The 144,179-nt window shown below is 38.4% G+C and overlaps 5 protein-coding genes and 1 non-coding gene across 10 annotated transcripts; 3 read left to right on the top strand and 3 right to left on the bottom strand.

The window, feature by feature from the left end:
• Nucleotides 1–10,862: 10,862 nt before the first annotated feature.
• LOC129780432 (ER lumen protein-retaining receptor-like) lies at nt 10,863–11,930 on the bottom strand. Its single transcript, XM_055788703.1, has 2 exons — nt 11,781–11,930; nt 10,863–11,719 (listed from the first exon to the last, which is right to left on the bottom strand). The coding sequence occupies exon 2, from the start codon at nt 11,717–11,719 to the stop codon at nt 11,066–11,068; it is 654 nt and encodes a 217-aa protein (XP_055644678.1). The 5' UTR covers nt 11,781–11,930; the 3' UTR covers nt 10,863–11,065.
• Nucleotides 11,931–46,946: 35,016 nt separating this feature from the next.
• LOC129780433 (mitochondrial import receptor subunit TOM7 homolog) lies at nt 46,947–47,355 on the top strand. The gene is made up of 2 exons (XM_055788704.1): nt 46,947–47,154; nt 47,243–47,355. Exons 1-2 carry the CDS (start codon nt 47,055–47,057, stop codon nt 47,305–47,307), a joined length of 165 nt encoding a protein of 54 aa, XP_055644679.1. The 5' UTR covers nt 46,947–47,054; the 3' UTR covers nt 47,308–47,355.
• A 221-nt stretch (nt 47,356–47,576) lies between these two features.
• LOC129780431 (uncharacterized) lies at nt 47,577–52,320 on the bottom strand. Of its 3 annotated transcripts, XM_055788700.1 has the most exons (3): nt 52,174–52,320; nt 47,910–48,710; nt 47,577–47,835 (listed from the first exon to the last, which is right to left on the bottom strand). In XM_055788700.1, exons 2-3 carry the CDS (start codon nt 48,697–48,699, stop codon nt 47,777–47,779), a joined length of 849 nt encoding a protein of 282 aa, XP_055644675.1. In that variant the 5' UTR covers nt 48,700–48,710; nt 52,174–52,320; the 3' UTR covers nt 47,577–47,776. The 3 variants fall into 3 exon arrangements, with proteins under 3 accessions (XP_055644675.1, XP_055644676.1, XP_055644677.1); XM_055788701.1 differs by lacking the exons at nt 47,577–47,835; nt 47,910–48,710 and adding an exon at nt 48,821–49,754; XM_055788702.1 differs by lacking the exons at nt 47,577–47,835; nt 47,910–48,710; nt 52,174–52,320 and adding exons at nt 48,821–49,754; nt 51,270–52,141.
• Nucleotides 52,321–70,117: 17,797 nt separating this feature from the next.
• On the top strand, nt 70,118–71,340 carry LOC129780430 (endonuclease G, mitochondrial). The gene is made up of 2 exons (XM_055788698.1): nt 70,118–70,807; nt 70,878–71,340. Exons 1-2 carry the CDS (start codon nt 70,235–70,237, stop codon nt 71,265–71,267), a joined length of 963 nt encoding a protein of 320 aa, XP_055644673.1. The 5' UTR covers nt 70,118–70,234; the 3' UTR covers nt 71,268–71,340.
• Nucleotides 71,341–79,296: 7,956 nt separating this feature from the next.
• LOC129780428 (uncharacterized) lies at nt 79,297–142,261 on the bottom strand. Of its 3 annotated transcripts, XM_055788696.1 has the most exons (13): nt 141,839–142,258; nt 129,170–130,166; nt 120,500–120,632; nt 120,265–120,434; nt 119,714–120,208; nt 119,300–119,638; nt 88,249–88,387; nt 86,833–88,133; nt 86,451–86,771; nt 86,239–86,386; nt 85,970–86,181; nt 85,264–85,447; nt 79,297–80,047 (listed from the first exon to the last, which is right to left on the bottom strand). In XM_055788696.1, the coding sequence occupies exons 2-13, from the start codon at nt 129,306–129,308 to the stop codon at nt 79,732–79,734; spliced, it is 3,897 nt and encodes a 1,298-aa protein (XP_055644671.1). In that variant the 5' UTR covers nt 129,309–130,166; nt 141,839–142,258; the 3' UTR covers nt 79,297–79,731. The 3 variants fall into 3 exon arrangements, with proteins under 3 accessions (XP_055644671.1, XP_055644670.1, XP_055644672.1); XM_055788695.1 differs by having other exon boundaries at nt 119,300–120,208; XM_055788697.1 differs by lacking the exon at nt 85,264–85,447 and having other exon boundaries at nt 79,747–80,047; nt 119,300–120,208; nt 141,839–142,261.
• On the top strand, nt 110,847–110,984 carry LOC129780710 (U4 spliceosomal RNA). Its single transcript, XR_008744007.1, has one exon. It is a non-coding gene; the product is annotated as a U4 spliceosomal RNA (small nuclear RNA).
• Nucleotides 142,262–144,179: the final 1,918 nt, after the last annotated feature.

Raw genomic sequence — 144,179 nt, 5'->3', positions numbered from 1 at the left:
TAAAAGTGCCTTATTGATCCGCTGGGACCAACTTGAGTTAGACGAAAAGTTCATTTTCGGTCCCCTAGCTCGATCGGGACTTAATGGGTTAAATAAACCGGTAGAACCAGTATATGCTGGACAGGAAGAAGCAGGTTTGTTTGATGAAGTATCGTAAATGAAGTGCCGGGCGGCCTTACGGAAGCTGGTCGAAACCTCTAGCATGACCGATGAAAAGATGAATGTTCTTTAACCTTTTCGTTGCTTTGGTGGACAGCTATCTCTCCGTTTTGGCCATTCGCTCAAAAAATTTCTGTCGGTCGCAGCTGGGGAATGTTGGGAAGGTTGGCGGTCTTCGCGACAATGTTTATCTCCAGCTGATCCATCCTCCAGTGATCTTTTGGCTTAATGGGCTGATCCCAGGTTCGGCATAAAGACCACATCACCTTCGCAACTTCCGGCAAGCACTTCGTCAGAGAAGAACCTTCTTCGAGAACTTGATGTGGATAATATATTCGCCGTCATCGCTTACCTGGGGAACGGTAAGTACCCGATCCCCTGTCATTCGTTGAATTCTAGCATCAAGTACGTCTCGTCTTTCACTATGAGCACGAGAAGAAGTTTTTCACTTCTTTCGTCGAGAAGAAGTTTTTCACCAGTACCTCAAGCTACTCCTTCTTGGTGATTGGTCGCTGCTCAGATACGGCCGGTCTCGTTTGACGCTTCCGCATAAAAATATCCATTTGCCAGATTATCCCTCACCGTTTGGCCGGTTGCTTCGATCTCCCGGCTTAATGAGCGACAGAGAGATGATGTTGTAAATATCAGATCGGCTATATCTGGCGAACACAAAGTGCCTCAGAATGTACAACTCCATCGCTGTGGGGTGGAGCTTGCAGTATGGAAAAATCATTAAGTTGCTTGACAGTGCTGCTGCTGCGAATCAAAAGCCTTGAATAATTTTTGTAGTAGGCTTAATAAACGCAAGGCGCCTAGAAGTATATCCTAACGTGGGCCAACTCGCCAAAAGCACTCTTCAGCCATCTTGTAACAAAACACAATACGCTAGTGCCAAAGCTCGCTCCTGATCAGTCTGTCTCTTTCACCTTCCGTTCTGTTTTCATATACCGCTCCCCTAACCAACTTAGTGACGAAACGGCCTCACCTTAGGATATACTTCTAGGCGCCTTGAATAAACGTAAGATTTAAGGTGAAGCTGGAAGCTAGCCACAAAGGCGCTCATTTATTTCATCTCCCTAACCCCTCGCCCGAATATCAATAATTTTGCGAAACAGTGTGAAGAAAATGATCGTTTTCTCACACTTCTCATCAAGCAATATCAACCAAACTCTAATCGATTACTCACAAGATATTAAATTCTCATCTGCTGTCGCATAGTGAAAAACATCAGAAAACTCGAGCTAGTGCTCTGAAAGTTAAATTTTCATTTTTCAATTTTCGGCAATGGTTTTGTTTGTATTGGTGAAAGCATCGTTATTTTTTCGACACTGATGCCAGACAACATCATCGAAACAGCTATAAAAACCACTCAATAAAATGTTATTCCTGAGTCATAGCGTTTCATGTCATGAAAATCAATAGAATAAAATTGTGTTGATATCAATACAATTTTTATTTTTACGTTTAATGCGTTTATAATGTAAGTTTTAGCAACTTGAACATTGGTTAGGAAAATTGTATTGCAGAGCTTGGAACACTGCCTCGGCTACCTATGCTTGCAAAAATGGTAAATGGAAAAGTATTACATTCAATCAAAATTCCTCGGCCAACGAAGAGAAGGGTTAAGGCTCTCCAACGTGAATATGTGAAAATAATACGATCAACGAAAGAAAATATTAAGGAATTGTCAACATCGAGTTACTAAGCGGAAGAACTTGTTAATGCCAAAAGAGCCCCAATTCGCATATGTTATAAATTTCCTCACGCTCGCGTATAATCAGTATAATCTGTTGGAATTATATAAGCTGTGCTTCATCTAATTATCCATATCTGTGCTACAATGTAATTGAACCCAACTCTGTTATAGTTTGGAATTAATGTGTAACATTTGACGTTTCTCTGCTGTACTGTACTTTATCATTTTTCTTTTTTTTTCTCTCAATAAACCTGTAACGACACGGACGTACATTATCTTTACTGCGCGTTTTCATTATATTAACAGGTTATGTGCCCTGACGCGGAAATTTTTTCGTCGTGTGAAAAGTGATTATTCGGTACGCGGGTGATAAAATGATTGGAGGCGAATGCGAAAACGATGCTGGAACCTCGGTTCGAGGAAATATAGCACCAGTTGGAGGAGCTGGCACGGTAGTTCACAACATTTCGAGTCTTCCGGGAATCGAGCGACTCACTGGTCGAAGTAACTGGCCCACATGGAAGTTTGCGGTGCAAACATATTTGGAGCTGGAGGATCTATGGAGCGCTGTCAAGCCGGAGAAAAATGAGGACGGAACCGACAAAATAGTTAACGCCACATCCGATCGCCGAGCGAGAGCAAAAATCATTTTGCTGCTCGACCCCGTAAATTACGTGCACGTCAAAGAAGCAAAATCTGCCAAGGAAGTTTGGGCGAAACTGGAAAGTGCTTTCGACGACACAGGATTGACAAGAAGAGTTGGATTGCTGCACAAGTTGATAAAAACTGAGCTGTCCGCTTGTTCGTCGATGGACGACTACGTCAACCGGATTGTTACGACCGCACACCAGCTGAATGGAATAAATTTCCCGATTTCCGACGAATGGATAGGAACATTGCTACTGGCCGGTCTCCCCGATGAATATCGTCCGATGATTATGGCTCTTGAGAATTCGGGTACGCCGATTACAGGTGACGCAATAAAGACAAAGCTGCTGCAAGAGGTAAAATTTCCAGCGGAGGACGCTGCATTGCTGGCAAACCAACGGACGGGAACAGTGAGAAGCAGCGGAGTTGGAAACTTTAAACCGAAGAACGAAGCGAAGAATAATCCCCCGAAAGGACCAAAGTGCCGGAAGTGTCACAAATTTGGACACATTGCTCGAGAATGCAGAAGCGTAAAAAAAGATGCTTTCTGTGCGGTATTATCAACTTTTTCGTCAAAGAAGGTATCTGATTGGTTCATTGATTCTGGTGCAAGCGTGCACATGACGAACAACCCGGAATTTCTGGAAAATTTGCAGCCATCGAGCGGATCTGTTATTGCTGCTAACGGAAGCGGGATGAAGGTAACGGCAACTGGTTCGGCCAGCTTAAAGCCGACATGTCAGGAGAATTGCATTCCTGTTCATGATGTTCAACTAATCCCGGAGCTTTCTGTAAATCTACTTTCCGTAAATCAAATAGTTAAAAAAGGATATACTGTTGTGTTCACTGATGCTGGATGTAAGATTTCGAACAGCGACGGTAGAATTATTGCCACAGGTAGTCACGAGAATGAGTTGTTTTCACTCAAACAGCGGCCGGCGGATGTGAAGAATGCTTTGGCTTGCTCGATAGCAACCAGCGCGAAGGTTTGGCATCAGCGGCTGGGACATTTGAACTTCAAAAGTGTCAAGAAGTTAGCCAACGGATTGGTGGATGGAATCGCAATCAACAACACAAATACGATAAACTGCAAGGTGTGTGCAATGGGAAAACATTGTCGGCATCCCTTTAGCAAAGAAGGTTCACGTGCAATGGAAATACTCGATGTGGTGCACACAGACGTTTGCGGCCCCATGGAAGTGAAATCACTTGGCGGAAGCAGGTATTATATTGTATTCGTAGATGACAAATCTCGGAAGATGTGGACGTATTTCCTCAAAACGAAATCGGAAGCCGAAGTATTGAGAACCTTCCAAGAGTTCCATGTGATGGTCGAACGACAATCCGGACGGAAAATAAAGGTGGTTCGTAGCGATAACGGGAAGGAGTACGTAAATAAAGGATTCGAAAAATATTTAAAAATACACGGTATTCAACACCAGAAAACTACCGTATACACCCCGGAGGAAAACGGCATGGCAGAGCGTGCAAACCGTTCCATTGTTGAACGTGCTCGTTGCTTACTGTTCGAAGCAGGGCTGGCAAAGACGTTTTGGGCTGAAGCCGTACACACATCCGTTTATTTGCTTAACCGGTCCCCTACGCAAGGTCACGACTTTACTCCCGAACAAGTCTGGTCCGGAAAGAAACCGAATGTGTCCCACCTTAGGATCTTCGGCACCAAGGCGATGGTGCAAGTGCCCAAACAAAGGCGACAGAAGTGGGATCCCAAGTCCCGCGAATGCATTTTCGTGGGATACGACGGCAACACGAAAGGATATCGGCTCTATGATCCGCAGTCGTGTAAAATTTCCATCAGTCGCGAAGTGTGTTTCATCGACGAAGGTATATCAAGTTCACCAGTTGAGAAGCAGCATCCAGTTTTGATCCCGCTAGACGTCGAGTTCATCGCTTCACCGATAACTTTGGTCGAGAAGAGCGAAGACAACGACGACGAGGAAGAGTCCTTCACGGATTGCAACAGTGAAGACGAGGGAGATTTCAACGGTTACGACGTGACTCCTGTGCTCTCACCGCGCAAAACTTCAAATCCACCTCAGTCACAGGTGTTGAGGCGTAGCGGTCGGGAGCACAAAATTCCAGGCAAGTATAATGACTATCAAATAACGAATAAAGGTCTGCCGCATTCTAAAATTTTACAGAAAGCTGGTACGAACGAGAGCGAATTGGTTGCACCAGCCCAGCTCACATCCCAGGAGCAGTTCAGTGGGATCGCAACCGCGATCGATATGGATCCAATGACTAGTGGTGATCCGGTTACACATCAAGAGGCGCTATTGCGGGATGACGCGACACTCTGGAAACGAGCAATGCTTGAGGAGTATGATGCGCTGATGGCAAACGACACGTGGATACTAACTGAGCTGCCTGAAGGAAGAAGACCGATCAAATGTAAATGGGTCTTTAAGACCAAGCACGACGCAAACGGCAACGTGAACAGACACAAGGCCCGCCTAGTCGTAAAAGGCTTCTCGCAGCGAGAGGGGGTGGACTATAACGAGACCTACTCACCCGTGGTCCGTCATAGCTCCCTGCGATACCTTTTCGCCTTGTCAGCCAGGCATGGATTCTCCATTGACCAAATGGATGCAACAACGGCTTTCCTCCAAGGAGAGTTGCCAGAAGAAATTTACATGGACCAGCCGCCGTGTTTTCAAAGGTCCGACCAGCCAAGACTGGTTTGCCGTTTGAATAAAGCTCTCTATGGCCTTAAACAATCGAGCCGCGTTTGGAACGCTAAACTCGATGCGGCGCTGCGTAGGTTCAGACTGACATCTTCGAATTTCGACCCATGTTTATATTATCGTATCGAATGCAATAGGATGATATTTGTTGCGATATACGTAGACGACGTGATCATCTTTTCCAATGATGATATGTGGACCAGCGACATCAAGAAGAAGCTGCACAACACGTTCCAGATGAAAGACTTAGGACCAGCTAGCTCGTGCCTAGGAATGCGAATTACTCGGAAGAAGGATGCTGTAGCTCTAGATCAAGAAGCTTACATAGAATCGGTGCTTTCCCGATTCAACATGGGACAAGCGAAGGCAGTGTCGACCCCGATGAACTCCAGCATGAAGCTGACTAAGGAGACGGCTCCACAGACCGCGGATGAGATTGCAAAAATGAAAGCTATCCCATACCAGGAAGCTGTAGGCAGTTTGATGTATCTGGCGCAGTGCACCAGACCCGATATTCTTTTTGCAGTCAACCAATTAAGTCGCTTTAACGCGAATCCAGGAACCAAGCATTGGGAAGCGGTAAAACACCTGTTTCGATATATACGCGGTACGTCGAAACTTCAGCTGCGATACACCAAGGGAGGTAATACCGATTTGATCGGTTACTCTGACGCTAACTGGGCTTCGGATCTGGACGATCGTAAGTCAACCAGCGGATATATTTTTATGCTGCAAGGTGCTGCAGTGTCTTGGTGTTGTAAGCGGCAACCCACCGTAGCTCTATCTACATGCGAGGCCGAGTACATGGCTCTATCCGCCACCGTACAGGAAGCTATGTGGTGGCGTGGTTTGATGAAACAACTAGGTCTGGATCAAACCATCGAACTGTGCTGTGACAATCAGAGTACCATCTGTATTGCCAAAAACAGAGGCTATACGCCAAGGACGAAGCATATAGACATACGTCATCACTTTGTATGCGATGCCCTCGATCAGAACATCGTAAGGCTGAGTTATGTAAGCACCGATAAACAGATTGCGGATGGTCTGACCAAGACCCTTGAACGGATCAAGTTAGAACGAAACCGAGCTGCAATGGGAGTGGACGCATCAGCTTAAGCGGGGGTGTTGGAATTATATAAGCTGTGCTTCATCTAATTATCCATATCTGTGCTACAATGTAATTGAACCCAACTCTGTTATAGTTTGGAATTAATGTGTAACATTTGACGTTTCTCTGCTGTACTGTACTTTATCATTTTTCTTTTTTTTTTCTCTCAATAAACCTGTAACGACACGGACGTACATTATCTTTACTGCGCGTTTTCATTATATTAACATAATCAAATGTATTCAAAGACTCGTGTCAATGAAGCGTCTGATAAGTGAATTGATCTATTTACGTGTGCTTGGCTCTTCTCTCACAAACACTATTACCCCATTTTTACACGTGGTTTTACCTATACCTACCTTTACCTTTTACCTATACTTAAGGAAAATTTATTCCATTAAATTATCTTTCATCGCCATCCGAAATTAGTCCAGTTTTTTGAATGCATACGTTAACACTAAAAACGATGAAAAATGAATTGGAATTTTCGGCATTCCATTCGGTAATTTGAAGAAAATTGTAGAATTTGAATAGTGCTTGCCAGGCGGAAATGGCCTGATTGAGCGAGTGATTTTCAGGCGTAAACAAACTCTAGCATTAGCATTAGCATTGAGCAAGTTGCACAATATCGTAGGTGGTACGAATTCAGAACTGTTAAGTCAAAAACTAGCCCTCATCCGTTGCTGATGATTGGTAATATCTCTTAGATGAAGGCATGCTTTTTCCAACAGTTAAGAATTGTCCTGGCCACGTCCTTGCAACTGCTAAGGAAAGGGAAGGAATGTTAGTTCGACATTTACTTAAGAGAGATGCAGAGAACTCTACGACCTCTCATAAATGTCTCGGGAATTTAGGAATGTATTAGTAGGGGAGGTGAGCCATAGGATACACTCAGCCGGTGTTATTGGCGCATGTTATTATTACTATTGCTATTATTATTACTATTACTATTACTATTAATATTACTATTAGTATTACTATTACTATTATTATTACTATTACTATTACTATTACTATTACTATTACTATTACTATTACTATTACTATTACTATTACTATTACTATTACTATTACTATTACTATTACTATTACTATTACTATTACTATTACTATTACTATTACTATTACTATTACTATTACTATTACTATTACTATTACTATTACTATTACTATTACTACAGTCAACTCTCTCTCGATATCCGAGGGACCGTCGAGTTAGGGAGGTATCGAGTTATGGAGTGGAGAATGCTTGTAAAATCAATCGAAGGTGCCATGAAATCCATCGAGCTACGGAAAATATCGAGCTACAGATTATCGAGTTTGGGAGAGTTGACTGTATTACTATTACTATTACTAGAAAATATGATACTAATTGTTATAAATGAACTTCAGCCTTCCAATTGCCGTCACGTTGATAGCTGAGGAAAAAGAATATGTTTATTAAAGTTTTAGATCTCTACATTTTTAGATTTTTAGATTTTTAAATTTTTAGATATTTTGACTTTTTTAGACTTTTAGAGTTTTTGATTTTTTGTTTTTTTCAATTTTGATTTCTAGATATTCGGATATTTGGATCAGATTATTAGATTTTTAGATTTTTAGATTTTTAGATCTTCGGATTTTTGGATTTTCAGATTTTTAAATTTTTAGATATTTGTATTTTCAGATTACTATATTTTAGATTTTTAAATTTTTAGATTTCTAGATTTTTACATTCTTAGATTTTTAGATTTCTATTTTTTCTAAATTCACAGATTTCTAGATTTCTATATTTTAAATTTTTAGATTTTTTTTAGATTTCTAGATTTTTAGATCTTTTGATTTTTAGATTTTTGGATGTTTAGATTTTTAGAATTTCAGATTTCTAATTTTTGGGTTTTTAGATTGTTATATTTATATTTTTTGCTTAGAACTTTGATCTCCGGGATCCACTCAACAATCGTTTCCGGAATAGCACCGACACCGAGATTGCTATATCGGTGAGTTGAAAAAACACGCTAGCTATCGCACCATCAGCGAGCAGGGAGAAGTCAACGTAATCTTCTGTAGCATCCGATCTAAATAAATCAACATTCCAACTCTTTAGAAATGGATACAATTTAGTATGAAAAAAACTGTATGTGTGTATGGTGAAAGAAAACTTAGCTGGCACTGCTGCATGTTCAGCCCATCCGTGTCGGTGATTCCTTCAATTGTGATAAACTCACTACGACGTAATAACTCCGCACTCGATGTATTAGACGAGGGCAAACAAACCGTTCGTCATGATGAAGTATGCCCGTGCCTGAGAGAGAGCGCACTATAATACAGAACCGAACATGCGACGAATTGAAAATGCAACAAAACGATCTCTTCACTACCACAAATGCGGTATAAAAATGGCTTCCTAGAAAACTTCACCAAACCATCTCAAAAACATCTTCGAAGAATTGAAAAATGTAACGGTTTCGAAATCACATGCACTATTTTTTGCCCATTCAAAATAAAATAATCAACACAGCACTAACGCGCACACATTTTTCAGTATGCTGCCTCCTGCTCAACACAGTGAAAACACAAGAACTCGCAAACGAAATACGCGGAGCACAAGAAACACACGTCCACATCCGACGGCCACTCAATTCAACATCTTCAGGCGTAAACAAACTCTAAACCACCGAAAAATCATAACTGAGTGCCGATACTTAAAATAATATAGATCAGTTTAGACTCGCTAAACTATTGTTTATGGGCCCTATTATAGAAATCGAATCGAGGATTCGATACAATCACTATCACTATCACACCGAGTAATATCTGGAATTATAGAAATCGAGGAAAACAGCTCGATTCGTTTCTCTGGTCGAATTTCAGTGGCAGTAATGAAATATTTTGAAATGTTTCACAAAGCACTATAGAAAGGATGCCAAATCTTTTTTTGAGACATCAGCTATGAAAATTATAAATATCTATATTTCCAAAAGTGTTAATATGGTTATGTTTTGGAGAAAATTGATATTCCCTCTACGAATGAAGCTTAATGGGTGTAATGCATGCATGGATGTGTAATAAAAACGACTTCATGGAACAATTTGCTGTACAAAAAGGATAATTATTAGAAAATCAACTTTTTCATGTATTTTCACAACTGCAATCGATGGAATTCCGTAAGGAGTCACGCATGAATTCCACTTTTTTCAGCAAAACATTTTTTTTGCATGTAATTTTCTTTTAGCGTCGATTTTTCGTTGTAGCGGCGTCAATAGCTTTATTGTATTGGGCCACCACCTGTGGTCCTAAATTCTCGCTTGTTGTGTGCTAGTGTTTTCTTTACCTTTCACCTCATGTCAATCCAAACCTGTAATTTAAAAAAAAATCATTATTGTTTTGCAAGACATTTCAGCTTTAGCATATGGTATAGAAAGTTTGGTATAGTATAGCAATAAAAAAGAAAATTACTGACAAAAGTAACACGTACTAATGTACGCTAGCGGGAATAAGCAATTTTTAGGTAGGAAATACGGTTGATAGTAATTCAAAGAATATGATAAAATTTACTTATGAAGTTTGTTGTGGACAACCCTATTTTGCCGCGCTCGGATACGTTATTCATCCGACGCAGCTCAGACCGCAGGGCTCGCGTGCGACAGCATGACTGTCACTGAGCGATGCTGGAGATGCGCATATATGTGTTTTTAATGTGGTTGTCACTTGTTGTTGTTTACATTGTTATTGTTGTGGACAGAGTCATTGTTTATCGTCCATAGTGAAATGTATCGTTTAGTCATGTCGTGAATAAAGTTTGTTTTTATTTATTGTACCGTGCGTGTTTCATTAACCCTGTCGTGATATTGTCCCAGTGCAAGTCCAGGGTCCCGCGGTACAAAAAAGTTATATGTATCGTAGAAGAAATACTTACTTTCTTCCATTCTGAACCAAGACGCATTGATGGTCTCAGTGCATCAATCTCCTCACTGAATTCCTCCCACTTTTCCTTAACAGGGATTCTATTTGAACTGCCTTCAAAAATTGCATATATTTAAGCGTTTCTGAAATGTTTCCCAAAGGAAAGTATCAGGAACGCAAACCAAAACAAAATAATTCTCTGAAGATATGCAAAAAGCGAACCAAACAACTCGAAAATTTCTGACACTTGCATCGATAGCTATCACTCGCTCGGTGCTATCGAATTGCTCGATTTCTATAATAGTAAGATAGAGCTAACGAGCAAAATTCTTATCGCCTCGATTTCTATAATAGGGCCCTATGTTCACATAACGTTTTGTTTTTTGTGTCCCGCATTAGACCTCTGACCATCTGGTCACTTTACTCAAATAACAATATCGGACAATAATCATCTTGAGGCCAGCTTCTGTTTGTCGGAAAGTAATGTTCAGACCTTCTCAGATTGGTCAATGAAGACCACTTCACTTTTGTTTTTCATGTGCCATTCTAGATTTCTTCAATCCAAGAAGTGTCTCGAGGGATTATCTCTGCAATTGTACAGTGGGAGATTAGAGTTCATAATTTATTCTTATTATGAACACTTATTTAAACAACAACATTTCACTGGGTGAGAGTATCGTATATTTTTTTCCATTCATACTATAAAACATGACAACAAAAGATGTAATTTTGTGTATCTTTTGCTATTTATCACTTCGCTAATATTAACAGACGTACACAAACTGATATATTTTTTACAGATGCATTTTTTCTCGAAAATGTTTTTACGTTTAATTTCCTGATCGCAAGCTACAACTCGGCTCAGGTAACAACACTGATCATAACACTGTCCTCGCGTCGTTTCAGCATATAGATACGCACGAAAACAAGGCTGAACAAAGCCGTCTGCAGAAAGCCTGATCCGACTGCAATCAAATCGTAATCTCCTTCATAGTAGTAGCGGTAGGCCCAATTGAGAATGTAAAGCGCACGGTAAAGTCCAAGCGACAGCAGGTAACACACCGTGTAGGAATCGACGAATTTAACGTGGCACAGCAAATCAAGCTGAGGTAAAATCGCGACCGCTTCCAAAAAAATTGAGAACGTCCACATAATTTCCAGCGGAGACATGTAGTTGGCAGAGAAAAGTGACAGTACGAAACACGGGACTATCAGAAACTCGTTGTAGAAGTCATCGTTTTCCCGATCGTAAGTTTTTTTGTACGGGCCGTAGATCAGGTAAACAGTGAGGCAGCTAACTGCGATGAAGGCAATCTTCATTGAGGAAACGTAGTAGCTGTGGTAGTGATTTGGTGACAGTAGATCTGCATAACGTGTAGTATAGATGATCGCACTGAGAATTTGGGTTTTTCCTGATAGTCCAGCGCAAGATTTGGTACGCCATAGTTTAGCAATCAGCAGGATTAACGCTAGCGCATGGAGGGAATCCCCAAGAATGCGAAAAATGTTCATCATCTTAAAGCGAAAAAACAAGCTGATTAGTAAGAGGTATAAACGCAGAAAAAACAGATCTCACCTTGATAGATTGCAGTTTGCAGTGCAATCACTTCGGAGCGTATACAAGAACTAACAATCTACGTGGTGGAGTTGCAAGTATTTCTCGATTGCTGGGGTTTTTCTTCGAATGCACCAACACTGAGGCGTGATTCCAAAAGTTAATGATCATTTCAACCAGTGCTGCCGGTGTGGAGATATCGAAGTTTCTTCCAATTGGAATGGGAGGATAACTTTTTTTCAGATGTTCTAATAATTTTTCAAGGATTATAACGTGCTTTAGGAGTGTTCGGCTGAACCAAATTGATTTTTTTCCAGAATATATACATTTGGGAGTTCAATATTTTTGACGTAGGACTACGTCTAACCGGAAGATATAGGGGGTGAAATGGAAATCTATGCACTGAACAAGTAGGAAAAAATGCAAGATTTGGAACGCTTATAACTCGAGCATTTCTCAATAGATCGCAAAGGTTTTTGCATCAACTGATAGGAAATATACCTACGCATCTATCATAACGAATAACATTTCATTTTTCTTGAGATAAATAATTGAATAATTGTGAAATATCAAGCATTGTCAAAATGCACTATGTGCCCATTTTTGATTGGTCCATTTTGTGCTCCTCAAATCGTACCGACCAAAACGGGCAACCAGAGCAGCAGCGAAATAGAATGAAGCACGATTGGAAAGGAAAAAGAAAAAAATGAACGAAACATTGGTCGCAGTCTCACACATGCGTAATTCTCGAGCCAGCCAGTCAGCTTAAAAATCCCCGCTCCGCTGCCGTAACGATCATTCTTTGTGTGGACACAGACTGGACAACATCGTTGCTGGACGGGCTGGACGGCGAGGGATCGAGTGCCTTTCTCAAGGCAAGAGGGCGGAGGTGGTAGCGCTGGAGTAGAATAGAGTAGAGTTTTCAAAGGGCCTTTCTCAAGGCTAGAGACGAATGAACTGCAAAAGTTTAAAGTCTCTATAATACAATACCTTCCTTCCTTCCGTAACGATTATTCTCATCCAAACCGTACACCACATCGGTTCGCATCACAACACATCAACAAACCAACCCAAGCAGCCATGTCTGGACATGGTAAAGGAGGAAAAAGGAAAGGCAAAATCCCGCTCGAACCGTGTTGATCTGGAGTTCCCCGCAAGGGTAGCTAGGCCGAGCGCGTTAGTACCAGTGCGCCAGTCAACCTAGCCGGCGTTATATAGTTTCGGCCGCCGAAGTGATCGAGTTAGCTGGCAAAGCTGCTCGCGACGATAAGAAAACCCGCATTTGGAACAGAACACTTTCGGTTCGGTGGACATCAAGACAACAGGCAGTTGCAGCGAGTGGCGAGTGGCAAACGCAATCGCAAAACGGCATCAGGTAGCAGAAGAAAAAAGTTTGTTCTTTATACAACCTGCGTTGGTGGCAAATCCAAAACAAGGCGGCATCGAGGGCGTTCGAAATGTTTTTTTTTCAAAATCACGAGTACTAAGTTTTCTAAATTGGAACCATTCCATAAAACAAGGCGCTTTTCAGGGCCATTAAACCTTCCAAAAAAGAGTTTAGGAAATACAGTTCAATGCTTTCTAAAACATTATCCAAAATAATAATAAAACACAAATTGATTTTTTCATAATTTGTTTGCCAGGATCTGATGAGTATGTGAATTTGGCAGTTGTTCTGAGCTTATTGATAGTTGGGGCCTTAACTAATTATTCAATTTTCACCAATTCTTAAATTGTTTCCAGATTTAAAGTACAGTAATTTACAATTAGTTCGACATTAAGCTAATTGGACGGACATGTAATGCGACTTATTTAGTTGGATATTTTTGTAAACATAGAGATCCAAATTATGACCCCAAATTGAAAGTCGACACTGTACCACTGTCATCGCAAATGTTCAATTACAGGTTAAAATCGCCTCCAATGCGACACTGAGTGGCACTTCGGCACGCCGCATTGAATGTAATTTACTGTACAACATGTCACAAAGCTGGATGGGGTGAAATTTTTCAACTGTGAAAGCTGTGGCAAATGCAATCGCTAAACAGAAAGGTTTAGCCGAACAAGATGGGGATATCGAGTGATAACAAAACAATAAACTCTTTAGATTGAAGACAATTTTGTGATCCTGAAAAGGACCTTTTTTAGCCTGCATGTGAATCCAACGAGCGAACAAATCGTAATGAATGTATTTTTTTTGCCATCGCTCCCTTTTAACGCTCATTCCTTCGTCTCTTTGGACTCGCCCCTCTGGCTGAGTCTGCCGATTTGTCTGTGTGTACCGCTAGAGTATAAAACACGCGGACCCCAAAAAAAATATCTTATTTTCTTTCAAACCCTAAACCCGTGTGGTTGTACGGCATCGGCATCGTGGACGTAACAAAGGAGGACAAGTTAAGGGAAAGGTAAAGTCTCACTCGAACCGTGCAGGTCTCCAGTTCCCTGTTGGTCGCATTCACTGATTGCTCCGCAAGGGTAACTAGGCCGAACGGATTGGTGCCGGAGCACCAGTATACCTAACAGCGATTATAGAGTTTCGGCCGTCGGAGTGCTCGAGTTGGCTTGCAAAGCTGCTCATGACAATCAGAAAACCCGCATCAAGAACAGAGCAGCTTCGGTTCGGCGCTCATCAAGGCAACAATTCGTTTCAGTGAGTGGCAAAGTGTTTCTCCGGCACGTGTAATTTACTGAACAACATGTCACAAGCTGGATGGGAAGAAATTTTCCAACTGTGAAAGCTGTGGCGAGTGGCAAACGCAATAGCTAAACAGGAAGGTTTGACCGAACAAGATGGGAATATCGAGTGATAACAAAAACACAACACCAAAGGTTCTTTTCAGAACCATCAACATATTCATAAAGAGTAAACAGTAAACTAATCCATGTTTCAGGTAGATAGGTAGGTATTCACGTAGGAGAAGAAAATAAAACAATATATTTAAAATATATATTTAACAAAAGCTGTCCCCTTTGTATAGTCCTACGTCACTCCGGTTATGTCCCCGACATTACCCACCCGTCTTTTATATTTTTGCTTAATAATTATGTTAGTAATTTACAGGGAGTTTTCGTAGACACGTTGGTTGTGCGTTCGCTTAATAAGAGATCGATCGTGAGTTCAAAACTTTGTGCCGTCAATTAGTCAGTGTTAAGTCAGAGGGGACCATTGATTGCATTAGGTTGAAAATTTCATGAGCTACCTATCACATTTATCAAATTTGGAAAAACACGCGTACAGCAGGAAAAACGTATCGAAATTGTGTTGAATGCTCAACGAAAACCCCTCAGCATCAAACTTCAAGTTCATTAAAATGTGACATAGTTCGGTCTGACTTAACACCGACCAATTGACAATGTTTGTGTTGTTACAGAGTTACTACGCCCACGAAACAATTATCAGTGATTGAGAGTACCATAGGTACTCAACAGGGTTCAAGTCCGGTGATAGCGAAGGTGTTTTGATTTGATTGAGGATATTATAGAGCAACCACTCCCGCACGGCGAAAGCAGTGTGCTCCGGGTTATTATTATTTTTTTTTTTCCAAAATATATTTTTTATTAAGGCACATGTGGCGTTAGCCTGACGGGGCCGGGAGTCCAATATTTTGACAATTTTTGTCTTACAACTATGTTAGTAATATGTAACCGATTACTCGCGGTTGGCTCGAGGTTAGTATTACAAGTGTTCTCATAATTGGTATGTTGCAGTCTTCGATGCTCTATACGTGTGCCCGACACGGGATACTTCCTATTGGGATGCAGCTGACCATTAATCAGCAACGCCCCCCTAGTCTGTACCCCATATCTAGCGTGGTGCGTCTTTCTCGACTCGAGGAATCCAGGATAGAATGGTCACTAGCCGGCGCAATCATCAGTTCGTGTAGAGTTGTCATGAGCGGTACAACCTTTGGCTCTTGTTGAATGATCAGTGGACTGCACAACCTTTGGCCCGTGCATCTGTAAAGAGTGTGTGTATGTATTGCCGCGACTAAGTAAAAGTTTATCGATCGGATAGGAGGGATATGAAACGGGGACACAACGAAGGAAACATCATTAAACGTTGACATCGGCGTTTCTGAGGAACAGGTATAGATGAAGCAGAAGATCAGGCTATCCCGGCTACCTAAGATATCCCGGACGGGGATATCCGATTGTCTGCCTTTTGCTCTCAGTGCTCTAGAGAGCTGAGAGCGAGCAGCATGGAACCGGATACACGACCAGACAACATGCTCGATGTCGTGGTAGCCATCGCCACAATCACAAAGATTGTTTGCTGCGAGCCCAATGCGATAGAGATGCGCGTTTAGGTTGTAGTGATTGGACATAAGCCGAGATATCACGCGAATGAAATCACGACCGACATTCAATCCCTTAAACCAAGCTTCCGTCGAAACCTTAGGGATAATCGTGTGTAACCAGCGACCGAACTCATCTTCACTCCACATGCGCTGCCAACTAACGAGTGTGTCCTGACGAGGAATGTGAAAAAATTCATTATAGGCAATTTGCCTTTCAAAAAGTGTGCCTTCTGAAGCGCCCACCTTAGCTAGCGAGTCCGCTTTCTCATTCCCCGGAATCGAGCAATGAGAGGGAACCCATGCTAAGGTAATCTTGAATAATTTTTCGACCAAAACACTCAATAGATGTCTTATTCTTGTTAGGAAATAAGATGAGCGTTTATCAACTTTCATTGAGCGGATTGCCTCTATTGAGCTGAGACTGTCTGAAAAAATAAATAATATCGACGGAATAACATTGGAGCGTAGGTGATCTGGTATTCCATGGATTTTTTGTCGCATGGACAGATCAAAAATGACAGAGGAAGGGTGCACGTCGTGGGTAAGGTACTCATGGTATAAAGACATAAAACTTGACTGAGGAGTCAGTTGGAGTAGATTTTCGAAGTTATCAATCACCAATGGATTCATGATCTTGCAACGGATGAGAAATCTGTAGGATAATTCTGTGAACCGAAGAGTAAGCGGGGTTACTCCTGCCAAAACTTCGAGACTCATCGTATGTGTCGAATGCAAACACCCCACGGCTTGCATTCGACACATACGATGAGTCTCGATGTCGATGAGTCGATGAGTCTTATTTTGTTGAAAGTAGTAATCACCGTTTCAGGATGTTCAAGTAAGCCATCTTGTGCATTGTTGAATCGATAAACTCCATGGTTCGAGTTCCAGAAGCCGCCATTGTTCCACAAGTCAGTTGACCGCCGACGCCGTGTTTTACCGTGGTAACCAAATGCTTAACCTAGAGCATCGATCTTGGTTTCCTCCACATCATCTGTTTTCCATCCGACCTGAAGAAAGTTTTTCGTCTCATCCGTATAAAAGACCTTGTTCCAGGACCCCTTAGCTCTGTCCAATCGTTTTTTCGTTTTCACCTTTGAAATAAAAGGCTTTTTACGAGCAACGTGATCTCTCAGGTTGTTCCTGTGTGCTTAGGCTGACCAACCATACAGTTTTGAAATTAAATACAAATATCTACATTACTCAGGAGTTAATCAAGCAGATGAAACCAAATCAGGTATATTGAGGTTTAAGGGTACAATCAATGTCTGTATGGTGGTTATACACCATACAGACTCTCCACCCCCTCTCTAAGGGTGGGGAGGGGGGTGCGTTGTGGTGGTGTTTGTCTGCCATACAAATAAAAAATTAATTTCTGCATTACTCGAAAATTAATCAAGCAAATGAAACCAAATTATGCATATTGAGGTTTTAGAGTGCAATAAATGTTTCTATGGTGGTTAGACACTCCACCCCCCTCTCTAAAGGGGGTTGCCATACAAATGAAACACAAATTTCTGCATAACTCGAAAAATTATCAAGCAAATGGAGCCAAATTTGGCATGTGAAGATTTTAGTAGGCAAGAAACGTTTCTATGGCGAATAAACACCCCTCCCCCCTCTCTAAGGGGAAAAGAGGGAAGGGTTTTGTCTTTATTCTATCATATTTTCTGTATCAAACATTTATTCCATGTAACGGAGAAACATGTTATTTGTAAATGGTTGAAAAATTTTAAACGAGAATTGTGTCTGAAAATGATCTGATATTATAATGATGAGTTTTGGTAGAAGTACTAGGAATTTTTTAGTAAACGGTGAAATCAACGGAGTCGATTAGAAGATCAATCAATGAACAGTTCTGCGGTTGGACTCATGAACTTGCGCTTAGTAAGAAAACGTGAATGTTTGAAGGTGTTGATAACAAAAAACAAATTTTGGGCGGGACAAAATTTGCAGGGTCAGCTAGTCTTCAATAAAATTTTTGTTGTTGTCGCCATCGATTGTAACGATGCTATCAATAGATACTATCTGTGACTTTCAGCTTCTCTCGCTAGCGTATATTCCGGCTCAGAGGTATTGAATCTACGCTCAGTTAACCATGTTCCGTGTTTCAGTCGGTTATACAAGCCCGCTATGGTCGCACCTGTTTTTCCGATGATGCCCACGTAGTGAGCGAAGTAAAATATTTTGGCTGGGCTTGCTGCAAATCGTGTACCGCAAATTGAAATTTGTTCTTCGCATAACATCTTTCAGCGTCACGTTGAATCGCAAACAGGAGAGACAAATACACTGCTAGTTTTCATCAATTCCAGAAGGTCGCTCGAAGTGCGAACAATGCAACGAATAACATTCATTGCTGCCCCAATAAGTCTGATCGACTTTTGGGGAAACCCATACTCGTCGTCGATCGACATTATAATATGCAATTTCGAAGCCGTCGAAGATGCAGTGCGTAGAAACTTTATGTTCGCAAATCTGTAGAGGGCTCTGTAGCAGGATAAAAATCTGGTTAAAAATGCCAAAAATAATGCGGACGATTATTACACTCCCTCCTCATAGGCGTTATTTTTCTGCTTCTATAAATACGGAGAAAATATTATCTTCCGATCACAATTTTTTGTTTGCTGCTGACAAATTTGATTGTTTTTTGATCTGTATGAGCACGCTTTTTAGCATTTGTTTATTTCCTGGATTCTGACGCAACAAATGTGAGTTATTGCTCTATCAATAAACACTCGTGTTTCGTGTTGTGACTCATCGTCGCAAATAGACTGTTCGGATACAATGGGAAAAATGCAATTCAAATTTAACCTTTTACAATCATTTATTCCACCTATCATTCTACTGTGAATTAACATCTTGCATTGAATTGTGTCAAGTTTTTCCGAATCATATAACATTCCGGTCGAATATTTTTGCGTCTTCCTTATACCGCGCTCATGTGCTTCAATCAATTTTAATGGAGTGTATGACAAAAACCTCATCCATGTTGCTTTAAACAGGAATAGGCTGAGATAAGCACACATCGATATAATGGTCCAGAGTGGCAACGGCGTATTCAATCTTGCATAGAATAATAAATTAAATCTTCTGAGCATTTCGCTGTATAACATATTCAAATCAAAGTTAAGCAACCATTATTGATATTATTTTTTTCTCAGCTAGAAACGTCCGAAGGGTTCGTAAAAATATTACGAGCACAATCTACAAGTGGAGAATCGATAACCCACAATTCGCGTTCATCATTGATGGTCTGCTAATATTACGAAATAAGGTAATTTGAAAGCCCTAATTATATCTAAACAAAATGAAGCTAGGCATCAGTATGGCGCATACCGACTAGCAAATCTCCATGGGGACTTGCGACCACGGTTTTCCCTGTTTGCAATGCTACACGCGATACACACGGAGTACTTCCACGCTCATTCACAACAACATTCACACCCACACACACGGCATCCGGTAGTCTCACAGTCTCACTCAGTCGTGGCGACAATATTGGAGAAGGCCATTTCGACACGCACATCTAGTACTTTCTCTTAGTCTGTTTGCTCAGCATTTGCTTCATGCTGAAGGAGGAGAGACCGATTCCTAGCGCCGCCAACAGTGCCGCTGATCTGGCCGTGGTACGATCGGACGATTTTGTTGTACTGGCGGCAACTTCATTCATCTGAAAAACGAAGAAAAATAAAAAGATTATTGATGTGTTGTTTGCAAAGATTGGATTGGTTCGATGATTCGATTTCAGCGGCATGTTTTTACTTTGAAAATCTTGTTGAAATTGGATTGGAAAATGAATTAATGGACATCAATTAACGATGGCAATGTATCGATTTTATTTTTGATTATTGTCCACATTGCCATGAATGTGCGTATCCACACTAACCGGATATATATGCTCGGAAAAAATTGTTCAGTTAAATACAGCTAATAATATCCAACACTTATAACCCCGAGTCATACCCTATTATATGCTCCTCACGTATATATGTATTGGGTGTGTAACTTAACTTGTTCCGTTTCCACAAAATGGGCCAGATACTATAAATCCTATAGATAGTCAACGACAACAGTTGAATCGTGAAGTTTCGACATCTGTCGATAAAATATTCCCTACAAGTCTTTGAGTTATGTACAACAAGTTCAATTATTAAAAATGTCGAATTTTGTTGTAAATAAGCACCATTTGTGGAAAATTTGGATTTTCTATTTCCGTTGGAAGAGTGCAGCTGAAGCGCATCGAACGCTTGTGAAAGTTTATGATAACTCTGCACAGTCGGATAGATTTTGTAGCGATTGATTTGGACGATTGAAGAGTGGCGATTTTAATGTTTAAGACCGGGTGAACCAAAAAAGTTTGAGGACAAAGAATTTAAGATATCACTCGATCAAGACTCGCGTCAAACGCAAACAGAGGTGTCAAACGACGATTTTACATGTCTGAAATCATGCTCGAACGGGATAAAAGGAAGTTTTGACGTAGGACTACGTCTAACCGGAAGATATAGGGGGTGAAATGGAAATCTAGGCACTGAACAAGTAGGAAAAAATGCAAGATTTGGAACGCTTATAACTCGAGCATTTCTCAATAGATCGCAAAGGTTTTTGCATCAATTGATAGGAAATATATATACGCATCTATCATAACGAATAACATTTCATTTTTCTTGAGATAAATAATTGAATAATTGTGAAATATCAAGCATTGTCAAAATGCACTATGTGCCCATTTTTGATTGGTCCATTTTGTGCTCCTCAAATCGTACCGACCAAAACGGGCAACCAGAGCAGCAGCGAAATAGAATGAAGCACGATTGGAAAGGAAAAAGAAAAAAATGAACGAAACGTTGGTCGCAGTCTCACACATGCGTAATTCTCGAGCCAGCCAATCAGCTTAAAAATCTCCGCTCCGCTGCCGTAACGATCATTCTCATTCAAACCGTACACCACATCGGTTCGCATCACAACACATCAACAAACCAACCCAAGCCATGTCTGGACATGGTAAAGGAGGAAAAGTGAAGGGAAAGGCAAAATCCCGCTCGAACCGTGTTGATCTGGAGTTCCCCGCAAGGGTAGCTAGGCCGAGCGCGTTAGTACCTAGCCGGCGTTATATAGTTTCGGCCGCCGAAGTGATCGAGTTAGCTGGCAAAGCTGCTCGCGACGATAAGAAAGCCCGCATTCGGAACAGAACACATTCGGTTCGGTGGACATCAAGACAACAGGCAGTTGCAGCGAGTGGCGAGTGGCAAACGCAATCGCAAAACGGCAGCAGGTAGCGGAAGAAAAAAGTTTGTTCTTTCTACAAACTGCTTTGGTGGCAAATCCAGAACAAGGCGGCATCGAGGGCGTTCGAAATGGTTTTTTTCAAAACCACGAGTACTAAGTTTTCTAAATTGGAACCATTCCATAAAACAAGGCGCTTTTCAGGGCCATTAAACCTTCCAAAAAAGAGTTTAGGAAATACAGTTTAATGCTTTCTAAAACATTATCCAAAATAATAATAAAACACAAATTGATTTTTTCATAATTTGTTTGCCAGGATCTGATGAGTATGTGAATTTGGCAGTTGTTCTGAGCTTATTGATAGTTGCGGACTTTCCTGATTATTAAATTTTCACCAATTCCTCAATTGTTTCCAGATTGAAAGTACAGTAATTTAAAATTAGTTCGACATTTAGCTAATTGGACGGACATGTAATGCGACATATTTAGTTGGACATTTTTGTAAACATAGAGTTCGAGACCCAAATTAAGACCCCACATTGAATGTCGACACTGTACCACTGTCATCGCAAATGTTCAATTACAGGTTAAAACCGCCTCCAATGCGACACTGAGTGGCGCTTCGGCACGTCGCATTGAATGTAATTTACTGTACAACATGTCACAAAGCTGGATGGGAAGAAATTTTCCAACTGTGAAAGCTGTGGCGAGTGGCAACAAATCGCTAAACAGGAAGGTTTAGCCGAACAAGATGGGGATATCGAGTGATAACAAAACAATAAACTCTTTAGATTGGAGATAATTTTGTGATCCTGAAAAGGACCCTTTTTAGCCTGCATGTGAATCCAACGAGCGAACAAATCGTAATGAATGTATTTTCTTCTTCTTCTTCTTTTTGGCTTTAAGAGGGTTTAAACTTTTCAGTTCATTCGCCTCTAGCTCTGAGAAGAGCCATTGAGCACCAGTCTTGAGGAGGCTGGTGAAAAAGAAGAAAAAACCATATTCAGCGGACCTGTCTGCTCAGATGTAAAACCGGGCGAAGGCAGGAAAGGATCCTATGCCATATAAGATGTTTAATATGAGCTGTAACGTAATTGTATTGTTATTAATTAGTACCAAAGCGGCGACGAAGCATCGTAGAACCAAGCTCTAGAACAAAGGGAAAGGGAGGGAGTGGGGGGGGGGGTGAAAAGGAAAGGAAAGGTAAGGAGAAGGGGTGGGATGGAGTGGGAAGGAATGATGTGATGTTGGGTGATTTATAAATGTAGTTATTTTAATGGTGTTAGTAAAATGCTGGATAAGTATGAATTAGTGTGGTTAGAATTGAGTAAATAAAATAATAATATGTTTAAAAGGTATGCTGTTTGATTATATAGTACTGCTGCATATGCTGGAAAAAGTTAATTTGTGAGTTATATATGGAAGATGTTTATGTTTATATATTTTTATTTGTTTTAATATTTTTGTATGTTATATGTTTATAGATGCATACACATACATACGCCATTTTTGTTAGATTTGTAATTTTGTACATAAACCTGTGCATGCATGCGCATGTACATGCATACATATATATACATTTTATTTACTTATATCTACATGTATATGCATACGCGGCGGTGAAGTGACTAACTGAAATAAGAGTGTATTTTAGATTTTACCAAAGGAGCCGGTTTCTTTCAGAAACGCAATCAAATTGGTTTCCTGTGTCTCGTCTCTACTGAGAATGTCTCGGAGACTCTGACCTATATTGTGTCGGACACGAGCATCTTTGGTGTGTTGGCATTCTAGTAGAAGATGCCTGACTGAAACTTGGGCTGAGTTACATGCGCAAAGTGGTCTTTCGGTTTTCTTCATTAGGTGTGAGTGTGTGAAAAAAGTGTGTCCAATTCGAAGACGGGTTAGCACCCGTCTTTCTTTGCTGTTGTTTTGATCAAACCAAGGAAGTGTGGTATTTTTGATTTGATGGAGATGGGTGGGAGGGCTATTTAACCAGCCTATGTTCCAGCTTTCGCGAATTTGCTGTTTGACCCAGCGAACTATATCAGTTCGAGGACAGGGTATAACTGGTGGTTCCATTTTGCTACCCTTACCGGCCAGTTTGTCTGCGGCTGTGTTTCCGAGGATTCCGGAATGACCAGGAACCCAACAGTAGGAGATGTTTTTTTCTGAAGCAGCCTCTTCTGTCTGTATTATCCATGGGTGTTTACTGTTTCCACTGAGCAGGTCTTGAAGACAGCTAGCTGAATCGGAGAAAATTACCGTAGGAAGGTGATCATGGGTACACTCTTGTGTAGCTATTAATAGAGCAAAAGCTTCCGCACTGAAGATGGAGCATTGCGGTGGAAGAGAAAAGCTACCGGTGTATCTGTTCTCGAAAATTCCACACCCAACTCCATCGGAGTTAACAGAACCGTCTGTGTAGACCTGGTGTTTGTTTTGAAAGTGAGTAGCCGTGAGATGGTTGAAGCAGGCTTTAATTTTTGGTGGAGGGTCGCCTGCACGGACAGTCTTGAGAAGATCAAGATTCACGTTCGGCGGTATGACGTTCCATTTTCTTCCCGTGGCAGTTGAAAGTGCACATATATCGGGAAGGTCTTGGTTCGTGAGGTCTTTGAACCAATTTATAGCTCGAATTACTGATGGTGCATTGGGGTCATTGTCAGGAAGTGAAAGTTGTCGGATGGCTTTGCCTGTGATGATTCTTGTTACAAGGTGTTTGAAAGGCAGATGACCACTTTCCGCCATAACAGCAAGAGTGGGGCTTGTGGTGAAGGCTCCTGTTACTAGCTTTATTGCTTTGTTGTAGATGGGTTCAATGGCGTTGAGTACTCTGTTCCCACCACGGCTGAAGATGCCTACTCCGTAAAGGATTTGGGGGATCAACCAGATATTGATGATTTTGAGCAGTGTTTCTCTGTGTCCAGAGGATAAACTTCCTGTAATGGATTTGAGGATATTCATTTTCCTGCTGGCGGCTTTTTTGACCAATTGAGCATGATGTAAAAAGTTAAGCCTGGTATCGAAGGTAACACCCAGTATTCTGAGTGTTCTCTTCTGAGGGATTTCGGATTGATTAAGCTTTAGGACGGATTTCTTTTTGAGTGTTTTGCCAATGTGAATGAATCGGGATTTTTCTGGCGAAAATTGGAATCCTATGTGTTGGGCCCAGTTTTGTATGGAATCAATTGTACTTTGAAGTCTCTTTCTCTGTGCTAGCCCAAAGCCACTGACAGAGACAAGAGTGATATCATCAGCATAAACAAAAATGTTTATACTGTCGGGAATTAATTCAAAAATAGGTTGCATGGCAACATTGAAGAGTGTTGGAGAAAGGACTGAACCTTGGGGAAACCCGTTTTCAAGAATTTTCAATGAAGACTTGTGATTGTTGATGATTGTTTTAAAGGTTCTGTTTTCCAGAAACCCTTTGATGAAGAAGCCTAATCTACCACGAACCCCCCAGTTGAAAAGATTTTTCAGAACTGGGTACCTCCATGCTCGATCGAAGGCCTTGCTAAGATCGAGTGATACAACATCTGCGTGCAGATTACTTTCAGCGGCGTCGTCTAGGACTTTTTCGAGAGCTACGAGGCAGTCTTCTGTACTTTTACCCGCGCGGAAGGCAAATTGTCTAGGGTCGAGCAGCTTGTTTGACTCTAAAAAGGTCGTTAAGCGCCGGTTGATAATTTTTTCCATGATTTTACCGACGCAACTCAGAAGAGTAATGGGACGGAAGTTGTCCAGCAGGTGATTATTCTTGTCTGGTTTAGGCAGAGAGACCATTAGGCCCTCTTTCCAGCAATTTGGGAAAATTCCACTGTTCCATACATTGTTGTAAAGTTTTAAAAGAACTTTTTTCCCAAGATAGGGTAGGTTTTTCAGCATTGGGTAGCTGATGTCATCTGGTCCAGTGGAGCCGCGTGTTGTTTTGTTTAAGGCCCATTCTAGTTCTTTGAGGGAAATAGTTTTGTTGAAGTCAAAATTTGCGTCGGTGTTAAAATCAATGGGGATTTTTTCGCATTCTGCCTTGCGGGTTTGGAAGGTGGTATCGAAGCTTTGGTTGGATGAGGTGGAGGCAAAGAAATCTCCGAAAGCCTCTGCTATAGTTTTCCGATCATTTGTATAATGACCGGCAATTAGAAGGTTGTATTCATTGTTCCTTTTTTTGCCATGAAGCCTGCCAATTTTGCTCCATAATTCCTTTGACGACGTGTTAGGATTAATATCATTGACGAATTTAATCCAGCTGTTATGCTTGGCTGTTTTAATAATAGCTCTAGCATTGTTGCGAGCCCTTTGGAATTTCTCTAGCAGAGTGTGCTTAGATGGGTTATCCGGGTGGGCCTTTCTTAGCTTGCGTAAGGCTTTTCTTCTGTCTTTGATGGCTGTATTTACTTCAGGTGTCCACCATGGGACGCATTTTCTACCAGGATTTCCGCTGGTTCTAGGAATGTGTCGTATTGCAACCTCAAGGACGGCTTGGGAAAAGTCCTCGGGTGTCCAATCTTGTTTGGCTGAGAGGCAGCTTTCAATGTCACATTGATAGCCAGCCCAGTTTGCATATTCAAATTTCCATCTAGGCCTTGTTGAAACTTCTGGAGAAGGTTGGCCAAGGGAAATACATATTGGGAGATGATCGCTGTTGCAGCAATCATCGTGAGTGTTCCATGAAAGCTTTGAACAAAGTTGAGGGGATATGATGGTGAGATCTATGGCCGAAGAAGAGCCAGAAGCAGAATTGATTCTGGTGTGTTGGCCGTTGTTCAGAAAAGTGAGAGTATTATCGGAGAGAAAATCCTCTAAAATGGACCCTCTTCGATTGAGGTATGAGCATCCCCAGGCATACGAGTGAGCATTGAAATCACCCATAAGGAGAACTGGGGAGGGAAGTTGGTTGAGAAGATGTTCCAGTTGACCCCGTAGAGGAGCCACATCGGACGTAGGAGAAATGTATATGCTGGCTACTGTGATTGGAAACGGAAGGTTTATGCGTATTGCCACTGCTTGTAGAGCGGTGTTAACGGGGAGAAAATTGTGGGGGGTGCCGATTTTTATTGAAGTTGCAACCCCGTTGAATGAAGGGTTGGGTCCTTCTTTGAAATAAGTGGTGTAACCTTTGATAGAATCTTTGTGAAAATTTTTCTGCGTCATAGTCTCTTGAAGAGCTATGATTGTGGGATTATATTTATAAATTAATGTTTGTAATTCCGGAAAATTTCTTTGGAGACTTCGAATGTTCCATTGAATGGCTAGTTTGTTCGTTGGAGTGAATGTATTGGCGGGTTTGGTGGATCTTATTTACCCTTGGAAGGGGTGCTGTTCTTTCCGGATCTCTTGTCATTTTTGTTTTGTTTGTTGTTGTTTTGTTTGTTATTTTGTGTGTTGTTGTTCTGTGTGTTGTTGTTTTGTGTGTTGTTGTTTTGTGTGTTGTTGTTTTGTGTGTTGTTGTTTTGTGTGTTGTTATGTGTGTTGCTGTTTTGTGTGTTGTGGTGTGGTGCGTTGTTTTGTGTGTTGTTTTTTTGTGGTGTGGTTTCCTTTGATTCCTGATTGTTTCGTGTCTTCTTCCTTTGTTTCTCTTTATTTTGTCGAAGTTCATCTTCTGAGGTTTAGAGCTCTTCTGAAGATGTGTTTTTGGAAGATATCTTCCTCTTGGTTTTCCTTGGGGCCTCAGATATTGTCATTGAAACATCGGAATCATATTCTGATTCGGTGGTCGAGGTATCAGATTCGGACATAGTAGTGTCAACTGTGGATGGAGTACTTTCGCGACTTGTTGCCGGACTGTTTTCAGCTGAAACGCAACTACATTTGCACTTGTTGCAGCTAGCAGTCGGTTTTTGAATAATATTTAGCCTGTCTTGTAGGACACTTGAATATGAAGGTCCATTATTTTTAATGTTGTAAAGATCCTTGGCTTGTTTATATGAAATGCCTTGATCTATTCTAATCTTGGTTATTCCGTTTTCTTTTAGCCATGTTGGGCACTTCCTGCTTGAAGAGGAGTGGTCCCCTTGGCAATTAATGCAGTGGGCGACATCGTTACATATTTTAATTTCTGTGCCATGTTCTTTGCCGCAATTTCGACAGAGTGGATTCTCGCGTTGGCATCGTTTCGACGTATGTCCAAAGCGGAAGCACTTGAAACATTGCATCGGGTTCGGGTAAAAATTCCGAGTTCCGATGCGAAGGAATCCAAATAAAATTACTTCTGGGATCACTGTCCCACGAATGGTAAGAATAAGGGTAGCTGTGGGGATAACTATATTGTTTTCCTTCCTAGTGATCCGCTTAACTTCGATCACTTGTTGGTCGGCAAGTTCAGTGAGAATTACTGATTCAGGTATTTCAATCACTTCACGGCATGTGACAACGCATTTGCGTTGATTTAATGTTGGGTGATATATTACCTCAACAGGTGTTTTATCGATGAGTTCATTTATTAAGAGGAGCTTACCGATGGTGTCCTCGTCTCTGGCCGTTAAGATGTACTGCGTTCTCTTCTTATCGTCCTTTGATGGTCGGGCGTTGTTTTTATCAAAATCTTTCACGAAATTGGCGATGGTTTTGCTCACAACAAATGGGTTGGGTGGTAACACATGATCTCCTGTAGCACGCAAGAGTAAAATTTGAAGATTACCGTTCAGAGGGTCAACCCACTCTGGAGCGGTACGTTGAGTCGGCTTTCCTTGGTAAAAATTTGTAGCCCGGCCTCCCGGAGGCCCGGAGCTACTGGACGCCATGATATTGCCTAGCTACACCCTGGGTATAGCCGGCAGAATGGTTTCGGTTTACACAAACCTCACAAAACACTATTCGGATATGTGCGAGAAAGCGTTTAACACACTCAATGGAGAAAAACGAAATAGCCCAAAACTGATTAACTGTAACGCGAAAATTTGGAAAAAACGTACTAAAATTTTTCAGTCGTATACACTTTCAGTTCAATCACTTCACCGTTGTAATTCGTTTGCGTATATTCACGCTATGTATTATTTGGTTCTAAACACTAAAAGAGGCACTATGAGGGTAGCGTCAGTGACGCCACGAAAGCGCGCGCTTTTTCCGGCAAGCCGGTGAGCGCCCGCTTTCCACGGTCGAAACGAGCTGATGCCTTCTCCTATTCGCCTTCTGCTTCCACGCCAAATGAATCCGCTTCAAAATCGCCAACGGGAGACGTCCCAGTCTGCTGTCCAAAACGCCAAAACGCCGAGCTGAAAAAGACGACCTTCTCGGTCGGAGGTAAAAATCAGTATGTGAATGTATTTTTTTGCCATCGCTCCCTTTTAACGCTCATTCGTTCGTCTCGTTGGACTCGCCCCTCTGGCTGAGTCTGCCGATTTGTCTCTATCCTGTGAGTGTGTACCGCTAGAGTATAAAACACGCAGACCCCAAAAAAATATCTTATTTTCTTTCAAACCGTAAACCCGTGTGGTTGTACGGCATCGGCATCGTGGACGTAACAAAGGAGGACAAGTTAAGGGAAAGGCAAAGTCTCACTCGAACCGTGCAGGTCTCCAGTTCCCTGTTGGTCGCATTCACTGATTGCTCCGCAAGGGTAACTAGGCCGAACGGATTGGTGCCGGAGCACCAGTATACCTAACAGCGATTATAGAGTTTTGGCCGTCGGAGTGCTCGAGTTGGCTTGCAAAGCTGCTCACGACAATCAGAAAACCCGCATCAAGAACAGAGCAGTTTCGGTTCGGCGCTCATCAAGGCAACAATTAGTTTCAGTGAGTGGCAAAGTGTTTCTCCGTTACGTCGCATTAAATGTAATTTACTGAACAACATGTCACAAGCTGGATGGGAAGAAATTTTCCAACTGTGAAAGCTGTGGCGAGTGGCAAACGCAATAGCTAAACAGGAAGGTTTAACCGAACAAGATGGGAATATCGAGTGATAACAAAAACACAACACCAAAGGATCTTTTCAGAACCATCAACATATTCATAAAGAGTAAACAGTAAACTAATCCATTTTTCAGGTAGATAGGTAGGTATTCACGTAGGAGAAGAAAATAAAACAATATATTGACGTAGGACTACGTCTAACCGGAAGATATAGGGGGTGAAATGGAAATCTAGGCACTGAACAAGTAGGAAAAAATGCAAGATTTGGAACGCTTATAACTCGAGCATTTCTCAATAGATCGCAAAGGTTTTTGCATCAATTGATAGGAAATATATCTACGCATCTATCATAACGAATAACATTTCATTTTTCTTGAGATAAATAATTGAATAATTGTGAAATATCAAGCATTGTCAAAATGCACTATGTGCCCATTTTTGATTGGTCCATTTTGTGCTCCTCAAATCGTACCGACCAAAACGGGCAACCAGAGCAGCAGCGAAATAGAATGAAGCACGATTGGAAAGGAAAAAGAAAAAAATGAACGAAACGTTGGTCGCAGTCTCACACATGCGTAATTCTCGAGCTAGCCAATCAGCTTAAAAATCTCCGCTCCGCTGCCGTAACGATCATTCTCATTCAAACCGTACACCACATCGGTTCGCATCACAACACATCAACAAACCAACCCAAGCAGCCATGTCTGGACATGGTAAAGGAGGAAAAGTGAAGGGAAAGGCAAAATCCCGCTCGAACCGTGTTGATCTGGAGTTCCCCGCAAGGGTAGCTAGGCCGAGCGCGTTAGTACCTAGCCGGCGTTATATAGTTTCGACCGCCGAAGTGATCGAGTTAGCTGGCAAAGCTGCTCGCGACGATAAGAAAGCCCGCATTCGGAACAGAACACATTCGGTTCGGTGGACATCAAGACAACAGGCAGTTGCAGCGAGTGGCGAGTGGCAAACGCAATCGCAAAACGGCAGCAGGTAGCGGAAGAAAAAAGTTTGTTCTTTCTACAAACTGCTTTGGTGGCAAATCCAGAACAAGGCGGCATCGAGGGCGTTCGAAATGGTTTTTTTCAAAACCACGAGTACTAAGTTTTCTAAATTGGAACCATTCCATAAAACAAGGCGCTTTTCAGGGCCATTAAACCTTCCAAAAAAGAGTTTAGGAAATACAGTTTAATGCTTTCTAAAACATTATCCAAAATAATAATAAAACACAAATTGATTTTTTCATAATTTGTTTGCCAGGATCTGATGAGTATGTGAATTTGGCAGTTGTTCTGAGCTTATTGATAGTTGCGGACTTTCCTGATTATTAAATTTTCACCAATTCCTCAATTGTTTCCAGATTGAAAGTACAGTAATTTAAAATTAGTTCGACATTTAGCTAATTGGACGGACATGTAATGCGACATATTTAGTTGGACATTTTTGTAAACATAGAGTTCGAGGTCCAAATTAAGACCCCACATTGAATGTCGACACTGTACCACTGTCATCGCAAATGTTCAATTACAGGTTAAAACCGCCTCCAATGCGACACTGAGTGGCGCTTCGGCACGTCGCATTGAATGTAATTTACTGTACAACATGTCACAAAGCTGGATGGGAAGAAATTTTCCAACTGTGAAAGCTGTGGCGAGTGGCAACAAATCGCTAAACAGGAAGGTTTAGCCGAACAAGATGGGGATATCGAGTGATAACAAAACAATAAACTCTTTAGATTGGAGATAATTTTGTGATCCTGAAAAGGACCCTTTTTAGCCTGCATGTGAATCCAACGAGCGAACAAATCGTAATGAATGTATTTTTTTGCCATCGCTCCCTTTTAACGCTCATTCGTTCGTCTCGTTGGACTCGCCCCTCTGGCTGAGTCTGCCGATTTGTCTCTATCCTGTGAGTGTGTACCGCTAGAGTATAAAACACGCAGACCCCAAAAAAATATCTTATTTTCTTTCAAACCGTAAACCCGTGTGGTTGTACGGCATCGGCATCGTGGACGTAACAAAGGAGGACAAGTTAAGGGAAAGGCAAAGTCTCACTCGAACCGTGCAGGTCTCCAGTTCCCTGTTGGTCGCATTCACTGATTGCTCCGCAAGGGTAACTAGGCCGAACGGATTGGTGCCGGAGCACCAGTATACCTAACAGCGATTATAGAGTTTCGGCCGTCGGAGTGCTCGAGTTGGCTTGCAAAGCTGCTCACGACAATCAGAAAACCCGCATCAAGAACAGAGCAGTTTCGGTTCGGCGCTCATCAAGGCAACAATTAGTTTCAGTGAGTGGCAAAGTGTTTCTCCGTTACGTCGCATTAAATGTAATTTACTGAACAACATGTCACAAGCTGGATGGGAAGAAATTTTCCAACTGTGAAAGCTGCGGCGAGTGGCAAACGCAATAGCTAAACAGGAAGGTTTAACCGAACAAGATGGGAATATCGAGTGATAACAAAAACACAACACCAAAGGATCTTTTCAGAACCATCAACATATTCATAAAGAGTAAACAGTAAACTAATCCATTTTTCAGGTAGATAGGTAGGTATTCACGTAGGAGAAGAAAATAAAACAATATATTTAAAATATATATTTAACAAAAGCTGTCCCCTTTGTATAGTCCTACGTCACTCCGGTTATGTCACCGACATTACCCACCCGTCTTTTTTTTTTTTAAATAGGTCACTCTACGAAAAATGTAACGATTCATTAGGAGATTTCAAACGCATATTACTCAAAATCGTGATTGCGACATGTGTTGTGTTATATACCATTAGACAGGAAATTTATCCAGCAATTTGAAACAAGCTTGAAACACGAACAGAAAATATAGTAAAAAAGTTAATCAATTTGACGATTTAAATGGGTATGTATATTCGATTGCACTAACCACTCGTTTTCCTCCCCGACGCAACGAGCTATATTTTTGCCTACAATTCGGCGTTAGCTCACAATGTGAGTTGATGCGCATTACGAATTATTCTCCATTTGCCGATAATAGGCATTTATCAGTTGGCAGAATCAATGGTGGGATTAGCTTGGAAGATGGTTTTCTCTTTTCTGCCCAAAATTCAACCAATTCGGGCTCAATTCACGTGTTTATCGTGTAGGTTTTGCTACTAACAATTCATGTAATTGTGGTCCAGGATGTCATTAGATTGAGCATGTTGTTTGGTTATGTAAAAAATGCAATTAATTTATTTAAATGGATGCTGATTTAGAAGTTAGGATATACTGACACATATCAGATTATGATAGCCTGAGTGGTCGCGATGTTAATATTATGTTCCCCATATATGTTTTCCTTAAAAGCCCGCTTCACTTTTTCGAATGCACTTGCCCATTTTCTTTTCTCTTTCTTATACATAAGCAGAACTTAGCATTCAATGAGATCAGTTCACTACAGCAACTACACGTACTTCCCAAGAACTTCCCGAGCACTCATGGCCATAGGATACGCAATATACATCACCTGGCTATAAAGTTATTATAACCCCTTACAAACAATGTTCCGGACAACGTGGCAACGAAGAAGGAAATGCATAGATTTATTTGACATAGGCTTATATTTATGTAGATCTTAACTATATAGACTTGTGTTTAAAAATGACTCCTTGCCTTCTTCTGCATAATTGAATGAACAGAAGAAAAGGGTAGTAATGGATTTAATGGCATTGTCGTGTACATTTTTGAACAGAATGATTCTGGGTAGAATCTCATCTAACCCGTTTAAATGATACAAGTTCATACAGGAAACGGTTTTTTGACGTAGAACTACGTTTTTCAGGAAGGGTGCCAAATCAGAAAACAGGTCACGTTTTTATGAAATAAAGTAAACGTTAATAGCTATTTTCGCTGTGGCGAATTCTCATGATTTGCATATCAATCGAATCGGAAATTCTCTAAGATTAGTTTGATATGCTATGCATTACAATTCGCTAATCTCTGAACGGTTTAAATTCATGAAAACTGGGAGACTTCCTTTTTTCCCATACATTTGTTCTGCCGATTTGTGTGCTAACCTTGCTCGTATTTCGACTGCTTATAACTCGAACATTTCTTAACAGATCGGACAGATGTTTGCATCAACTGATAGGAAATACTTGTACGCCTCTATCACAATTAATAAAATGTTATTTTTCATGAGATGAATAATTGAATAACTGTAAAATTTCAAGCGTTATCTAAACGCCCTAACTGGCAAGTTTTGATTGGCCCGATTTACGGTTTCCCCAGCACAGACTTCAAAATCGATGTACCTTTGGAAATCCGCTTTGCAAATATACATTCAAGTCGGGGGTATTTTTGTTCCCATAGAGCTGTGTTTCCCTAACACGGACTTCTAAATGCAAGTCGGGGGTATCATTTGGTTTTGAGTATCATTTGTACTCGCTTGTCGTTGTGCAGACCGGAATATGTTTCTCTAAAACGTACTTTTAAACTGAGAAGCCTGGGAAATCGTCATCTCAGATACTGATACTGAATGAATTTTTGCGGTCCGAGAACTACGTAAACATGAGATGTGCAATACTTTCAGAGGGAAATGTAAAATACAATGATCGTTTGACAATTTTTCCGTTCACATATTTTGGTAGTCCTGGGCAACATATCAAACGTAAAAGGATGTTCATCAAATTTATTTGTAACGAAGAACATAATCTATTACAAAAATTTCGATGCATTCTATAATAATACTCGAAGTGGTAAAAAAGTTAATTGCATAATATAATTGCGTAGTTCTACGTCGAAAATATGCGGTCGGGTCCTAGATACAACCCCTTACAATTTTTCAGAATTTCCAAAAATTACAAATTTTGAACAATGCAAAAACTCACTTCAAATGCAATTACTACACACAATCACAGTCCTATGTCAAGATCCCGTCCATGCCCCAAGGCCCAAACCCATCAACTTTTTTGGATTTAATCGTTATCGGGACCGAAAAATGGATTCACTACGACTATTCAAAATAACGAAGCCGGATTTCCACGGAAAAAAATTCCACCAGAAACATCAACACCGAAGCCGGATTTCCACGGTACCGAAGTAATGCTTTGTACAGTAAACATTCACTAACTGGGCGAAAAGGGAAGACCACTTATCGACATTCGCGTTTTAACTGGTCCGGCATGTTAAACGTCAAATAAAATCGAGGGAAACTTCAATGAATTGTTTGATTCGTATTGTTCCTGTAATTGGATAAACAAAAGGATTCCAATGGAAGTTTCGCATTGAGTGCAACAACAGGTATGACATATGATTTGAGAAAATTATTTTTCTGTAGTTTAATCAATATTTTTGTCGTGCGAATTAATGTCAATTTTCATAACATTTAAAATTACATTCGAATGCCCCTCACAGCAAATCTTCCATTTGAATATGGCGTCGATTGTTTACGAAATTCTGCTTTTTAACTGGTCCAAAAACCAGTTAACGTTCGCCCAGTTAAACAGCAGACCAGTTAAACCACGACCAGTTAGCGAACGATTACTGTATTTGATGGGATCAAGAGGATGTGATCTATTGTGAGCTGCTAAAACCTGGTCAAACGATCAATGAATATAGAAGTATTGGTAACAATTGATCCGTTTGAAGCGAGCTATTAATGCACACATAATGAATTGCAGAAAAAAAAGCCTTGGAAACGATTATTATAATGCACTCGTGTATTCCGTGAGCATGCTGATAACACAATCAAGTTCGCCATTATCACGTGCTTCGGAAACAGCGCGAATTAGCTGCTGTATCTGAAACTTTTTGATAACGCTCTAGAGTTCATTGAGGAGTATGGTTATTAATTCGGCTAGATTATTACAAGTCGCTTCAAAGTATTACATATACGAATAGCTCGATTGGATTATATCTAGTCTATAAATGTTGGATCATTAAAAAATATCCCTGGTTTTTGTTCGATTTTCGAATGAAATTCTAAAAGTATGAACGATATACATACGACGAACAACTTTTTCAAGTGATTTACTACAACTTTTATGTTTTTACACCATGAGAATTCTGCAGAGATCGAAATAAAATGGTTGGTCAACGGCGCAAGGTCCGAGCTATACGGTGGATGTATCAAAATTTCCCAACCAAGCTCTTCCGGTTTTTAGTGCATCATCAAAAAAGGAAGTGGTTTCGCGTTGATATTATTGAAAACAAAACTTAATATGTATTTGGAAATAAATTACTACCGACCTGCCGATAATAACCATTGGAATCTACGCCCCTATTCTGGCGACCATCGCCTGTATCTACCTGTCGTGTGGCAGAATCCCGGAATCAAAACAGAAGCTACTTAAGGCGCTAGAAAGTCTGTAGGGCTTCAAAACCATTCTGTGAGACAAACGATCACCATCGCAATTAGGGAATGCAAACACCAGACGTTAGGGGCTATATCATCGCTGATCTCTTAGAGGTACTGGAGCTCCCGGTCCTTAACGGCAGCAAGGATACCTTTCAGTATTCAGTACTAGCAATACACCGAGATGGAACAAGGTCGACGATTTACATGGTAGGGATCAAATAAATCTGGTTTAAGGCGAATAATTGGAGGTTACCAGCTATTCGAGTGGAGAATGATTTCAGAAACAATTTCCGAGCTGGGGGCGAGGAGACTAGCAAGAGACATATCAATGATGGCAGGAACATACCGTTTGCCCGAGATCAGGTACACGGACGGTTCTAAGGGATCATCGGTCACGATCCCGCCAACAAAGCCACTGCTGGTCGTCTCCGATACCTATTGGTACGAGCGTTCAGGAAGTATTTATTGTCTGCAACTGTCCTCATGTGGATTCTTAGACACAAAGGCATTGCAGATAAAGAAGCGGCCGACCGGTTTGCTGGAATTTATCATACGGTATAATTTCGTCGTGCTGCTGGAGGATGAAAAATTGTGGATCACCAACTTCTTTCGCACCTTTTGGGTCAAAAGATGAGTCACAGAGAGAAGTAATTTCTGCGGAAAGTAGTAGGTTCCATCACCAGATTTGAAGATGTCGAGCCAATGAGGAAGTAGCGATTATTGTCCAGAACTGGATACTCCTCGGTTTCATACGGCTTCATCAGGAAACTTTTCCATCAACTCTGCGACCGTTGCAACATCCACAACTCCAGCGAACATTTCTTGTTATACTGTCCGAAATACGAGGAGCTTAGAAATATATAAGAGATCAGCGGGAGTGTACGGGACGTCCTGATTGACGACCCCTCAAAAATTGGACCATTTTTGAGACACTTGAAAGATGCCGAATTATTTTACAAAATTTGACAATACAACAATGGATCAACCACGAAGATACGTGATCCATCTTCTTTATAATCAAGAAGATTGTAAGAACTTCTAGCCATCTGCTCATTAACAAGAAGTCGAGCAACAAACGAAAAAAGTGTTCTTGATTTTGAGAATAAAAAACGAAATATCTCTAATCTCCAATATCTTCAATCTTATTAATGGCTGTTTCTACAGAGAAGAACCAGCCCAGGAGTCTATAAAAAAATAAAAAAATAGAAGAAAACTACACTGATGATCAATTCTGATCGTTTATTCCTTAATCGCTACGTTTAATTTATGCAATTTTGAACAATAGAACCCTGGATAAATCACAATGCCATGTGATAACATGGAGTCATAATAAACGACTCCCTTCCAAGCCTTTTTTGGCGTCAATCTAAACTTTGAATTTTTTTTCGTGTGGTTCGCCGCGCTTACTCCATAATCTTCTGCTGAACGATGTCGCTGTGTTTAACCATTTTTCATTGTCCGTGATGATTTGCTACTGAAATGGGTCGATTTCGATGCGCCTTCATAGGGCTTCGTTGATGGAAATTCGGTTAATCCAGCTCGTTTGCGTTAATTCAAATCTACGACGAGAACTGACTACTGGCATCTTTCTCTTCTTTTTGCATTTTTTTCGACCAAGTGCGATCAACAGGGATGTCGAATCACGCGAAATGTTAAGTTTCCAAATGATATAAGGTTTCTGAAGATTATTTTTCCACACCCGTAACATATGTTTTTCGTATCTTATATTCTGATTCAGCTAGAACTCGGAATTACTGTTCATTTTATAGAAGCAATCGTAGTAGGCGTATCTGAAATCTTTTGACTGCAAATTGTTTCGAAAACCTCTATCTTCTGACGGTAAGAATTCGCGTTGATCCGTTTTGTTTTTAAAAAGTTGTGCAAGATAGAAGGCGAGAGAATAATTTTAATTTCGGACACCTACATTAAAAATCCGGCGTGATCAGTTACTAAAATCGTGAAATCGCTGCTATCAAAGAAGAAGAAGAAGCTCTGGAAATAAAATATAACTTTCGATTTTGTTTCAAAAAAACAACGTAAAATGTCATGTCAACGGCCCTATTTCCGAATTACACAACATTGAAAACAAAATATTCTCTTTTATTTAATGACACTGGGAAAACCACATATGACAATGAATATCCGTTCTATTTATAGCCAGATCCAACTGGTAACGCGTTTCACTAAAAAAACTCCTTTCCATGCATTTTTTTTGTTTACTATACTGATGCTTGTGTATGTAAAGTAAACGAAAAGAATTCACTTTGTGTTATTATTTCCAGGCCATTCAGCGCGATTACTATCTTGAATCTTATTGCGCTTGCCAACTGTACATTCGAATGGTATGACGTCGAAAAATATAACATGATTGTTATCAGTGGACTACGGCTGCGAACAATAACTCCATCCCGAGTACATAGATGTACCTGAGTGTTTCTTCTAGAGTTTTAGTATTTAGCAGAATATTCCGGTTCACAACCAGTTGTAGCTACTAGACATTGCGCATTGCAAAAAAAAAATACCACTGATGAGACGCATAAATGTTGCTGATTGTGGATTGAATGATTTGTTTGACCTTGAGCGGATCACATTGCTTTTTTGTCATTCGCCGGTGAGAGTATTCTATTTTTGCATACGCCATACGTATTATGAATATTCGACTAATGATGGTTGCTTTCGAAGGATCGCAGATCATTAAGCAATCGGAATCACTCGCGTGGCCTCAAGCCCGACAAAAATAACTGTGAATTCGTCGCTATGCCGAAAATAGTCGGATACGACAAGAGAAAAATAAACAATTTAAATTGAGGTGGATGGCGCCGCATAAACAATTCCTTATAAACGTTGGAACTACGAATGATCTATTGTTACATCAAATTGTGTGGAATAATTGCTTTGCTGAATAATAAATTGTTTTTAAGAAAATTATGTTATCATAAATACTAACTACCTTCGAGAAGTTAATTCGTCGACCTTTCCCACTTTCACAGAAATTCAACTTAGATTACAACTGGTAACACAAAAGACGAATACCGGGAAATCACAGACTAACGAGAGATACAAACATCGCGAGCGGGTACAAATTATCACCAGTATTGATCCATCGAATTTGATTTGCCCCGACGGCACGTTTCGAACATGATAATGATACTTAATTAAACAAAAATGCATTTGTTTACCTGTCCATAGTTCAAACGGATGGCATATCGTGCCACTTGGGTAGTCCGCATGGTCTGTTTGGTTGATGTGATTTATCGATTATTTCTCAAAAATGGGAGCTCTTCGGGGTGATTTTTTGTCTGCAGGAAAGAAATAATATCCAATGTAATTCATGACTAAATAACAAATAACGGCTTGTGTATCGAGTGGTCGCATAAACTACAACTTTGAGATCATTTATTCCAGAAAAAGATTGCACTTGTGATTTTGAATTTATCTCATATGCTGAACATATCTCTTTATGTAACACAAAAAGGCTGCAAACCCCAATCACGGAAGTGCACTTTTCGTGAGATGATTTTCTTTCAGCGAAAAATGCTCACATTTGAAAACACAATTCACCCAAACAATATATATATATATATAAGTGAAGAGGATGTAGAAGTTTTGAATTATTTTATAATACTAACATTATCACCGAAAACTTGACCGGGCTGCTTCAAATGAAGATTACAAATGACAGATTGATGCTCTGAAAGGACCTCGACTCAATTTTCGTCGTCTTCTTATCGCTTCCGATACTGGCAAAAAACGTTTTACTGTCAAATTTATTTTGACATGTTGATTACAAGGCGCCTAGAAGTATATACTAAGGTGGGCCAACTTGCTAAAACCACTCTTCAGCCATATTGGAAGTCTACTGTGTTTTGTTTGTAAACAAAACACAATACGCTATTGCCGAAGGTCGCTCGTGATCAGTCTGTCTCCTTCACGCTACAAGCAAATAATTCCCCTTCTACTTTCTTCCGTGCTGTTTTCATATACCGCTCCCCTAACCAACTTAGTGACGAAACGGCCTCACCTAGTACCATAGACCCGTCTTGGTTGATTATAAACCAATTTTGTCAAGGGGACAAATTTTTACAGCAAAGTGACATATAAACAGAGATATGAAGACCAAGGCGCCTAGAAGTATATCCCAAGCGTTGTACTATAGGTGGACCGCAATGTCAAAATTGCTGTTCGGCTATTGTTCGTGAAAAAACAAATTTGTTTACAAAACAAGTCGTATCTTTTGGTGACAAATGCATTCGTTGGCAAAATAGCTGCTCGCGCTTTATTGTCGAATCATAACAGTGCAGAAGGATGTTTTAGTATATCTTTTCGCCTTTCTTTCCAAGCAAAATGTACTTCTGTTTGGCTCCCATCGGCGGGGAAAAGAGTACTATCAGCTTACGGCGATGGTGACAAAAAATAACGCTGATTGTGGCTCCACTGATTTCGCTCAGGGAGGAGGAGAATTCTGTGCATATACTGGGAATGAGATCCGGAAAGGGCCGTTACAAGTAATTGGCTAGAGCAAAAGGAGGTTGTGCACTATATTCCACGAATATATATTTGTTTATTTTTTCCTTCAATTATTTACCTTAGCGAGTTGACATTGAAATCATAACCACACACCCAAACAAAAAGTAAATAATTCTGAAAGTTAAGGCTGATTTAGACGATGCCAGTCAGCGCGCTAGTTGAAGTATCCAGTGAATCGAGAACAGACACTCTGTTCAAGTTAGAGGCCAATTACTTGTTCGATACTGGTACAAGTAACTTGAACAGAGTGTCTGTTCTCTGTTCACTGGATACTTCAACTAGAGCGTTGACTGGCATCGTCTAAATCAGCCTTTACGTTTCGCTACTCGTCTCACGTCATGTCCTGAAAGTGTCAAGAACGAAACACCTACACTGAGAGAAATAATTAGTAAATATAACGAATTTTTTGGTAAATACTACCAATCTATAGTCATTTTCGACCGTACTAATAAACACATATGTCAAGCAGAACCATGATTCGGAAGCCCAATATCAGCTACATTTTCTCGCCGAAAATGCACGTATCAGAATTATATCCTTATTATACCTCCGTATTGCCTTATGGGAACAATGAAAATGGTTAATACGCGCTTTTCTCACCAGTTTTCAGATATGACAATATCCAAGCTTACTAATGTTATCGAGTAAAATATACTAATCTCTGGTAGGGATGCGGGTTTGTTGACAATATGTACAAAAAATTTGTACATTCTACTAATTTTGCATTACCAAATGTATTTAGTAGTTTTCGACCGAGGATTTTTCTATGGGTATAGTTCAGCCAAGGCGCCTAGAAGTATATCCTAAGGTGGGCCAACTTGCTAAAATCACTCTTCAGCCATCTTGGGAGTCTACTGTGTTTTGTTTGTAAACAAAGCACAATACGCCTGTGCCCAAGCTCGCTCATGATCGGTCTGCCTCTTTCACGCTTCAAGCAAATAATTCCCCTTCTGCTTTCTTCCGTACTGTTTTCATATACCGCTCCCCTAACCAACTTAGTGACGAAACGGCCTCACCTAGTACCATAGACCCGTCTTGAGTTCAGCATCTTGGTATATCCTAGGTGAGGTCGTTTCGTCACTAAGTTGGTTAGGGGAGCGGTATATGAAAACAGTACGGAAGAAAGCAGAAAGGGAATTATTTGCTTGGAGCGTGAAAGAGACAGACTGATCACGAGCAAGCTTGGGTACAAGCGTATTGTGTTTTGTTTACGAACAAAACATAGTAGACTTACAATATGGCTGAAGAGTGGTTTTAGCAAGTTGGCCCACCTTAGGATATATTCTAGGCGTCTTGATGAAGACATGTCTTCATTTCGAAGAAATTTGATGTACTGTGCAGGGTTACCATATCTACAGAATAATCTGTATTTATACAGATTTTTAGACTTTTTGAAACCAAGAATCTGTAGATACAGATTAAAGTTTTTTTTGGATCTCATACAGATTTTAAGTGCACCCTTGGCCGAGTGGTTAGCGTCTCACATTATCATGCCAGGTGTTCTTGTTCGATTCCCGTTCTGGCCGGGGGATTTCTTCGTTAGAGAAATTTCCTTCGACATGCACTGTGGTCACGCGTATTCTATAGCTTGCCCCTCGGAATACATTCAAGGCGTGTTATTTGGCTTAAGAAATCTCAAATAAGTATTAATAAATGGAGCTAGTTAATGCAAACGTTGCGACGGCAAAAGTTCCCGGGGAACGTTAACGCCATTCAAGAAGAAGAAGAAGACAGATTTACAGATTTTCCAAAATGACGATCCAATACTAATTATGCCTTAATCTCAATAATATTTTTTCCCAACTCACCAATTTTATTTATATAGCATTCGTATCAGTCTGATTGAGAGTCATTGTGGCATTCATATGTAGGTATAGTACAGCTTTCTCATGTTCAATATAAGGAGAAAAGATGCAAAAGTCTGCGTTATCGGCTAGCTTTATAATGCATAAATAACACTGTTTATGTTTTCCCTACTATAGCACAGTGAGTGCGAATTTTACGTGGATACCATCAACATCGTCAATAACTATGCCAATCAATGATACTAAAGCTAAGATTATGCCCTTTGCGGTCGTATTAAATTTCGACATGTGCGTCGTGCTGGTCGCAAATTTTTTACGTGATGAATAACTTTGTGAGATTATGGAAGACGAACAAGATTCTATTATGTTTTGTAAACTTCTGACAAATGTTCACTAAACAATGTTTTATTGTTTATGTTTAAAAAATATTTGCTATAATTCTTTTTCGTGTGATGTCTTTCACATGTATCACAAAAATATTTAGTTTGGTGCCTTTCGCCTTTTATCTTTCTTACATACAGAACTATGCTATTCACATCTAGCAGTGCTGTATTACGTGAAGTTTTCCATTAATCCTTTCTTCAAGCATGGGTGACCACTTTTGTTCAAACTGAGTTCCATTATCTATTATTCATATTAGTACCGTTTTGGTTCGTAAATAAATTCACAAGACGTTCAGATTCGTTTAAAAAAAGTGTGAACTGATACATTGTTGCATAAATTATAATATAAGTATGCTTGTATGCTGTGGTGGCTGAAGGTAGACAAAAAAAATGGCAAAGCGTTGATACAGATTTCGATACAGATTTTCTGAGAAAAAACACAGATTTTATTATGGCAACCCTGGTACTGTGAAGATATGTAATTCAGTGAAGACATTTCCAAATATGGTATTTTTTGAGCTTTGCACGTTGTTGACTTTTTTCATTAAATATGGGATTTCCCCTTTTTCGCAAATTGTTAAAAAATATTAAACGAAAACTGATGATGATTTGATATTATAATGGTGAGAGTTTATGGAAATAACAGAAAATTTATAGACAAATATTTAAGTAAATGTCAGGACTACATGTGTTGGGTAATCGAAAAATAAAGCTCTAATTTACGCGTTGCAAAAGTTTTTTCAACATTTTCCTACTTCGAATCTGAATCAGCTTTCTTTGTTCAATATATAAAAAGAATTAATGGAAATTAAGCGATCATGATTCGATTCATGATCTGTCCTTTCGCCAAGATTGCCACAAGGCATATATTCCAATGCCGTCAGCTCACTGAAATTCTACGCATACCGTTTGATAATTAGGTAGGATATTGATAATAATTTGCGGTGAAACCAAGAGTATGCATTCGACGTATGTTTGTAAATATGGAAACTGAATACTTGAAAGTAATCAGATTCAACCAAGCAACGGGGAGTCTTCGTAGCCACATTGGTTGCGCGTTCGCTAACTAAGCGATCAATTGTGAGTTCAAAATGCAGATTAGTTAGATTAGTTGTAACTTGCATATCGCTGAAAAAAAGGAACTGTCTAGAAAGTGTAAACAGCAAAACGAAATTATTTCTCATTACTTACAAATCACAATAAAATCTAAGAAAATATCGCATTTAATTTGAAGTGAATTTCGTTTGTTTATCTTTGCGAGATTATTATTTGCTGCGATTTGACAATCAAACTTCCCTAGATAAATTTCAAACTTCGAAACACATCTGGTAACACCAACAGTGTTTACATTCGAAAGTGTTTCGTTCGGCCGGGTTCGTACGAAACCAATGATACCTTCTCCGAACGTGTTCGAATCAGAGCGTTCGAACGAAAACAAATACGGCCGTTCACAAGAATAAGGGTGTATATTAGGGGGTTCATTTTTTTTTTTATTTAAATCGTTTATTTTTACAGGCTCAGTTACATATAGGGGGTTCATGGCTGGAATATTTTGCGGTACAACGCTTCGGCAGTGTGCTGTACTAAGGGCATCCGCACCAACGAGTTACTATTCAAGGCTTCTAGTCTCGAGTTGTAGCCGTTGTCAATTTATTAACTCGTCGATTTGCGCACCCGTCGTTGTTATCGCGGTTGCTATAGTATCACTTCTTTTTCGCACCGCAGAATGCTAAATACGATTGCTATTACTAGAAGAAATGACAAGTGTCAGTTGATTCTCTTTTCGTCGCGTTTATTTTTTGGTAGATAAATGTAATATATACACTTCCGAAATAATACTTCAGAGCAAAATCACAAAAAAGACGGGTGGGTAATGTCGGGGACATAACCGGAGTGACGTAGGACTATACACAGGGGACAGCTTTTGTTAAATATATATTTTAAATATATTGTTTTATTTTCTTCTCCTACGTGAATACCTACCTATCTACCTGAAAAATGGATTAGTTTACTGTTTACTCTTTATGAATATGTTGATGGTTCTGAAAAGAACCTTTGGTGTTGTGTTTTTGTTATCACTCGATATTCCCATCTTGTTCGGTTAAACCTTTCTGTTTAGCTATTGCGTTTGCCACTCGCCACAGCTTTCACAGTTGGAAAATGTCTTCCCATCCAGCTTGTGACATGTTGTTCAGTAAATTACATTTAATGCGACGTGCCGGAGAAACACTTTGCCACTCACTGAAACTAATTGTTGCCTTGATGAGCGCCGAACCGGAGCTGCTCTGTTCTTGATGCGGGTTTTCTGATTGTCGTGAGCAGCTTTGCAAGCCAACTCGAGCACTCCGACGGCCGAAACTCTATAATCGCTGTTAGGTATACTGGTGCTTCGGCACCAATCCGTTCGGCCTAGTTACCCTTGCGGAGCAATCAGTGAATGCAACCAACAGGGAACTGGAGACCTGCACGGTTCGAGTGAGACTTTGCCTTTCCCTTAACTTGTCCTCCTTTGTTACGTCCACGATGCCGATGCCGTACAACCACACGGGTTTACGGTTTGAAAGAAAATAAGATATTTTTTGGGGTCCGCGTGTTTTATACTCTAGCGGTACACACTCACAGGATAGAGACAAATCGGTAGACTAAGCCAGAGGGACGAGTCCAACGAGGCGAACGAATGAGTGTTAAAAGGGAGCGATGGCAAAAAAATACATTCATTACGATTTGTTCGCTCGTTGGATTCACATGCAGGCTAAAAAGGGTCCTTTTCAGGATCACAAAATTATCTTCAATCTAAAGAGTTTATTGTTTTGTTATCACTCGATATCCTCATCTTGTTCGGCTAAATCTTCTTGTTTAGAGATTTTTTGCCACTCGCCACAGCTTTCACAGTTGGAAAATTTCTTCCCATCCAGCTTTGTCACATGTTGTACAGTAAATTACATTCAATGCGACGTGCCGAAGCGCCACTCAGTATCGCATTGGAGGCGATTTTAACCTGTAATTGAACATTTGCGATGACAGTGGTACAGTGTCGACTTTCAATGTGGGGTCATAATTTGGATCTCTATGTTTACAAAAATTTCCAACTAAATAAGTCGCATTACATGTCCGTCCAATTAGCTTAATGTCGAACTAATTGTAAATTACTGTACTTTCAATCTGGAAACAATTTAAGAATTGGTGAAAATTGAATAATCAGGAAAGTCCCCAACTATCAATAAGCTCAGAACAACTGTCAAATTCACATACTCATCAGATCCTGGCAAACAAATTATGAAAAAATCAATTTGTGTTTTATTATTATTTTGGATAATGTTTTAGAAAGCATTGAACTGTATTTCTTAAACTCTTTTTTGGAAGGTTTAATGGCCCTGAAAAGCGCCTTGTTTTATGGAATGGTTCCAATTTAGAAAACTTAGTACTCGTGGTATTGAAGAAAACCATTTCGAACGCCCTTGATGCCGCCTTGTTCTGGATTTGCCACCAAAGCAGATTGTATAAAGAACAAACTTTTTTCTTCTGCTACCAGCTGCCGTTTTGCGATTGCGTTTGGCACTCGCTACTCGCTGCAACTGCCTGTTGTCTTGATGTCCACCGAACCGAATGTGTTCTGTTCCGAATGCGGGTTTTCTTATCGTCGCGAGCAGCTTTGCCAGCTAACTCGATCACTTCGGCGGCCGAAACTATATAACGACGGCTAGGTGGACTGGTGCACTGGTACTAACGCGCTCGGCCTAGCTACCCTTGCGGGGAACTCCAGATCAACACGGTTCGAGCGGGATTTTGCCTTTCCCTTCACTTTTCCTCCTTTACCATGTCCAGACATGGCTGCTTGGGTTGGTTTGTTGATGTGTTGTGATGAGAACCGATGTGGTGTACGGTTTGAATGAGAATGATCGTTACGGCAACGGAGCGGGGATTTTTAAGCTGACTGGCTGGCTCGAGAATTACGCATGTGTGAGACTGTGACCAATATTTCTTTCATTTTTTTCTTTTTCCTTTCCAATCGTGCTTCATTATATTTCGCTGCTGCTCTGGTTGCCCGTTTTGGTCGGTACGATTTGAAGAGCACAAAATGGACCAATCAAAAATGGGCACATAGTGCATTTTGACAATGGTTGATATTTCACAATTATTCAATTATTTATCTTAAGAAAAAATGAAATGTTATTCGTTATGATAGATGCGTAGATATATTTCCTATCAATTAATGCAAAAACCTTTGCGATTTATTGAGAAATGCTCGAGTTATAAGCGTTCCAAATCTTGCAATTTTTCCTACTTGTTCAGTGTCTAGATTTCCATTTCACCCCCTATATCTTCCGGTTAGACGTAGTCCTACGTCAAAACGAACACAAGACGAGTGAAACCCATAACAGATGTTTGACATTTGTTGAAAATAGCAACACTTGACTCGGTTGCTATCGCACTGATGGTTGCGGTTCAGGTGTGGGAAATAGTAATCGGCTTCTCGGTGAATAGTGAGTTAACAAATTTGGCAACGCGTGATATTTGGCATAGAAATGCGAAAATATTTAACGTTTCTTAGAAGCATTAAAAGTTGAATTGATAGTTTCTATGCACATATGAATCAGCAATCACTCTCCAGCCTTTTTTGTAAACAGTTCCCTTGCACATATCATCATCCCAAAATCATATATTACTGTAAATTCGATCTTATTTGGATGTATACTTCTATTCACCTTGGGGCTGCTGAGCGAACAACTGTCGTTGAAAAGTCTTAGGTTGAAAAACGCCAGGCCCTTTGGGAAATTTGAATAAACAACGCAAATGTTAACAAATTGACAGCGCTTCCAATTGATCACTTGTGCATTTGCATATCAAGTTGTGGTGTAAACCCTTAATTCTTCGTAAAAACCAAATATATTTCCTAATTCAAAGGATGAATCTATCTCCTGGTGCGAAGGAACGACTAGGCGTTGTATTCGAAGTGGTTAAGACCACCTTCCATTGGGGCTTCGTTCCAGCTGTGTTGTATCTTGGTGAGAAAACATTGGCTAATAAAAACATTGAAAACCCATGCCTTCGATGTGACGTAAGAACACTGTATTTTGTTTACTTCGCTTTTAGGTTTCCGGAAAGGATCCGAAGCGGGAATGCCTCCGTTGTCCGTCATGAGTTTACTTTGGCAATAGATGTAATAAGGAGTGTATATAATCAATAAAACGAAAAGGCAACATGAAGACCGGGATCCACTTATTGCTAACAAACGAAAATCCGTATCAATATCGATAGTAGAACAAAATCAAATTCGTCGTATTTCAAAGGAACGTTAAACTCGTCTATTGAAATTATACCGTTCAGAGTATAAAATCAAATTAGCATAAATTGAACAAAACCAGTGAAGAGGGCTTGATACATTTGGTGATCGTTATGTAAGACGACTCCAATGAAAAAATGGAACTTTCAAAATACAGATATATTCATTTCTATTTCATAAAAAAAATAACTATTCTTTCGCAGCATTGTGGTTTTTGAAACAATTACTTCACAGGAATCAATAAATCGCTGTTGAACACTTGGTGTCATTATTCAATCACTAACAGATGTCAGGTTCTTCTTAGGAAAACGGATCAATCCCAGAACATTCCATTGACAGATCTTCTAATAGGCCTTTTTCAAGATTAGAGGCCAACGCCAACGAACTCTGTAGTCTAAAACCTCTATAATAGAAAAAATCACTGCAATCAATTGCGAATTTCGCTCGATGGTGCGATTTTGGTAGATCATCATTTACTTTGGTAGTATTTATTACAAAGATGCGAACGTTTCAATTCGTATAACTGCCTCGGAGTGTATAGCTTTTGCTTCTTCATCAACAACGGCTTGAGGGGTTCTTCATCCATGTGATTCTCTGCGGAATTCACCACGAAATTTTCATCATTTGTCGTGGAATAATCTGAAGAATTATTCGTAGAACCGTGGGTAGATGATTTTGGGCAGGTAGATATACTTTTTCTGTCCACGGTTGGATTTTCCTCGCTTTCATCAATTACTTGAAATTCTTCGATTGTTGAAAATTGATCCCGAAGTGGTCGATTTGGATCGTATGGTGCATCCTCGTCACTGAGCGATTTCGTTGTACTCAGATCTTGCTGTATCTTGAACAAATCACCGTTCAGTATAACTGGAACTCTACCGTCCAATCGAATATCTTCAGTATTATCGGGATTTTTTCTCGTATTGCGGCTATCTAACTCGCCGTCGTGCCCACCGATCCCCAATTTTCTCAAAAGCGGCGTTATTTCGTTCTCTGCAGATGATTCCAATAGTTCTGAAGAGGTTGGTAGATGTCCCATTGGGGCTGTGTGTCCCTTCAGTTCGTTGATTTCCGAAGCTAGCCGTATGGTTGACATGTAATCCGTACAAGCAATGCCACGGCCTCGCACAATCGAATTTTTGACCTCTCTCTCCTTTTCGATCTCCTCGGATTGCAGAGATTGTTCATAGTCCGAAAGCGATATTGAATAACCCCAACTGCTGATTTCATCGTTAATATCTTCTTCAATCGATGTGTTGCATGACATCTTCGGGAACTCTGAAACGAGTACAAGAACTAACTTTTAATGCCTAGTGATATCGACTATCTAGGAGATCATTTCAAGTATCCTGTGTAAACGATTCGTAAAAAGGCAAAGGCAAAGAAGATATGTTTTGCAATTTATTTCATATATACATTTTTTGAACACAATCGAATCTAAACGATACACGATATCGGATCTACACAACATAAAACAGACATTAACTTTCAATTTCTCCAAACTTTCAACCCGTCCGATCCGATAACTTGACGTTGAGCATAAACACTGTTGAGTGCATTGGCATGCACGCCAATGTTGTAGACTTCTTCGTATCGATCGCGTGATTCCACAGCTGGCTGCATTTCTTCCGGTGTCATTTTACGCCATTTCTTTTTCTTGCCCTTTGCTTGTTTTCCGACTGCGGATACGTTGCAAGATGTGCTGCTGCTTATTCCGGAATCCGAAGACGAATTAGTGGATTTTTCTTTTTTTGGTTTCGATTTCCGTGGTGGATTGGTTTCATCCAGCAATAGTTCCGGAATAGTACTAAATTGCTCATGCAACGGAAGTTCTGGGTTGAATCTTTCTATCTCTTCATCTATCGCTTGCTTTTTATCTTCTTCGCCCTGAATGTGCCGAGCATCGAATAGATCTCCATTCAAAATAATTGGTAAGGTTCCATCGATATGGATATCTTTGTCCACCGCAGGATTTTTCCTCGTAGTCTTACTACTTATATTGCCTTCCCGGCTATTCAGACCTAACTGACGAAGCATTGGTGTGATCTCGGCTTCTGGTGAGCACGCAAGAAGCTCAGTGCTGGTGGGTAGGTGACCCATTCGAAACGGATGTACATTCAGGTTGTCTATCTCCGAGGCTAGTCTTATGTTAGCCATATGATGAGCACTTGCTATACCGCGTCCGCGACCCACCATTCTATTAGTCGAGGTGTGAGATTCCACATGATTCAGTGATTCTTCATAGTTCGAAATGGGCACTGAGTAACCCCAATTGATAATTTCATCTTCAATGTCTTCGAGCATAGAATAGTGAGCCATTTTCTATAGTTTCACATTACGTTCACGAAAGGGGAAAAAATAACGACAAAATTGTTTGTATTAGTTTCAACGCAACAGTATTTGAGGTTCAAAGCTTGGGATTCTATTAGGTGATTGATAAGGTATCATTTTTCGTGCTCCAATGATGAATTTTATACGAATCAAGTAATAATTTTTTTCTTGAAAAATTGAATCAAAGATAAATTTTGAAGAAACCTCTTTTTCTAACGGTATGATAATCGATTAGCATCATGTCTAAACCTCTTAAAAAAAATTATCAAAATTCTATCTGTCTGTCTTTCTTCTTCTTATGGACTCGGAACTTACTGAACCGATCGACGTGAAAATTTGTATGTAGGGGTTGTTTTAGTGCCGGGGAAGGTTTTTATGATAGCTTGAGACCCCACTCCTCTCTCTAAGGAGGGGGGGGGAGCGGTCTGCCATACAAACGAAGCATAAATTTAATGCATAACTAAAAAACTAAACGAGCAAAAGGAACCAAATTTGGCATGTGTAGGTTTTAGGGGACAAGAAACATTTCTATGGTGAGTAGAGACTCCTCCCCCTATATAAGGGAGGATTGCCATACAATTGAAGCATAAATTTCTCATAGCTTAAGAACTAATCAAGCAAATAGAATCAAACACGACATGTGAAAGTGTTAGAGGGCACGAAACGTTTCTTTGAAAAATAGTCACTCCTCCCCCTCTCTAAAAAACTGGGGAAGCATAAATTTCTACATAACTCAAGAACTAATCAGGCAAACGGAACCAAATTTGGTACATGGATGTTTAGGGACAATCAATGTTTCTATGGTGGTTTGAACTTTTGCCCCTTCTCTAAAGAGGAGGAGAGGGGGGTTTGCATAACTCTACAATTGATCAAGCAAATTGAACCAAATCTGGCATATGGAAATTTCAGAGAGCAATAAATGTTTTTATGGTGGTTCGACACACCTACCCTCTCTCTCTCTCCAAGTGAAAGGGGGCTGCAATACAAATGAAACAAAAACTTCTGCATAGCTCGAGAACTAATCAAGCAAATGGAGACGGAGAAACATGTTATTTGCAAGTGGAATAAAAATCTTGAACGAGAATTGTTTGAGAATAATCTGATATTATAATGACGAATGTTGGTAGAAGTACCAGGAAATTGTAAAGGGTCAATTAGAAGATCAATCAATGAACAGTTCTGCGATTGGACTCATGAACGTGCGCTTAGTAAGAAAACGAGAATGTTATAACGAAAAAAAAATTTTTTGAGCGGGCCGAAGTTGCCGGGTCAGCCAGTTCAAAATAAATTTATGCCATAAACCTGGCAATCTGCAACATTAGTGTAATCTGAAAAAGTAGAATGAAGGCTATGAATTTCCGTATTGTTTGCTATCATCAACTGTTTTTTTCTTATTTGGTCCAGTCTGACTTAACCCCTTGCCGTACGATTTAATTTCCAACAGGGCCCAAACACGAGCACAGTGAGTCGTTTCGATACTCGGCTGAGTGTGTGTATCTTACTTACGATCGTAGCAGTCCCGCATCATCATACACCTGAAGCATGTATCCATTTCACTTCGATAGACGACGAGTGAGGTTCGATGTTGTACGTTCTGGCACAGTCTAATCGCCACGAGTGTGATTCGACGTTATACGTGAAGGGGTTAACACCGATCAAATATACTACCTTATCTAATGTATTTATAATTTAAAATTATTATGAAAACTTTTTTGTTGATCGACATTCTTGTCCGCCTCTTCAATAGAAATGGTCAATTAGTTCGTTATATGTATACATCGAACTTCGGAAAAGAAAAGATAGCTGTGCGTAGATGGAAATTACGGTATTAGAACAGCTACAGATCCACCAGAAAGACTATACAACATAGAGAAAAACTTAGATTCTGAAACACAAACCAAAATTCAAGCAACAGTGAGGGCCACAGCAGTTCATTTAATTTGTAAGCTGGTAGGTTGACAACAACATCGGGTTCTCGTAGCTAGTACTCTCATATCGAATAACATTTCATAATCAATCACATTATTTCATACGTGGATACTTTTCAATTTGAGTTTGAATATTGTTCCCATTGTGAAACCACAATAGAATAAGATCCATTCTTCTGTGGCTCCCCATAAACAGCAGAGAATTCAGACTACTACTATTCGAGGTTCCTTGTTATTGCTTTGCTAATCTATTTTTTTTAACATTACACAGGTTACGTGGCTCTCATTCTCATCCGTTGGTGAGGTACCATCTATGTACCTCGAATTCTTAACATAATTCATTCCTTGGGTTCAAAGTTCTTTGTGCACTTCAAACAATCACTTTTCTTTTTTAAGCATAACAACATTACTACTGAAGCATATTGAAACAAAAGCTAGAATGAAACGGATTTGTTTAGTTTCAAGTCTAAAATTATACTCACAATAATTGATGATATCCTATGAAGCACAAGGTAACAGAAAATACATTTAAAATTAAATGAAAATGAGCGAAATTCAACTCAACAGGTTTATTTAAGTTTCTACGTTGTCAGCAGGGATGCCAGATGTGAAGACACGAAGATATCGAATTTTGTGTACACCCAGAAAAATCCTTGGTGAAGAAGGCTACCAAATCTTTGGTAATGCAAACATTGCTATCTTTTCTGTACATATTAGGGGCTGTCCACATACCACGTGGACAGAAAAAGCATGATTTTAGACTCCCCCTCCCCCTCCGTGGACAAGCGTGGACATTTTCATACCCCTACCCCCTTTTGTCCACGTGGACATTTTTCCTTTTTTAATTATTGTGAATTTACTTGACAGTTGGATTTTGAGGTCATTTCAGCTTCCTATTTGAATCGTCGCTTTTTACGATGGTTGATTGAATTCATGGAAAAACCCCTCTGATCACCCCTTCAACTTTGTTTCAAATGTCAAAACACAAATTGTAAACAAATCACAGATAAATTCAACTGGTGGAACAGTGTTTAGAAAAAATTGTTGATATGGAATTCGAATGATCTGAAATGAACTGAAATTATTTTGCAGTATTTTTCTGTAATAATAAACATTTATTTGAAGCTTTCCAAAAGATGGATAACATTCCAAACGAGTTTCCTGGTGTAATATTGTAGTTTGGAGTTCCTGGGGTCAGGACACGATATTAACGGCTATGAAAATACCGTACATTAATCAATCGGCAACGAAATACGGAAAGTATCGATTTATTTTTGTTGAAAGTTATATATTTGTTCGTTTCGTAAACAATATTTGTCGAACCCGATATACAGAAAACACACATGCTTTGAGAATGAACACCAAGTTGTTATCAAAAAAGCGTGAATGTGAAGTTGATATTCAAATCTTTCAACATTCCGTTGCGATTAGATCGCATATATTATGGGGAATGGCGAGCAAAAATTATTGGGCTACGAACAAAAAACAGCGCTCCAGCCTCTCAATAAATTTTCGACTGCATCGAACAGTTGAGAACAATGCACTACACTGTGCTATACGCTTCGTGGGGTATGTGGCCGAACTACATCCTTGCGCAACCGAGAGACTTTCGTTCAAAGATAATGACGGAAGCTTCGTCGGATGAATATCACCTGCATCGAACTGTGTCACTCTCGAAAGGAAACCAATTTCAATCAACACGTCGTGGTCTACAAGAGGCTTATAATATTAACGTCATCTATCGATGTTTTGTGTGAACGAATTAACTCCATCGTTATGATTGCTTCGTATGTTCGTGCACAGATACAAGATCTCGAATCTGAAGTCAAAAATTCTCGTTCATTATCGGATGCAATAAATTCTTCGCTGCCGCCAGAAGAAAATGAATTCAGCAGAAATTTAGTCCCGAAAGTTACAGTTGTTGACGATAATAATCACTTATTTTAGCACGGATCTAAAGGAAGAATAACATTTTAAAAACATTTATCATTTTTGCATTTTATTAATAAATAGCCGATGGATAGAATTAACCACCAGAAGTATAACCGCATTCTAGAAAATTTTTGTGCTGTCATAAAGATAAATTAGGTAAATGCGGCTAGAACAGCAATCGATTGAGGCGTATTATCACGCTCTTCAAAGTTTCTGTTCAACTGTCCCCTAATCAATCCAAATCAACTTCAATTGAATAGTAAAATGGACAGTGATCTGGTAAGAAGCCGTCCATTACCCACACTGAAAACTTATTATCCTGCTGGATATGATCTACGTTACCATTGGAAACAGCATATTTCGACAGCAATCGAAAAACCATTGAAGCATAATTGAAAACATTAAAGTATGGCTGCTTGCCCAGACTCGAAAATTTTGGTTTCCGTCACCATTTTCCTCTAAACATTAACTTCCGTCCTATAATTTAGTATCCTCGTTTGCGCATGATCTTCTCTGGTTCCATCTCGTTCATAATCCGTGATCCAGGAACTAATGGACTCGTCATAATCCCAGGTAGTAGTAGCCGTACCAACAATAATATTTTGTGTTGAAACTGGTCCGATAATGTTGAATGTTTTCAAGAATTGACTCATATGAGATCAATCTTTTAAATTTCACGAACACACTTTAAAAATATTGAGCAAATACGATAGCAAGATTTGTCATTCTTGACATATTTATCTGTCAACAGCAAACGCGACTATTTTTACGACCGTTTGAAACGCGACTATTACTAACCGTCGTGTCTAGTTAAGAAATAGACGTACAATAAAAAAATTGGGAAAATATCTGAATTGCGTCTAAATTCCATTTTAACACTATTTAAGTTTATTTTATTTCAAATTTTACTGGCTGTACCCTGTTGTACCTGCTTTGCTGTAGCCCATTGTTTTTGCATGGTAGAGAAATGACTAGCAAGTAAAAAGTACAAAGCACATGTTTCATATGAGTTTGATTTTGAAATACTTGTGAGTATACAATATTTTTGTCATCATCAACGAAGATATAAAGGTTATCTGGTTTGCCAACACGGAAACACTCAATGTACAGTTGAGCAGGTGAGGAACAATCCGCATCTAAATATAAACTTCACAACTTCGAAGATTAATCTTGAGTTTACTAATTATGATTGCAAACACCAATCGAATAAAAATAAACGAATTTAAAATCATCTTTAAATACAATTTCAGTACCCGTTTTTTTTAAACATTTGTAAAAAATTTGTTGATATCACATAAAATACAAATTGCATACAATTCATTTCGTTTTCACCGTGAAGTGACGTTCGTGATCAGGCCCTACATATTTGATACAAGAAAGTTAATTTACGTTCACAGCTTTATTTCAGAAGAGTGCTTATTCCATCTGGAAATCCATGAACATCTTCGCCAGTAATAATGCAAATAAACTGATTAATTCGAACATTTTACTACAGAGATATTCTTGATCGAATGAAAAATTATCTTTTCCTTTTGGATTATGAATATTTCATAATATAACGATCGCAGAGCACATCGATGGACAGTTGTGAGAGTATGAATATGTTCTATACAATATCCAGTCATTGCTTTGATAAATGTATTGATTCATTACAGAGTTACAACGTTCCGAAAATCACCCAAAATTTACGATGTCGCATTCCGCTCCTCCATTTTTTTTTGTTGAGTGCAGTTGAGGAATATGATCGATCACTGAAAAGGCGGATTCATATTCACTCTGTATTCCGATTCACCTTTAGTCGGTAGCTCAATATGAAACCTTTTCCGCCATAACTCGGAGAATTTTCTAAGGGTCTTTATCGCGGGGAAAAGTGACATCAGACAACTTACGATTCATTCATTTCCAACTATGAAATTAAGCTCAAATCTCAACTATGAAAAAATTATTGAACATTTCTTGTGACCTATTTAACAAAGAACGATTTAATTGCATTCATTTGAAAGATGACCAAATTTTGCGGGAAAGAGCTTCATTTTGTTGATAGAAACAAACAAGCTTATCAAATATTTTTGGCAGAAAATTACCTCAAAAATTGCAACTTTTCGAAAAAAGAAATACAAAAAATTGATTTTACACGAAAAACTATATAAACATTATTATCCTAAGACCAACTGTTCTCGATGTTCTATAAATAACTCAACAATGGATCAACGACTGTCTCCGCTGTTCAGTCTTAACTGTGGATAATGGAAGAACAGATAGAAAACTCTTTCGCCTAAATAGCTACTGTGTAAATATGTACCATTTGCAATGGTATCGAAGGGAATACTCTAACGCCGAAAAATGGCAACTGTGTAATGTGCTAATTATAGATATGATAAATATGTGACATGTACACGATTAAAATTCGGCTCTGTTACAGCTAAAATGCTAATGAGCCTAAAATAAACAAAAGGGATAAAAAAAAACTGTTCTCGAGATAGAACAAAAACTATATAAAATCATATTTGATGAAAAAAGCCATAGGCGTAATAGCAAGAAAACTCAACCATAATGGAATCGTTTAATTTTTATAATTTTGGGCTATGAACGTTTAAGCATAACCTCCATCTATAAAAGTCATAGGATCATAGGAAATAGCTCGGTCATTCACAGTTTACGTAAGTTATTTTCAGAATATGTATTTCAATGAAGAAGAATGATATTAGTAAAACTATATGATGCACTCTCAGGCAGCTCAATTCGTTTATTGAATACGAAATACTCAGGTTTGGCGGAATGTTTTAAAAGTCTTGAATGTGGAACAGTTTTTATTGAATTTAGAATGTATCGGTGATTATATTTGTAAAAGTATTTATTATTCGTGTCCACGTGGATAAAGTCTATACCCCCTGTCCCCTTTACGTGGACAAGCGTGGACACTTTCATAACACCTACCCCCCTAAAGTTGTCCACGTGGTATGTGGACAGCCCCTTACCAACCGTATGTAAAATGAGTGTCAGATGCAATACACATTTCTATCAAAGATTTGTACATGGTAACGGTAACTTTGCGGAATGCAACAATATGTAAAGGTGAATCATTTTCAATAACTTTTGTACAGGGTAAATATTGGATCAACGATGAACCGACGGCTTATACTGTCGGTTTGACATTTGTTTACTGTTTAATATGTACGTATAATTCATCCGACAAAAAATGACTAACAATTGGTAGTATTTTCCAAAAAAATCGTCATAAATACCATTTCTTTCTAAGAGTAACATCCCAGCAAACATTAAATCGCATAACAAGCGTATATATAACATCATATGCCCTAAATTTTGGTTGGAATATAATGCGCCTAATTGGCATATGCATGCAAAAGTGGAGGCCATATACATACATGGCAAATGCCTACCGAATTAGTTTGGATGAATATGCAACTTTGAACGACTATAATAGCGATTATGTTGGAATTGAATTGCGATCTAATATGAATATATTCATGAGTATGAGTATTTATATTTGTAGAAATAATAATTATTAAATTTACTTGTGTTGGGAGTGAAATGGCACAGATTGATGTTTGGTGAAAACTGATCCGATGTGGGTTCGAACTCCGGTCGTCTGTATTATCGTTTTGCTGCATTTTTCATTAGAAGCATCCCAGCAAACATTAAATCGCACAACAAGCGTATATATATCATCATATGCCCTAAAATTTGGTTGGTATATAATGCGCCTAACTGGCATATGCATGCAAAAGTGGAGGCCATATACATACATGGCAAATGCTTACCGAATTTGTTTGGATGAATATGCAACTTTGACCGGCTATAATAGCGACTTGTGCCATACTCATATACGATTTATTACAGACATAGAAAAAAAACAAATGGCGCAAAATATTTTCGTGAAATGTTTATTATAGCCTCACGAATCGTCATTTTTATATATGAGTATTTATGTTTGTAGAAATAATAATTGTTTGATTGACTTGTGTTGGGAGTGGAATTGAATGTTTAAAATGGCACAGATTGATGTTTGGTGAAAACTGCTCCGATATGGGTTCGAACTCCGGTCGTCTGGATTATCATCCACCAGCTATCTCGCGCGGCTATCTGAAATTTAATTCAACAGCGGTTAAAACTTTCGAGTGCATCAGCATTTCATTGACATTTCAATATGATGTAATATGTCCTTTATTAGGATCTAATATGATTTACTGTTTCATGATTTTCTTCAGCATGCAACACGATTTACTACAGTACTGAATCGATTTAAATTATACGCTTATACGACACACAAACTGCATCAGCGTAATATACGCATATGATGCGGATTAAATATATTTTACGACAATGTACATCATAAAATTGATGTTTATTATACCGATATGCGACTTAATTTGATAATGGTATATAAAATCGAGTTTTTACATTTTATGCGATTTCAAATATACACGATACATACTTTGATTGATATTATATGCGATTATGATTTATTCGGATTTCTTGTAAGACTTGGCACGTGCAAAATTATACGATTTAATGTTTGCTGGGATGTTTTATCAAACATCAGCAATTTCAAGTGCTGATATTCAGCAGTCCATTTTTGTAAATCCATAAAAAATCTATGATTTCCTGTAATAGATTGAAATTAAACACGTTTTATGAAATAATTAAAAATGAAAAATAAATTACCATCATCAATGAAGTCATTGAATTGCTCTATTCCTGCAATCAAATCAAAATCCAAATTGTTCTGTTTTGGTGATTCATTCAACATTCCATTTTGATCTGTTAATTGGTTATGAGTTTCGCTCATATTTGTTTCGATCCGTTTAGCTTCTCTCCAGTGGTTGCGATGTTTTGTGAGTAATCGACTATAAGAGCCACTTTTTTTAAATTTAATTATTTTATTCTTCCGTATGTGTTCAGACATTGCTGTTATGAAATGAAACTTGTCAATGTTAAAGCATTTCATTGACATTTCAATATGATGTAATATGTTCTTTATTACGATCTAATATGATTTACTGTTTCATGTTTTTTTTCAGCATACAATACGATTTACTGCAGTACTGAATCGATTTAAATTATACACTTATACGCCATACAAACTGCATCAGCGTAATATACGCATATGATGTGGATTAAATATTTTTTATGACAATGTACATCATAAAACTGATGTTTATTATACCGAATTGCGACTTAATTTTTAATTAATGTTTGCTGGGATATTTTGTAAAAGTACAAATGCTGAACATTAAACGGAAATTTGGAAAATAAATCTATCGCTACATTTTTACGGTGTCACATGGTTATTTTTCCAGCGTCACGAGTTTTTTTTGCCATTTAGTTTTGTTTATGTATAAGGCCGAGGTCATAGTAAACGCGGTGCGATGTGGAGCGATGAATTGGAGCTCATCGCGTGCTATGACATACTGATCGCGTCAGATTGCACGTTTTTTTATGTTTTATTCCACTCCATTCCACATGTAAACAACCCAGCACAAGGATGCCAGATATGATATCACATCTTCATTCTGTAAACAGTTGAATTGTGAGATATTTAATTTAGTAATATATTGTATTTTTTTTCAAAAAAGCTTCAACCGAAAATCTAAATTTAAAGTACAGCAAATGAAACATTTTTCTCAGTGGTATTTGGTTACTTTTTCTCTCAACAACTCATTTTTTTTGTTTGATGATTTCAGTTGTGAAGATATTTATAATAAATCGTCTGGCCATCACTTGCGTTCACTCGCGGCAAAACACTCCGCACACAGTTTCGCCGCATTGAAATCGCGTTTACTATGTCCTCGGCCTAAGTCGTGGTGCACAAATTAGGCAACGCCAAAAAAATTAGAAATTTGTACTACACCCCACTCCCTTACTTAACGAAATTCCAATTTTTGTAATTTACATAATTTGTGCACATTCCATGTCTAAAGTTTGTGATAGCCAGACGTGATTGTTGCGACTCCGGATATTCGATTGGTCTCGTTAGCTACAAAACCGGACAAGTGTTTTATTTCTCCTTCTTTCGTTTGGGGTTTTTTTTTCTCACGTCGCGCGTGGTTGTCACTAAGGAGCTGGAATTGACAGGTGGTTCGTTTTCGACAGTATGATGATAAGGCATGAAAGATGCGAGAGGGGATAAAAAATGACAGCGACTATTTTTGTTTATAAACAAAGCAGGTCTAATTTTTATGCTACATAGCGGTCCACACCAACATTGCTCAAGCGAACTAGCTGTTGTGTCTCACAACCCGCACGATCAGGTGAGTTTCCAGCTAAAGCAGCGGTCGCCGGGAAACGATATGCATGGATATCCACAGCGTATCGCTATCACTCAATCCTAATGGGTCGCCAACGACTAATTTCACCAAAGCGAATGGAACTTAGAGCAGTACGGCATAAGCCCGCCGGTAGTGACCCTTTCATATACCCACTAGCAAAGCTCCCACAATCGCTGAATTGCCAATCCCAGCACCAACAGCAACAACCCTCACGTTCCTTAAAACAGCAATGCAGACAACAACTTGCAGCAGTCACCGAAACACAACAATGATGCCAACAGCGTAAACAAAACCAACGTTTATGCGCAGCAAACACATAGCGGCATGCACTCATCATTGCATGCCATTTGTTATCCTCTTTCTCGGAAAACTCTAGCCGTTCGTTTGGTCGCTGTCAATTCGAACTCAAGTAATGGCTGAACAGCAGTTCTGACATAACGTTCCACCTCATTATACCGCCTTGGTTGTCACCGCGGAACATTGGACAGTGTACAAACCGGGAAATCATTTCAGCAGAGCTGGAAAAGTGATTGGTTTCTGCTGTATCATCGCCATTGCTGGCAGTATATCGCGCGTGTACACACCAATACCAGTGTGATTGCGCATACCGTGGATAGTGTGGTGAAGTGCCGTTGGCCGACTCATAATTGCAGCTATTCTTTGCGCGTGATCATCCGATTGAGGAGGAGCCGCCATCCTCGTCGCACTTACAACTCATTCGCATACAGTGCGATTCAACGACCACCGGCGACTGTGTGTGGTAGTGTGCGACACACATTCAATTGTGCCGAGCGCGATCAACCGATTGGGAAGCAAGCATCGGTTGCCAGTTTATCTGCACTGGTGTAAAATTGGGTGAATAAAAATTAATTTCTTTTTTTCTATTTTATTTTTTTTTATTATTATTTTTAAATACATTAGATTATAAGTACAAATTGTAGAATGTCAGAAGGGGGGTCTCCAAATATGGAGATCTCTGACGATGACTCCCCAATGTTAGTAAAAAATAACAAAAAAGGAACAGCGAAAACACTTAAACGCGTTACTTTAACAGGAGATGCTTCGTCCGGGGACGAGTCAGCTAACTCGACCAAGCCCCCCTCTAAAAAGTCTGCCACTCACTCCTCTCCATCCCCTAGCACTTCCGCCCTTCCTTCGATCCCACCTCCCCTCCCTGTTGTCACCGATCCCACCCAATCCACGTCATCTCCTTCTCATGTTATTACCGATCCCACTCAATCCACGTCATCTCCTTCTCATGTTATCACCTCTCCACGTGTCAAGGTCTATCCGGAAGATGCACTTGGAACTGGTCCATGGGTTGTTTTCCTCAGGCCTAAGCCAAACGGAAAAGCGCTTAATGTTATTCAGATCATGAAAGATCTGACAAGACACTCCTCCGTGAAAGAAATTTCAAAAGTTAGACCGACCAAACTGCGTGTTGTCGTGGATAATCGGAAAGAAGCAAACGATATTGTCGTCGACCAGAGATTTACCCTAGAGTATCGTGTCTACGTGCCTTCCCATGACGTAGAAATCTCGGGAGTGATAACCGAAACGGGTCTGACGAGCGAATCAATTATAGAAGGAGATGGTAGATTTAAAAAACTACCTTTGATGAAAATCAAAATCTTAGAATGCCGACAACTAGGCAAAGTCTCCCAGGAAGGGGAAAACTCTAAATTTACGCCGTCCGACTCGTTTCGAGTAACTTTTGCTGGTTCCGCTCTCCCTGACTACGTTATGGTGGACAAATTGAGGCTGCCAGTGCGACTCTTCGTGCCAAAGCCCATGACTTGTCAAAAATGCAAGTCAGTTGGTCACACTTCAGCTTATTGTGCCAACAAGGAGCGCTGTGCCACTTGCGAAGAGCAACATGTGGGTAAATCTTGCAGTGCGACTGAGCAAAAGTGTCCATATTGCAGAGGAATTCCACATGTGCTCTCGGCTTGTGAAACTTACAAGAGTCACTGGGAGAAACAGAAACGCTCTTTAAAGGAACGCTCGAAGCGTATTTTTGCGGAAATTTTAAAGGGCGCTTCTCCACCGGCCGAACAACAACAAGAACAACCAATCCCCACACACAATGTCTTCTCCACGTTGCCAGTTGACGAAGTAGAAGCGGACACAGCTGAAGAGGGCATACCGTTCATTTTCCAAGGGAATCCCCGGCGCAAAAATGTGTCCACTCCCAAACTTCAACGACAAGTTCCATCGGTGATACCCCCTGTTAGCATGCCTAAAATATCGAGTGCAGCGGACAAGCAAAATCAGGTTCCTCCTGGCTTCCGTGGGAATAGTTCACCTTCGAACGACCCAGCACTCGAGGGGACATCAAAAACCCCAACTGTCCCTGTTTCGCCGTCAAGCTCAACTTCCCAATCGGGATTTATAAAGTTGTCTGACCTTTTGGATCAAATCTTCACATGTTTTAATGTTTCCGACTTCATCAGAACCCTTGTCATCTCAATGCTTCCAGTATTAAAGACAATTTTACAGCAATTGATGCAAACATGGCCCCTCCTTGCAATGATTATCTCTCTTGATGTCTAATTTGAATAGAGAGGTCGGAGATATCACTGTTTTACAGTGGAATTGTCGTTGTCTTATCCCTAAATTGGATGCATTCAAATTTTTAATTCATAAGTTCAATTGTGATGTTTTTGCTCTGTCCGAAACTTGGCTTTCTTCGCGAGATGACCTCTCTTTCCACGATTTTAATATTATACGCTTGGACCGTGATGACTGATACGGAGGGGTGCTATTGGGGATCAATAAGTGCCACTCATTTTTTCGAATTGACCTTCCACCTATTGGAGGGATCGAAGCTGTTGCTTGTCATGCAAACATTAAAGGCAAAGGCCTCTGTATTGTCAGCTTGTATTGGCCTCCGAGAGCTGCGGTTAGCCGCAAACAACTTGATGACATGTGCTCACTCCTTCCTGAGCCACGATTGATCTTGGGAGACTTCAACTCTCACGGAACTGCCTGGGGGGAACAGTACGACGACAATCGTTCATTGTTGATATATGACCTTTGTAACAGCTTCAATATGACCGTAACAACAACACGTGTACCTAAACCTCCTGCTAACCCAAGTGCTCTTGACCTCTCGCTTTGCTCGAATTCACTATCGTTAGATTGCAAGTGGAATGTAATTCAGGATCCCAACGGTAGTGATCATTTGCCAATCAAAATTTCCATCACCACTGGGTCGAGTTCTTCTGAATCTATAAACATGGCATATGACCTCACAAGACACATTGACTGGAAAAAATATGCGGACGCGATTACTCTAGCCATCAACTCCAGAGATGGTTTACCTCCATTGGAGGAGTATAACTTCCTTTCTCGTTTGATATATGACAGCGCGGTTCGCGCTCAAACGAAACCCATCCCAGGTTCCACTATTCGTCGAAGGCCTCCCAATCCATGGTGGGATAGCCAATGTTCCAAGCTTTATCAGGATAAATCAAATGCATTTAAAGCTTTTCGAAAACGTGGAACCCCTGAAAATTTTCAAACGTATTTAGCCCTTGAGAATCAGTTCAAAAATTTTATCAAAGGGAAAAAACGTGCTAATTGGCGAAATTTCGTGGGAGGTTTGTCACGAGAAACGTCAATGAAAAAATTATGGAAAGTGGCTCGAAACATGAGAAATCGCTCTTCAACGAATGAAAGCGAGGAATATTCACATCGATGGATTTTGAATTTTGCACGGAAGGTTTGTCCCGATTCCGTCCCCGTACAAAAAATTGTTCGAGATATTTCACAAGATAGGTGCAATCTTGATTCCGAGTTTTCGATGGTAGAATTCTCTCTTGCTCTCCTTTCATGTAGCAATTCTGCTCCGGGATCGAATAGAATTAAGTTCAACTTGCTGAAAAACCTCCCTGATGTGGCGAAACATCGCTTGTTGAATTTATTCAATCGGTTCCTGGAGCATAATATTGTTCCAGATGATTGGAGACAAGTACGAGTTATAGCTATTCAAAAACCCGGAAAACCCGCGTCCGACTTCAATTCGTACCGCCCAATAGCAATGCTGTCTTGTATACGGAAATTGTTGGAAAAAAGATCTTGTTTCGCCTTGATCGATGGGTTGAAACGAATGGCCTACTCTCAGATACACAATATGGGTTCCGCAGGGGCAAGGGGACGAATGATTGTCTTGCGTTGCTTTCTTCAGAAATTCAAATGGCTTACGCCGAAAAAAAACAAATGGCTTCAGTATTCTTGGACATAAAGGGGGCTTTCGATTCTGTTTCAATAGAGGTTTTGTCGGACAAATTACACTATCGGGGTCTGCCGCCTCTATTGAATAATATGTTATATAACTTGCTTTGTGAGAAACATTTGAACTTTTCTCACGGAGATTCGGCAGTAAGTCGGGTCTCTTACATGGGCCTCCCCCAGGGCTCATGTTTAAGCCCCCTTTTGTACAACTTCTTTGTAAGCGACATTGACAATTGCCTTACACAAAATTGCAGCCTAAGACAACTTGCAGATGATGGAGTGGTGTCTGTCGTAGGATCAAACGAATCCGACCTGCAAGGACCCTTACAAGATACTTTGAACAATTTTTCAACCTGGGCCATTGGGCTAGGGATCGAATTCTCCACGGAGAAAACAGAGATGGTGGTTTTTTCTAGGAAGCATAGACCAGCAAAACCAAAGCTTCAACTTTTGGGTAAACCGATCACTCATGCTATGTCATTCAAGTATCTTGGGGTCTGGTTCGACTCCAAATGTACTTGGGGGGCCCATATTAGGTATCTGAGTAAAAAATGCCAACAAAGAATAAACTTTCTCCGTACAATTACCGGCACCTGGTGGGGAGCCCATCCCGAAGATCTTATAATGTTGTATCGAACAACTATTCTCTCAGTGATGGAGTATGGCAGTTTCTGTTTTCAATCAGCTGCCAAAACACACCTCATTAAACTCGAGCGAATTCAGTATCTTTGTCTCCGTATCGCGTTGGGATGTATGCCCTCAACGCATACCATGAGTCTCGAGGTTTTGGCAGGCCTACTCCCACTAAAAGATCGCTTCAATTTATTATCTCTTCGGTTCTTCATCCGGTGTAAGGTCATGAACCCATTGGTGATCGGAAATTTTGAGCAGCTGATCGAGCTAAATTTTCACTCCGGATTCATGAGTTCATATCATGAATTCATCTCCATGCAGGTTGATCCTTCTTCGTATATTCCCAACCGTGTTTGTTTCCCTGACTACATCAATTCCTCTGTGCATTTTGATCTGTCCATGAAGCAAGATATCCATGGATATTCAGATTACCAACGATCGAGGATCGCTCCAACGATCTTCGATGAAAAGTATGGGGGTATCAATTGTGATAATATGTACTTTACTGATGGGTCCACTATAAACGAGTCCACAGGATTTGGAGTGTTCAACGAATTTTTTAGCACCTCACACAGTCTTCAGAATCCTTGCTCAGTGTATATTGCTGAATTGGCAGCAATTCATTGGGCGCTGGACAGCGTCGCCTCACGACCTGTTGAACACTATTACATTGTAACGGATAGTCTTAGCTCTGTCGAAGCTATCCGTTCAGTGAGGCCGGAAAAGCACTCGCCGTACTTCCTTGAGAGAATACGAGAAATTTTGAGTGCTTTATCCAGACGCTGTTATGTCATTACCTTTGTCTGGGTCCCTTCACATTGCTCAATTCCGGGTAATGAGAGGGCTGACTCATTAGCAAAGGTAGGTGCGATTGAGGGCGACATTTATCAGCGTCAAATCGCCTTCAATGAATTTTATTCTTTAGTCCGTAAAAGGTTAGCCTCAAACCGTGGTTCCAAAGTCTGGACTTGAGTCGGGACTTTATTCGTACCTTCTCCCGACTCATGTCCAATCACTGTTCGTTAGATGCGCTACTCTTTCGTTTCAATCTTGCCAGTAGCAATCTCTGTGTTTGTGGCCAAGGTTACCACGACATCGAGCACGTTGTTTGGTCGTGCGAGGTGTATCTTGTTGCCAGATCGAATTTAGAAAACTCCCTTCGGACCCGAGGTAGACAGCCCAATGTACCGGTGAGAGATGTGTTGGCTCGGTTAGACCTCGATTACATGTCCCTAATATATGTTTTCCTTAAAACTATCGATCTTCGTGTGTGATTGTCCGTACACCCTTATCCTCTCCTTTTTTTTTTCCTTCGCGAGTTACTGTTTCCCTTCTGACTAACTATAGAATAAGCTGAAATGTATATACATAATAGATATAATAATAGATTTAAGAATTGAGTATGATGAGCGTGAGTGTGAATGCGAGTGTGAACATTGTACAATATCCTTATATCCCCTCCTTTTCCAAAAGAAACTATGTCACCCTTCTAATCTCGAGTCGACCGCGAGTAATCGGTTTCCTACTTTATTAACCCTAGATTTAAGGAAACATTATATATACTAATAAAAGTATAGCTAAGAGTTCGGCTCCTTTAAACCTATGTAACTGAGCCTGTAAAAATAAATGACTTAAATAATAATTTGTGCACGACGTCTGAGAAGGTATTGCGAAAGAATTGGGAGTAAAATTTATTTAGTTAATCAATGATTTGTCACGACGTCATATCCATGTGTATGTACTTAAAACTATGCGAAGCAGCGAAGGGTCTCAGGAGGACTAAAATTAATTGAAATCTTAAATTTCAAAATGTTAATCGGAAAAGATTTGATGAAATCTACACCCAAACTAGCGTTGGCAGAAAACATTTCATCTTTGGCAAAAATAATGCCATTTAGTAATGCGCAAATAATGAGCTGTTTTGAAAGCTTAAAAATGGTTTGTATGTATGCGTGAAAACATCTCTTTCTGTTTTCTTTTCTCATTCCATTTGGGATTGTGCCAAAAAAAAAGTCCATACGACGTCAATGGGGATCGAACCAAGGCCGGCTGGAATGCAAAGCTATTTTACACGACCACACTATCCACATGGCTAATGATGCTTCAGCAGTTGTTCAGCAAATACGTGATAATATTGCACCTGATTATAAAATGAAGTTGGGAAGTGTTTTCTAAGAGTAAAAAAGGAGCGCATGAAGGATAACAATATCTATCTCGGTCTGGGCCGTGTATGTGGCAAAGTATGCGGAAAGCTCTATTTGTCTTTTGTTTCGGGATGACAAAACATGAGCTAAAAATCAAGTTTGGGTGTATTAGATAATAATATAATATGAAATAATCATTGCGTGTTTTGTCAAACATCGCTTGAGAATAGGGTTTTTATATATTCTGTTCGCGTCCGTCATCGAACAACCGGGCATGAATCTGGTCTGATAACTTCCCACAAATCTATTTACTGTTGGCTGCTCTTTCTCTTTAGGCGGCGTTTTCTCCAGAAGGAATTGTTTGCTCCCAACGCTACACTCGGTATTAGTGATCCCCGATAATCGTTCGATCAATCGATTAATCGAATACTTCCTACAGAAATCGATTATTAATCGAACGAATACTGCACAACCAATAATCGAAGCGAACGAATAATTTACGTCGATTAATCGATCCAAACGCAGAGAGAAAAAAACGTACGGCCGCTGCAGTTTTCACCTGAAAATCAATCATTATCTTTGACGCTCCCCTATGTTCAAAAAAAAAAAGCTCAATGCCGTCAACGCGAATTGAGCTTCGTTTATGACTTTAGGGGAGCGTAAAGGATAATAATTGATTTTCAGGCGGAATGAACATTTTTTTTGATTTCATATGGCTTTCTAGCAAACGAGAAATATTAGTCTAACTAATTATTTCTCTCAGTGTTGCGATTAAACGATTAATCGATTATTTGGGTCGATTAATCGTATCGAATAACAAACTGCTGAAAACTATTCGATTAGCTGATGAACGATTAATTTCAAAAGTCGGGGATCACTACTCGGTATCGTGGGTTTGTTCAGCTCTCGTTGCAGCATTGCCTGCTGCATCCTTCTCAAGCGTTCAGAAGCGTTCGCCATTCGCCGTCAAGCCATTCGTTTCGTTGTTTTTAGAGATGTCGGTTAATCGTTCGATTAATTCAAATAATCGAATATCTGAAATTATAATCGAGTAATTTTGTATCGAATAATTAAAAATCAAAATATGAATACATCGAATAATTGTCAATGGTCAATGTAATCGCGATTAATGAAAAAGGAATCTTTCTGAAGGTTAATGCATTTTTAGGTTAAAAATTAGGCTACATAAATTTTTATATCCAACGTTTTTTATCCAACCATCTAACATCGACAACCCGATAGACCACGCGACCAGAATGACAACGTGATACGTGATTATTACAAGAAATAAATATTCGCTCGATTAATCGAATATTGAATGACAATTATTCGAGCGAATCGAATATTCTAAAATGCCTCAACGATTAATCGATAATCGAATAAATGAAAAATTTAAACATCACTAGTTTCGAGGGTTTCGAGCGTTTGAAATTGTAGGCCTCATTTCTTGTTCGATCAACATGAGCAAGAGGAGAGCATAACACTGTCGGCTGATGCAATAGTGAATTATACAAGATTGACATCTTTCAATAGATTACATTTTTTGTTATATTCTATTATTCTAACAGCGACAGCCAGATTCCGCGTGAATTTACCGTCTTTGATGTAAATTGTATGTTTCGCCTTGAAATGCATTTTCATCACAATTGCAAATAATCATATAATGTACTTTTATTGGCAACAGAAATGGATATAAATAAAAAGTTAGATGATTGATCAGTGGAAACTGATTCTTTTGGTTTGTAGCTTAAACATTTTTTGTAACGAACCAAAATATTTCGTACGCATCCAATGAGGTACATATGAGGTCGAGCAGTAGGCAGAGCATACTTGGATTGGTAAACAAAATATGGTGTCGTCGTTATTTGCATTCAATATAGAATGTGGAAGGAAGAAACGAAACAATGTTAAAATAACTCACATTTTGATGATGTCATGAGCCAAAATGCGCATGAAATCTTGTAAAGGATTGTTTTTTTTAATAGATGCCTATTGCATTGTGACTAGTTTACATTCAATTACCTTCCACATCCATATGAATACGTTGTTTTCGGCAAACACAAATATTGACATCACGATGTGAAAAGTAGCTATGGCAGCGCATGCTACACGCACACTACGCTCGCAAACTCTGCCATCTGCTCCACCTAATAATCATGCTAATGGGTACGCACTAGAGGCGTGCAATCCAGCTCATCATGATGAACAGCTCAGATCAGCTCAGCTCATCTAAAAGAGCTGCTCTTTATGAACAGCTCTTCAGCTCAGTTGTGAGTGCCGACGTCTGGTGGCGACTTTCAATTTGGGTCCCAAACTCGATAGTGTAATCTTTATCAGATTAGAAGACACGAAGCCAGTTTTAAAATGTTAAAATTTAAATGAAATTTTTCACACCTTGTTATTAAATTACTTGAAACACGTAATCCTGACTCTTATTTAACCATTCGTCTATACATTTTCGACATTTTTCACTGAGACTTCTCATTAGAATATAGAGTTGTCTTCAAAAACAATTTTCTTATGAGATTTTTTCACCGCAGAATGCTAATTTGATACACAGAAGTTAATTTTTATTCATAATTTTAATTTTAAGAACGTGTTCATTCTGTCTGGAAGTCAATCATTATTTTTGGCACCCCCTAAACTGGTAAACAAAGCTCAACGCCGTTTACGCGAATATAACAGTAGAAAAGACAAGGAAAAATGAAACTGAACTGATGTTATAACACGAAGAGCGAGAGGCGGTCAGTTCATTTGAATCTTACAGCTCACATACTCTCTGCAATTCTACAGCTCTTTTCTCTACTGTATCATTAGAGCCCCCGCAGACTGCAGACTGACTTATCGACAGATAGTTCGGTCGGCTTCTTAATCATTACGGAGAGGTATGCATGTGCGCACATTACACCAATTAAGTTGGGCCGGTTTTTGCACCAGTAGCCCGATCCGACCAAACTGTCGGCTGAAAAAAAAGTCTGTGGTGTGCGGGGGCTTTTATCAAAGTGAGCTGAAGAGCCGTTTGTTTTTTTTGCGAGCTGTTACGTGTCAACTCACTTTAAAGAGTCGATTCTTCGGACAGCTCATGAGCGGATGGCACACCTCTAGTACGCACCTTGCCATGCTAGAGGGTTCGGATATTTCACCCTAAGACATTTTACCTCGTTTTTTGTGTGTTGGATGTGTTGTGTTTATTCATCTCAAATGTCAGAATCATCTGTTCAGTAAAAAGAACCGAACGGAATGTGTAGTTCCCGTAGTTCCAGCTAATAATCTTTATTAATTTTAAAGTTTTTCTGTGCGTATGAGGAATGTCATCCAGCCTGATGTCGCGTTTCTTGTTGATTTCATCCGTCGGAATCGGTAGCTATTTCACAGGGTCTTACATAGAAAGGCAAAAACGTTTATGCGATTCTGACGATTATGTAAGCGATGGGAAGGAATATCCTATCAACCGTGTTAAACCGAAGCCGGCTCTTCCTATATTCGCCACTGTATCCGCTGCTTCACCTATACCGGTGGAGGAGAAGTCCGTCGTGCCAAACAACGTTAGTCGAATTGCACAAATAATGAGGTACGGCTTTCCTGGACTGGATAATGTGCGGTCCTATGACGATTTTGTTCTATCTTATGACCGGAGGACGAGAGTGGCTCATTGGGTATTTGAGCATCTAACGTCCGAAAGAGTCAAACACAACGACGCGGTGGATCGATCCAAGTGTGACTTCGCACCAGATGAAAGTATTCATCCGTTCTTCAGATCGGTGAATACGGATTATAAGGGCTCTGGATTCGATCGAGGACATTTGGCAGCAGCAGGCAATCACAAAGCCGACCAAAAACATTGTGAGCAAACATTCTTTTTGACTAATATGGCACCGCAGGTGGGGCTTGTCGTAGCGGGGTTGCCAAGAAAGATTAAGCGTTGTTTTAAAACCCATTTTTCTTTCGCAGGTTGGCGTTGGTTTCAACCGGGATAAATGGAATCACCTGGAAAGACACGTGCGAAAGTTGACCAGAGAATACCCAAACGTGTATTGCTGCACCGGGCCGCTGTATCTGCCACGGAAAGAAGCAGATGGCAAGTTGTATGTTAAATACCAAGTTATTGGTGCCAACAATGTAGCCGTTCCGACGCATTTCTACAAAGTGATCGTAATGGAAACGGCTGATAAGCGGCTCGAGATGGAATCTTATGTTCTGCCGAATAGCAAAATTGATAACGAAACGCCACTGAGTATGTTTCAAGTACCGCCCGAAACGGTTGAAAGAGCTGCGGGATTGCTGTTTTTCGATAAAATTGCACGAACTCAACTGTTTAAAATCAATGGGAAGAAGGTGTGATTAATTGATATTGGCTTACAATCTGTATTATTATGTTTTTAATAAAATATGACCAATAGAGAATTATTGAATAGATATGTATTTTGAATTATTTTGAAAGTCATGCAAGCTTAGGCCGACCAAATAGTTCAGGAACAAAAACGGGTCAACTAAGCCATGAAAACTTGTATATCATAATATAGGGTGTGCAACTTATTTCGTTCCGTTTTTTGCATTAAAAACACATTTATTTGAATAATAAAATGAATGAAAACATTATTCAAAGTATTGGTCATCGTTAACCACTTCATTTTTCCATCGGATTTCGTCGCGAAAGAAGCGTTCATTTTTTGAAGCCAAGAACGGATCCAGCCAAGCTTTGATACCCTGCTCTGGATTAAAGCGTATTCCTCTCATCGGAAGGGGCTCTGGTAATCGGAAGGGGCAAGGTCTGGGCTATAACCGGGTGAACTTGAATTTCCCATCCAATAATTTCCAAATATTTTATAATATGAACAGCAACATGAGGCCGAGTGTTGTCATGATGGAATATTATCGACTGGTCGCATAATCTGAACGTATTATGCAATAGCTCGCTTTAAACGGATCAACGGATCCTGACACTCTTTGACTTTAACACCAAAATCGCCCAAACCCTTCCCTACAAAATCTATCCGAGTCCCCTTATATGCACTTTCCTTCGAATGGAAACAGAAAATCAATACTTCCCGCTTGTGGTGATTATTTGCAACGGAACTCGACATTTTTAACTCAGTAAAAATTTAACTAGTTGTACAAAACTCAATGACTTGTAAACTTGTACACAATATTTGGTCGGCGCTTCACGATTCAGCAAAAATAATGAGTCACCGTCGACTATTCATTAAAATGGAACGAATTAAGTTGCACACTCAACTCTATTGAGTGAATGAAACCGTGAAAACAGAAAACAAGAGTAACATTCTTGGATGTAACTGCTTTGTTCTCTACAACGAAAAATAAAGAAGCAACGTTACGAGAGAGAATTTGATTTTCGAAAATTTTATCATGAAATTTGTGGAATTCCAGATCAATGTTCAGTAATTACAACGGACACGGATCTTTGTTCCACCTTTTTATCTCATTAATCATAATTCCTTTGATCATTGTCCCCTCATCCAACAGAATGTTTGCATCTATCTGAACAGGAAGGTATTTACTAATGCTTCTTTGAAATAGTTTTAAGAATCAACTAGACTTTTAAGAATAGTTTGCACCTCATTAGTCAAAAACATTCAAAAATAATTCTAATAAAATAATCAAAGTTAATAGAAATTTAACATTGTCTGAACAAGGCCAAGCTATATATAAAAGGACACTAACGTTCTGTGGTGAAAAATAACTTTGGTTTAAGAGCCGTGTTTCCAAATCAATCGCGTAGTACAACAAGACGTTCTTCTTGTGAATGAAAGTAGGAGGTAATCAGTCAAAAATACTGAGAATACTTTCGATATAAAATACTAGAGAAAGGAACAGTGCGTCGCCATGCACTTCAATTATTCTACATTAACTAAAGTGACCAGATGGTCAGAGGTCTACGTTATGTGAACATAAACCAGCGAGTCTAAACTGATCAGTATTATTTCTTTCTGAGTGATGGTTTAGATTTTGTTTACGCCCGAAAATCATTCGCTCAATCAGAGCATTTACGTCTGGCAAGCACGATTCAAATTCTACAATTTTCTTCAAATTACCGAATGGAATGCTCGAAAATTCCAATTCATTTTTCATCGATTTTGGTGTTAACGTATGTATTCAAAAAAATGAACTAATTTCGGATGGCGATGAAAGATAATTTATAGGAACAAATTTTCTGTAAATCTCACGTTTATTAAGTCTACAACAAAAATGATTTAAGGAATTGATTCGCTGTCAAGTAACTTGATGATTTTTCCATACTGCAAACTCCACCCCACAGCGAAAGAGTTGGACATCCTGAGGCACTTTGTGTCCGCCAGATATAGCCGATCTGGTATTTACAATATCATCTTTTTGCCGCTCCTTAAGCCGGGAGATCGAAGCTCCACCCCACAGCGAAAGAGTTGGACATCCTGAGGCACTTTGTGTCCGCCAGATATAGCCGATCTGGTATTTACAATATCATCTTTTTGCCGCTCCTTAAGCCAAAATTGACATTTTTATGCGGAAGCGTCAGACGTGACCGGCCGTATCTGAGCAGCAGGCAATCACCCAGAAGGAGTAGTTTGAGGTGCTGGTGAAAAACTTCTTTTGGTACTCATAATGAAAACCGAGACGTACTTGATGCTAGAATTCAACGAATGACAGGGGACCGGGTACTTTACGTTCCCCAAGTAGCAATGACGTCGAATATATCATTCACATCAAGTTTTCGAAGAAGGTCCTTCTCTGACAGACGTGAAGGCAATGTCCAAGCCGCTCTTCTTTCGAGTCATATGGTGAACGGGGAGATATATAGTACGAAGAGCTTGCCGGAGTTGGGAAGGTGATGTGGTCTTTATGCCGGACCTGGGATCAGCCCATTATGCCATTATGCCACTGGAGGATGGATCGGCTGGAGATAAACATTGTCGCGAAGACCACCAACCTTCCCAACATTCCCCAGCTGCGCCCGATAGAAAACTTTTGGGCGAATGGCCAAAATAAAGAGACAGAGCCACGAAAACGTAAAATAACACGCCGATATATATCTTTTCATCGGCCATGGTTCAGGTTCCGGCCAACTTCCGTAAGACCGCCCAGCGCTTCATTTACGATACTTCATCAAACAACTGCCTCTTCTTGTCGAGTATACACTAGTTCTTCCGGCTTATTTAAAACGTTAAGCTGACCGAGCTAGGGGACCAAAGATGAACTTTTCGTCTGACACACGTTGGTCACTGCGGATCAATAGGGGATTTTAATAAAAATCATTTTCCAATTTTATTGCTGTCGCTACCAGTTGACACTCTCTAAACAAAAAGCCCAATGTCGGTGCGATGAAGCCAGCTCAACGTATTAAACTTTGGATGCATTAGAAGCGCTCTTGAACAGTCTGCAAAATAAGTTTTTTTATGGTTTATCCGTTTAAGAAATTCAACATGATCAAACTGTGATATTGAAATATATTGATATCGCGGGACATTTTCGTTTCTTTTGCCAAATGCGGGACGTTTCGCGGGACGGAATCTTACGCGGGACATTTTGTTGAAATGCGGGACTGTCCCGCGTAAAGGTAGGTTTAGAGTTCCCGTGAACGTGAACGCGGAAAAACACTTTTTTGTTAATAATTCATTAGTTCATATATAAAACGCGAGGAAAACATCTTGAAACAATAAGAAGAAACATTTGCTAGTTATAAAACATGTTTAAACACAATTCATATTGATAAAAGTGGATTAACTCAATATTTCATAACGATTCTGAATTTCCACCGTGGAATCGAGATATTGGTGAACTGACCATAGTTCACCGACTTCGGTGAACGTGAACGTGAAAACAGTGGTGAATAAAGACGTCAAAATATTTCCCCGTTCATGTTCACGTTCGAATGTCCCAAGGCATTCTGAAAATTATTTCACCGTGAACTGTAAAAGGATATGTTTTGCAATTTTCAAGTTTTCAATTAAAAATTTTGATATGGATGCAATTTCATTCAGTCAGATCTCTGCGCGGGTTGAAAAACTTCGTTGCTTCGGGTTGATTCGTGAACAACTGTATATTTTATCCGAATTACTTTATTGAAAATCGAAGAATTCACGGAAGCTCTAAACCAGGCTTAACGCGGGACGTCTGGTCAGTTTAACATTAACACACAATTGGCCGATAAACTCTTTCCCTGCGAACACTCTGAACAAAGTTAAAATCAAAGTTCCAATCAGTTCATTCGAAAGAAAAATATTAATGGTAATAATGAAGAGATGTTACGTCAAAGTGGACCATGTCGCAAAATTGAAAATTTAGAGTTATTAATTGCATTTGGTTAAGTTTTATGTAAGCTACATATTAAGTCCGAAAATCATTACATTAAGTCAGGGGGGATCAATTTTCGAGTTGTTGATTGCATTAGGTAAAACATTTCGTAAGATACATACCACATTTATCAGATTTGGATAATCACACGTACAGCAGGAACAACGTACCAAAATGGGTTTTAATTGATCGATGAAACCCCCTTATAGCACCAAACTTCAAGTTCGTTTTTATCGAAATCATAAAAATGTACCATGATTCGGTCTAATTTAACACCGACCAAATATTCCTCGTATCACTCTTTGAAAATCATAGCTTTTGGACTACTGTACCGATTGCGATGATCGACATATCAAATTAAAGCCAATAAGTCCGAGTCATTTTGGAAAACCCAAAAAAAAATTAGATTTTGTTTTCGTTATTATTGATTGTATTTGATTTCAATAGTTAACATGGTTTCGGAACCGAGGGCGCCTTAGTTATTTTTTATATTTTTTCTGGAAAGCTGAAGGTTTTCACATAACATATATTGAAACCAGAGAGGCGTTTTTTCGTTTTTGAATTATGATTTTACAAATTTAAGCGATGGTCCAGAAAATCTTTTTTTTTTCTTTTTTCACTTTTTTCAAAAATTTATTACTTTTGAACTACTGGTCCGACACAGATGATCAACACATCAAATTAAAACCAATTTTTTGAAAAAAATAACACATTTGCCAATTGATTGGATTCTAGATGCACACATCCAGTCTAGTCGCATATAAATATTGAACGAAAACTGAAAACATGTTAACTTTGAAAAATCATAACTTGTAAACGGAAAATACCACATCCCTGACTTTTTGATATATTATGTAACATATCATCATCAGCTTTAAAAAAATATATTAAACAAATATAAAACTATAAAAAACTAATACAATCTATAATTACGAAATCAAAACCCAATAATTTCAGCAAGCATTTTTTCTCAAAAAACATTATCTAATTGGCTTTAAATTGTTATGTCGACCATCTGAATCGGTGCAGTAGATCAAAAGAATGTTTGTGGTATAAAAAAAGGGAAAAAAAGATTTTTCGGCCCATTGGTTAACTTTGAAAAATCATAACTCAAAAACAAGAAAAACACCTCTCTGGTTTAGAGATAGATTATGTGAAACATTTTCAGCTTTCCAGGAAAAAATATAAAAAAATATAGCGCTTTTGATCCCGAGGCCATGAAAACAAATGCAATCAATAATAACAAAAACACAAGTAGTATTTTTCTAGGAAAGACGAGCTTGGCTTTAATTTGCTATATATAGCATATCTAAATCGATCCAGTAGTTCCTTTATGCACTTGGAATATTATTCCAATATTCAACTAACCAAAAACTTCTAAAGGTATCTGGTAATATTCCATTTTTTGGGCTGCTAAAAATTTACGAAATTAATTTGGGAGTTATTTTTTATGTTTTTAAATTCGTTGAAAATGCAACAAGTTGATAAGTTTTTCGCTGTAGGCGTTCTATTTAGAATCTACTGTGTAAGATCATGCAGTTTTTTCAATAAAATAATTGATTTATGTGATGAAAAATTTAAATTTTCATTTTTTTCATTTGTAAGTTGTTTCATGACTATCTGCCCACTGGTGTACACGACATTATAGATGGACAGTTGAATGATTTCTGTATTGCTAACACATAGTTTTCATGATGCAATATCTTTTTTCGTGTTTGCACCTCATTTTTTAGTCTTTTATTGCGTTATCCGCGAGTTACGTTATTCGCGGTTACCCTGCCAGACTATTCCGCGGATAATCGGAGTTCTACTGTATTGAAATAATATTCCAAGTTCAGTGGAAAAATATTTTTTGTGGGTGTCAATATAGTTGTCACGGCCTTATAATGGGTTAAACTCTAATTCTCAATTGGATATGCTTGCCAGAGTTTATTTTTCATATCCTTGCAGTAGAGTTTACAGTGGAAGCTGAAGGTTTGTCTTGTGTCAACGAGAATTTATGGTTTTTTTTTCTAGTAACTCGTACCCGGCTGGATAGTAGGTCTCTTAAACTGCCATGTTCGTACTGATGGTGATGATTTTTTTTTATTGTTTTGTAGATTGTTAAAGAAAAAAACGAGCGTTGGCTCCGAAAGCTTGAGTTTCGCGTGCCTGGTTTGGTGGGCCTGGACTAATGTCAATAATGAACACTGGCAGAAAACTGACACAAAAAGAAATTTTTATGTGGGGTCTGAAGTGGAAACTGGAATTGGGATAGCTCATTCAGAATCGTAAACTATCTTTTATCAGAGGGTTATATCGAGTATTTCTGAATTGTAGCAAATCTCGTTTATGTTCTAAGTAAAAACTATTAGATATTAAGTTAAATTCCCAATCAGTCAAGGATCCTCCCAGGTTTGAAATTTGATTGACATGCCTTGAAAAAGAAATAAAACTTGGATCTGAAGTTGTGACTATGATTATGTCAATGTCAATACAGATAGGAGCATTGTTCATGTTTTTCACAGTTTATGCCTATTTATAATGTTCAATTGATAGAAATTAATACCTGCAACAGGGCAAGTTTGTTTTGATTTTGATATAAAACTGGTTTCTTGATATGTTTTTAAATATAAATTATCTATAAGATAAATCGTCCTGCTCGAACCTTTGTAGTGGTTTGTAGGTTGGTCATCATCATCATCATTATTATCAGCATTTTATCGCTGGTTTTGCCAGTCACTTTTTGTGAACACGTATTATTATAAATTACTAGCTGACCCGGCAAACTTCGTCCCGTCCAAAATTTGTGTTTTGTTATCAATACCTTCAAACATCTTCGTTTTCTTACTATGAGTAAGTTCATGGGTCCAATCGCAGAACTGTTCATTGATTGATCTTCTAATTGACCCCGTTGAATTTACCTTTTACTATAAAATTCCTAGTATTTCTAACAAAACTGTTTCATTTCTATGGCAGACCTCCCCGCTCCCCTCTTCAGAAAAGTAGGAGGAGTATTGAACCACCTTAGAAATGTTTCTTGCTCCCTAAAACCTCCACATGCCAAATGTGGTTCAGTTTGCTTGATTAGTTCTTGAATAAGGCAGAAATGTATACTTCATTTGTATGGCAGTACCAACCACCCCCCCCCAAGAGAGAAGGGAGGAGTGTATAACCACCATAGAAACAACTATTGCACCCTTAAACCTTCAGATGCCTAATTTGGTTTGAATAATTCGCGAGTAATGCAGAAATTTGTGTTTCATTTGTATGGCAGCCCCCCCTTAGAGAGGGGGATGTAGAGTCTTACCACCATAGAATCATTTATTGCACCCTAAAAGAGAAGGAGGGAGGAGTTTCTAACCACCATAGAAACAATTATTGCACCCTTAAACCTTCAGATGTCTAATTTGGTTTCATTTGCTTGAATAATTCTCGAGTAATGCAGAAATTTGTGTTTCATTTGTATGCCAGCCCCCCATTAAAAAGGGGGGTGGAGAGTCTAACCACCATCGAAACATTTATTACACCCTTAAAACTTCAGATGCCTAATTTGGTTTTATTTGCTTGAATAATTCTCGAGTAATGCAGAAATTTGTGTTTCATTTGTATGGCAGCCCCCCCTTAGAGAGGGGGATGTATAGTCTTACCACCATAGAATCATTTATTGCACCCTAAAACCTCTATATACCAAATTTCGTTCCATTTGCTTGAATAATTCTCGAGTAATGTAGAAATTTGTGTTTCATTTGTATTGCAGCGCCCCTTAGAGAGGGGGGAGGGGTCTCAAACTATCACGAAATCCTTCTCCGGCCCCAAAACCCCCTACATACCAATTTTCATGTTGATCGGTTCAGTAGTTTCCGAGTCCATAAAAATCAGACAGATAGACAGACAGACAGACAGACAGAAATCCATTTTTATATATATGGATGGATAGGCTATATCGGTACCTGTAAAAGATGTTATACGGAAGAATATACTCCAAAGAATCTCCGGGTTTTCATTATTCAATTATTTATAACATGAATGTTCAGTAAATTTACATTTAAGAATGAAGTGTTCGGAATTTGAGACAAAACGGAATATGTGTTTGCTTTAATTATAAAATATATTCTATTCCATACGTCTTATTGTTACATTTAAATCATGTTTATGATTAACTTATCAATAAATAGATCATTTTGATGAATTTTGTCACCATCTTTCTTTATAGCTGTATCGGAAAATTTCAAGTTTTTCATCGCATAAAACATAAACTAACCATTCGAACGATAAAGAAAGTGGCAAGAGCTCACGATGTCCCTAATGATAGTCGTACAATATTGCGAAAATAGAATGACAATTTTGGCAGTATTTTCAGTAGTATTAGGATGTGTAGAGTGGATGTCATGTGATTGTACAAATCAAGAGATACTGGTTTCACTATTTAAATGCGATCGCTACGCTACGGCAGCTAAGCTTAACTATGTTCTGGAATGAATGGATGTTCAGCTCGGACCCGCATTTGCTGCGCGCATGCACACGTCTCACACATCTAGCATTTGTCTTTCCGGCAATCGATCACATTGCTGCTGAGTTCCGTCACGTTGGCCGCCGTTGGTTTGGGAATTTTCAACGGAGGACCCTTGTCATACAGGAACGTGACGGGCCAGAGTTCCGCCGGTGCAGTTACATCGTCCAGGTGCCTCAGTCCGCCAGGTTTCGGTGGGGGTTGATAGACTTCACCCTTTTTATTCTTGTCTTGATGACCCGAATCATCGGTGATCCCATTGGGGTGCTGGTGAGGTTTCTTGGGGAAGTACTTATCGCTGCACTTGCGCCACTGGTCGGGAGCATCGCCCACGAAGCACCTATTTACGAGAGAGGTGATTACGAGATTTGTCTGAACACATCAGTCTAACCAGTTTGGGTAGTGGGCAGTTGGAGTAGTGTCGTTTGGTATAGATATTTGAATAACGGCCATGTATTGAAGCGATAAACAATAAGTTATTTAAACTGATTTCGAAATGGATTGGGTTATATGTCAGAGAAAAGAGGACAATATTATGTACTCTTGTAGAAAACACTCTCTAATGAATACAGGTCGCTGGATTCCAACATACGTTACACCAGATCTTTTATACCGCCGGAGCGCTCTTTAAAGTCAAATAAAACGAATTACACTGTGTTATTTTAGTCGAGATTTCGTCGTGTTTGTGTGCAGAAAATATCGTGCTACACTGACCAACCTAAGCTGGGTTCAAGTAGCAGCTAGGGTCTCTCCATCACGAACTACGCTGGAAACCATCGTTGCTGGTCATTCCAGTACCTCTCTATCAGCTAGTCCAAGTCAATTGAATTTGAATATCAGAACCATAGAATGAAGCTGACAGGATTAATTGAATAACGGTTTTCCTCAAATACAACGTGGAGGAGTTGTTCATGTCGCTTTACGTCTGGACGTCTGGACAGTTTCGTTAGTAGACGTTAGTAGACGTCAACGGTTTCTGCCTCATTTTCATCGGAAATTTATTGAATCCATCGGGGTCCTACTGTCCCAAACAAGCCCGCACACGAGATGGTAAGGCTGCTATATTCCGGAGTGACTTATCTAAGTTGACTAGGCGGCGGGAAAAATTCATTATTGCCAGTGATTTAAAAGCTCAGCACTAAGAGTGGGGGAAACAACGGCGAAATCAGAACGGTACCATCAAGGCAGAATTAAGGTCTTCTGTCAAGATGGTCTCGTCCTGGCCACTACAACATTTTGGCACCGGACAGCCCAACTAGAGAATCCAGACTGGGAGTCCATTTGATCCTAGAAATCTTCTTGTCGAACGTGGTCGTACTAGAGAATCCAGTTGTTTACAATCTATTGAAAACATTCAGTCCTTTTCAACTGTTGAACAAGATTTGCTATCACATAAACTGATTGAACAAAGGCCCGTTTGCAAGTTGATTTCACTTCGTATTCCTTTGCAAAAAGAAGTAAAACACTCAGTTCGTTGTATGAGAAAAATAAAACAAAGATCATTCGTTGCAAGACCACATCCTTTGCAACGTTGTGTGATTCCAGTGTCAATGTTTCTACGGTTCGTTCAAAATAGATATCAGCTATATTTAGAAAATCAAATTCATAATTTCGTTGATAATACTCAAGCCTTCAACTTCAGCGGTACCACACAATTCAACGTCGGGCAAGTTACTTATTCCTGGTTTGATAAATGTATTTAAATATGCTCTTTCAACCAAAGGAACCGAATTAGAAAGAAAACAAAACTATGAAAAGGCGTCGTGCACAAATTACGTAACGCTAAAAATCCGGATTTGTAAAAGTTGTTATGTTGTAATTTTTTTAAATGTATTCTAAGACTCACGCCAGTGAAGCGTCACACAGTCTGATAAGTGAATTGATCTATTTACAAAACAAAGTGTTTGTTTTGCTCTTCTCTCACAAACAGTATAACCCCAATTTTACATGCGGTTTTACCTATACTACTACAATGGCTTCCTTTCACTTTCAGCTTAAGCTCTGAATGTAACTTTCTCTCTTGGCCTTAAGAAAGGCTTCGAGTCGTCCGTTAGTTCATCAGCTGACTGATGAATTGCGAAAGAAAGGAAAATAGTTTCTCGCAGATGCATTAGTTGCTCGTTTTCAACAGTAAGGACAGGTAAGCACACAGAAGAACAGAACAAAATATGAGAAAAAAGGATTGCTTCAAATTTTCATAAAGGGCCTGGTAAGGGAGTAAAAAGTGCCCCCAAACCAAATCACTTGCTGTATGGAAAAAATTGTATAGGGTACTAAATATGAAAAAAATGACAGTAGTACTAGATTATTTGAGTTGTTATATAGTACACCATAGGATATATGGTGAAAAATACACCTTTTCGTTTTTCTCACGCCATTCTCAATAGTTTTGAGACAAAAATATGAAAAAAAATACTAAAAGTACATCTTACTAAGGTGTATCCATCAATATTTTCAACCAAAATTTTAATCAAAAAAACAAATACCAAAAAAAAAAAATGAAATTAATTTTTATTTTAATTTGAAATTGATTTTTTTTTTAATTTTGAGATTCAGTACTACTCTAGTTTGTGTTCAAATTTCCTCATGCGTTTATTTTAGGTTTATGTTTAAGAATTTTTAGAGTGTTTTTCACGGTACAAAAAAAAACTATTTATATTTTCAGGCATTTCGAAATTTTGAATAAAAAAATTACTTTGAGACCCACTTTACTCTAACTTTTATTTAAATGCGTCGTATGTGTTGTTTTTCCCACTTGTAGCGTAGATTTTTCTTGAATTTTAAGAGGATTGCGCAAAAAAGAAGAAAAAAATGTGGTCTTGGGCATTTTAATTTTTTTTAAATTTAGAGACCCAGTACTGCTCTAATATTTATGTCAATTTCGTTTTTTATATGTCTAAATTTTGTCGGTATATTTAGAGCATTACGCTAAATAAAGATTTTTTTTCTCATATCTTCAAATATATGAGATTATCTTTACATTGGATTTAGATGGTTTACCAAATTTATAGGAGTCTGCGGTACGATAGAGCTCTGTGAGAAAAAATAATGTCCTTGTGGAAAGATCATTCGGATTAATGAGAAGAATACTTAAAAATATCTCAATTATTGTTATTTTTAAATTTTAATCTTACATCTTAAAACCACGAATACAATATAATAATCAATTTCAAGAAAACAAAAATAATAATGCAGACGATGAAGAAAATTATTTTTGTGTCTCGCAATGCTCTTAAAAATTCAGAAAAAAAATAACGCTACATGTAGAAAAAAGACACATACGAACACATTTAAATAAAAATTAGAGCAGAAGTGGGTCTCAAAGCTATTTTTTTTTAATTTCGAAATGCCAGAAAATATATAATTTTTTTTGTGCCGCGTATTTATTTTTTATTATCATTAGATTTTTTGATGAAAAAAATGTTTCAAGATATTTATCGATACACCTTAGTAAGATGTACTTTCAGTATTTTTTTTCTTATTTTTTCTCTCAAAGCTGTTGAGAATGGCGTGAAAAAAACGAAAAGGTGCATTTTTCACCATATATCCATTTTTCACCATATATACTCAAATATATAGTACTACTGCCAAAATGTTTTATTTAGTACCCTATACAATATTTTCCATACAGCTGGTGATTTGGTTTGGGGGCACTTTTTACTCCTTTACCCGGCCAGGCCCTTTGAACAATTCACAGACTAGGGAATTGTGTTTTTCTAGCACATTTAATATGAAATGTTACGTTGTGTTACCATTGATTATACTTAGAATTGACTCCTTGCCGAACAAACGCTTGTAGAGAAAACATCCGAAAGGAAAAAATGGCTGATTCTGGTCGAGCATTATTATCGGCTGCAAAACTGAATGGCTTCGGAGAGAAGACAATGTTCTATAATGCTTATTGACTATTCAAATGCATCGAAACCATCACAGTAGCTGAGCGTTGTTAAAAATTCAATATGCTAAAAGTACTCTAAAACTCAACATTTTCTTGAATTGAATTGTAATTTTGCTGCATTTGTATCATAACCGAAAGCAAAAATTGTTTACACTCGAGTTTCAATTGCACGCAATAAGTGCCCGTCATTTCATTCAAATACTTGGTCTGAGTGGTAAGCTGGAATATTTCCATGGACCTGATTCTCGAATACACTTCGCGGTGGAAATGAAACAAACGGCACGCCATTGAACTACGTTTTACGAGTTAAGTGCGAATCGCATACAACATCCACGTCACGTTCACGTTCCGTCACGTCACGTTGCGTTAATTATTCTTCCATGGAATTCCTATTGAAGCATTCACATTCACCAGCAACGGCAAGTCGAAGTTCCCGTTGCCGGTGTATATGAATGTTTGCATAAGAACTGCTTGGAAGAATAATTGACGCAACGTGACGGAACGGAACGTGAACGTGACGTGGATGTTGTATGTGAATCGCACTTTAGTGAAGTGTCGAAGATAATAAGGAGTTTTCAGGCAGAATGAGCACTTTTCAAATAAAAAATCATTAATGAAAATTAACTTCTTCGCACCCAAGTGGTATTTAATGTGAGTGGAAAACTTTGTTTTCTTCATGTGATATAATAATCTCATACAAAAATTTCATCTGAAGATAATTTGATTGACGAATTTACGCAAAGCTGAATCAGCTCAAGCGACATCTACATTAGAGCTCAGAACCACAAAAGTGAGGGTGTATGTTTATTTTACGCACTGAAAAGCAAGTTTCGGTGTCGATTATTTATTTTATTTCAATTAAGATTAATTTCAGCCATTGAATGTCGTTAGTATATGGTAAGAAAGTTGGAGTTTTGTATATTTATGATGGTTTCAACACGCGATTTGACAAAAGTCATAGATAATCTTCGAAAATTTTAAGTTTGATAATGCATACCGGTTATTGATACTATGGATAATTGCGATGAAATCGATATCATATCAAATTGGCTGATATCATTGATTATGTAGGGGCCGATGCGAGAAGGATTTGCAGTATTTTTAGCGCAAAACACCTTATTCATCGTTTACTTAGTTGAAAAAAAATAAAGTTACAATACTTATAACAAGCCATTCCTCGTAATATACATAGCACATTGTAAAATGATGATTTTCTAACCTTTTCAGCGTTGAAAGAATACATGAAACCGGGAAATTTGAAGATAAATTCTGATTTTTCTAGAAAATTTCATACGAATTTCATACCAAAAAAACAAAACATCCTCATTTTACTCGCTGCGCCTTCTGGTTGTAAATCCAACGTAAATTCGTCAATATTATAATGATAAGTTTAGTGGGAAACTAATTGTCATGTCATTGTACCGTTGTCATCGCGAATACGTTTCACCGTGAAGTGTATTCGAAGTGTAGTCGAGAATCAGGCCCAATGCGACGCGCACATTATTTCAGACATGACAAATTACACAGGTGAATGGGTTGTCGGAAACGAACTATCTAAACACAAAACCCACAAAAATCAAGCATGAACATTGAGCAGATTCTAATAACAGATGAACACATACACATAAACGCAAAACATTGAAACAGGATTATCTTACCATGGATACTCGAACCCTTGCGAGTAGCCGCAAGGGTGATCGTATTTACAGCAATAGTCCCACGAACCAACCTCACCACCCTCTAGCTCGCACGAGTAAAACCCTGTGATCTTGTTGCGCTCGCACTTGGTGCCGAGTCTGCATGGTTTCCCCGACACGGTGTACTGGCGCCAACTTCCGTCACCTAGTTGTGGTCATGATTGGATTTGTGGATGGATTTTTTTGTGGGATCGGATTGGGCGAGGTTGGGTTTTTCATGTAGGTGATAATGGATCACAGCGCGTAATGTAGTTACGATCACAAGGTAACACATAGGTGGGAAAGACAAATATACAGAAAATTGTTACTCAACGAGACGATTATGTAAAGCAGCTAGGAGTGAAGCATTGTGAGGAGGAGGATTTTATGTTTAAGCGGTATGGAGTTTAGCGTGTTCTGAAACGGTTTGTGAATGTTTTTGATTATGAATCTGCTTTCTTCTGGGTAAGTTTCAGTTCTTGTGGCGATTCAGTTTTTTGCAGTTGTTCGTGATCGTGAGCTTGATCTTGCCGTTGTTGTTGGACTTGAGCGTGCGTGTCAGAATTGCTGTTACTGTGGTTTGAAGAAGGCTTTTGAGGTGTATTATTGATACTATTATTGGCTTGATTTGGCAGAAGTATTATGAAGTTAGGAGGGGTGTCCGGGTCGGGGAAGGTGCTGTTTTTACCCGGCTCTCGGAAAATATCCATCCGACGGTCATGATTCATTCGGGTTCCTCCGCCACTGATGGTGATAATCTTATCACGGCAGGTATAATCGAACGGGTTCCACGCAAACAGCCAGTAATCTCGATCATTGGTGTGGGCATAGTGAACGCCCAGCTTCAACTCGCTCTGGTCCAAGTCGGACATTTCGCAGTTATATGTTGAAGCTTGTGAACTGTGGAAAAAGCAAGGAACTGTTTAAACTATCCGTCAGCTTTTCTGCCTGATTTACCTATAACTGAAGGATAAGCATTTGAACGGTGTTGTCTCTCGCAGCCTAACGCACTCGTTTTTGCAATCCAGTTCGGTACTGACAGAAATTACCTTCTTGATAGCCGATGAGAGTAATTTGGCTGGTGAACCGTACCCCAAATAGCAGACTGTAATGCAAAACTCATAATTATCTTAAGAACAATATTTCTATTTTATAATAAAATTGTTAACATTTCTTATGGTGTTTGTCATCGATGATTGGTTGAATCTCGCAACCTTGCCCATAGCTTGCCCTCTCAAACACATCGAAGCCCTCGTCAAACACCAAATGGCGCTCTCGGTCCATATCACGTACTGGCCAATCTGACAGCTGGCAGTTATCGATCACCGAGTTGATCGTGTGGGGTCCAAAGCTGTACGTAAACGCTCGGCAAGTAAATTTGGTTGCCCTGATACATTCCAGTTCGCATTCGCCAACCGAGCGGACTGTCAGCGAGTCACGTACGATCGCTTTGAAAAATCGGTATGAATCAGTTGTTCGGAGAAAGCATTCTGGAAGTAGAAGATGCAACATAGTGATCCAGATTATTCATGAAGAAGACTTATTACGTACGTGCATTGATATCTCTGATCGTTGGGTGCGATTCCGGTTGGCAAGTTTTCGTATCATCCGTCATCGAGTAGATGTCGTAGTCACGATCGGGTTCCAAGTCAGCGTAAAAGTCCAACAGGTTGTAAGGACGATCACACAGTAGGCAGTTTTCTCGAGACACAGTCGAGTAGCGATAGCTAAAGGTGTGACAGCGGAACCTGGACTCCGTGTAGCACATGCGTTCGCATTCTATCACGGTTGGAGTGTTCAGAGCGTACTTAACGACACCCTTATGCAATCGGAATCCTTCGCTTGATTTTACCGAACAGTCATCGTGTCCAGGACGTCTTGTCCATTGGTGAACGAAATGCACACGGTCTGGTCGATGTTCCGGAACAATCAGCGAACGTGTGTCATCATAGCCATATTTTCGCCCTCCGTAGGTCCAAATAATATTCTCATCCGGATGATGTTCGTTTCTGAGCTCGAAGTAATTGAATGATGGTCCGTCATACCGTTTGATCTCATTTCTTATACCCCAATAGTCGGAAATCGATTTGTACGAGTCAGTTCCGCTGTGGCCGTACGATCCGCCATAGGTGCCCCAGTTCTTGTGGACATCCTGTCCGATGAGGTACGGAATGAAGGTACTTGTCTTTTCACCGTGAGATGGATATTGGGCAGCCGGTGGAGGCGGAGGATCACGGTCCTCGTAAGGATGCCTTGGTCGGTGCCCTGTCGGACGGTTGTCTCCGGGATACGAGTATGGTGGGCGGAAATAATCCAGCCGATCGTAGCTACTGCTAAGCAGTGGTCCATGGGGTGGTGGCTTGTAACGATCGTTGTCGATCGTTTCATATCTATCAACATCCCCACCGTAGTGTGGTTTATACGGCAGTGCTGGTCTGTATGAATCACTTGACGGTGGGGGAGGTGGATAATAACTGGTGCCGTACCGATCGAAATCGGGCCGACTGTAAATAGGTGGTCTATACTTGTCAATCGCAGTGCCTGGTTTGTAACGATCCTCCTCGAACGGGGACCTCTCCGGTGGGAATGGTTTGTAACCGTCGGCGTGAGGGCGGTAAGTAGTTGGTCGGACGAAATCAAGCGGAGGTCGGTATGTTTTCACACTGCAGTCCTTACAGCCGTAGTTGGTGCGGCAGGAGGGAGAAGCACTACGATCACGTTCGTAGTAGTCGTAATCTGGATCACGAATCAGATTTGAATCCCGTTGGTGGGGGCTAGAGTAGAGATCGATTTGGGAGAGCGGCTGGTCGATCAGCTCGCAATCTCCCTGGCCGCGGCCTGTTGGGTCCAGTCTGTAGACAATTGTAAATTCGCATCAATTTAAAGAATGAGTAATAAAGATGACAGTAATGAACAACATTGCAAATCATAAATAACACATCCACTAATGCAACGCGATAAACTTACCGATAGTTGAATCCCTCACAGGGGAATCTCCGCTCGTCCGCACATTCGCGCTGACAGTCCTCCACTCGTTCACAGACTAGGGTTCTTCTCACCCACTGCGGCGCTACCCGTTTTCCGGCCAGAACACGACGGTAGCAAGCTAATTTTCGAAATAAAGAAAAAATGCGGGATTCATCAAACCATCTACCATCAAACACTAGGAAGCAAATTATAATTTCTTATGAGTGGAGGAGCGTTATTAAATTATGTTCCGCCTCCGGGAGCATGAACAAACGATCGAGCCAACTGAGTAACTAGGTGTCACATGTCATGGTCAAGATCACGAGACCGCACATTTCGCAGGTGTTCGCAGGTAGTATAGACAAAAGGAAAACAGACAAAAACATCAGTTAGCGTGGTTCATTGTTTTGTCTTTCGCTTGTTTTCGGCGCGCTTGCAGTTCAGATTTACCCAAAATGATTGGTCATTAGCATTATCATGTGCGCTTTCCACGGAAGTTTCTTGAATAGCAGTGTTGGAATTAATTTTAATGATTTATAAGGTTAAATGGATATGGTACGTCACTCTCCGACTGACAGATGGGTGCCATGCGGCGAGAAGAGCTTATTTTCGGGATCCTCCGTTAAGACACTGAGCTTCATTGCTCGAATGAGCTCCTTATGTGGTGTTTTGAAATAATTTAAGAATCACCTGATCTGACATTGAACTAAAAGTTGCACCATACACATTGTCGGTGGGTAGCTAAGGAAACATTAGTCATTGTGACTCCTCGCATGACTTCTTGCAGTAAGATTCACGCATATCGTATTAGTATGGAAAACTTCAAGCATTGTTACATACTAGAACTACCAATTCTACCCGGTAGGGGTGGCGTCACTTGATTCATAGTCGCGAGCTGGAAGTGTACGTCTTGTTTACGCAAGGTTTTGTCTAAGCCATTCGCGTTGCTGTTGGGCTTTCCATTATTCTTCATGTTTCGTCACTGATTCGGGTTATGATCAAGAATGGAAAAGACGGCGAAATAAGTTATTCAAGAGGTTTAGTGGCATTGGAATTGTACCGCATGTTAGATGTACCAATGCTTGCACCTAGCTGCTAGTGTAACAATGGAATAATAGATCAGCTGGAAATTGGTAACTAGAGAAGAGTACGGGTATGGTTGTTTTTGTCCATAAGTGTCGGTTCGACGGATTGATTGGTGGATTAGCAGTGGAACTGCATACTGAAAGAGTGAAGAGCGGCAAAGAATGTGTGAAGAAGCGGCATTTGTGTAATTCTGATCACTGACGTTGAAGAAACCCAAATGTTCAAGAATTTTAATTCTCCGAATATTCATTTTCCGGAAAATCGAAAAATCTAGAAATCGAAAATTGACCAAAACCTGCATTTTTATTTTCTGTAGGAGGTTTAATCGAATGGGGTTTTTCTTCCTACATGTGTGGTTTTTTTTTTATCAAAATAATACTGTAGAAAAGTTTATATATTTTCGTATTTTATTAGGTGTTGTTATTTGTTAGGTTATATTAGGTTATTTACTTTTCGCACGAAATTTTCTCGCCCAATAGAGTTGTACACAATTGATTATTGGTAATCCTTATTTTATTTCGAGTCAAGATAGCGATATAGTGTATTTGACAAAGTTTTATATCTTATTGGAATATGAATTTTTGCCGAAGACATCATCTTTATATCTTTTATATTTTCTGGAATGCATGGCATTTTTGTATGGAGACTCCCGAAAAAAAATGTTTTACTCGTAACATTTTTGTGCGTAAGTTCCCGCGTTTGACATGTTCTTGACATGTTTCCATACAGAAAAAAAGTTTGCAGATGGACATCGCGATAATTTATGGTAGAAACTCAAGGTCAATACCTTATCACATGATGCTTTTTGTAGTAAAAACAGGTTGTTTTCTTGGGTTTTCTAGGTTAAGTTACAATATTCCTCTAAAATCGGGGATTGTGGCGAAATGTGGACGCAGTGAAAAGGTATGTTCCTTAAGGTGTTCATTTGCCATCCCTATCTTTTGGTCAGGCGCAAAACCGTTAAGAAAAAAAACCAAGTGCCAGTGTTTTATAACTATAGAACCAAATGATACTACGGTTTCGTTTGGTTTCACCAGCTCGAGTACAACTCTTCTTGCGGTTCCCACTAAATACAGAACATTACCTTATAACCGTGGATATTTCGTTCTAGCTGCGACGCTGAAGGTCGCCATGAATCTACCCATAATTTTTTGTGTTCGGGATTGTCCTAGGTGGACCACAAGATACAATACACTTTGCTTGATACAGAAAGCTTTGCCTGGATTAGTCCAAAACTAGAAACTATGTAATGGTTTATATTTGCTCTTCATGTTTTTGGCGTAGGATTACGTCTTTCGGGAACATATTGGGGTACAAATTGAAAATCGAAAATCGAGCACATCATGAAAATTGTCCAATTTCAAACGCTTATTGCTCAGTCATTTCATGATGGATTGATGAAATTTTTGCGTCAATCGATTTCGGCACTCCATAATTTTTTTTATATTAAATAAAATAATATATGTCATGAAACTAACTATCGAACAATTGAAAAATCTCAACCCCTATCGGAACGGAAATATCCACTTCTGATTGGTCGAAATTGACGACACATGCGGCGGTTCCCTAACAGAGACATCAAAACCAAGCTGCCTTGAGTAAATCGGCATTGCAAATACATGAAAGTAGGGGGAGCATTTGTTCCCACCGAAATGTGTTCCCTAACAGAGACATCAAAACCAAGGTGCCCAATATTGCAAGTCGGGGGCATTTTTATAATGCAAGTAAGGTGAGTGATACGATTAATTGCTCCAAATAACACTTAAATTTTGAACTTTGATGTTGGTTGCTTCGTGAAATTTCGAACCGATCGTGTATTGTGAAAAATTTAGCACAAGTGTAAGTGTAAAATTGTATATGGTAGCAGTTGTGTTAACACTGAACCTACCGATATTCATGTATACCTATTCCTACCACAGCGGGTCAAATGACCCTTCTTTGAAATATTACTATGTAAAGCTCAAAATATATTATATCGCTCAATTTGATAAGGAGTAAATATTCAAGAATACACTGATGATTCTTTTAAGAAAAGAAGTAAAGACAATTGACGGTGAGGTAATGTTACTTTCATAGCAATTTTGAAAAAAATCCAAAAGGGGTTATTTGACCCCGCCGTGGCAAGGTTTGTTCCCGCTCGAGAACGGGTCGTTCTGTTTAAGCTGTCCCTTTTGTTGTGTTCATTTTCACCTAAAGAAAGTTCATACGGCGAGAACAATTGGAAAAGTGAAGAAATATTCGAAAAAGTGATTTCCCATATGCTCTACATATAGTATTAGGTGTTGTTAGTCCAATTAAAATTCGCATTGGGTTTAAAAAGCACTCAGAAGGTAAAAATGATAAAAGAATGTTACCTTTTACATTTCAAATATGTTTTCTATATATTAAAGTAACATGTTTTTACTGATAATTGTGTTCGGTATTGATAATTATCTTATATTACATTTGTGAGCTTTTTTTTCTTTATTTCATCCATACATAACACAGGAGGTATTTAGTCTAGGATCACAGAAGGCAGTTTTTATCATATCTCATGTCACTTCGGCATCTTCTATCTGATACGCACCATCCAACGATTGTTTACCATCCTTCCGTCAACATCATCTGGTAAACACTGGTGATGTGAACAAACAATACCCAACAACCAAAGAAAACGGCCCTTTTCAGGGCCACAAAATCATTATCAAAGAGTTTAACGATGTAAGTCTTCAAACATATCCAAAATCAACAGATAGTCTAACGGAATCCTACGTCAACTATGCGGTCGTGTCTCGGACACAACCCTCTTGTGACTTTTTTATTTATCACGAAGTTACAGTTAATTTTTCAAGTACATAATAGGAGTACCGGTAAGTTTCTTCGTTTTTTTTCAAAAATTATTGCTTTATTCTGTAAAAATGGTTACAAATTTAATATTCGTTCAGTTGGAGCATGGTCACCATGAACTTCCGCCAAAATGCTATGATTTTCGGCAGCTTCATATTAAAGTAATGAAGTAACACTCCGCGCAAAAACATTTGTTGGTACGAAATTCGACATATTCGAAGTGGCAAAAAACTATGTTGTTTACGCTTCAACTTTTTGACAAATACTGTAAAAGGAGCGCAATGTAGCTTTCCAACGAATGTCAGGAAATTTGATTCACTGGAATAATAATCAAGTTACGCCATCTATTGTAGAACCGAAGAAACTTACAGGTGCACCTAGTACATTCTGACCAAATGAAATTTTTTATTTTTTGAATTGTTTTATTGCATACTACTGTCAGAGGTTATTACCGTTTCGACCTGTATCAATATTTTCACAATCGTTGTGTTAGTATTTCATAAGTTATAATTAGTGATGAAACGGATAGTAGTTTGGCAGGATACCGGATATCCGGCAAGCTTCGAGGCCGGATAGCCGGATATTCGGTTTTTTGTTCGCGAATATGAAACTGGAAGAAACTGCATATGTGCATGAACCAAAAAAATTTGTAAAGAGTTGTATCTAGGACACGACTGCATATTTTCGACGTAGAACTACGCAATTTCATTATGCAATCCACTTGTTTACCACATCGAATATTATTTTAGAATGCATCGAAATTTTTGTAATAGACTATGTTCTTCGTTACAAATAAATTTGATGAACGTCCTTTTACGTTTGATATGATGCCTAGGACTACCAAAATATGTGAACGGAAGAATTGTCAAACGATCATTGTATTTTACACTAGCTGACCCGACGAACTTCGTCCCGCCCAAAATAGATTTTTTTATTTGAATACTTTCAAACATCCACGTTTTCTTACTAAGTGAACGTTGGTGAGTCCAATCACTGAACTCTTCATTGATTGATTACCCTTTGACCCTTTACAATTTACTTTTACTATAAATTGTCTAGTACTTCTACAAAAATTTGTCCTAATAATATAAAATTATTTTCAGACACAATTCTCGTTCAAGATTCTTCAAGTATTTGGAAATAACATGTTTTGCATGGAATGCATGTTTGATACAGAGAATACTACAAAATAAGCTCAAATCGGGCCATTCCTTCCTCGGGTTTAGGGCACACCAACACATTTGGCCTTCCATTTTTGTTTATATAGATAGAAGATATAGGAATGCGTTAATCCGTCTGAAAATCCTTTTCCACTTTCGAACAAAAATCACTTTCGTTAGCGCCAACATCAAATGGACTAACAATGCTTAGCTAATTGTAGAACATATGGGAATTCAATTTTCCGAATTTTCCGATTTTTCTCTCCGCTATATTGATCTACGGGAAGAAACGAATACAACGAAATATAGATGACTCAAATTGAACCATTCCTTCCTCGGGTTTTGCGCTCACCAACATATTTGGCCTTCCATTTTTATTTATAGATATAAGATATGGAAATGTGTTATTTCGCCTGAAAATCCATTTCCACTTACGAACAAAGATCAATTTCGATAGCGCAAACATCGAATGGACTAACAACGCTTATTATGATGTAATTTTCGAACATGTGGGAATTCAATTTTCTGAATTTTCCGAACTTCCTTCAGAGTTTTCCGAAAATTTTCCGGGTTTTCTCCCCACTATATTGATCTACGGAAAAAGACGAATACAACAAAATAAAGAAGGCTAAAATTGGACCATCCCTTCTTCGGGTTTTCCGCTTACCAACAGATTTAGCCTTTCATTTTTATTTATATAGATTTTTTTTATCTGTATTATAGTGATTTTCAACTCATTTGGCTGGTTCGTCACTTTTACTTCCATTTTTGGAAGAATGTCGGGAGTGAGAATTGAACTCGTGACCTTTAGCGTGAGAGGCATGGATGTTACCACTACGCCAGATCGGCTCCACATTATTTATATAGATATAAGATATGGAAATGCGTTATTTCGCCTGAAAATCCATTTCCACTTACGAACAAAGATCAATTTCGATAGCGCAAACATCGAATGGACTAACAACGTTTATTATGATGTAATTTTCGAACATGTGGGAATTCAATTTTCTGAATTTTCCGAACTTCCTTCAGGATTTTCCGAAATTTACGATTTTTCGCTCCACTATATTGTACTACGGAATAAGACGAATACAACAAAATACAGGAGGCTAAAATCGGATCATCCCTTCTTCGGGTTTTAAGCTTACCAACAGATTTAGCCTTATATTTTTATTCATATAGATTTCCCTCTGAAATTATTGCACATCTCATGTTTACGTAGCTCTCGAACCGCGAAAGTTCATTCACCTCTAGTATCTGAAATGACGATTTTCTCAGGCTTCTCAGTTTAAAAGTACGTTTCAAGTAAATTTATTCCGGTCTGCAAAACGACAAGCGAGTACAAAAGTACTGAACACCAAAAAATACCCTTCACTTGCATGTATTTGCGAAGCGGAATTCCCCCAGGCACATTAATTTTGAAGTCCGTGTTAGGGAAACACAGCTTGGTGAGAACAAAAATACCCCCGACTTGCATGTATATTTGCAAAGCGGATTTCCACAGGTACATCGTTTTTGTAGTTTGTGCTGGGGAAACCGTAAATAGGGTCAATCAAAACTTGGCAGTTTAGATAACGCTTGACATTTTACAGTTATTCAATTGTTCATCTCATGAAAAATAACATTTATTAATTGTGATAGACGCGTAGGAATATTTCCTATCAAATGATGCAAACATCTTTCCGATCTGTTAAGAAATGTTCGAGTTATAAGCATTCGAAATACGGGTAGGGTTAGCACACAAATCGGCAGAACAATTGTATGGGGAAAAAGGAAGTTCTTCCAGTTTTCATGAATTCAAACCGTTTAGAGATTAGCGAATTGTAATGTATCGAATATCAAACAAATTTTAGAGAATTTCCGATTCGATTGGTATGCAAATCGTGAGAATTCGTTCAAAGCGAAAATAGTTATTAACGTTAACTTTATTTCATAAAAACGTGACCTGTTTTCTCATTTGGCACTCTCCCTGAAAGACGTAGTTCTACGTCAAAGGACTACATTTTAGGGGAAGGATCATCATATTTTTGCATTAATATAATGAACGATGATAAAATTTTCCGTTGAGAATGAATATCCTTTGATAGAGTATCAAGTTTCCTACAATGAATCTTGAACAGATGTTTTTCTGAGAAGGTTTTTCTATCACAACGATGAGATTTTTGTAGGGTGTGGTTTCACGGATGATAATCTGAGAGATTTCACTTCACTTCACTTCACACTTCACGTTTGTCTTCTGATATCGTTGGATGAAATAAAAAGAATTATAAGTTCTAATTCCTGTATATTCGAGGTAATTTCTTATTTTGCTGCATAGAAAGCATTTGCACTAAGACGAGATTGCACATAGTATCAACGACGGGTTCAGAAAAATATTGAAATGCAAACGGCAAAATGCAATCGACTGTTACGTGAAAATACTTCGAATCGATCGAAATCACGATCCTTACATTTGATGGCCATCCTAAGGAGTATCGTCAATTAACAAGATTTGCTAGAATTAATATTAACTTAATGTTGAAAAAAATGCGGTTTTTCAGTAATCAAACATTATTTTTAATTATGTATGAATGATGTTAATGGGCTATTTTGTTGTGGTTTATCTTGTGTTAATGAAAAATTATTTATATTATCTAATATCCGGTATCCGACCGGATAGCAAATACCGGATAGTTACCGGATATCCGTTTCATTTCTAGTTATAATATCCGAACAATTTTCTAAATTCAATAAAAAGATGCATGTACACGAACTAAGGAAGTTATTCAAACGGATCAGACAAGTCTTTCTGTCTTGTTACCTCCATTATAACTAATGAAGCTGTTAAAATAGTAAATAATAATTTTCTGCATTGCTCACATTGTATTTTACAATTCACAATTTACAAGTATACACCACAATGTCGAATATTTTTGAGACACAAAACCCGATAGAATAGTTATACTACATTGACACACAAGAGGATAAGAAACATTATAAAACACACAGTATTTTTCTACCTTTTGCATCTTCCACGATGATTATTGTTGATTGAACTTCGATTGATCGCAGGATAACCATTAACTGAAGAAACTTCAACAGAGTATTTTTATCACACAGCATTATCACAGTTACGACTATACTCTTTCATCCAAATAACTACTAACCACTGGTATTGAAAGCAATTTTTTTGGTGAAAAATCACAACACAACAGAATCGATTTTTTTTCTGTTTAATACTGCCCTTTGCGTTTTTGAACCGATAACCACTTCAGAAAACCCCTGCTCGACACACGTTCATCGACTGAATGAATAGTTGGAATATGAGTTGAATGGGTAATCACATTTATCTTCAATCATTAATCATTGCTATCATCAGCCAGTTACACAAAAACGACGTCAAACTGTGTTGGGTTGCAAAATTGTATACTGCAACAGCAGCAGACAATTCCGTCCTGATGTTAATCGTTCTATATTTGCACTTGATCCCAATTACAACCTATTATAATTGCCACTTTGTATTCCAAATGAGCTAATCTGGTTTTTAAGTGTAATTATTCACTACCGACTACTCTCATTGACTTCTTAAGGAAACAATTCGTTCCATCACATCTTAAGGGATGAATTTGAAGACGACGAACATCCTCGGACTGTTGTTGGTGGGACAAGACTGGGAGGTTCTTTCTCGCAGGTGATGACTTTTATATCCGCCTTAACCACTGTCGGCAAGTCATCTCCTGACACACGCAATCGCGCCCGCGAGTAGTCAGTGTTTAGCAGGTTTGAGTTGGCGAAAATATCGCGAATTTGACCGTTGGGCTCAGCTAGCGTTTGCTAAGTGAGACACCATCGACTGAGGCTAACTGCCGCAAAAATAATCGAATCATGCAATAGAGGGAAAAAAAACCCGAACCGAAACGAAACGCCGACAGAAGAAGCCAATGTTCGTATAAACTGCTGGGTGGGGTGGTGGAGAAGCTTGGTGGTTTAATTAGTGGGGGCTTTCTCACTCGCAGATTTTTCCCACCGATCATTCGGATCGCTGTGATGGGTTTTTGGAGAGTGTGGCGGGCGTTCATGTTTCGTCGATCTCTTTATACCCGACGATGAATATCCGTTTCGTTTTGGCGATGATGCTTGTTTTAATCTGATGCTAATTTGGCAGTTGGAGTTCGGAAGGCTAATCGGTTTTTGAATTGTTTTCGGCAATTGAGCTGAATTGAGCTTTCAGATTTAAGCTATTCTATTATACCTAGGTTGATTTTTTATGTAAATGGATAGATAGTAAATATACGTGTTTGAAAATATGAGGAATAGAAACGATTGTATCAAACAAATTAGCGAGTAACAATGCACAGTATTTTTATGTTTTCGATGGGAAAATGGGAAAACTTTACTATTTTTTCAGTTGTCTTTGTGTTTATCGTTACTTGTATAATATTTTAAAGTACTTCAAGAATTTCTTAATATATCGTCTGCTTTAGTGTCATTCTGTTCTTGGAGGGGACAATTGTTCTTTGAGGAATTACGTATCCACAATGGGATCATTTTTTTATCTATCTTGTTTTTATTTGGATTCGAAGTTCACACCATGTTATGTGTGATAAACTTGGAAAAAATGTGTTTTTCAGATACCTCGTGTTTCATCTTCTTCAGTGTACGAAAGTTTCTGAGTAAATCTCTTTTTAATCCCATTCTAAATAATTCGTTCCACAGATAAAACGTTTTAATTGCATTTTTGAGCGGCATTTGGTACTAGTGTATTAGTATATTAGTGTATTAGAATAATTCATTCGTTATACGGCTTTTTTATTAGCGACGAAGGAACGTATCTAGGCCGTAATTATAAATAATAAACTCGTCTCGTTCGGATAGGCGTCGTTTGTTTGATCTCGAAATGCTTAAACAGAGGTGTAAGTTACAACAAACCATGTTTGTCATCTAACTGCTGATCAGTGACGTCGATAGTCCTCATCTCCAATCGCTGCTTGACTTCCGTGCAACCGAGTTTTCACCGTATTTTTTACGAACATGGCTAGGCTGTTTGTGACATGGCTCGCATCACATCATTCGAATTCCCAGTTTTTACATAAGAGAAGAATACTAAACCTTAGTTGATGAATCGAATATTTTATTGGGACATTTTTTGTCAGATCAACTTTTACTCCGTTGGGTTTATAATGAGTTCAGGAGCTCCTAGCAGGTGTGTTACGGGTTGCGCACTACTGTGAAAACTTTGGGTAGTCTAAACTTTCAAGTCATTTTTTAAATTCGCCATTCTTTTTGTTCGTGAAATTTATTGGGCAGAAAGCATTGCAACTATGCTATTGTATCAATGAATATTTATCGGTATATAAAATTTCAAACAACGCCATAGCTGAATTGAAAATCGATTCGATAAGTTTTTACATTGTACTCTGCCATCAAGTCCTGAAAGGATTTAATTTCAATGATCTTTCGATCATCTACATGACGATAATTGATCCAACTAATGTCATAGAAAGGAGGGATATGTCAATTTTGTTTCCCTACGCGATATGAGGACAGATAATGAATTAAGGGAAATCCGCAACCAGGATTTTACTGACTTCACTGTAAACGAACGCAAGGATATCTCTATCATTTGGAGCAAATTTTTTCCACTAAAAAGAAATGATAATAATTTTGTTTTCCCAAATTGAGAAAGGAATATTCCAACATTTCTGATTGCGTCGCATTCCTCAGCAATGTATAATGACGAATTTCATGCTAATTCCGTCTTAGGAGTAGGCAGCAGTATCCCAGATAGCAGTAAAACGTTGTGGGAGTAAACACATGGGTCTTTTAACCAACTTTGCATACTTGAAATATTCGAATAAGAATTAGACTTATTTTTGAGAAGGACAAATAAAATTATAATTCAAAAACTATACTGCCGTTCTACGCATAGTTGTCCTATGTTCCAAAATCAGCAACTGTGAAAAACGCAATCAAAGTTTTCTCGCATATTTGTCTACCAAAAGCTTTAAGCATTTCAATTTAGCAATACACCGGGTTTTTTATAAGCACTATACTATTGTTTAATGAAATGTGATGAGATCTCCTCACTGAATCAATCAAGCTTGATTACGGGTTTAAAAATTCATGGTGGCACTGTAATGCCTAAAATATCAACATGGGACAATTAGACTTGATGTTGTTTTTTGATATACTGGGAACAAACAATAAGTTTTTTTTTGTGTTTTCCGAAAGATTATGCATAGAAACATCGTTTCATGAAGAAATGAGTGAACTACAACACCTTCGCAGAATATAAATCTCATTGTTATTAGGCATTCGCTAACAAGGTGTACACGTGTTCTGGTAAACTTTTTCTTAATTGTTTGAGAATAAGTTCATTCTTCCAAACCAGAAAAGAGTGCATTAGGCCTGTCACACTTTCATGACATGAAATTTTTGTACTTGAACCGACTTATTCGATATGGATCTACAAAAAAAACATTGCGGGACAGTTATGAATAGAATATCAACATGGGACAATTGAGCTTGATGTTGTTTTTTTTTTGAAAGTTGGGAATAAACTAAGCAACGTTTTATGAAGAGGAGTGAAAATCGTTAAAAAGTAACATGGGACAACTATGCGTAGAACGGCAGTATAATACCTACAAAATTTTGGTCAAAGGATGAAATGTAGGAAAATGTTAAAAATTTTCATTTTACCACTAAAAAACAATTTCGCTAGAAAAAAATACTTTAAAAAAATATGTTTTTGAGAAAAATGAGTTTTAATTTTTAAAATTCTAAAAAAAATGAATAGCCCTTATAACAACTCGTTCATACATCGGAAGATGGACACTTTTATAGGGAAAAAGTTTTTCTAACAACAACTTTTTCATGTTTTTTTTTGAAAAAATTACAACCAATCCTAATTTTGTTTAAAGCCAAGATAGTGTATTCGGCAAAGATCTTATTGAAATATGAACTTTTGTCGAAGATGTCGACTTCCTATCTTTTATAGTTTCTGGAATATAAGGCATTTTTGTATGACGACTCCTGAAAAAATAATGTTTTGCTAGTAACATTTTTGAGTGTACATTTTCGCTTTGACATGTTCTTGACATGTTTCTAAATAGAACAAAGTTTTCGGAACATGTAAATCGCGATAATTTATTCATAAAAATGTTACAAGTTGAACACTTAAAGTAATTTTCCAAGGAAATCATGAAAAATTTGTTGTTAGTAAAACCTTTTCCCTGTAAAGGTGCCCATCTTCCGATGTATGGTTGGCTGGTTGGAAATTGTATGGGTTATTTATATATTTTTTTTCAAAATTTTCAAAAAAATTGTTTTGGAAAATTGAGTTTTAATTTTTAAAATATTTTTTTAAATGAAATTTTGGTATTTCTTCATGAAAATTCAAACAATTTGCTATATTTCATCCTTCGATCAGGATTCTATAGATATTATAGTTTTTGAGCAAATTTTTTGTAAAAATCAAGAAATTTCTTTTGGCTCTTTCCAAAAAGTAGTCTATATCATCTCGAATATTTCAAGTATGCAAATGTGCTCAAAAGACCCATTTGTTTACACGCACAACGTTTCACTACTATCTGAGATGGCGCTGCCAACGGCCAGTCGAGTTGGCATGAAATTCGTCTAATGTTAAAATGTATGATCAGAAACAGGATGATGAAAATTAAAAATGCTACATAATTTACGTATTAACGCCGTTTCGGTGGCGTTAGTGTAAGTGGCAGTATGCAGCATTGGTACCTGCGTTTTTACGTCACCGAAGCGTTATTTTCCATATGAGTTTATTTTTTCGCAATAAAATTTATCCTGAGGTTAATGTAATGCGAGGCGAAATCCCCATCTAACGTGGATAAGGAACCGAGCCGCCAAGGTGACACAATCAAAGTCGGACGCCGACCCACCATCGGAAGCGACGGCCTCTCGCGAGAGCCAAGTCTTGTTCACCGTGTCGTGGTAGTAGGAGAGTTCCCTGTCAAACAGTTTTTTCCACGAACTTTACGTTTCTCAGAAGCTCGGATATCCCAGGTTATTTTGAGCATAATGTGCATCGTCGATTTCGAAACATTGAGTTCGGCAGCCATTTCACGTGCAGAACATTGTGATTTTCTTCGAATTCACTCCCTGACGACTTTGGTTAACTTGCTCAGTCTTTGTTGAACATCTTCTACAGGATTTTTTTCCGGTTATCCTACGAGGATGTCTCACCTCTTAAGGCAGTATTCTAGTCTAGAAATTTGAAAAAAGACGTATCGTCACATTCTAGATGCTCTAAGCATTACCGAGCCCCTCAAAAGTATTATCGTTAGTTTGGTTCCTGCACTGTTTGCATTCTTGACAGAAAAATGGCCCCTCCTTGCAACCATTTTCTCTCTCGATGCCTAATTGCTCTATGAGCGATATAGATACAATTAAAGTTATTCAATGGAACTGCAGAAGTATTAAACCCAAAATCGAATCGCTAAAATTTTTAGTGAGCAATAAAAAGTCTGACGTATTTGCTCTTTGTGAAACATGGCTTACCCCTGATGAGGACTTGAATTTTCACGATTTTAACATTATCCGTATAGACTGAAGAGACTCGCACGGTGGCGTTCTTTTGGGGATCAAAAAATTATAGGAGGTTGTGTCCAAGACACGACTGCATTGTTGACCTAGAACTACGCTGTAGTTTAATTCAAGTCGCTTGTTTATAACTGCGAATGTTATTTTATGATGCCACGAAATTTTAGAAATAACCATTCTACCAGTTTGGTCGCCCTGAAATTTATTTTTCTTGTGGAATTTCTTGTGTTTGATGATTCATCCCCGCAGAACAATACATGCTAGAGATAAACGCAGTTATCATCCTTAGTGGAGAAAGTTTAGCTACAGGCAAGCGAAACCAAATCACATACAAAATTCCAGAACGACATTTACTTTCATGGTGACTAAATAAACGAAGTAAACTCTTTCTGTTAATCTCAATAACCTCGAAAAGAGTAGCACTGCTTCATTATGATCAAGATTAGTGCGAATGCAATCCTAGTTTTGCAACTGGTACGCGAACCCAAATAAATTAATAACTTAACTTAACTTACTGAATAACTTGGTATTCCTCAAATAATTTTCTGGTGCACAACCTTAACACTTGCTTCACCATAGCGTCAGTTCAATGCATTGATGCAATGTCAAAGGCACCAACGAAGCCTTTATGATGACGGAAAACAAACAATGTCAACTGCTTCGAAAAAGGCTGAATATTTGCCTCAGCAGAGATTAATTATTACCATCCAAGCGCAAATATTTCCCTCCCGTTATCTCCCTTCCTTGTAGCCGCGTTCGGATCGACATGTTCACCCGCGACAGCGCAATACGTTAAAACGCACGCACGTACGCACATAAATATCCATATATCGATGGAATATACACATACTTATCTCCGTTTTGCGCTCTTCTCAATAGAAGCCGTTTTTGTTAATATTTCCGGCCTAGATCAGCTTAGCTGTCATCCTTTGTGGAGCGAGTTTTGCTACCGTCATGCGAAACCAAATCACAGACATAATTCCAGAACATTTATTTTCTTGGTGAACTGACGATAGCCCAGCTTGATGATTCCCCACACAATTGTGTAGCTCAGAACCTTAATGTAATGGCGTCATTTAGATGCAATGATTGCAATGCTAGAGACATCAACGAGCCACTAATTTGGTCGCGTCCGCAGCTCAATCCGAAACTAAGACATGTGAGACTTTAAATTTCTTCAGTTCATTCGTCCCTAACCTTCAAAAAGGCCCTTGGAAAACTTTACTTTTTCCTCGTACTACTCCTCCACCCCCATTGCCTTGAGAAAGGCATTCGATCCCTCACCGTCCAGCTCGCCCAGCGACGATGTTGTTCAGTCGGAGTCGGAGTAATGAAAGTTTGCCTCAGTGAGATCCACTCTCTTCCACACTCTTCGTTGCTCGTCGATAAGTTGCCCGTTATTGACAGCTCTGTTCGGGAAAGCACACAAATAGACAGAACAAATGTATGGGAAAATGGAAACGCTTATAGTTTTCATGAATTTTAACCATTTATACACCATGGGATTGTAATGTATAGCATATCAAACATATCTTAGGGAATTTCCGATTCGTTTGGTATGCAAATCGCCAAAATCCGTTCGCGGCAAAAATAGTTATTAACGTTAACTTTATTTCATAAAAACGTGACCTGTTTTCTGATTTGGCCCCCTAATGAAAGACGTAGTTCTACATCAAAAGTCAAACAAAAATATCTTTATATTTAGTTTTCTTTAGTTTAGGCATTCAAGAATGTACTCTAGTAAGTACTTTTCAAAAATGCCATTATTTACCGAGTTATAGCCATTTTATTTAGCCAATGAACTTGCGCTTTTCTCGAGACTAGTTTTTTAAACTGGGGTATCTCAAGTTTTACTGAACCGATTTATGTCGAATTTATATGAATACAATATTTGTGCTTTATCACATGATGAATAAAAAAAATCAAATCCAATCCAATTTCCAATTTTACAATTTTTTGAAAAATCGAGAAACGTATAATACGTTTTAAACAGCATTTTCTTCCTACAAACGGCCGCCGTTTTGTCAAAAAAACGTTTTTTTGGTCAGTCCGAGGTTCATGCGATAGCGGCATCTTTACTGATTCAGAATCTGTTCGTTTTTTTTCGTTTCAAATAACCAGAAAGGCTGGAATCGTGTACGCCATAGCACAAGTTGTTTTAATTCCCTCACTTCATCAGCTTGTAACTATTCTGATTATGAATATTTTTGTTCCGTATTCATTGTTTTTTTTTTGAAGCTCGGAAAAATGTCCGAAATTCGTGCCTCTACACTAGAATACTCCCTCAAAATTATGCTTGAGGTTTTGGCACACTCCTTCCAAAAACCTTTCCATAACCATGGTACGAAACTTTTAAATCGTTGATGAACAATGGACGCTGAATGAGAACAATCGAACAGATCCGTTGAAGCATTGTGTCAGCGTATTGCTAGATTGCTTAACCATTACAGCGAGATAAAAAAGTGTATGATAACATATTGGATACGGTGTACAAGTACAAGCAGCAATTTTTGAGGCATATTTTTATCTAGGAAACGAAAGAGTACCTCAAATCTGCAGTGATCGCCGAGTGGAAGAATTTACACAGTAAATAGTCAAATTGAAAAAAGGACAAACAAACAATAATTTAACCATAAGTATCCAGGGACTGACCGACGGTCTACTGACTACTACGGAATAGTAATCATTACCACGACCTTTATGGAAAATTAGATATTGAAACTTAATTAGACAGTTGTATTTTCTGAATATCGACATAATTCGGTGAAAAATTATAGTCTGGAATAATTTGTTTTGAAATGAAGAACTAAGTCCTGATTAGAGGAATTTTTTCAGACACAATCACTAAATCCTGGAAACAATTAGATAATGTGGAAGACAATGTTGTAACTCTCTCTCAACCTTGTTTATGTTTTCTAAACCTGAGACTCAAATCTCGATAAAAAAAAGTGTCTTTGCTTTGCGATAGCCAAATTATCTATATAGAGGAAGATAAATATTCATATTAAAAAGAAATGAATATAGGTACAACAGGAATTAGCAGCACTGATATATGGGCTGCGCAGCATGAATGTCAATTGTCAACAAACATAAAATTGCTATGAAGCCAAATGCTCAAGGAATAAACTGTTTCTGTCATCCCACAATTCTATGAGTAAATCTATGAAAAAATGTGGTTTTGATATGTGCATCTCCAACTGAGTAAATGCTATGCTAACCAATCGACTAATAGCAGCCAAATTAGGAAGACCTATTCTAACAACAAAACTAACAAGAAATTGCATTGTTCCAGTATGAGCGTAACAAAAAACGATCAATACTTTTCACGAGAGTATCTGAAATTCCAAGCTGGAACAAATCATATATAAGAATTTGAATCTGAACGTCATTTGACGAGCACAATGGGTAATCGCACAATGTAGAATGTTGCATGCTATGGATTACTATCGGAACTGGCTGAGGTTAATTATTTTCCTCCTCAATTGTATAGTGTAGACATCTCTCGTACCCACAAACCGTGCGCCACACCTGACCCGCTGAAGGTCTAGCCCATGGTAGGTATTTTCATGCCATTTTGTTTGTTCACTTTCTGAATGAACAGCGCCAATCACGAGATATAATTAAATTAGCCAAAGCGCTCGCTGTCATTACGACGCGTCATCACCACCGATGGATGTTCAGATGAATGAATTATAGTTGACATGCCCGCTGGTGATGACAATGGTCGCCTCACCTGGACGGATTTTGTCTATTTAAAAGACTTTGAACTTGTGGTTTTCTTAGGCTTTTCACGATTAGGGGTTAATGACCGTTGACGACGGCGAAGCCAACCGAAAAGAGCAGATTAGCTTTTTTCTGCGATATAATGTTCAAAAAATGATTATGATGATTGTGGTCATTACAGAAACGAGGAAATCTGCACAGGATGCGACAGTCGCTAGCTAGGCGTGTAGACGCGCTGGTAATGATTTGCAATTCTGCGACAAATTATTAATATTTTCTTTTGGGTTTCTTGTGGTACTTCGTTCAGGTCTTTCTACGGATAAAAAACACAGTTGAATTATTGCTGAAAGATTATGTATCAGATGTTCAACACATTACTCGCCAGTGAGGGCAATTCCTCAAAAACCCTAACACATTGGCTCACGTAACAAAGGCTTAGCAAAGATATCCAGCACGTGAAATCGGTTTCGAGATGACCGGCACTCTGCAACACAGCCGATGCGTTCAGAATGCTTGGATAAAACGTTGCAAACCGTTATTTATGTTCATGCACATAACCATAAACTCAAGACGTTTATGTGATGTTTGGCAATCTTCGTGTGATGTTGTATAGCGACAGCAAAGGTTTGAGTGCAAATTTTGGTTCGAATCGATCTATTTTTTCTTAAGTGTTACCACTTACTCTGACTAAAACAATACACCCAATTTGTTGTGGTTGTTCCTCTTTTTTTAACTACCCAATATACAAAAGGTCGACTTTATACACTTGTCAAAATACAATTTACGTTCTGGTTTGATGAATGTGTGTATTATATTGCATTCGCACCGTCCCCTGCATCAGAGTACAACATGGTACGAACGTTGTCAGCTGGTGTTGAGGTGTTTAGTTTGATGGTTGGAATTAAAGCGTTCTACCCAGTGAGCTGCGTTTGCATCTATGTTCTGCTGCTCGTGTCGGGTCAGTGCAGAACACAATTGACGGTTCACATTTGCAACGCTACCTTGGCACCTTAGAATGCTTAGTGGTGATGACGGCAGTCCAACCAAGTCAGGTGCAGTAATAAACCATACGTGTAGTTGGGTGTACATTTAACACATTTTGCGGCAGCATAAATGTGGATAGGGAGTGAAACAATTTCATTGTCATTACCCATTATAATTGGTCTCTTTGGTGGGATGCATAGCAAGCGACATACGCTCTGTAATAGTTATGCGATAACCTTGGCGACAAACGGGGGCGTTAATTTAATGTCACATGTAAATTTTGTGTTTTGGAAGTTTACAGCGTTGCTGTTTAATTATCCGATTTCATTCATCAAAATATTTACCACTGTGGGCGGTGAATATTTGGATATAATTGATAGTATAACAGTTTTCAAGACTGGCGTAAGTTAAGGGGCGATCGTTATTACAGATCGGACTCGATTATATATAGTCGACAATTTTTTTTCAACAATTATTTTCAAATCCTATACATAATCGAATCTCAAGGAAACGATTTTTTCATTAATGTATGAATGTCAAACATTAATAGAAAAATAGGTTTTTTGTGATTCGATTATGTATTGGATTCGAAAATTAACGTTGAAAGTGAAATTGCGATTATATATTAGGCTGTCAAAAAAGTCCTGCGGTATTTTTTTTGAATTTTCATTTATTCATAAAATTAGTTACAATCATCTGTTTTAAGTCAAATATGCGCCGTTTTGTTCGATGACTTGTTCCCAATGAGATGCCAACTTCATAATTCCACTGTTATAGAAGCTCGCTTCCTTATTGGCAAAAAACTCGGACAGCCAATTTTCACAGGCCTCTTTTGTGGCTAACTTCTGACTACCTAGCTCGTTCGCCATGGACAAAAACAGGTGGTAGTCACTTGGTGCAAGGTCCGGACTATACGGCCGAGCTCCCGGAGCTTCTGGCGCGTCACCAAAGAAGTGTTTGGCCTGGCGTTGTCCTGATGGAAGACAATGCGGCCTCTGTTTATCAAAGATGGCCTCTTCTTCATGAGTGCTACCTTCAAGCGGTCCAGTTGTTGGCAGTACAGGTCCGAATTGAGCGTTTGGCCATAGGGAAGCAGCTCATAATAGATTATTCCTTGAAAATCCCATCAAACACACAGCAGAACCTTCCTGGCCGTTAATGAGGGCTTGGCCACCGTCTGAGCCGCTTCAGCGGGCTTCGACCACGACCGTTTGCGCTTCACGTTGTCGTAAGTGACCCACTTTTCATCGCCAGTCACCATCCGCTTCAGAAACGGGTCGATTTTGTTGCGATTCAGCAGCGATTCACATGCGTCGATACGGTCAAAGATGTTTTTTTGCGTCAACGTGTGTGGCACCCATACATCGAGCTTCTTTGTGAATCCAAGCTTCTTTAAATGGTTAATAACGGTTTGATGACTTATCCCCAGCTCTTGGCCAATGCTACGGCTGCTACTATGCCGGTCTTTCTCGGCTAATTCAGCGATTTTGTCGCAATTTTCGACGACAGGAGCGTGGCGCATCTTCGACGACCTCTACACCAGAACGAAAACGTTGAAACCATCGTTGTGCGGTGGAAATGGAAACTGTATCGGGTCCATAAACTGCACAAATTTTATTGGCAGCTTGAGATGCATTTTTGCCTTAGTCATAGTAGTACTGTAAAATATGCCGGATTTTCTCTTTATTTTGCTCCATATTTGCGACACTATAACTCACGAACGACTTAACCAAACAAAACACTGTCAAGGACTATATTATAGCGCGCAAAAATACCTTTCCAACAAGCTATAGTATGACTCGATACAATGAATACAACTACGATACAATGAATAGAACTACGCGCTTACAACGACACCTCGCGGAAATACCGTAGGACTTTTTTGACAGCCTAATATAATCGAGTCCGACCTGTATTCAAATTATTCACCGCACAAAAATAATATCCAATAAAATTTGTTTTTTTTTCCATGTATACACAATACAGTGCCAATGAATGTATGGGAAAAGAGTGTCCTTCGAATTTTTGAACAAAACTTCCTTCCTCCTCTATGTCAAATTTCAGCTCAAAATCACCCAAAGGGGGAGTACAAGAAATCGGAGTTTGAAAAAAAAAATTTTTTTTTGATGCCAAATGCCTTCAAATTGCATGACGTTGAGATCCACTGTCATCCGGATTTTTTTTTATCAAAAATCGACTCTCTGGAACGTTGTTTTGGATTACGACACAGAACGTATGGTTTAATAATGGTGGCAAAGGGAAATGGTCATTACGATTTTTCATACGGGACTTCCTGCAAAATGATGGTTTGCACGAGAAAATACCCTAAGAAAAATTCAGCTCAATCGGACTTCATTTACTAGTGTCACAAAGACGACGAAGTTTGAGTTTTTCAAAAACCGAAAAATCACCAAAATCACATAAATTCAAGGTTTGAAAAAAAAAATTAAGTCAAATGCCTTAGAATTGCATGAGACGTCGAGATTTACTGTCATCCCAGAGGAAAATTCATGGTACACACAATAAATTGCAAAGTCACAAAGTAACAAAATTAAAACTATTGATTGATGTCTGGTACGATTTACATGCGTTTTTTTGTGCGTTCTCCATCGCTCGCACAAAAAAGGTTCGCCTGTATCATGAATCATCACGCGTAAAATCCTGTCTAATATATCTAATATATCCATACGCGATGACGAGAAATATGCCTGGGTAAGCTGAGAAGGCAACCGAAAAAAAAATCATAGACTTCGTTCAAATCATCTATATTCATGCCTTACTGAAACTTTTTTGATTTTTTTGTCGGTTTTGCGTAACATATCCATTTTGAAATGAAGTAACTGTAATAAGAATTTAATTTTTCAACTTCTGAATCTGATTCATGAAGAATATAAAATTGTTATATTCGTAGAAGAAATTAATCTAAAAAAATACTTTCCTTAATTACTTAGGTTTTAATGTTGTAATGTTGTCCCAGCTTTCCAATATTATTATCAAGAGCTAGGGAGAAAATTTCGTCTATATTTTTTCTCGAGGAAAGTTTATCAAAAATAATATCTGTCTGTCTGTCTGTATGTTCTATACAGATTCGAAAGCCACTGAATATATCGATGTACAAATTTGTGTATGAGGACTCTCGAGTACGAGGAGTATTACTGTGCATTTAATTTTGATCCATCTCTAGTGGGAAAGGAAGATGAAAAAAATGTTAAAAAATAATTATAAAAATTGAAATAAATTGGTGAAACCAATACTGTTATTCTGTATAATACATGCTTCCTCACATACATCCCGGGATTTTACTTAATATTTCTCTTTTGTGAAATTTCTAACTATTCGTACAGTTCACAAATAATTTCGTGTACAGATCGGACTCGATTATATGTGATTCCATTATATACAACTTTGGACTCGATTATAAACAGTTTGGATTTTTTTTTATATTTAAAATATGACTTATTTCAAGAAGAATTGTAACCTTTCAACGTTAAGGTGAAATTGAAGTGGCTATTACATGTACAGTGGGGTAAAAAATGGCATTTTTGAGGATTTTGCTAGAATTTTCACCGGGAATTGTTTATGTCGATATTGCACTCAAATTAAGAAAGATAGAAGTTGGGTGTCAAAGAAAAAAATAAAGAGCGGTTAGAGAGCTTTAATTTAGTTGATAGAAAAAAATCTAGTATAAATAAATAAAATTAATAATAACACATTAAAAATTATTAACTCTTAAGTTTTTCACTTCCAAAATGTGATTAAAATCCACAATTTTAGATTTTCCACTACTATATCCTGTACAAAATTTTCTCATCTTTCAAATGAAAGCAACAGAATCATCTTCGTAGCGTGTTTTTCAATGTAGAGTCAGTTTAAGGCAACAGAGTCCGAAACAAAAAAAAAGTTCTATAACTCTGTCATTGTTGAAGTTAGAAATATGATTGACTATCACCTCCTGAGAGAATCTGAATATTTTTTTTTTCATGTGAGAAAGGTGTTTTCTGAGTGGATAAATCAAAAATCAAGTTCTTCTTTTATATTCAAAAAACCAAAAATTCAAGATTATATACATCGAAAAGAAACCAGAAACTTTATATAATCGAGTCCGCCCTGTACTTAGAAAACTTAAACGTGAATAATTTCATTTCTTATGCAATGAAGAGTCGTTTCTGAAATTGTTAATGATTTTTTTTTGTGTTGTACGTTAAAATTTCCTATGATCAATTTTATAGATTAGAATTTAGATTGATGATTTTCAATTCAATTTATAGCTTTGCGCATTGGCCATATCGTAACCAATGAGGTTCTACCGAGGTGCGACTATTGCTAGTTGAAAAAAAATCACTTATGTTTTACAATTCTCTCATTGCTCAGCCCAGAATAAACAAATCTTCGAATAAATAAATTAAAATCTCACATCAAAGAATTTCAGATTAACGAATTTCTCACTACCTTTTCCTTTGTTATACGTAGGAATGTACCAAATAATTACTTGTTATCTATTAGAATAATAAATTGATTAAGACTCTAATTTAATTTCAAACTATTCGTGTTAGACTCACTGTAACACCGATCGATAAGGCTAATTTCAGTGTATATGTTCCAAATTTGATGAACTTTATAAAACTATATTACTGAATAAATTTAGGCATAGAGCACGAGAGTTCAATTCTAAGGAAACTTTGGAACCGAAGTGAATCTGTAGTACAATATCTCTCGCTAATCCTGTTCTGGTCGGGGGATTTTATGTCAAAGAAATTTCTGCCGACTTGCACTGTGGTCACGCGTATTTTAGAGCTTGCCACTCAGATATATCCATCGCGTGTTGTTTAGCACAAGAAAACTCAACTAAGTACTAATAAATACGACGAGAGCAGGGCCCGAAATCTTCGAAGATGAAAAATGAAGATTAACTCTCCTCTCAGTAGTTTCGCTTTGCCTAGGACTACTTAGGCATTCGCCGTCAACATAATTTGAATTGACGAGCGTTGAGAGCGAGGATGACTGATGAATTATTCTAGTCAATGATTAATCTAATTAACGTGACTAATAAATACAAATCTGCCTTTTCATTCAACTGACTTCAATCCACACTTCTACTTCTTCCTGATACGAATCTCCTTATCCGCGTTCACAATCTTATTTTAACGTCCATTAAAGTGAAACGAAAACATGATTTCTGACGCAAAAAAGTAGTTACACCATTAATAGACGGTTTATTGCCTGCACACTGTGAACTCGAACCAACAAACTTAGACAGTTATCAGGTGTGCTATAAAGGTCCTCGCGTTAGTACTAGTAAATAGTGTGCAGTTTGGGAGGAATTCTAAACAAAATTTTAGTTCACTTTGTCTCCGAGTTCATTTTTTTGGAGTGGGTTAGTGGGTTATATCTATGATACAACTGGAAGGTTGACGTGGGACTACCGTTGGCTTAGTAACCATTTGTTTGTATTGATTAAATTATTGATTGAATGGCATTGATATCAATATATTTGCTGTGTAATAATTGTGAAAGAATTTGCAGTTAGGATGTTTCGATAACACTTGACATTTTACAGTTATTCAATCGCTTATCTAATGAAAAATAACATTTTTGACGTAGGATTACGTCTTTCGGGAACATATTGGGGTACAAATTGAAAAATGAAAATCGATCGCATCATGAAAAATGTCCAATTTCAAACGCTTGTTACTCATTCATTTCATGATGGATTGATGAGATTTTTGCATCAAACGATTACGGCACTCCATAACAATTTTTCACATGGAATAAAATAGTATATATCATATAACTAACTATCGAACAATTGAAAAAATTCAACCCCTATCCAAACAGAGATACCCAGTCCTGATTGGTCGAAATTGACGTCATTTCTTTTTCGCACCCGATTCGTTCTCTCACCGGCAAGCTGCATGGCAATCTAGTAGGAGGCGCCTACTTCACACATACCAAATGATATAAAAGGAAGGAGCATTCGTGGATCTCATTCATTCTTACAACGGACGTGGAACGGACAACAACAAGTGGAGAGCAGCAGCAGTGAAAGCGCCTAAAATATAGGCGAGCATAGAAGTTGTGCGGTCAAAATGCGAGCTGTGTCTCACATCGAGCTTCTATGGCAGCATAAGCAGCGGCAAACAGTAGCAACGGTTGTTGAATTCGATCTACTACTAGTGGCAGCAGCAAGCATCATGAGCGGATCGTTTCAGGCATGCTCTCTCCGTCAGAAGTGCGAGAACGTTTCTTGGCATCGTGAAAGTACAGTATTGAATCTGAGCGGCCAACAATTGAGCTGTGTCTCACATAAGTGGCAGTAGCAGCAGCAGCGGCGGTAAACATCAAGGCTGAACCTCAACAATCGAGCTGTGTTTCGCATCGGTCCACTACTGTTGGCAAGAACAAACATCATGAGCAGAAAGTTTCAGGCATGTTATCTCTTTCTGCTGATACTACTGCCCAGTTAGATTTCTCATTTTGTTCGACGCTCAGATCGGTAAACATATATGTTTTTAGTGTTTTAAGTGTGGTCACATCAGATCAACATCAACCAACATGACCTCATGCGGCAAGGAAGGCAAAGGAGGATCGAAGCGTATCGCAAGGTTCTACATGACAATATCCAGTGTATCAAACTCGCTATTCGCCGTTTAGCTCGACGTGATGGTGTCAACGAAAACCACCAAAATAAAAACAGAAATAGGCAGCAGCGGCTCCGAAAATGCTACCGCTGCCAAAAAACAAAAAATACCCAACAACCAAACCAAACGGCCCTTTTCAGGGCCATCAGATCATTATCAAAGAGTTTAACAATATATTTTTTCAAACATCCAAAATCAGCATGCGACAGATAGCCTAACGTAATCCTACGTCAACTATGCGGTCGTGTCTCGGACACAACCTTCTGTGACTTTTTTTTAATTGTGAAACTTTTGCATTAAAAAAATGGACTTTTTTCGGATGGTGATTAAAAAGACTAAGACAGATGATTGAGTTTGATAAATTCCCCATGGAAGGTGATTATATTAGCTTACTTGCAAAAAAATTCTACGCCCTAGCGAGCGGCCTTCCGGCAGTTAACCGGAACATTCGCCGAGGCGGACGAAAACATGCGTGTAGGCATGTTTTTGAGTTCTTTCTTCGTTTTATTTATCAATTCCTTCTCAGTTTTCGCGAAAAAAATGCTGGAGTAGATCTTACGCTTCAAGTTTGCCCAGAAATTCTTGATGGGACGCAGCTGAAGGACGTTGGGCGGGTTCGCCGACTAGGGTACCACATCGATTCATCTGCTCTAACGATCGCTTCGAGTAGTGGGCCGACTCCAGATCCGGCCAGAACACCACGTCTTCACCCTTCTGGTATTTATTGATGAACGACATAATTTCCGGCAAGCACTTCGTACTATAAATTTCCCCGTTCACGGCCAGTCCGGAGCTAAAGAAGAGCGGCTTTGACATCCCCTTCTCGCTGATTGTCAGCCACAGCAGCACCTTCTTGGGGAACTTGGTGTGTAAAATAAACTTCACTATGGAGCTCACTTCCTCTGTGGGGAAGTAAAATACGAAGTGCCCTACCAGTCGTTGTCATCCAGGGTGAGATAGGTCTCGTCGTCCATCACCATCGCCACGTCGCGATTCGCCGGGAAAATCGACTTGACCATTTTATTCAGCCGCTGTCACTACGTTATTGCCTGCAGCTGCGAGACCAGTGAACGGGACTTCCGCTTCCTGACATGTATGTCCATGTTCGCCAGGTACTTTTTCACTGTTTGGCCGGTTGCACCGATCTCCGGGCCAAGCGTAGGCAACGATGTAGCCACGTTTTTCAGATATGATTTTCCAAAGTTCACCGATGGTTCGAACGGTTTTAGCCGTTTTTTTAGCCGATTTTTCAAAGTTTGGAATAAATAGAGGAGGATTTAATTGCAAATCGTATCAGATTCGTAACTTCCTTTTTCATGCGATTGTGTTAGATTGCGATTGTGATTGTGAAACCTCTTTAAGGGGGGGCTGCCATACAAATGGAGCATAAATTTCTGCTTAACTCGAAAACTAATCAATCCAATAGAGCCAAATTTGGCATGTGAGGTTTCAGGGGGCACGAAACGATTCTATGGTGAATAGACACTCCTCCCCTTCTCTAGAAGGTGGCTGCCATACAAATGAGGCATAAAGGGCCTGGCCGGGTAAGGAAGTAAAAAGTGCCCCCAAACCAAATCACTAGCCGTATGGCAAATATTGTAAAGGATATTAAATAAGAAATTTTGGCGGTTTATTTGAACCCCTATCTGGTTTGACGTAGGATCTATAGTGAAAAACGTACTTTTCGTTAATTTCACGCCATCCTCAAAAGATCCGAGATAAAAATTTGAAAAAAATACTGAATGTGCATCTTACTACGATGTATCAAAAAAAATTATCAAAAAAAAATTTCATCAAAAATTTTAGTACTAAAAAAAATAATGAAATCTTGAAAATTTTTTTTTTGGGATTTAGAGATTCAGTACTACTCTAATTCATATTTTAATGTGTTTCTACGGCTTTTCTAGATATGTGTGATTTTTTTCAGATTTTTTTCAGTGTTGCGCGGTATCAAAAATTTTTTTTTTTATGTTTCCAAAGAGTGGTTAGGTAAGGGAGTAAAAAGTGCCCCCAAACCAAATCACTAGCTGTATGGCAAATATTGTAAAGGATGTTAAATAAGAAATTTTGGTGGTTTATTTGAACCCCTATGTGGTTTGACGTAGGATCTATAGTGAAAAACGTACTTTTTCGTTTATTTCACGCCATCCTCAATAGATCTGAGATAAAAATTTGAAAAAAATACTGAATGTACATCCTACCATGGTGTATCAAGAAAAATTATCAAAAAAAATTTCATCAAAAATTTTTGTACTAAAAAAATATTAAAATTTTGAAAATTTTTTTTTTGGATTTAGAGATTCAGTACTACTCTAATTCATATTCAAATGTACTCTTACGGCTTTTCTAGATTTATAAATATCTTCAAACTGTTTTTTTTTTCAAATATCTAATACTAAAAATAAAATGAAAAAAAATACACAGTACAAAAAAATGTTATAGATTTTCTGGCATTTCGAAATTTTGAAAAAAAAAATATAACTTTGAGACCCACTCCTGCTCAAATTTTTATTTAAATGCGTTCGTATGTGTCTTTTTTCTACATGTGGCGTAATTTTTCCTGAATTTTTAAGAGCATTGTGTGACACAAAATAATTTTCTTCATCGTCTGCATTATTATTTTTATTTTTTTGAAATCGATTATTTTATTGTATTCGTGGTTTTCAATTGAAAGATTAAAATAAAAAAACAAATCGAATTTGTGGTCTCAAAGTTATATTTTTTTTCAAAATTTCGAAATGCCAGAAAATCTATAACATTTTTTTGTACTGTGTATTTTTCTTTTTTATTATTTTATTTTTATTATTAGATATTTAAAAAAAAACAGCTTGACGATATTTATCAATCTAGAAAAGCCGTAAGAGCACATTTAAATATGAATTAGAGTAGTATTGAATCTCTAAATCCCAAAAAAAAATTTTCAAATTTTCATAATTTTTTTTTAATACTAAAATTTTTGATGAATTATTTTTTTGATAATTTTTCTTGATACACCGTGGTAAGATGCACATTCAGTATTTTTTTCAAATTTTTATCTCGGATCTATTGAGGATGGCGTGAAATGCACGAAAAAGTACGTTTGTCACTATAGATCCTACGTCAAACCACATAGGGGTTCAAATAAACCGCCAAAATTTCTTATTTAATATCCTTTACAATATTTGCCATACAGCTAGTGATTTGGTTTGGGGGCACTTTTTACTCCCTTACCTAACCACTCTTTGGAAACATAAAAAAAAAATTTTTTGATACCGCGCAACACTGAAAAAAATCTGAAAAAAATCACACATATCTAGAAAAGCCGTAGAAACACATTAAAATATGAATTAGAGTAGTACTGAATCTCTAAATCCCAAAAAAAAAATTTTCAAGATTTCATTATTTTTTTTAGTACTAAAATTTTTGATGAAATTTTTTTTTGATAATTTTTTTTGATACATCGTAGTAAGATGCACATTCAGTATTTTTTTCAAATTTTTATCTCGGATCTTTTGAGGATGGCGTGAAATTAACGAAAAGTACGTTTTTCACTATAGATCCTACGTCAAACCACATAGGGGTTCAAATAAACCACCAAAATTTCTTATTTAATATCCTTTACTATATTTGCCATACAGCTAGTGATTTGGTTTGGGGGCACTTTTTACTCCCTTACCCGGCCAGGCCCTTTCTCCATAATTCAAGAACCAATCAAGCAAACCGAGCCAAATTTGGCATGTGGATGTTTTAGGGGGCACAAAACGTGTCTATGGTGAATTAACATTCCTCCCCCTCTCTAGAGGGGGACTGCCATACAAATGAAACCCAAATTTCTGTATAACCCCAAAGCTAATCAAGCAAATGGTATCAAATTTGGCATGTGGAGGTTTTAGGGTGCAATAAATGTTTCTATGGTGGTTACATACCCCTTCCCTCCTATCTAAGTGGAGGGCTACCATACAAATGAAAAAAAAAACTGCATAACTAATGAACTAATCAAGCAATGGAAACGAATTTGGCATATGGAGAATTTAGGGGGCAATAATTGTTTATATGGTGGTTTGACAATCCTCCCCTCTCTCTAAAGGCAAGGGGGCTGCCATACAAATGAAACACAAACTTCTACATAACTCGAGAATTAATCGAGCAAATGGAGCCAAATTTGGCATGTGAGGGTTTTTCTGATACGAGAAATGTTTCTATGATGGTATGACACCGCTCTCTTCTCTTAAATGGAGAGGGAGTCCAGTGAAAAAAATACACATATTTCAACCAAACAACCTGAAGGAGAATGGGAAAATTCGAAAAAATCAAATTCGCATATGTTACATGATGACATACGTTGTTAGTCCATTTGATGTTTGCGCTAACGAAATTGATTTTCATTCGAAAGTGGAAATGGATTTTAATGTAATAAAACGCACCCCTATATCTTCTTCTATCTATATAAAAATGGATCACCGAATGTGTTGATAATAGCAAAACTCGAGAAAGGAATTGTCCGATTTAGGACTGCCTTTATTCTATCATATTTTCTGTATCAAACATTTCCATGTAACGGAGAAACATGTTATATGCAAGTGTTGGAAAAATCTTCGAAAATTGTGTTTGAAAATAATCTGATGTTATAATGAAGAGTTTTGGTAGAAGTACTAGGAAATTTATAATAAAAGGTAATTTTAAAGGATATTAGATTAGAAGATCAATCAATGAACAGCTCTGCGATTGGACCCATGAACGTGCGCTTAGTAAGAAAACGTGAATGTGATAACGAAAAATAAATTTTGGGTGGGAGTAAGTTTGCCGGGTCAGCTAGTACAAGATAAAAACGATAATCTCATCTAAGATATATAAATCGTATCAAATAATTAAATACGAGTGTTCAGTAATAGTTTTATTTGTTTTGATAGTGCGAACGTAATTTATTTGGAATCAATTTGATGTTGCAGACAAGAAATACGGGAAACCTTCGGAATGGTATGAAAGTATTACAAGGCATTTAGCAACAGTCAAAATACGTTTTCAATCGCCAAAATGGGGGAGGTGGACAAGAACGGCAAATGGACACATGATTTAAATTTGAGGCAAGGCAAAAACGCATGTTAAATCTAGTTCTCCCGAAAACCTACCATTTTGTCCAAAATTCCGAACACTTAAGCTTTGTTGGCCCTTAAACAGTGTCTCATTACTTAAAATGGTACTTTTTCGCGAAATTATTGTGGTTTTTGGATACAGTAGAGCCTTTCCTTTCATTTGGCCACCATAAAATTAATTTACAAATTCATATTCTCGGTGAAAAACTAAAAATATGTTTGATTACATTTGTCTCAAATTCCGAACATCCAAAATGCATTTTTTTGAAATCATAACTTTTGAGCTAGACCTATTCAGATGATCGATATATCAAATTAAAGCGAATTAGCTATTCTTCTTTGGAAAAATATAACACTCCCAAAAAAGTGGATTTTGTGCTTCGAAACTTGATTCAAATTTCGAATTTGCTAACGCAAACATTTTATCGCTGGTTTTGACAGTCACTTTTATGCAAATGCTTATAATGCTTTGCGGTCGTCTGTCTGCGCTCAGCCATCACAGCAAGGAACCATACTATTCTTATACTTTATTTAACCATGTTTACATATTTTCTAAATGATGTTCCTGTCTAGTGAATATTACTAAGTATACGCCACGGGAGCACCAACACTGACAACTTGCTTACATCACCTATTAATGAATATAGCATAAAAACAGTTGAAGCGAGCAATTGTGTGATGATTGCAATTAATGCTGAACGCAGCGGATATGCTCTAAACGGTGGCCATAACCCTAATTCTCCACTTCAGTGGTAATCGACATATATAAAAACAGTTCGACATTGAAAGTGAGAACTATGCAATCGGAAACAAAGCTCATGTGGCATCGCGGATCGAATGCAATGTGTTATGCCTGTGTCAGGCGGTGATGACATTTTCCATCGGTCGATCAGAACAGTAAATATAGAATGTGTTTACATTCCGTAATTCCATTTTTCATTCATTCAAATTCACTTTTACCGTAAAGTGTGTAAACTTTTAATTATCATTATTGTATAACGGTACTTACGTCTAAGCTTCGCCGGGTATAGGTCATGCTTATCTTCTGTCACTCTATATCCATCATTACCGCTTGGTCCAATGGGAGAAGGTGGGGGTCTCGTAACACCGTACGATGGTGAACCAGGAGCCGACCCAGAGCCGGACGGTCGAAGTGTCCCTCCGTAATCAATGGGTCTGTTGTCTGTTGGTCTTTGAGGCCCAGTTCCTCCGTATCCTGAGACGTTATTGTCTACCGGTTTAGTGCTGCCAGTTGGGGCTGATGGGGCAGACGGCCGGCCAAAATAGCCAGCATATTCCGGTCGCAGGTAGTTACCATCGAAGGTTGGAACGTTTTGGGCGTATATCTCTGGAAGTCGGTCGTTATTGTTGGGCATAGGATAATTTTTTTCGTAGAGCATTGGGAATTGGTACGGATAATTACCAGGACGGGATGGACCCGATGCTGGCGGGTATTGGGGCCTGAAATCTAGTGGATACTTTGTAGGAGATTCACCGGGCATCGTCGGAGGACCTGGTTGTTTGGGAGGATATCTATTGCCACCTGTAGGAATTGACGGACCGTAAGCGGTGTTCGTAGGAGGAGTATAGTGATTTCCGGGTAGTGTGGATGAGGGTTGCTCCTTTGTCGTGTAATATTCTTCACCAGGTGCAGTCGTTTCCGGGACTACTTCGGCAGTTGGCTGTCCAAAAGTAGAACCGACGCTGGTGGAAAATGTGCTGGGATATTCGCTGGTGGGTCTGGTTGGGTCAGTGAAACCTCCATTACTGCTCGATTGTGACTCGCCAACAGTCGTTGTGCCACCAGCTGTAAAGACTGGCGGACCAGGTCGATCTATTGGACCAGAAGGGGGAAACTGTGCCGTGGGTCGTTGTGTGCCTCCTGGGGGCAGCTCACTAGCCGGAAAACTTCCAAGTCCTAAAAATGAATTACGATGTAACATTACAGATTCAATATTAACTTGTACTTTTTACCTCCAGGCCGAGGGGGTGGATTAGATGGACCAACTGTGTCTAAAAAACAGTTATATTTTCGGGAATAGAGATCGAAATCGGGATCGAAGATAGTGCCTAACGGGCGAGAGTTAGTTGCATCGATCACATTTGCTGACAGCTGACAGGTTCCATTTCCTCGACCGGAAATTCTAAAATGGAAACACATGGTGAATTTAACTACAGTTATTCCTAAAATTTGAGTTCCAAGACTTACCCAAAAGCGAATGTTTGGCATTCTTTATCATTCAGACAGAGAGTTTCACATATTTTTAAAGAGTTTGTGTCCGAGTTCCGAAATGTTTTCTCGAATGGCAGCATGGCACCCAGTGCTATCCTTTCGAAGCAATCTGAAATTAGAATGGAGGACAATATACATTAGTGAGACAAAATATGATCTGAGACGTTGGAATTCAATGACTTAACATAATTAACAACATTGTTAGTTGTATGCAATTATCGAACCTGACAATTTGAACAACCAACTGAAACTATCGAATTTCATCTGTACTGTCCCGGTGGCACAGAAACGCATTGAACTGCAACGAAATTCGCGCGTGCAAGAATTTGCCCCTTTCTCGCGGGCTAGAGCATCACTTGCACTTGTGGAAGTAATTCGAAGACCCCTCATGCGAATCTTAGACTCCCCAGAGCTCCCAGCATGGTGGCACGTAAGTGTTATGCAATCCATGCCGTGCCGGAATTGTTTACCTATGACCAATTGTTCTGTTGCTGTTAAATCATCTACCGTAGGCGCAGAATGAAAACGAAAATAGGCAGCGTCGTAGCGGATGTTCGCTATTATTTGCATATTGGAGATGCCTTCTGTGGTGGCCGCAATCGATCGTTATTTTGTTGCATTGTGTACTACAAATGCACAAGCGACGGGCGCGTGGAAGTGGTCGGGTTTTGTTTAACAACAACGGATATATAGGTTGAAACGTGGAGCGCGTAAACACGGCGCATCGAGAATTCCTCCCATTCAGCTTAATGAAACAGAACTGAGAGAAGCGTGACGTCGGCTGCACGAAAGTGAGAGTGATACCTGTCTATGCCTAGTCTGATGATATTTGTTTTTGCTGCCACGAGGGCTGTGATAGATAATGATGATTTTCAGTCTTGTTGGTGGTGAGTGTAGTGAAACACAGATGGATTTATGATGAAAGCTCTAGAAATACATGAAAGTTTCGTAAGATGTTTCATTTCGAATATCACGTAATTGAAGTGAAACACTTGATTCATCACTGGTAGAGACTGGCGGAGATTAATTCAAATTCAATTTCATTCAAAAGAGTTGTTTGTTTAAATATGATAATTTCAGCTGTCCAGTTTCTTCAAGACCATTTCAAAATTCATAAGTATTATCAATGAAAAATTCAAAAATGTTGCCTGATTTACATGTCAATAATTGGCAACCTTGCCATTTCGACTATTAGCCTGAAAAATTCGTGTACTATTTACCAAATTTTTCTGAACGGATTTCTCGATATTCTTACATTTGTCGGAAATTGCGACCTTGAGCTCTTCAGTCGTGGTGTACCGCTTCCCCTCAGTATAGATTCTGCGTACAAGGATCCCCCTAAGATTTTGAAGAGGGTTCAAATCTGCAGAGCGAGCCAGTCAGTCCAAAAAAAATAAGTTTCTGGCCCTTAATGCATTGTTTCCTTGCTGGTATGAATGGTAGCATTGTTTTGCTTGAAATTTATTTTTTTGTGAAGATATCCACGCAAAAACGGTAGGAGAGAGGATTTCAGATCATGTATGTAATCCTTGAATGATGTGAAAGCTATCTTGAGCTTTCCAGTTGCACAGAATCCCACCCAAACCATGCACGAGCCTCCACCAAAATTCGTGGTGGATAAATACTGTTCCTTCTTCCGTAAGTCACGCCATTACCCGTTGAAACCATCCAACCCGTCAGGACCATCCAAATTGAACCTTTTTCGTTACTGAAGATAACGTAGCAACGTCAAAAGTAATAAAATAATTGAAGAACTTTTCGTTAAGGTATATACTGCCGTTCTACGCATAGTTGTCCCATGTTCCAAAACCAACAACTGAGAAAAACGCAATCACAGTTTTCCGGCATATTTGACTACCAAAAGCTTTAAGCATTTCAATTTAGCAATACACCGGGTTTTTTAGAATCACTATACTATTGTTTAATGAAATGAGCTTGATTACGGGTTCAAAAATTCATGGTGGGACTGTTATGCCTAGAATATCAACATGGGACAATTGAACTTGATGTTGTTTTTTGATATACTGGGAACAAACAATATTTTTTTTTGTGTTTTTCCGAAAGATTATGCATAGAAACATCGTTTTATGAAGAAATGAGTGATCTGCAACACCATCGCAGAATATAAATCTCATTGTTATTAGGCATTCGCTAACAAGGTGTACAAATGTTCTGTCAAAGTTTTTCTTATTTGTTTGAGAATAAGTTCGTTCTTTCAAACCAAAAATGAGCGCATTAGCCCTGCTGAATGTGTGACATGCAATTCTTGCTGATTGATTCGATATGGATCTACAAAAAATACATGGTAGGACAGTTATGAATAGAATATCAACATGGGACAATTGAACTTGATGTTTTGTTTTTAAAAGCTGGGAACAAACTATATGTTTTTTTTTGTGTTTTCCGTAAGATTATGCATAAAATCAACGTTTTATGAAAAAAAGTGAAAATCGTCAAAAAGTAACATGGGACAACTATGCGTAGAACGGCAGTATAGCAACATAAATTGTTTTGAAAATGTTCTTTGTCATGACATACCATGTCCCACTGTTGATTCATGTGAGCTTTCGCAAAATTCAGACGTCTTTCGATGTGAGATGATGTAAACTTAAAAGCTTTAACCTTTTTAGTGGCCTCCGAGAGCTGCGGTTAGCCGCAAACAACTTGATGACATGTGCTCACTCCTTCCTGAGCCACGATTGATCTTGGGAGACTTCAACTCTCACGGAACTGCCTGGGGGGAACAGTACGACGACAATTTCATTGTTGATATATGACTTTTGTAACAGCTTCAATATGACGCTTAGGCCAGGTATGTTCAAATGAATGAAACACAAATTTCTGCATTACTCGGAAATTAAACAAGCAAATGAAGCCAAATTTGGCATGTGAAAGTTTTAGGATGCAATAAATGTTTCTATGGTGGTTAGACTATCCACCCCTCCATCTAAGGGGTAGGGGGACTGCCCTAGAAATGAAACACAAATTTCTGTATTACTCGAGAATTAATCAAGCAAATGAAACCAAATCTGGCATAAGGAGGCTCTAGGGTACAATAAATGTTGCTATGGTGGTTAAACACTCCTCCCCCTCTCTAAGGGGGGGCTGCCATACAAATGAAACACATATTACAGGGGGCACACAAACTTCTGCATAACTCGAGAACTAATAAAGCACACTTTGGGACGTGAGGGTTTTTGGGTATGAGAAATGTTTCTATGATGGTATGACATCCGTCCCTCCTCTGTAATGTAGAGGGGGTCCCATAAAAATATTACACATATTTCAACCAAAAATATTCCAACCAAACAAGACAATTGAAACTTTTCGGAAAACTCTGAAGGAAAAAGGGAAAATTCGGAAAATTAAATTCCCATATGTTCTACAATTACATAGTGACAAGTGCTGTTAGTCCATTTCATGTTCGCGCTAGCGAATTTGATCTTTGTTCTAAACTGGAAATGGATTTTAAAGTGATGAAACGCACTCCTATATCTTCTTCTATGTTGATAAGAGCAGAACTCGAGATCTTCTGTGTTGATAAGAGCAGAACTCGAGAAAGGAATTGTCCGATTTAGGGCTGTCTTTATTCTATCATATTTTCTGTAGAAAACATTTATTTCATGTAACGGAGAAACATGTTATTTGCAAGTGGTTGAAAAATTTTGAGTAAGAATTGTGTCTGAAAATAATATGATATTATAATGATGAGTTTTGTTAGAAATACTAGGAAATTTATAGTAAAAGGTAAATTCAACGGGGTCGACTAGAAGATCAATCAATGAACAGTTCTGCGATTGGACCCATGAACTTGCTCATAGTAAGAAAACGTGAATGTTTGAAGGGATTGATAACAAAAAACAAATGTTGAGCGGGACGAAGTTTGCCGGGTCAGCTAGTATATTATTTTAGACCACTTGCATGGTTCAAGAAAACATATTTTTTCAATGGTGTTCTGGTATCCTGAACACCGATGTTGAACAGATAGTTTCTAAACTCAACAACACTCGTTTGTGAAAGAAACAGATAATGTAAATAAAACCAATGACGAAAGCAGGGATGCCAAATATGGGTAAATGAAATATCATTTTGTTTTATTATTTTCTCAAAAGTTTTTCAACTTGCAATAATTTCTAGGTAATTGTAAAAAGAGAAAAAAATGAGTGTATTGTATATTTCAGTGTATCAACACCCTGGATGATTGAAGAACTGTTAAAACATTTTATCGGGCATTGTGAAAAAGTAGTGGCAGTAAAAGATTCGCAGTTGTTTTTATTATAAAGCTTATTTTGAGTTTTTTTTTAGTTTTCAAAATTACAGTGCCAAATGATCATCAGTTACACAATATTTTTCATCGTTTTTTTCGAAGGTAAGTGTGTAAGTGTTCAACAATTAACGAGGTACTCTACCTATTTGATTTTCTTTTAATGAAGAATACTACCACAAATTTTCTAAATTATGACGAAAGACTTCATTGTGGTTTTGATGAAATAGAGAAAAAACCACAAGTGTAATTTTTTTTTATTTTGTAATTTGTATTTCGCAGTACAAGCCAATATAATCCAATGGAAGGCTGTTGCATTATAATTGTTCTTCTGCTGTTCAAACATAAAATATAATTAGATTAAGAAATCCACATAAGAATCAAATTAAACCTCATAGGCATCACACAGTATTATCATTTCGTTTATACAGATAACAGGGTCAAAAAAGGATCAACATTTGTACAACTTATCCCGAAAATTATAGTTTTTGCCGAATATAGGATTTTTTTAAATTTTCAACTTTTGAGCTGCTCGACAAATTTTCGATCTCTTACCAGAAAATGGAATCTATTTGAGTGAACTTTCTGAAGGAAATACTAATTTGCATCTTAAATTACCTGTTTTAGGAGAAACTTTAATGAACATTGTTTTTTGTGGTTTTTGGGGTGTCACGACCAAATGTAATATAATTTTTGGAAAGATAATATAAAATACGAAACATTGAAAAATGTATACCTACTTCTGGGTGAAATATTGAAAACTTTTGTTTTTGTGTGTTTTAAGGGGTCGGGAGCATGTTTTTCACATGAAGTTTGAAAAGATGAGACTTTTTTACATAACTAATGAAAAATTTATGTTGATATGTTTTACCGTTATTGAGATATATTATTTTTTGAATATGAACGAAGACGCTTTTAATATAAATAGGTTTGTCACGATAAACGTCAATGAAAAAATTATGGAAAGTAGCTCGAAACATGAGAAATCGCCCTTCAACGAATGAAAGCGAGGAATATTCACATCGATGGATTTTGAATTTTGCACGGAAGGTTTGTCCCGATTCCGTTCCCGTACAAAAAATTGTTCGAGATATTTCACAAGATAGGTGCGATCTTGATTCCGAGTTTTCGATGGTAGAATTCTCTCTTGCTCTCCTTTCTTGTAACAATTCGGCTCCAGGAACGGATAGAATTAAGTTCAACTTGTTGAAAAACCTCCCTGATGTGGCGAAACATCGCTTGTTGAATTTATTCAATCGGTTTCTGGAGCATAATATTGTTCCAGATGATTGGAGACAAGTAAGAGTTATAGCTATTCAAAAACCCGGAAAACCCGCGTCCGACTTCAATTCGTACCGCCCAATAGTAATGCTGTCATGTATACGGAAATTGTTGGAGAAAAAGATCTTGTTTCGCCTTGATCGATGGGTTGAAACGAATGACATACTCTCAGATACACAATATGGGTTCCGCAGGGGATGGCAAGGGGACGATTGATTGTCTTGCGTTGCTTTCTTCAGAAATTCAAACGGCTTACGCCGAAAAAAAAGCGAGCGAATTCAGTATCTTTGTCTCCGTATTGCGTTGGGATGTATGCCCTCAACGCATACCCTGATTCTCGAGGTTTTGGCAGGCGTACTCCCACTAAAAGATCGCTTCAATTTATTATCTTTTTGGTTCTTCATCCGGTGTAAGGTTATGAACCCTTTGGTGATCGGAAATTTTGAGCAGCTGATCAGCTAAATTTTCATTCTGGATTCATGAGCTCACATCATGAATATTCCCAGCCGTGTTTGTTTTCCCGACTACATCAATTCCTCTGTGCATTTTGATCTGTCCATGAAGCAGAGAATCCATGGAATTCGATATTATTATCGATCGGAGTTTGTTCCAACGATCTTCAAGGCAAAGTATGGGCTTATCAATTGTGAGAATATATACTTTACCGATGGGTCCTTAATGAACGAGTCCACAGGATTCGGAGTGTTCAACGAATTTTTTAGCACCTCTCACAGTCTTCAGAATCCTTGCTCAGTGTATATTGCTGAATTGGCAGCAATTCACTGGGTGCTGGACAGTGTCGCCTCACGACCTGTTGAACACTATTACATTGTAACGGATAGTCTTAGCTCTGTCGAAGCTATCCGTTCAGTGAGACCGGAAAAGCACTCGCCGTACTTCCTTGAGAGAATACGAGAAATTTCGAGTGCTTTATCCAGACGCTGTTATGTCATCACCTTTGTTTGGGTCCCTTCACATTGTTCAATTCCGGGTAATGAGAGGGCTGACTCATTAGCAAAGGTGGGTGCGATTGAAGGCGACATTTATCAGCGTCAAATCGCCTTCAATGAATTTTAGTCCGTAAAAATACTATCGTTAACTGGCAACGCAAATGGAACGAAGATGAATTGGGCCGGTGGCTCCACTCAATTATACCTAAGGTTAGCATCAAACCGTGTTTCAAAAGTCTGGACTTGAGTCGGGACTTTATTCGGCAGCCCAAAGTGCCTGTGAGAGATGTGTTGGCTCGGTTAGACCTTGATTACATGTCCCAAATATATGTTTTCCTTAAAGCTATCGGTCTTCGAGTGTGATTGTTCCTTTTCCCCTCATTTTCGTCCTACACGAGCTTTCGGTTCCCTTTCTTCTAACATTAAAATAAGTTAAATTACAAATACATATTAGATGTAAGGATAGTTTAAAGAATTGAGTATGAAATGTGAGTGTGAATGAGAATGTAAATGTGAGCGTGAATGTGAACATTATTATAATCTCCTTACATTCCATCCTTTTACTAATGAAAATGTGTCACCCTTCTAAACTCGAGTCGACCGCGAGTAATCGGTTCACTTTTGACGTAGGACTACGTCTTTCATTTCTGTACCGGGGTGTAAGTTCAAAGTTTTGAAAACGAGAGAGTGACGCTGGACTGCAAGGTTTTGAACGTTAATACCTCTTTACCGGCTGAATGGGGTGGTATACCAATCACTTCATCCGAAAGATAAAATGTCAACGAGTTATATGATTGTCACTTATTGGTCCAAAAATACGTTTCAATAGCTTAAAATTGCTTTGAAAGCAAGCTATTGAAATCATAACAATCTAGCTCATTGATGATGATTGGTGATCGCAATGTGTTCCCGAACACGGACGCAAAATCTAGGCACCTGGAGAAAGCGTCATAGCGAATACATCTTCTTCTTCTTCAATGGTACTAACGTTCCTAGAGGAACTTCGCCGTCTCAACGTAGTATTACTTGCGTCATTTTTATTAGTACTTAGTTGAGATTTCTATGCCAAATAACACGCCTTGAATGCATTCTGAGTGGCAAGTTCTAGAATACGCGGTATCACAGTGCAAGTCGGAGGAAATTTCTTCGACGAAAAATTCCCCCGACCAGAACGGGAATCGAACCCGAACACCCGGCATGTTAGTTATGACGCTAACCACTCAGCCAAGGGAGCACATGAAGCGAATACATGCAAGCTGTGATTTCTTCTGCTCGCTTGCATTAGTGTTTGAAAAACCATAGTACTTTTACTCGCATAAGTTTCTGTTCTACTTTTGCATGGAACAATCATGAAAAATTGTTTGCGTGTGAATGCGTCCGAGCGAAGGAATATTCGCATCCATTTACGCATTCGACTTGGTGTTCCCGTGATGCAATCCAATAGCATATGTTTCTTTTCTGCTTTCACATGGAACAGTCTTGAAAAATTGCCACATCACGATAAAAACGAAATGAATTTTATGTAAGGTTATAGACTTTGTTTCGTTTGCACCGTGAAGTGGCGCCCCCAGTTTCTAATCTGCACATGAAGTGATCATGAAAAATCTCGTGTTATTCTCACGAAAACAAAAATGAATCATGTATCAGACATCTTCAGTTGCTTTTACAAGGCCACTAAAATTCCATCGGTTCGTTTCGGGACCACCAAGTTCGAAAGAGTTGAATTTTATGTTAATAACAATTCCATACTTATACTCATCCACCCACACAATAACAGGAAAAACTTTCAGCAATCTTTCAAAATATTCATTCATTCATTCATTCAATAAAAATTAATTCAGATGCAATTTCAAATAAATGATTACCAAGCCAACGATAGTCCTACGTCTACCTTGCGGTTATATCACAGATATAACTCACTTCTTGTTTTTTTATTAACCATAGAATTAAGGAAACATGTTAATGGCTCCTTTAAACCTAGTAACTGAGCCTGTAAAAATAAACGGATCAATATAAAAAAAAGAATTGGTCATAAATCGGAAGAACTTTCTTCGATGAAGAAGAAATCCAACTGTTTTGTGTACTAAATATTCAAATTCAATTTGATATAATAACTGCGCTATATTGACTTCTCATTTTTACACTACTTACCATGCTGAGGCTGAACAAGACGGTTGTCGATTTGGATGGATCCGGTGATGGTTGATATCGCTAGTAGAACTAAAACTGAGGCGAAGATGTGGCATTTACACCTCACACTCTTCATTTTGCAAAATGTCGCTTCCCTCATGGAAGATATCACTATTGACCGTCGGGTAGGAAAGGGTCTGCTGATTATAATTCACTTTTTTGTGTTGATGATCTCACATTCAACGTTTTTTTTTTGCACTGATGGTCTTCACTTTGTTGTTCCCGTTTCACCTAAATACACAAATGTTAATTACTTCCTTTGTCCCGATTTCTCGATTGTTTCCTCTGTCGTGATTTCGCAACCTTGTTTTTGTCTTTTTCTCATCTTGTGCACCCGCGGTTATCGACCATGTGTTTCGAGCCGAAATTTCGAGCACTTTGGAGCGGGTTCACCGGCGACAAGAGGCTTTTATCTCCGGTGCTGATGATGCGGATATTTTTGGCGGTATGGTCAGGCCCACAGAAAAAAAAACTCAACATTTACAAACGACGAGTCGCTTATATTCGCACCATAATTGGATATACCAGGGAGAAAGCGCGATTAGTTTGGTCGAAAGATAGCGGTCACGTTACATTTCTTTTAGGTTTGATACCTTCGATCTGGCCTATCATTTCGATTTGTCGCTGGGAGCATCACACTAAAACTGTTGCGTGTTGCCTTTTTTTCACTCAGGTTGTCGAACCTACCAAATAATTATTGCGAAAGTTTTACAGCGGCGAAATTGTTGCAAACCTAACGTTGGATATAACGTTATGTCCTTTTTCAAGCGAAGTTTTCTCACTATATTTGCGGTTCCAGATTCTGGTTCAATTCAAACTCCTAGCTTGGGCTGATGATTATTAATAACATTCGCTTACTCTTTGCATTCAAGATTATGAAATATCCATGATGAAGTATCATTGCAGTCGCATCGGTGATTGCTAGGTTCAACACATTGATGGCGGATAGACGTTTTATCTGTAATAAAATAAAAAAAAATATTTTAAACTGGAATATGTTTTTACGTGTCTATTTTAACAGCATGTCGCTTTTTCGTGTTTGTATCGAAATAGGTTTGGATGAGAATTTTCAATCATGTTTTGTTGTTTGAAAAACTGTATCTTGTATACGAATCAAACAACATATAGGTATTTTTTATTTTAAGATTTCCTGTGTAGTATATAAAATTTTTGAACGTGAAAAGTACGTTCGATACTTCTTTCTCAGTAATGAGTAGGATTCAATCATGAGGTCAACTTCTACATTTTATAGTATTCTTCACGTTTGCGGCTTGTGAGTTTCAAAGACTAGAATCCAGCTCGCAATCCAGGATGACTCAACAAAAACATTAAGCCCTAGGCTTGGGCTATCTGTTACCGATTCACATCTGCTTCGTAGGAGCCGGCAAGCGTCCAACATCACAGGAGTGATCCAGTTTCTTCACCCTTGATCTACAAAATGATAATATTGTGCTAGCTTCTAGCTCGGATGACAAGGTTTATAGCCACACTATCAAGCGATTTTATGATCATCACACGTGAAACAATAGGTGGGTGTGTGGGTTCGCGACGCTGATCGCGATCTCGCATTCATCTGGGTGAGAAGCTTGCTGGTGCGTGAGCTCAACATGCGCTCCAACTAGTTTTGGTAAGCAGTTGGTCACAGTGGCTAGAACAAAGGATCATCGTTATCGAAACGAACACGCAAACACACGAATGTGATGTTGGTGCGGTCCGCTATTTAACGTCGAGTAAATAAAACAATGAATAGCGATGTCATAGGGAAATGACTAGAGGTCAAACTTCCCGTATTGACATGTAAATTGGGTGGTTTGTTTTTCATTTCATTTTTTGACAACGTTAGTCGAGAGGATAGCATCGTTTTGCACTTGTTCTGAAAGGGATTTGAACAGCAAGTAGTCATCACTTGAAAAGTGTAGAGTCGTTTGATGAATTTTGTTTAGGATGATGCGGAAATTGAATGTGATTCGTCGAAATGTGGTTGACGTTAATCTAATGGAATGATTTGGCTGTGCAATACCGGTATGATCCATGTTTCAACGATGTTTGATGTTCGACAATTCTTAAACGAAAGCTCAAAACCAATATAACTTTTTGAGTTAAACGGTTCTACTTCATAGAAACATCCTACGATTTAACTGAAGTCTTTTAAACGTTCTAGATTAATGGGGAAAGTGGTGTGATGGCTGGTATCTGGTACCTACCTCGCTACCTTTTTTTTCGTCGTTTAGTAAATTAATTGCATCATTATCATCATTGTACAATAACACCGTCTTATTAAAAAAAAAATTAAGACTTATTTCATTTTGAATTTTTGTATGTAGTTATTGAACATTTTTAATTCTATTCATTTAATTTAGTGTTTAATTATAACGAGTGTTTATCCCTGGCAGTTTGTTGCAATCTTTCTCCTCAATAAATGATCCTCTCAAATACTTGATTTTGTCTGATATTTTATAAGTTAGATTCAAATGATTTGTATTTTATGAGGTGTCAACTGGAAAGTTCACTGATTTTATTTTGTGAATGTAAGCATCCTCGTTTCGGACCAAATTCAAAAATGCATGGCGTTAAAATGCATGGCATTACTAACTTTACACATGAGTCTCGAAGAACTTCTCTAATAGAAATACTAAAATGATGTGTGGTTTGCTCGACGATTCACAATGTATTCATCAACACAATAAAAATATCATCGTATATTTTCTGTTAACTCAAAAAGCATGAGCGAACGCTAGAGATATGTGTCTGTTAGTAGATAGTCGGGCTGAATGAATATTGGTGTACCGAATTGTTTGATAGGAGGCAGTTGAAAGAAATCGTCTTCACCTTTCTCTATTTGACTCAATCGGACATCTTAAGAGTGATCCAGTTTCTGAAAATACACTAAATATTGACCGGTTGCCATAATAAAATTTGTGTCTTTGGTCTTAAAAAATCTATTTATCTGTGTTTTTTTCTCAGAAGCAACAAAGCACCACAGCAAAAAAGTATACTAATATTATAATTTATGCAAGAATGTATCCGTTCACACTTTTTCTAAACGAATTTTCACGTCTTGTAAACTTATTCACGAAACAAAATTGTTTGACAAAAGGCGCAAAACCAATTATTTCTGTGATACATGCGAAAAATAAAGGGTGTGTCACATCAAATTGCATCACGGAAAAAACGCTGTAGAAATTCGCCCAGTAGACCGATCCTTTTGAAAATTTTAGACAGTAAAATAAAAACTATTAAACAACTTTTGGCATTTTCTTTTTATTCATACTTCGAGCCCAAGCCCGTATGCTCGCACCTTCCTCTTTACCCCGTCCATAAGGTTCTGTACAACGTCAGGTTGTAATTTTTTTTTAACAGAAACCCATTTTCTCTTGAAGTCCGCCTCCGATTTGACAACTTTTGGGTTCTTCCGGAGGGCCTGCTTCATAATCGCCCAATATTTCTCTATTGGGCGAAGCTCCGGCGCGTTGGGCGGGTTCATTTCCTTTGGCACGAAGGTGACCCCGGTGGCTTCGTACCACTCCAACACGTCCTTTGAATAGTGGCACGAAGCGAGATCCGGCCAGAAGATGGTCGGGCCCTCGTGCTGCTTCAATAGTGGTAGTAAGCGCTTCTGTAGGCACTCCTTAAGGTAAACCTGCCCGTTTACCGTGCCGGTCATCACGAAGGGGGCGCTCCGCTTTCCGCATAAGCAGATCGCTTGCCACACCATGTACTTTTTGGCAAACTTGGATAGTTTCTGCTTGCGAATCTCCTCCGGAACGCTGAATTTGTCCTCTGCGGAGAAGAACAACAGGCCCGGCAGCTGACGAAAGTCCGCTTTGACGTAGGTTTCGTCGTCCATTACCAGGCAATGCGGCTTCGTCAGCATTTCGGTGTACAGCTTCCGGGCTCGCGTCTTCCCCACCATGTTTTGCCTTTCGTCGCGGTTAGGAGCCTTCTGAACCTTGTATGTACGCAGGCCCTCCCGCTGCTTGGTCCGCTGGACGAATGAACTTGACAAATTCAGCTTATTGGCGACATCCCGGACCGAACTTCTCGGATCACGTCTAAACTGCTTAACTACGCGCTTTTGATCTTTTTCACTGACGGAGCATCCATTTTTGCCGTTCTTCACCTTCCGGTCGATGGTTAGGTTCTCGAAGTATCGTTTTAGTACTCTGCTGACCGTGGATTGGACGATTCCCAGCATCTTACCGATGTCCCGATGTGACAACTCCGGATTCTCGAAATGAGTGCACAGGATTAATTCACGACGCTCTTTTTCGTTCGACGACATTTTTCCAAATTTACGAAAAATTGACAGTGAAGCATGGCCAACGTGATCTATACACTCTTATCTGATTATAAGCGAAAGCTGAAGATATAATTCCTAAAAATTAAATTTCTACAGCGTTTTTTCCGTGATGCAATTTGATGTGACACACCCTTTATCACACGAATAAGAATTACAGCAAATATTTTTCAAACATAAACATAAAAACATTGGGGGTCTCCGTAGCCACATTGGTTGCGCGTTCGCTTAGTAAGCGATCGATCGTGGGTTCAAAACTCAGGGCCCTCATTGACCATCTTTGTGTTGTTACAGAAAAGCTACGTCCACGCAACAATCATCAGCGATGGAGATCGATCCACGGTCGAAATAAGATCGATTCATCCATACAACTGCTCTGCAAGACACATCGGGCTGCTGTTCTATAAGTAACTCAACAATGATCAATCAATTGTCTCCGCTATCCGGTCTAACTGGATAATGGAAGAACAGAACGAAAACTCTTACGCCTATATGGCAACTGTGTAAATGTGTACCATATGCATTGGTATAGAAGGGAATATTTACTCTAACGCCGAAAACATGGCAACTGTGTAATGTGCTAATTATAGATATGATAAACATGTGACATGTACACGATTGAAATTCGGCTCTGTTACAGCTAAAATGCTAATGAGCCTAAAATAAACAAAAGGGATAAAAAAAAAAATAAAAACATTGTATAGTAAAAAATTATCAGAAGTTTACAAAAAATAAAGTAATCTTGTTCATCTTTCATGATCTCACAAAGTTATACATCACTGCTTTATCGTGTAAAAAAATTTCGACCAGTACGACACACATGTCGAAATTTAATACGACAGCAAAGGGTTAAATTTATAGGTTCAATCTTGAAGCATAAGTTTTACTGTGTTACCTTATAAACTTCTCAGCCGAACTGTTAGATTGAACATGAGAAAGCAGTACTACACGCTACATATGAATGCCAAATGACTCTCATTCTGACTGGTTCTGATTCGAATTCTATATGAATAAAATTGATGAGTTGGGAGAGAATATAATTGAGATCAAGCTATTACTAATATTGGATCGTTATTTTAAAAAATCTGTAAATCTGTATGAAAACCAAAAAAATCTGTAATCGGTATTTACAGATTCTTGGTTTCAAAAAGTCTGAAAAATCGGTATAAATACAGATTATTCTGTAGATATGGTAACCCTGTTGACCGCCACTTCAAATTGTGTGTAGAAGTTTGAAAATGATCAACGAAAACGAATTTTGCAAGAATTCAGCACGGTGAGCGATCCTTTGATCAGACAATTAGCTAAGAAAAAAGTTGTAAGTGTCGGAGCAATTCAGACCGCATTACACAATTAAGGAGAACAGAACACTTTCGCAAATTGCATTTTGAAGCATGTTTGAGAGTAAAATAAAAAAAAACAATACGGTTTCTGTTATCTATATAATAAGCTTAAATTTAAGAAAGTTCCTTAATTTGAACTCGACGACGATACCATTTCTACATGTTAAACTCATTTTCAAATGTTATAGACCGTTTGCTTTGTATGGACTGGACAACTATCGTAAAAATAGCTTTTTGTCCTGCAGTAGCAGTAGCGGTACTTAGACTCTATGAACTGGTTATGATCTATTGAAAAAAATGATTGTACAACATTTTTTTCAAGTAGTAGTACGAACCATTCGTAATGTAAATTAATAAAAAGTATAGAAGAAACATTATATTTTTATGGTTTTGATTTTATGATTTTTGTACAAGTCCTGTGTTTATATTTAGGTGCCAATTCTATCATATATATATATATATATATATATATATATATATATATATATATATAAATGTTCTGTTCGTTTGTGTACGCGTCAAAAACTCGAAAAGTACGGAACCAATTGAGTACAAAGTTGGACACAATATACAACCCACTTCAAGGAGTGTTGTTACGACATAAAAAAATTGGAAAATTGGAAGAAACGTGATTTTATATATGACCAAAGTGCGTCTCTGAAATTGAGCTTCTAATGAAAATCGACTACAGTCAACTCTCCCTTACTCGATGTTCTGTATCTCGATATTTTCCCTAACTCGATGTACTCGATTTTACAAGCATTCTTCTCTCCATAACACGATACCTCCCTAACTCGATGCCTCTCTTACTCGATGTGTTTTGATTCATTTTTCCATGGATTTTCACCTCCCTAACTCGATTGATTTTCGCGTACATTTTTTTGTGCGTTATTACCTCAGATTTCAATTGCCCTTGAAAGTGAAGACGGAGTGTTCGTGTCATCAAACAATTTCTTTTCAAGTATGGAAAACCACGAGAAACCTTTCAAGCGAACAATCAAAACGCTAACCATTGCGCATGGTTTGAGCATCATCGAGCAGGTCGAAAAATATGGACGGAAGGGGTCTGAAGCTGCAAATAATTTCAGTATTGCACAAAGTGCGGTATCAACACTACTCAAACTAAAGTAAAAATGGAATCGGAATGGAAAATTGTATCTAGACCAAAAGCATATAAGGTTGGTCAGAATCGAGAAGCTGGAGCGGTCAATGGATTTTTGTCTTGTCAAGCTAGACAAAATAATTTACCCCTCTTCTATTCTTCGGGATATGGCTTGAGAATTTGTCCAGAAACTGGGAAATCCTAACTTTAAAGCACAACCAACATGGACGGGAGTGATATTCCGCTGGCATAATTAATGTGTCGTGAGCGATGTCGACGGTACAATACCGTTCGATTGCTCAATGTCTTTTAATAATTAGTGCAAAAAGGACCAAAACGTGATTTGCTGTGATCTGATGCCAGATACCTATATACTAGAAAGTATTGAAAAACCTGAGAAAAACGCTGAAGATAGTAGTTCTATTGAGATGTTAATTCGAACGTTAAATCAAACCTGAAGAATATGTCCGGAATATTGAAATCAACTGAAAATGTTCCTGTGAAACTATTCGAACATTTCTTTGTGATTGAACAGTTCCTGCGTGATCGTTACAATTCAGTTTGAGTAACATACTTAATCAATATTTTCTTTGTTAACCTAGTGCCTCGTGCAAGTCGGACTCGATTATATACAAACTCGATTATATATGATTCGATTATGTAAAATTTAGGACTCGATTGTATACAGTTTGAAAAAAAAAGTTTTTTTTTATAATTCAAATATGAATAATTTCAAGAAAAAAAATTAACCTTTCAGCATTAAGGTGAAATTTAAGTGGCTTTTATAAGTACAGTGGGTTAAAAATCGCGATTTTTGAAGATTTTGATTGAATCTTCATCAGGAATTGTTTATATCGATATTGCAGCGAAATTAAGAGAGATAGAAGTTTGTTCGTCAAAGAACAAATTGTAGAGAGGTTAGAGAGCTTTAATTTAATTGATAGAAACAATCAAGTTTAGTATGAATTTTTAGGATAAAATTAATAATTGCAAATAAAAAAAAACTTTTAAATTTTCCACTTCAAAAATGTTTAATCCACTAATTTAGATGTTCCACTACTATATCCTGTACTAAATTTTCTCATCTTTCAAATGAAAGCAACAAAATCGGATTACGTAGCATACTTTTCAATGTAGAGTCAATTTGAGCTAACAGAATCCGAAACAAAGAAAAAGTTCTATAAGTCTGTCATCGTTGAAATTCTAACATATGCGTAGAAGGATTTTTATCGTGAAATATAACCGTCTATCACCTCCTGAAAGATTCTGGAAAAAATATTTTTTTTATATGAGAAAGGTGTTTTTTCACTTTAAGGGAATGAATCAAAAATTCAAATTCATACCATAATTGGGACACTTACACTAATATATGACAATTTGAGACATAAAAAAAATTAGGAAAAAATGTTCTGTATCTCGATACCTCCCTAACTCGATGGTCCCTTTGGATATCTAGTTAGGGAGAGTTGACTGTATTTAGTAATGAATATGTGTTCTATGTAAAGGAAACATCTTTTTGCCGCGTGTTTGACGAAATCATGAACTGAAATTGTGTTTCGAAGTGATTTAAAATTTAACGATTTCCCTCATTTATCTCTATATATAAATGTTCTGTTCGTTTGTGTACGCGTCAAAAACTCGAAAATTACGGAACCGATTGAGCTCAAACTATGATACAAGCACTTTCACTTTCCCACTAATTAAAAAAATCTATGCAATGTTCTCTCTTTATAATTCCCATAATTTCGATGAGAAGTACTAACGGTTTTATTTAGCCAGCTACACTTCCCCAAATTCACGTGTCCATCCCCCCTTTCCTTACCTATAATAAGCAGCATTCGTTGGGATTAGTTCAATACAAAATCCACAAAAACCTCACAAAGGAGCACTCACAGTCATATCACGGCCAAGATATTTAGTCTTTTAACGATACAATGATTATGTTTCATCACAGACAATGTTTCAGGCAAGGATAATGTAGAAAAACTAGCTATTTAATCTTAAGTGTAGGAATACACTGGGAGATGATGGCTTCTTATTCTATTCTGATAAACTAAGCAGTCGCCTTTTTCGACCGATCGATTTATGTTTCTGAAGAAACGGTACTATTGATAAGGATTTTTATGCACATTCATGGACATCGATACAAGTAAACCAAGAACTTTAAGTTTTTCGTGTTAATGTTGGAATATCTATCTGATTTTTTCCAACAGCTTACCATTGTTTTTAGTGTGCTGTCCGAACTTTTTCGGCCACTAATAAATGGTTTTTCTACAACCACAGTGGCAAGTGACAAAACAGTTTTGAGTATAGAATGATTCAAATTTGCGGATTTTTGAACGTTATTTTGATATTTTTATTTTTTTGGTCTTTTTACAATAAATTAAAAGTATTTGAATTTATTTTCAAGAAAAGAATTTCAGCTACGTCCTATATGTATAAAGGCGAATTGCGAAGTTCAAAGAGTACAAACGATTAAAGGAAAGACGTATATGTCAATTTATAGAAAAATATTTTGTTTCGGTTTTTGATTTTTCAAATGATTTTTTATATGCTAAAGCTTTTTTACATTCAAACAATCAGGAACGTTTGTATTTCGGCTATGAAGTTATACGAAATATTTTATTTGATTTTCAAGAAACAATATATCATCGCAATAACGAAAATACATACTCTTTCTATTTTTTGATATTTTTTTGTACAAAATATCTCAGATATCCAAAAATTGTATAAAAAGTTTCTTTTTAGGTTTTGACACCTCGAGAGCCATGATAAGTTTTTTGGAGTTTTCTCCTAAAAGTAGACATTTGGGGCGTTGTTTCCAATTTTTGAGGCGAATGAACTACAAAGTTTAAGGCCTCTTAAAAACAAAGAATGGAATGAAATGTACATTTTTTTCTATCTTCGTCGAAATCAGCATAATAATGGAACAAAATATGTTTCAAAAATGAAAAAATCATCTAATTTTTTTTTCATATTCCAGATATAAAAGTCCCGAAGTCTCTTTTTCTCGACACCTCAAAAAACATATTTTTTATGTTTCCTCTAAAAGTTAACTTTTGAGTGCTGTCCAGTATTTACTTTGAATATTATTTCAATGCTTTTCATTCACTGATAACAGATTGAAAATTGGTCCGGCATTTGTGATGTATCGGAATTTCCAGAACGATTGTATTCGGCAAAATTTGCATGAAAGTAGAATTTTCGTACCACCTTAATTCAGAACGGGGTACCTTAAGCCCGAGTCTATCGAGCCAAAAAAATTTTTTTTCATTATTTTTTTTGCATGTATTTTTTGTTTTTTGAAAATAAAAGAGGAATTTGACTTTTGATTCATCCTCTTAAAGTCAGAAAACACCTTTCTCACATGAAAAAATTATCCAGATTATCTGAGGAGGTGATAGACGATCATATTTGATGAAAAAATCCTTGTATATGCTCGCATATGTTCGAATTTCAAAAATGACAGAGTTATAGATCTTTTTTTGTTTTGGACACTATTGCCTCAAACTGGCTCTACATTTAAAAATGTGCTACGGAAGACGATTCTGTTGCTTCCATTTGAAAGATGAGAAAATTTAGTACAGGATATAGTACAGGTGAAACATTCAAATTAGTGGATTTTAATAACATTTTGTAAGTGAAAAACTTAAAAGTTAATAATGTGTAATGTGTTATTATTAATTTTAACCTAAAAATTTATATTAAACTAGATTGTTTCTATCAATTAAATAGAAGCTCTCTAACCTCTCTACAATTTCTTCTTTGACACCCAACTTCTATCTTTCTTAATTTGGCTGAAATATCTATATAAACAATTCCTGGCGAAAATTCTTCAAAAATCACTATTTGTACCATACTGTGCATGTAATAGCCACTTACATTTCACATCAACGTTGAAAGATTACATCTCTTCTTGAAGTAAGTCATATTTGAAATATGAAAAAATATATATTTTCCAAACTGTATATAATCGAGTACAAAATTGAATATAATCGAATCACATATAATCCAGTCCGACCTGTATGAGTTGTAAGGAAAGCAGAGCATTTTTTCTAATAGATACTTTTTCATGAAATTGCGTTAAAATTGAGCAGAATATTTTAATTAAAAATAATTCATACATATTGTTTACAATATGTATGAATTACATGTTTACAGACTTCTTGAAAAAGATAAGTTTATAATTTACGTTATCGTTTGGTGTATTAAAAACGACATTATAATGATAATTTCGGCAAAACAGTGGTTGGTTACTGACAGCAGTTTTAATTGAATGAATGCTTAACCGGTGCAGGAACCTTAAAACATGTCAACATTTCGAGCTTAACTTAACATTCACTGCCGTGAAAGTTGATTTTTTACGCCTACGAAAAAGGATACTGGGCTTGGACATGTGCTCCCGTGGCCGAGTGGTTAGCGTCATAACTAACATGCCGGGTGTTCGGGTTCGATTCCCGTTCTGGTCGGGGGAATTTTTCGTCAAAGAAATTTCCTCCGACTTGCACTGTGATCACGCGTATTCTAGAGCTTGCCACTCAGAATGCATTCAAGGCGTGTTATTTGGCATAGAAATCTCAACTAAGTACTAATAAAAATGACGCAAGTAATACTACGTTGAGACGGCGAAGTTCCTCTAGGAACGTTAGTGCCATTGAAGAAGAAGAAGAAGAAGAAAAAGAAGAAGAAGAAGAAGAAGAAGAAGAAGCTTGGACAGATGAAAATGTCGAGAATTTCAAGGTTAGATGCTCTGCCCGTTTGTTTTCAGAAATATTACGATGTTAGTTTTAACTTGTACATTCAAAAACCAATGAAGAGCCTCCCAGTGCGAAGTTCTATCATTGGTTGCCACAGATTTCCAGATTGGTTCCACATATTCCAGATTGAGTCGTCAGAGGAGGAAACAAGTTTAGTTTGCATTGCTTATTATTTAGTAAAATTCGTTTAATTTCCACTTCACTACAATCATTGTGTATCATTGTATGTTGAATGTTCGCCTAGCATTGACCCCAAATTTTTTCTACATAGTTTTCAAAACTGAAACTCGATTTTACACCATTTATGCCCGGTGTCACTGTCAAATTATTACGAAACGATACCAGAGATTGATTGCGTACTCGAACATTTTCGCATGAACCGTACGATATTCACACGCGAAAAAAACATAAAAAACGTGTTAGAGCCTCGCTTGGATTCCAAAACGCGCAGAACGTGGAGCTAATTACCATCTAAATATTTTTTCTCTGCTGGTGACAGTACGAGATAGAACCAGAATGGTCAGAACGGCACGGCAATGCATTTAGCATCATCTCAGGCAAGGTCAATAAAACCTAATCCACCTACACAAATACGCACACATCGCGGTACTGTTTTGTTTGGTTACTGCTGTCGTACAGAATCAACCACCGTATACCATTTTCTTGTTGCCGTCCAGTTTCGACCGCTGAGGCTTCGACCTGGCAGTTTTGTTTTAATTGTGGGCTTCATTGTCTCTACCACCAAATTGTTTTGCATTTGAATGGTTTGAATTTTGTTTCATTCAACCCCTCCGAAAGGGATTTGCACTGGTGATGCGGGTTCGGTCTGATGAGTTCTCTAAGTTCAACCTATGTCGGGAAGAGGTGGGAATGCGTTCGAGCGAACACAGTGTTGTTGACCAGGCTTATAATCCAACAAACCTGTGATGCGAAAACGAAATGGTTAGCCCGAGGATAGTTTCCAGTAACTTTGTATGGATACAGAGAACTGGTAGAAGTGGTGTGTGGTTAAATAAATTCACATATCTTTTCGTGATTTTTTTTATAAAAAGTATCCTTGCTCTAATTGGAGTTTCTCACTCCCCACTAAGTTTTCACAAATATTCCATCGACCAAAAACAATCTTTTCACCTTTTTGCATCGAATTTCACTGTCACTATCACTATTCAGTGTTTGAATTCTTCCGTTACACTTTTTGTTTCCATATTTATCTGGTTGTTCCACACGCCTGTGCTTCTAATCGATGTTTAGCATATTTTCACTGTTTCAATTTAGAATAGTTTCTACCGGAAAACCCCAAAGTTCTCACGGTCAATTCCACTAGCTGGCTAGCAGCCTCTCTGCATGCATCAATTAAATTTGTAGCAGCTTTATTTACACCGGTTCTAAACATACAAATCCAAGCCTGTTGTTTGTCACTGAAGCTCCGAGGCGCCAAATCTCGACAGGCAGCAGCAAAACTCTATCCGACTGCGGAATGCGTGCGAACACGAACAAACGATGGAACCGACTGAATAATTTGATTGCGACTAAAGTGAATTTATTTTTATATTTTAACATACATATAAATCGGATTACTCTCCGCTCTGCTGCTGCTGTCGAACTGAGTCAGGTCTCTTTTCTCTGCGCTGAAGATGAGTACCCACGAACCAAGCGGTGGAAAAGCTTTTGCGGAACTGACTGCTTTGGGGTTAACGTTTACTGGAATTGGGAGTGCTGGGCGTGTTGTTGGTGAAGACTCCTCGCTAATTATCTGTTCGTTTCATTTGCACCCTCACACTTACATTATGTTGTCATCTTCAGGTAGAGGTCTTTGTGTTGAACGAAGAGAACATCCTTAAGGAAGCGGGACAATTCATGACATTCACCCGCTTAATACTTGAAATCCAATTACCATATCATTGCCTTTATTCGATTAAGATATTAATATGCGTTCTCGCTTCCACGGTTCCATACTTTTGAGCTAATTTACTATTTATTTTCGCATGTTGGTTCACAGTTACTTAGGAGCGGCGTCTAATCTCGACTGTCAAACGAAAAACCTAAAATTAAACAAATCGTAAGCTGGATGGCAAGTCTGACAACTGTCAGGGCACAATTTTGCAAATCACGAAATAAATAACCTTCAATTTGAAACAACGAATAATACAGAAATCTATGAAGATGAATGTCTGCTATAATATCTTAAGGATAAATAAAGGATGCTTCGTAAGATTTTTCTATTTTGTCTTGAAATCTTTGTAGTGATAATGGAAGATCTAATATATGATAAAAAAATGCAGAATAAGAGAAATTTAAAATGAAAATCTAGCTCCGAAGTGCTGATGCCCTGACGCCGTACTGGTTTCATTCATCTGTGTTTTCGAACTATTTTTGCAAATTAACGTTAAAACATATTAAGCTTAAATTTGCAACATAGATACTATTTTATCATTTTCTGTGCGAACTTTTTCATAGCTTGTATGGGTTTTATTTGAATTAGATTCTCCGTTCATACATTTTAAATGAGTTTTGCAAAATCGGCAAAATGCGTAGTGTTGGGAATGAACGTGTGGTCAAGCCAAGGTCCGCTCCATTGACTTTTTGCAAGGCTAGAGACGAATGAACTTGAATATTAAATCTTCTACTGAATGTCATCGTGTGGAAATGATACTTGTTATTTTCGCCATTAAAATAAAACAGATGAACATTCATTCTCTAGTTCTTTATTTATTATCATGGAAAATTTGTAAAGTTACAGAGGAATTACTTCAGATCAAATTTTTCGTCTTTGTGTTTGATTAAGGCCCTCAAACGCTGAAGTCCAATGGATTCAAATCGGAAGACGCTGATGGATGTCTTAAGGGGCCGTCGCCAAATACAGTTGAAAGCAGAAACTTTTTTCTCCAAAGAACTACTTGATACAAGGCAGCAAATGGTCTTTGATGACGTGTTGTATGTAGTACTCTTTGTTGATTCGCGCGCCACTGTCAATCAACTTTCCTTAGGTGGATTTTGCTCCCCAAACCATTACGGCTGAAACATTCTGATATCGTTCCACTCCTCTTTTATCGACTGGAATATCTCGAAGACATGGTCTCCAAAGTCCTCAAAAGAAATTAATTTTACCATATCATCAATTTTTTGGCCGCTGACTTGCACTGAAATTTTGTGGCAAATTTTGTTAAGGCAGTATTCTACACTAGAAATTTAAAAAAACTTTTTTTCCTTCCTATTTCTATATATTATACACTCAAGAATATGCCCTAGAAAGGACTTATCGAAAATCCTATTATTTACCGAGTTGGAGTCATTTCAGTGATGCGGTATATAACCTGGTACGGTCATAACAATGAACTTAAAACGCGTTTTTCTCGAAACTATTTTTTTTTTCAAACTGGCGTACATGATATCTCTACTGAACCGATTCATGTCAAACTTATATGAATACAATCTGCATGCATCTCTCTATCGCATGAACCTCTAACAATAA

Source organism: Toxorhynchites rutilus, chromosome 3, assembly GCF_029784135.1.
Source record: "Toxorhynchites rutilus septentrionalis strain SRP chromosome 3, ASM2978413v1, whole genome shotgun sequence".
In the NCBI taxonomy this organism is placed as follows: Eukaryota; Metazoa; Arthropoda; class Insecta; order Diptera; family Culicidae; genus Toxorhynchites; species Toxorhynchites rutilus.
This window is presented reverse-complemented; position numbering and strand designations above follow the sequence as displayed.

Bases quoted from the DNA above. Each gene is read 5' to 3' on its own strand.
- LOC129780432 (XM_055788703.1), bottom strand. From the start codon at position 11,719: ATGATGAACATTTTTCGCATTCTTGGGGATTCCCTCCATGCGCTAGCG.
- LOC129780433 (XM_055788704.1), top strand. From the start codon at position 47,055: ATGAATCTATCTCCTGGTGCGAAGGAACGACTAGGCGTTGTATTCGAA. The intron at 47,155-47,242 runs GTGAGAAAACAT...CTTCGCTTTTAG, and splicing joins TCCAGCTGTGTTGTATCTTG to GTTTCCGGAAAGGATCCGAA.
- LOC129780431 (XM_055788700.1), bottom strand. From the start codon at position 48,699: ATGTCATGCAACACATCGATTGAAGAAGATATTAACGATGAAATCAGC. The intron at 47,836-47,909 runs GTAAATGATGAT...TTTCTATTATAG, and splicing joins TTGTAATAAATACTACCAAA to AGGTTTTAGACTACAGAGTT.
- LOC129780430 (XM_055788698.1), top strand. From the start codon at position 70,235: ATGTCATCCAGCCTGATGTCGCGTTTCTTGTTGATTTCATCCGTCGGA. The intron at 70,808-70,877 runs GTGGGGCTTGTC...TTTCTTTCGCAG, and splicing joins TGACTAATATGGCACCGCAG to GTTGGCGTTGGTTTCAACCG.
- LOC129780428 (XM_055788695.1), bottom strand. From the start codon at position 129,308: ATGAGGGAAGCGACATTTTGCAAAATGAAGAGTGTGAGGTGTAAATGC. The intron at 88,134-88,248 runs GTAAGTTTATCG...AATTGTCTACAG, and splicing joins TGTGAGGGATTCAACTATCG to ACTGGACCCAACAGGCCGCG. The intron at 85,448-85,969 runs GTAAAAACAGCA...GACCACAACTAG, and splicing joins GGATATTTTCCGAGAGCCGG to GTGACGGAAGTTGGCGCCAG.